The sequence below is a fragment of the Bombina bombina genome, chromosome 3 (genome assembly GCF_027579735.1).
Source record: "Bombina bombina isolate aBomBom1 chromosome 3, aBomBom1.pri, whole genome shotgun sequence".
Taxonomy (NCBI): Eukaryota; Metazoa; Chordata; class Amphibia; order Anura; family Bombinatoridae; genus Bombina; species Bombina bombina.
The window spans coordinates 690,030,937-690,175,115 of record NC_069501.1 but is presented as its reverse complement, the minus strand read 5'-3'; positions in this window follow the sequence as shown (position 1 = coordinate 690,175,115).

Sequence of the window (144,179 nt, the reverse complement as noted above, 5' to 3'; positions counted from 1 at the left end):
GTTTAGTGCCATCTATCTATCCAAGCTCAGGATGTCATAAAGAAAGATTTGCTGATGCTTCACATAAGATTTAATAGGCTATTCCACACTATTTTCTATATTTAGGTCTTGCTGCCTTGGCAGAGCCCAGCTTCAACTTTGTTCAGCTACAGTTTAACTTACAATAAAATAAACACTTGCAAAGGATAGACGTAGGCATATATTTGTGTTTGGCCTTACAATATATCATAAAACACACTTGGTGGCACCTGCTGTGCATTACATAAAAACAGATTTTGAGATCCAGAATGCCCATAGAGTCTGCCCATATTTCCCTCTAAAATATTTTGTTTTTAGGATTGCCTTAGCTAGGCCTATACCTTTGGCATGTAGGGAATGTCTGAGTTAGAGGGAAGGAATATCAACTGTTTCTCAAGTTGGCCATGAAGAATTCATGCACCTCCAACCCCCTAGACTCCAGAGATATACAGTACATGAGACTTAACCACTGAATGCATGTGTGCATGTATAACCAGCTCTGTATATGTTAGTCGCTAGAAGGATTAAATCCCTGCACTGGATGAGGCATTGACTATAAAGGGGTTAAATCACTGTGCTATGTTCAATACTTACAATATGGGGTTAAATCCATGCATTTTGTTTGTTACTGACAATATGAGCGGTAAATTCCTGTATCTGCATTTCTGGCAAGACAGGCAGTGACGTGCAGCGAGGTCAGAGGTTGGTGAGGCACTAGATATGATACGCCAGAGAAACACATGTACAGAGGGCCGCAAGTACCCCCAACAGGGTTTAAATGATAGCTGAACCAGTGCACAGGTGACATAATCAGGTGATGGGTGAGAGCAAGTTAGTAACCACTGAGTTACTGATCAGCTGATTACTTCACCTGTGCACTGATTCAGCTATAATGAAAACCTGGCCTGTTGGGGGTACTTGAGGACCATTGTTGAGAAACACTGCACTAAAGCACCAGCTCATCGGAAATGTATTGATTACCTGGAGAATAAAGCACACATACTCTGCTCACTGACACCCACACACACTCTGCTCACATACACACTCACACAATTCTGTGATACTTTGCCAGTTACTAAGCAATTAGAATGATACACAATCTCTTCTCTAATTACTACTGTATTGTAAAAATAGAAATAATTTACCATACAACTTTTACACAAAGGACAAGTTATCAATACTGCCAACACAGCTGCTGCAATATGGTGTTCAAGAAACGCATGTGCACATCCCACTTAGGTATGCTTTTCAACAAAGGACACCAAAGGATACCAAAAGAATGAAGTACATAATAATAAAAGTAAAATATAAAGTTTATTTTTTTTTTGTGCAATTTATATCTGAATGATGGAAATGTAATTATGACTTTCATGTTCCTTTCAAAAACTAATTTGATTTGCTGACATGGGGCCAGTAACAGTTGATGCTAATTCTCAAAATATAAATAACTAGAAAAGTCTATTAAAATAGCATGCTCTACCTCAATCATGAAAGTTTAATTTTAAATGTCTTCCTTTGACTATGTGTTTAACCAGTTACTTTACAGTGACATTACTTCTAAAAACATTTAACTGCAATAATTACATATATTTTTTAAATGACTCATTATCTCCTTTAATTAACCCTTTGAGTGCTAAGCGCTTTCCCACCTGGGTGCTAAGCACATTTGAGGGTTTTTTAATTTTACATTTTTAATTTATTTTATTTGTTACTTTTTTCATTTCAGAGATACAGGCTTCTAAGCAGCATGCCCCCTTTCCCTATATTGTTAATTGTATTTTTTTACATAAAGTTGCGCGGTGACGTCATCACGTCATTACGCGTGACGTCACCATGCAAAACGGGAAGCCCCGGCGATGCCTGTCAGTCTACAGGCACAATCGCCGGGGTAGGAGCGGGTGGGAGCCCCCAGATCTCCCTCAAGGTGGGAGAGTGCTAGCGACGGCTCTGAGCCGTCGTTAGCACCTGAGTGAGAAACTCGGCGACGGCTCAGAGCCGTCATTAGCACTCAAGGGGTTAAAATAAACTTGTATAAAAGCAGCACATATTAAAAACACAATGCACCAGCTTTCAATTGATTTGTGAATTACAAGTTAACAGCAGTCTTTAAATAAATGGAGACACAGAGAAAAATAAAAATAGATACTGCATCCTCTGACTGAACAGACATAACATATATGGAGTTTGTACCTAATTAAATCAAATAACCATGAAAAAGGGAGGCTTAGCAATATTCAAAGTCAAAAACTTTAATTTAAATAATGTGGACACTGCACACTTAACTTCATACTCTGGGTTTTAAATTATGGATTTAAATTTGAATTGACCCTTTGACTTCCTGTCAGTATTGGGTTATGCTCACTTACTGTCCCCCTGTTAATGAGCTGTATCTGAACACACTTTGTGAATCACGAGAGATGTAGAATACTACTTTACTCTTCTGCTTGGGTTATGCTCACTTACTGTCCCCCTGTTAATGAGCTGTATCTGAACACAATTTGTGAATCACAAGAGATGTAGAATACTACTTTACTCTTCTGCTTGGTGTCATCTGTTCTTAGGTTACCTCAGCTTCTAGTTGTGTCACATGACCCTGCTCACTGCATCCTCCTTCTGATTAATCTATATATCCTTCACTTGCTAGGAGGCATCAAGAGGGGTGCCTCCTATTGGTCCCAATTTTTGCTGCTAATATATTGACAGAACACAGGTGGCGCTGCAGCACAGCTTTTCCTTTGACCCATGTACTGCAATGGAGAGAAGCGTTCCTGTACCTGCCTCTCCATAGCATTACATGGGGGGAAAATATTTTTTTTTTACTTTTTTTTAATTAAAATGTAATTAAGCTTTGGCCACATATGGCAGGGTAGGCACTGCCTCCCCTGCCTCCTATGAGTGCACGTCCCTGAAGACAGGGACTACCTTAGCAATTACTTTATATCAGCTTCATGTCTGGACATCAAGTAATATGCATATCCCATGCAATTTTTTATTGCCAACAACATATCCAGACCTTAGACCAGATGTATACCCAAATAAGCCATTTTAAACCAGGTGTATCCATATCAGAACCCCAATGAGAAATTCCAGAATCAATCATGCCCTAGTGTTAATTATAGTATACATTACATTTTAGTCTTCAAACTGAGATGCACATACTTTTTACAATTTTTTAATAAAATACATTCTCATTGCATTAAGACATTGTGCTATTGCATAGTGAAGTGGTATGGAGTGACTGGCAAAACAAAAATAAGGTATCAGTGACACAGAAATTAAAGGGACATTCAAGTCAAAACCAAACTTTAATGATTCAGTTAGAGCATGCAATTTTAAACATCAGCCCCTACTGAGCATGTGCAAGAATTCACAGAACATATGTATATGCATTTGTTATTGGCTGATGGCTGTCACATGATACATGAGGAGTGGAAATAGACATAACTTTGTAATTTCTCAGAAAAAAAATCAAATACTCATTTAAAGTTCAGACTAAGGGGTAGATTTATTAACTGTTGGGCGGACATGAACCGCTGTAGCTGTAGCGGATCATGTCTGCCCGACATCGCTAAATGCAGACAGCATATGCTGTCGGTATTTAATATTGCACAAGCATGGCTCGCTGAAAACATAAGTTAAGAAGCAGCGATCATAAGACCGCTGCTCCTTAACTCGTCCGCCACCTCAAAGGTGGCGAATGAGTTAAGGAGCAGCAGTATTCTGACTGCTGCTTCTTAACTTATGTTTCCGGCACGCGGAAACAGCTGCATTTGCAGCATGTTAAATGGCCCCTAAGAGGTATTGCATTGTCTTTTTATCATACACTTGTTTATTATGCAAATCTACTGTATTTACCGGACCTTTAAATGTAATTTTTAACCATAATATATAATGTCACCCATCAAAAAATAGAGATAATATATTAGATGTTATTTATGTCTGTAGTTCATTCATAACCAGTAAGTCTGAAAATAAAAGTATTACTCCTCTCTGCTGCTTAACTCCATGACATATTTTCCATCATTTTTAATGCCTTTAGTATTAAAAGATATGCTTTTGCTGCAATACGGCATTTAGTTTATATGTTGCCAGTGCATTTACTAGGATTACAATGTGGTGTGCAGAGTTTTATCCTCATTCCAGTGGGGAGGAAGGGAAGCTTGTCGCATCTTTATATTGTTAAGCCATTTGTCTGGCCAACAAAATATTCAAAGAGAAAAGCTTTTTTTTTTTAAGCCAGAAACCTCCCAGACTTCTGCCAACTGCATTAGTCACAAGCAAACAAATTACTGTACGTTGGATGCTACAAACATGTGTGGTTTTAATGTTACCAACTGTGGGGGGTTTTGAAAGCCCCATTGAGCCTAATGTTCTATACAAAAACACACACAGAGCAACCTGGGGCTCTAATGGCCTATGCAGATAACCCCTAGATGTCAGTTTAGACTTTGAATATTCAAGGCTGTTTCTGGCTATATTAAGTATACAAGTTTAGTTGTTTCTTTATTAAAGCAATTTAGAGTTGAGTGTTTCATGTGATTGCACTAAGAAGCATAATGAATACAGCTGCCTGCGCCATGCAAACAATCTGCACCTGGGCTCCTATAGCTAAAAATATTGGGAATTGTGTGTTATATTATGCACATGTAATACCACATAATAATGTTTATGCAATAAAGTCTTTGCTCAAGCAAACTTTTGGAATTGCACAGATCTGCTGTGAGGGTATTACAAGGAAAATCCATGCACTGATGATTATCAAAATAACTGAAAACATAGAAAATGTGCACCTGACATATTAGATGTTTGAATAGAAGAATGTGCCACCATTTTGGAACGTTTAAATGTATGAGTAGTGATGTTGCGAATCTAAAATTTTACGTTCGCGAACGGCAAACACGAACTTTCGCAAATGTTCGCGAACCGGCGAATTGGGCGAACCGCCATAGACTTCAATAGGCAGGCGAATTTTAAAACCCATAGGGACTTTTTCTGGCCACAATAGTGATGGAAAATTTGTTTCAAGGGGACTAACACCTGGCCTGTGGCATGCCGGAGGGGGATCCATGGCAAAACTCCCATGGAAAATTACATAGTTGATGCAGAGTCTGGTTTTAATCCATAAAGGGCATAAATCACCTAACATTCCTAAATTGTTTGGAATAACGTGCTTTAAAACATCAAGTATGATGTTGTATCGATCAGGTAGTGTAAGGGTTACGCCCGCTTCACAGTGACAGACCAAACTCCCCGTTTAACGCACCGCACTGCATTATTCTAGGGCCAAAGGGAATCACAGCACCACGACCACGACGGCCCCTGCGGGCCTGCCTCTGCCTGTAATTTTTTTTTCGATTAGTGGTACTATGCGTGCAAGCTACTGTGACAACAGATATGAGTGGCACTGTGCACTGGCAGAAGTTGGCAGAGTAGACGCTGTAGGCCTGACACACACGCTTGCAGACAACTAACTGCTATTCAATCTATTACAGTCAAAAAAAAAAAATTTTTTAAATGTACACTACTGTTACACCAGATATGGCAGGCCCTGAAACGCACACGTGTGAAGGTAACTGACTGCTATTATTTCACAGTCAATTTTCTAGTTTTTTTGTTAATGTACACTACTGTTACACCAGATATGGCAGGCCCTGAAACGCACACGTGTGAAGGTAACTGACTGCTATTATTTCACAGTCAATTTTCTAGTTTTTTTGTTAATGTACACTACTGTTACACCAGATATGGCAGGCCCTGAAACGCACACGTGTGAAGGAAACTGACTGCTATTATTTCACAGTCAATTTTCTAGTTTTTTTGTTAATGTACACTACTGTTACACCAGATATGAGTTGCACTGGTGTTACACTGGAGGAAACTGACTGCTATTATTTCACAGTCAAAAAAGTGTTGTTTTTTTTAAATGTACACTACTGTTACACTAGATATGAGTGGTGGCACTGGGCAAGTTGCACAGTATACGCTGTGAGCCTGACACACACGCTGGCAGGCTGGCAACTGCAATTAGATTACACAGGAAAAAAAAAAAAGCAGACTGATGTTCTAGCCCTAAAAAGGGCTTTTTGGGGTGCTGTCCTTACAGCAGAGATCAGATGAGTCCTTCAGGACTGTAGTGGACACTTAATACACTAGCCAAGCTATCGATTTCCCTATTAAATCAGCAGCAGCTATACTGTCCCTCCTCTCACTAAGAATGCAGCTTCCAAATGAATCTAAAATGGATGCTGTCCAGGAGGTAGGAGGGTCTGGGAGGGAGGGTCTGCTGCTCATTGGCTGGAATGTGTCTGCTGACTGTGAGGTACAGGGTCAAAGTTTTACTCAATGATGATGAATAGGGGGCGGATCGAACATTGCATATGTTCGCCCACCGCGGCGAACGCGAACATGTTATGTTCGCCGGGAACTATTCGCCGGCGAACTATTTGCAACATCACTATGTATGAGTGATTGCTAATAGCTAGAAACTAAAAGTTTGTATTTACTAGACACTATGGGGCCTATATATCATTGTGTCAATCTCGACACATTCGCTGGAGTCAAAACGCTCGCCAGACATTGGCAGACATCGCTGATGCGAATCTACATAAGACGCCCTTATTTATTAAAAAGTCTGTCAAAAACACGCGCGTCAAGTACGGAGCAATGAGCATCGGACTGTTGATAAATAAGAGTCATTAATGTGGCAGATATTCTGTTTTTTGAACTTTATACCATTTCATTACTGTCCATGAACAAGCACATTTCTCTAAAGCTAATCTTTTATTTTTCATCTGTTAATGTCCAAGAAATATAAATATTTATACCTGAACAAACAATAATATCTCATAGAAAGTTATATGTATTTGTTATACAAAAAACTGATATATGATATTTCCACATAAATTAATGTGTATTTGTATTTCTATAAATCATGATATGCCTATCTCATGTTTTTTTGTTTTTTTAAAATGATTATTAATGCTAGAATTTGTACATATATCTTTGCACATACTTGTGAGTGTATATATATATATATATATATATATATATATGTGTGTTATGTCAGAAATCTTTTGCAAACATATGTACATGTCCCTAAATTCCTTTTTTTTTGTTCTAAACAATGTTGTCTTTCATATTTCTGTGTTTATGTATACCACTATATGTATATAGTGTAAATATATTATTATTCTGAGCATGAATAATTGCGAATATATATGTAATCAGGGTATCATATGTATTTATTTGCAAATTGATATTTTAAGAGCTGGGACAGTTTTCTCTCTGCACCTGTGTAACCCCTCCTGATTGCAATCTATTTTTAAACACCACCCCTACACAGGTGTTATAAAATGGGCTGGCATATAAGATGACATTTCTTAATGAAAATGAAATTTAAGAGAAGGAAGAAAAACACTGAAAATAGCATTACAGTAAAGAGGTGATTTTAATTTCTTCTGTATCTGAATCATGACAGTTTACTGTTAGGTAAACTATCCCTTTGAGCTATCATTTTAAGATGATATTGAATCAAACATCATTAAAATTTTGAAATCATTGTCTAAAATATCACACTATGGCCTCTATTTATCAAGCTGTCAACCGCAAATACGCTGGGATTCTGCAGCGTATTTGTGGCGAGCTTGATTCGCCTTAGTTATCAAACCCTACAGACCGGCAAAAGTAGAATTTAGTGACATAACATATGATCCGCCGGACTCAGTCCGACACAGATCGATGCTTACGTCACTCCAGATGTTCCGAAAGCAAGTTCGGCACAATCTGACTACTTTTGCTAGTTATCAAATAACTAGCAGGTATGCTCTGCACTTTTCTGGCCCAGCGTACCTGGTTTTCAATCCGCCGCCATAGGAATCAATGGGAGTCGGAAAGCAGCGAAAGCTTATGTTCGCTGCTGCCTGATATCCCATTGATTTCTATGGTATTATCTACACCTAACACCCTAACATGTACCCCGAGTCTAAACACCCCTAATCTGCCGCTCAGACACCGCCGTCACCTACATTATACTTATTAGCCCCTAAACCGCCGCTCCCGGACCCTGCCGCAACTAAATAAAGTGTTTAACTCCTAAACCGCTGCTCCCGGACCCCGCCGCAACTAAATAAAGTGTTTAACCACTAAACCTCTGCTCATGGACCCCGCCGCCACCTACATTACATTTATTAACCCCTAATCTGCCGCCCCCAACGTTGCCGCCACTATATTAAATTTATTAACCCCTAAACCTAAGTCTAACCCTAACCTTAACACCCCCTAACTTAAATATAATTTAAATTAATCTAAATAAATATTCCTAGCATTAAATAAATTATACCTATTTAAAACTAAATACTTATCTATAAAATAAACCCTAAGATAGCTACAATATAACTAATAATTACATTGTAGCTATTTTAGGATTTATTTTTATTTTAAAGGTAAGTTTGTATTTATTTTAATTAGGTACAAAAGTTATTAAATAGGTATTAACTATTTAATAACTTCCTAGTTAAAATAAATTAAATACAAAAGTACCTGTAAAATAAAACCTAACCTAAGTTACAATTACACCTAACACTACACTATAATTAAATTGATTACCTAAATTAAATACAATTAAATAAAATTAAATAAAATTATCTAAAGTACAAAAAAACAAAACACTAAATTACAGAAAATAATAAACAAATTACAAGTTTTTTAAACTAATTACACCTAATCTAATGCCCCTAATAAAATAAAAAAGCCCCCCAAAATAATAAAAATCCCTACCCTATACTAAATTACAAATAGCCCTTAAAAGGGCTTTTTGCGGCGCATTGGCCCAAAGTAATCAGCTCTTTTACCTGAAAGAAAAGTACAATACCCGCCAACATTAAAACCCACCACCCACACACCCAACCCTACTCTAAAACCCACCCAATCCCCCCTTAATAAAACCTAACACTAACCCCTTGAAGATCACCCTACCTTGAGACGTCTTCACCCAACCGGGCCGAAGTCCTCCACGAAGCCAGGCGAAGTGGTCCTCCAGACGGGCAGAAGTCTTCATCCAAGCTGGGCAGAAGAGGTCCTCCAGATGGGCAGAATTCTTCATCCAGGCGGCATCTTCTATCTTCATCCATCCGGCGCGGAGCGGCTCCATCTTCAATACATCCGACGCGGAGCATCCTCTTCCGATGTCTTCAAACCAAATGACGGGTCCTTTAAGTGACGTCATCCAAGATGGCGTCCATTCAATTCTATCAGCCAATCGGAATTAAGGTAGGAAAAATCCAATTGGTTGATGCAATCAGCCAATAGGATTGAGCTTGCATTCTATTGGCTGATTGGAACAGCCAATAGAATGCAAGCTCAATCCTATTGGCTGATTGGATGAACTCTGAATTTAATTAGCCTTTGCGGAGACAGTGCTAAATATTTTTATCTTAATTGGACATTTAATAATAGATTATTTTAAAACTGCTCTCTGCATTCCCCATTAATATTCTAGATTCTTGCCTTTAAAGTCACCAAAAATGCACAGTAACACAAGCTACACATATACATGATGTACACACACTCAAATACACAGAAACACACACTACATAGCATACACTTACACACGCAGATACACACACTGCATAGCATACTCTTTATACATGCAGATACACACTACATAGCTTACACTTATACATGCAGATACACACACACTAAATAGCTTATACTTATACATGCAGATACACACACATACTACACAGCATACACTTATACATGCAGATACACACACACACTACACAGCATACACTTATACATACAGATACACACACACACACACACATAATACATAGCTTACACTTATACATGCAGATACACGCACACTACACAACATGCACTTATACATGCAGATACACACACTACATAGCTTACACTTATACATGCAGATACACACACACTCAATAGCTTACATTTATACATGCAGATACACACACACTACATAGCTTACACTTATACATGCAGATACACACACACTACACAGCATACACTTATACATACAGACAGTGGCGTCACTAGGGTTGGTGTCACCCAGTGCGGTAAGTTATGGTGTCACCCCCCCCCCAGAAAGCAGACACACACAAAAACACAGGCAAACACACATACAAACACTCAGACACACTTAAAAACATACTCAGATGCACACACAAACACTCGGAAACACACTCAGACACACACACAAAAACACTGAGACACACACACACACACACAAAAACTCAGACACACACTTACAAAATATGTAAACTGCACTGCATTAATTATAAAGTGCATGCCTAGAGCTGCTCCCTGGCTCAGCAGAGCATCAAATGAAAGATAAACAGAGCACTCTAAAAATAAATCACTAAAGAAAAGGTTTAGGCGCAAACTATGAAAATTCTGCTCTCTGACTCTGTTCCAAGCCTGTCAGTGCACAGCCCTGGGCCGCGTGCCTACCGCTTCTTATGGCCAATCACCTCTGCACTCTGCCCACCCCCAGACCCCGCCCGCCCTCCTACCTGTTCAGTGTGCACTTAGTGTACCGTAACCGTAATGGTCTGGTGGGCATCATACGTGGCTCCTTCACTTTAAAGACAGTGTCAAACAGTCATGCGGTCAGGTGCCAGGCATCCCCTCATGATTTGCCAGTTCCCGTTTAAAGAAACAGCACAACAGTGAGTGACTCCACTGCTCCACATGTCACTGAGAAGTGAGCACAGATAGGCAGGCAGGTTTAGGCTAGCAGCGCAACTTTGCAAGCCCCACGGCATGCCCACAACATTCATAGCGAAATTGGGCAGGGGAGAAGTAAAGTACAAACAAGCAAAAGCAGCCGGGAAAACTATTTGTTGAAATTGCAGCACTGGCTCAAGGGGCAAAAAAATTGTGTGTCTACAACTTCCCCAGTCCCACCAATGTTCACAAATGCCAGCCCCTCTAATAAAAAAATAAATCTATGCATCTCAACATTGTATTTCTTTGAATTTCAATAAAATAAAATAAAAAAAATAAAAAAATATTTTTTTTTTTTGTGTCACCCCCTGGAGGGTGTCACCCGGGTGCGGCTCGCCCCCCCTAGTGACGCCACTGCATACAGATACACACACACTACATAGCTTACAATTATACATGCAGATACACACTATATAGCATACACTTATACATGCAGATACATACACACACTTATACATACAGATACACACACATACTACATAGCTTACATTTATACATGCAGACACACACAAACACTTATACATACAGATACACACACTACATAGCTTACATTTATACATGCATACACACACTACAAAGCATACACTTATATATGCAGATACACACACACAATACATAGCTTACACTTATACATGCAGATACACACACACAAACTGCATAGCATACACTTCTACATGCAGATTTACACACACACTTATACATACAGATATCCACACACACACTACATAGCTTACACTTATACATGCAAATACACACACTACATAGCATACACTTATACATACAGATACACACACACACACACTTATACAAACAGATACACACACACTACATCATATATGGGTATCTGTAATTCATTGTCAGGGATCCTGGGGTTAGCTGGCAGTCTAAAGCTGCCACTGTTTGTTATTCTGGTGTTAGCATTGCTCATCGTATAAAACTGAAGGCATGCTAGTATTATCACCCGGGGTTAAACGTCATCACTACAAGAGGTTAGAGGTCACCATTACCTGAGGTCAAAGGGTATACAGCCTTTTTACAGACACCATTCCTTTTTGAAAGGGAATCTAACAGGTATCTAACCCTGGGAGAGAAAAGCCAGCTGCTTCTGAGTATATGCCCAATAGAATAATAAAATATATATATATATATATATATATATATAATATATATATATATATATATGCATGGGGCAATGCGGGACAGATGGCAAGCAACCCGGGACAGCGGGACAGACCCCTAAAATTGGGACTGTCCTTCGAAGATCAAAGATCCCAGTTTAAAAAACAAAAGAGCTTGTACAGGGATACATTAAAGGGATATGCCAGTCAAAATTTAAATGTAAAGAGATGAATTACATCGTTGAATAGAAACATATTTGCAATATAGATTTTTTAGCAAAAATGCATCTAATAAAGTTATCACTGTTTTAGAGTTGACATTTTTCTCGGCATCTGCATGTGAAGCATAACTAGATATTCTCAGTGCACCAGCATTTTAAATAATTTAGCTGCTCAGAGCATCAATAAGGCTTGTATCATGACGGCATTTAGAATATTGAGTCATTAGCAGATGGTACAGGCATATTAGGACCTATTAGCAAGTGATGTTTTTAAAATGCTGGTGCACAGAGCATACTTGAATACACTTTTGAAACAGCTATAGCTTTTATTAGAAGCCTTTTTGCTAATTCATGTACTTTACAAAAATGCTGGAAAGTCCCTTCAAAAGGATATATGCTGAGCCAATGACAAGACGCATATGTGTAAAACAACCGTTTGCTAGCTAGCTCTAAGTAGTTCTTTACTGCTCTTGACCATATCTAGATATCCTTTTCAACAAAGAATACCAAAGACTATTAAGAAAACAAAGTAAATTTGACAATTTAAACAAATTGAAAAATCACTTAAAATATCAAGTTGCTATAGTATACAATTAAATTACAATTAATAATGTCACTTTGCAGTAATATAGATATGTGCACAAAATTGCGTACATTTATGAGAACTTGTAAGTTTGATGGTTCTAATATTTCATTTCTAAAGGACACAAGTATACAAATTAAAAATTACCTTTTTGATCTACTGTACTTCATGAATAAGAATAAAAATGATCATTCAAAATGGCGAAAGTTATTAAATCTATATGAAAAAATGTGTCATGTGACTTGATATTGTATATTACTCCAGCTAGAATAAATGATAACTTTACAAATGTGCATCATCAATGCTTAATATTTATCATTAGTATACTGATCTTTGGATACTAATTGACGCAAGCGGTTTAGGGCATTTTTTTTAATAAAGATTTACGCCAAATTTGTAATCATTGCGGCGAGGTACAGCGAGCGTATTAAAACTGAGGAAAGTCAACAGGTTGACGTTTTGATAAATGGGGGCCTATGTCCGAACAAGGAAAGTTTCATTTTGAATTTCATGACCCTTTAACTTGGTTAAGCTGATATAGAGCCAAATGTCAGCACTATAGGACTTTTTAAACTCCAATACCGCTGCTGGAGCTAACAAGCATGCCTTAGCACTAAACACTACTTTCTAGTACTTATATAACATAAAAATATTGGTTTAAAATTACTTTAAAATATATTTTATTTGTTGTATCCATAACAAAGTGTGTTACTAAAAACATCTATATTTTGGGAGTCGTCATAAGCCAGTGAGCAGTTTGCCCCTAGAAGCCCATTGTAAATAAAAATTACCATGTCCTTTAACTTTCAATATCGAATTTAAAGAGTTTTAACTAATCCCTTTTTCATGCCTCAACATATTTTAAAAAGTCTAAATCTGTATATTCATGAAAGGGACATTATTTTAGTTAATTGTCCCTTTATTTTTTAATTTTTTTAAAATATAACAAATATATATTTTATGGGAGGGGCATGTCCGAACACTGAACAAGATGACTGCTTTTTAATTTTGGCTATGTTTTGGAGATGATAAATCCGTTGTACATCGCTCCTCTGACCTGCAATTCAAGCTTTATTCAATTGACAACTTACAGTACAACACCTAAAGAGCAGCGCCTAGATTACGAGTCTTGCATTAGCCTTAAAAAGCAGCGTTGAGAGGTCCCAACGCTGCTTTTTAACGCCCGCTGGTATTACGAGTCTGGCAGGTACAGGTGTACCGCTCACTTTTCTTCCACGACTCAAGCTTACCGCAAATCCCCTTACGTCAATTGCGTATCCTATTTTTTTAATGGGATTTGCCTAATGCTGGTATTCCGAGTCTTGGAAGAAGTGAGCGGTAGACCCTCTCCTGACAAGACTTCTACCGCATTTAAAAGTCAGTATTTAAGAGTTTTATGGGCTAACGCCGTAACATAAAACTCTTAACTAAAGTGCTAAAAAGTACACTAACACCCATAAACTACCTATTAACCCCTAAACCAAGCCCCCTCCCCCCACATCGGAAACACTTTAATAAATATATTAACCCCTAATCTGCCGATCGGACATCGCCGCCACTTTAATAGATATATTAACCCCTAAACCGCCGCACTTCCCCCTCGCAAACACTAGTTAAATTTTATTAACCCCTAATCTGCCGTCCCTAACATCGCCGACACCTACTTACATTTATTAACCCCTAATCTGCCACCCCCATTGTCGCCGCTACTATATTAAAGGTATTAACCCCTAAACCTAAGTCTAAACCTAACCCTAACCCCCCCTAACTTAAATATCATTTAAAATAATCTAAATAAAATTACTACAATTGAATAAATTAATCCTATTTAAAACTAAATACTTACCTATAAAATAAACCCTAAGCTAGCTACAATATAACTAATAGTTACATTGTATCTAGCTAAGGGTTTATATTTATTTTACAGGCAAGTTTGTATTTATTTTAACTAGGTACAATAGTTATTAAATAGTTATTAACTATTTAATAACTACCTAGTTAAAATAAATACAAATATACCTGTAAAATAAATCCTAATCTAAGTTACAATTACACCTAACACTACACTATCATTAAATAAATTAACTAAACTACTTACAATTAATTACAATTAAATTAAATAAACACTAAATTAAAGGGGAAAAAAAGAATTACAAGAATTTTAAACTAATTACACCTACTCTAATCCCCCTAATTAAATATAAAAGCCCCCAAAAATAATAAAATTCCCTACCCTACACTAAATTACAAATAGCCCTTAAAAGAGCCTTTTGTGGGGCATTGCCCCAAAGTAAACAGCTCTTTCACCTGTAAAAATAAATACAATACCCCCCAACATTAAAACCCACCATCCACACACCCAACCCTACTCTAAAACCCACCCAATGCCCCCTTTAAAAAAACTAACACTACCCCCCTGAAGATCTCCCTACCTTGAGCCGTCTTCACCCAGCCGGGCACAAGTGGACCTCCAGAGGGGCAGAAGTCTTCATCCGATCCAGGTAGAAGAGGTCCTCCAAGCGGCAGAAGTCTTCATCCAGGCGGCATCTTCTATCTTCATCCATCCGGAGTGGAGTGGATCCATCTTTAATCCAGCCGGCGCGGAGCCATCCACTTCCATCGGCGTCCTAATGAAGAATGAAGGTTCCTTTAAGTGACGTCATCCAAGATGGCATCCCTTGAATTCCGATTGGCTGATAGGATTCTATCAGCCAATGGGAATTAAGGTAGGAAAAATCCTATTGACTGATCCAATCAGCCAATAGGATTGAGCTCGCATTCTATTGGCTGATTGGAACAGCCAATAGAATGCGAGCTCAATCTTATTGGCTAATCCAATCAGCCAATAGGATTGAACTTCAATCAATCTGCCCGGATCGGATGAAGACTTCTGCCCCTCTGGAGGTCCACTTGTACCGGGCTGGGTGAAGACGGCTCAAGGTAGAGAGATCTTCAGGGGGGTAGTGTTAGGTTTTTTTAAGGGGGGATTGGGTGGGTTCTAGATTAGGGTTGGGTGTGTGGGTGGTGGGTTTTAATGTTGGGGGGGTATAGTATTTTTTTTACAGGTGAAAGAACTGATTAATTTGGGGCAATGTCCTGCAAAAGGCCCTTTTAAGGGCTATTTGTAATTTAGTGTAGGGTAGGGAATTTTATTATTTTGGGGGGCTTTTTTATTTTATTAGGGGAATTAGATTAGGTGTAATTAGTTTAAAATTCTTGTAATTCTTTTTTTTTCTGTAATTTAGTGTGGTTTTTTTTTCGTAATTTAGTTTTTTTTGTTTTGTTTTTTTTTCCCCAAACTTTTTATTGAAATATTCAGAAGCATACAATGTCCAATAAAGAGATACACAGTAATAGAATTGCTTCACATTATCATCTTATACTTTTTTAACACATTTTAAGCAAACAAACTGCAGAAAAAGTTCCTGTTTATCAAGAATTTAAAAAGAGGGGAGGGGAGAACCCAGAGCGTACATGCACTTGTTTTTGAATGGCTGATTTAAATTTTAGCATTCGATTTCTAAACTTGTATTTTAAACTAAAAAATATCCTAAGTTCACTAAGGCTCTCGGTTACAAATCACACTATGTGTTAGCTCCTAGGAGCTTCTGGTCTAGCATTCCTATATTCATCCCATATAAATCGTATTGAGTCAAAGTCATCTATTCGGTTGGTCTGTCCAAAGTGATATTTCTCTAATGTAAGTGCGTGTGTAACTACAGCTTTCCACATTTCCACTGAAGGAAGGTCTGGTTTCTTCCAATTTAAAGGAATCAATTTTTTTCCTGAGTTAACCATAATTGTCAAAAGCGTTAGCCTAAGTTTACAATTTACTTTAGGAAAAGAATTAAAAAAAGTAATTTAGTTTATTTTATTTAATTGTAATTAATTGTAGGTAGTTTAGGTAATTAGTTTAATTATAGTATAGTGTTAGGTGTAATTGTAACTTAGGTTAGGATTTATTTTATAGGTATATTTGTCTTTATTTTAACTAGAAAGTTATTAAATAGTTTATAACTATTTAATAACTATTGTACCTAGTTAAAATAAATACAAGTATTTGTTTCCCATTGTCTTATTGGGGGAGATTTATAAAAAAGTGGGGGATTCACAAGATCTAGGTATGAAAGGGAAAGCAGCCTTGTTGGAGGAGAAGTCGAATCCCATCTTATTTCCCACCTAGTTTTAGCTCTCAAGGGGTCTTTATCAAATCCCCATGACTTGAGATAGCTACGTAGCCTCCAGAATTCAAAGTGTAAGATGGAAGGTGGATTGAACTTCCGAATAAATGCTTGGGAGGTCAATAGACTATCCCCTTCAAAAATATCTGCCACCCTGGTTAAGGGCTTCATCTCTTGATGATTCAATTAGATCTAACTTAAATCCCTTATGTAAAAATTTATTTACTAAAACATCTGATTGCTGGATTAAATCTGAGTCTATCATACAATTTTTTCTAATGCGCATAAATTGACTTTTTGGAATATTCTTTTTCCATTTATCTAAATGGCAGCTTTCTGCGTGAATATACCCATTGGCATCGACTGGTTTGAAAAATGTTTTAGTCTTAATTTTAGCATCTACAACATCTATTTGAAGGTCCAAGAAGTTAATACTATTATTACTTATTTCATAGGTAAATTTTAATGTTTTCTCGTTTAGGTTCATTCTCGAGAAAAACCATTCCAGTTCTTCTTTTGTAACAGTAATGTAGGTTGTGGCGATGTTAGGGACAGCAGATTAGGGGGTTAATAATATTTAACTAGTGTTTACGATGCGGGAGTGCGGCGGTTTAGGGGTTAATATGTTTATTCTAGTGTTGGCGATGTCCGGAGCGGCAGATTAGGGGTTAATAATTTTATTTTAGTGTTTGCGATGCGGGAGGGCCTCGGTTTAGGGGTTATAGGTAGTTTATGGGTGTTAGTGTACTTTTTAACACTTTAGTTATGAGTTTTATGTTACGGCGTTGTAGCATAAAACCCATAACTACTGACTTTCAGTTTACGGTATGGATCTTGACAGTATAGGCTGTACCGCTCACTTTTTGGCCTCCCAGACAGACTCGTAATACCAGCGCAAAGGAAGTCCCATTGAAAAAGGACTTTTTGAAAGCTACGGTAGTTATGTTGCGTTATGGCCAAAAAAGTGTGCAGTGCAGCTAAACCTGCAAGACTCGTAATACCAGCGGTAGTGAAAAAGAGCCTTAACCCTGCTTTTTCACTCATACCGCAAAACTTGTAATCTAGTCGATAGAGAGCTATTCACATATGTTTATAACAAATCTGGTTTAATGACAAAATACAAACTTTCAAGTGGTTTCCAAGTTAAGATAGAAGCAATGTACAGTTTTCAAACAAATATACAAGTTTTTGCTTGATTTTCACCACAAAACCCCAAACAATGCAGATTTATTTGCTTCAATTAAGGGATGTACATTTGCATTTCTTTGGCTCAGAAAATATCCGAACGGCACGAGCAGCCGCCTTCTGCATTTGGAGGTATCCAAAACCACTGATACATATCTGTAGCTTAAAGTACAAAACTAAAAGGATATTGCACACTTGCTTTGTGTAAAAAATTGTGCCTGTTCACACATCCTAGAGAAGCCAACAGGCAAATTCTATGTCCTCGGATTAGGCAAAACCTAGAACGGAATTTGCTTTATAACATCTTTAACAAATGTGAGCAAGTATAAATTTTATACAAATGCAAGAGATATTTAATACCCTTTAAAGGGACAGTCAACACCAACATTGTTATAGTTTAAAATAGATAGATAATACCTTAACTACCCATTCCACAGCTTTGCACAACCAGCATTGCTGTATTAATATACTTTATAACATTTAAACCTCTAAAATTTCAGCCTGATTCTAAGTCACTACAGACAGCCTCTTATTACATGCTTTTTTTATTAGATTTCACAAGAGACTGCTAATCCATGTGGGTCATATAGATAACAGTGTGCTCTCTCCTGTGGAGTTGTGCATGAAACTGCACTAAATGGCTAAAATGCAAGTCAATAGATGATAAATAAATAGCCATGTGATCAGGGGGTTGTCAAAAGAGGCTTAGATACAAGGTAATCACAGAGGTTAAAAGTATATATACATAACCATGTTGGCTATACAAAGCTGGGGAATGGGTAACAAGGGGATTTTCTATCTTTTTAAACAATAACTTACACAGGTAGGAGGGATTACATTATTTTAACCATGCATATAATAATGAACTGAAGTTTTATAAACTCTATGAAACATTGGAGGTAGTTATGATACCTGAACTTTAAAAAAAATGATTGCCTTAATACAAAGGGCATGATTGTGTTGGCTATAAGCCAGTCTGTTTGGCATATTGCATTTAAAGTTCATAACAGCAATCAAGGATGTGATTACCATGAGAACCATATGCAGGAATTTTTAATATACATCATTTGGGATTCTGAACAGAGCAGTATAAATATTTTATAAATAGAAGCATCATGGTTCAGCCTCATTTAAAATCTGAAGCCCAGATATGATTCAACCAATTCAGTCATTTACTACTAACTATCTATCTATCTATCTATCTATCTATCTATCTATCTATCTATCAATATATATATTGGTTTAGATTGCAAGTGGAGTGCAGTTGTGATATAGCTGCCAAACAAACCTGCGCTAAGAATAGTGCACAATCTGGTATAACAAGTGCATGGCTAAACAAACTTTGAATGAATGGCACAGCGTGTTCTATTATTGGTCATATTACAAGTGGTGAGTTATGTGTTGCACTTAACAGTGCTCTAAATTTTATTGCTTAAGTAAAGTGTTAAAGGCTTGTAAGTATGTATATATATATATCATTATTGAATAGAAAATGTTTAGATCTAGGCACAATATATATATATATATATATATATATATATATATATATATATATATATATATATATATACATTCTAGTGTTAAAGTGCAAATCCAAATCTTTGTTTGTTACACTTTAACAATAATATATATTCTCAAAAAAAAAGGTTAGCCATAACCATGTAAATGTCCTTTAAAATATTAGAATGCACAATAATATTTATTTTTATTTATTTTTGTTTGTTTCTTCTCTAAACATTTTGAAAACTGAAATAACATAATCTCCTTTAGTTGCTTCTTTTTGCTTATTGACAATTATTGTCCTACTAGTGTTTGTATAACCAAAGCCCCACATGTTCCCTCAGCTAAAAACTGTTTGATAAAAACAGGGTGGACAAAGGAAGACGAAGCACTTCAATAACATGCTCCCGCATTCCCACATAGCTTGCCAGATGATACAAGTAACAGTTTAAATCATTTCCTTTATCAAGTGCCGCAGTAGTAATAGAAAGGGTGTAGCCACTTTCATCATTTTGTTGTGAGATATTTTCTCATAGTCCAATTTACCTTCCACAAGGTCTTTTTTTACTGCAGCTTTTCCTCCTTTATTTATTTTTTAATAGAGGCACAATACAGATAAGAAAAGAAAGGTTAGGATATTTTAGTGAAGTTGAGTCATTAGTGACATCATAGAGTTGGTAGTAGCCAAAGAAAATCAAGCAACTCCCTAGGCAAAATGTTAAATAAAACATTTACATGTAACAAAATGAGATTAGAGCGTTTCAGTCACATAAAAGGACCCAATGAGGGCAAGATTACAAGTGAAGCGCTAATTTATTGTGCACCCGTAAACAGGCAAATTTGTTGCACAATAAATAACCAGCCATTTCCACAAGCTCACAGTAGCAATTAATGCTCCGAAAATTAACCAAAGATCAGATCTCTCGTTAATTTTCTAAATGCCCCCAATTGCCCCCAAATTTCAGTGTAATGTTTGCTTTTAATAAAAATAAAATGTCGCCCCTTCCTCAGGTGTGTTCTGATATAGAGCGAAAAAAACTGCAAACACTTGCCTGGCCAGACTTTGTGTATACTTTACCACTACACTATTCAGGGTCACGCCCCTTCAAATGTGTAGTGGTAACGTATACACAAAGTCTGGCCAGGCAAGTGTTTGCAGTTTCTTCGTTCTATATCAGAATCAAGTATATTATTGTTTTTTATTGTATTATTGCCTTTTATCTGTGTTTTAATATAGTGTATGTTTATTCTGTTGAATTTGCATATTATTTGTTTTGCGGGTACTGATAGGCACCGCTTGAAATCTATATTAAACCATACCTGTCAAAACTACGCCATTAGGCTTCTGTTAGGACGGTACTTGCTAAATACCTTTTAAATGTTTTAAAATGAGTTTTGTTAATAAAGCAAGTTGATTTTTTATATATACATTGTGTATTTTGAATTTGTATCTGCTATATACAGCGCTGTTTCTATACTTCTAAAACAATATATATATATATACTGTATGTAGAACAAAGCACTCACTGGTCTTGTCAAGTGACCAAACTTAATTTATTCTTTAGTGACGTTTTGGGGTGTTCACCCCTTCATCAGACCAACGTTAGTCTGATGAAGGGGTGAACACCCCGAAACGTCACTAAAGAAATAATTAAGTTTGGACTCTTGACAAGACCAGTGAGTGCTTTGTTCTACATACAGTATCTGCATTTTCTTAGCACCCTGGCATTTGAATACCTGTTTGTGGGAGTGCACTTACCTTACTACATATATATATATACATACATTGCAGTTAAGTAGATGAAAACATGAAAAAAACATATTTATGCAATATTCATATTTAATAAAGGTTTTAACTATGTATTTACTGTAAATATTTCACATTCCTAAGTTTTGCACATAGCAGAATATGCTCTATGTATTTATTATAAATAGATATTCCTATATATCTATATATATCTATAACTATGTATAATCATGTATGTGTATATATCTATATATATATATATATATATATATATATATTATACCAAAAAAACATCATATATACAGTATATATATATATACTTATTATTCATTTATGAATAAATAGAACATATTTTTTTATGTGAAGAACATTGGAATGTGAAATATTAATATTTTCATGTTGGGTTAGCACACTTGAGAATATGCGACCGGGTTATCATACGAGTTGAGTGTTTGGGTTTTTCGAAATTTTTTACTCTATTGACTTCTATGGGGGAATAGGTTATCACATGCGTGATATTGTAAGTTTGGCTTTTTACTTGCGTTGGGCTAGCGTGCGAGCGATAACTTTTTACTTTCAACTTCTAATACGAGCACAACCCAATAAGCGCAAAAAGCTTACTTCTAGCGCAGTTATCGTTCCACTTGTAATATGATCCAGTGTCAGCAATGTCAAAGGACTTGAACTGACCTCTTGTATACTAGCTACTTTAAAAAAAAGAAAAAAAAAAAGAGGTGCAACATAGGGTAATAACGTCAGGAACAAGGATAACCTGTGAAGCAGTGCCCCCCTCCAGGAAAACTACTCACAAGTGAGGAGGCACAACCAGGGTGCCTATCCAGGCAGCTCGGGACCAAAAAGTTGCCCGAAAGACTTAGGTGGAACATCTGGAAACCAACACCAACATCAGATTACGTGGGAGGATACAGCAGTCACCGGCACAGCCCACTCTCAGGAGATCAGAGAATGGTAAGCATGGGTGAGCAGCGCCTGAATCAGACAGGCTCTGGAAGGTCCGTTCTCCCACCAATAAAAATATCCAAGAAAGTTGTAATAATAAAAAGTGTGATATTTATTTAAACAAACTCAAATAAGAGCAGTTATATATCACTGTTATTTGAGTGTGTTTAAATAAATATCACACTTTTTAACCTGCTTCACAGGTTATCCTTGTTCCTGACGTTATCACCCTATGTTGCGCCTCTTTTATTTTTAATTATTTTAGGACTCTGTCTTCACGGATACGATTAAGAGTATTGCCCACTTCTGACTACCATCAGTTTCTTACTACATCAGCGCACCTCCATAGGATCCAAGAATCCTAGTTTTGTCTACTTTTAAAAAACATTATAAACTTCAGAATGCATTCATGTTAAAAATAACAAATTCTTCAATATTTGATTGAAGGTAACAGCACAAATGTTGTGGAAGCATATTCCTGCCAAAATTATATATTTCCTGTTACTGATACTGGTTATAACTAGAAAAGTAAAGAAATAAAAGAACAAAAGAACATTATATTTCACAGGTTCTTTTAAACTGTGTACAACCAGTGTACAAATGGTAATTATCAAGTACACTAGTGTATAGGATGGATCTGTACATCTATATTTACCAGAAGAAAAAGAAACACACAAGACCTCTCAATGTGAAGATGTCTCCTGTTTCACATGAGTGGTCACTTAATATGCATATCTTAAAAAAAAGAAGGGTTGTATGATAGGTACTTCAGTTGTATTAAAAGATTCAATAACCTTAAGATTGGAAGCATTTTTTAGAAGACAACCCCAGAACAAGATGTCATGTCCTCAAGTTGGATGTTAGTAGGTTTTTGAGGAACAACTTCAATATAGGTGCTAAGAGCGGCTAAAATAATGCAATGCAAAAATGCATGGGATATGTATATGTCGGGATAAGCTTTTATATATATATACAGTCATTTGCAAAAGTTTAGGCACCCCTGACAATTTCCATGATTTTCATTTATAACTAATTTGGTGTTTGGATCAGCAATTTCATTTTGATCTATCAAATATCTGAAGGACACAGTAAAATTTCAGTAGTGAAATGAGGTTTATTGGATTAACAGAAAATGTGCAATATGCATCAAAATGAAATTAGACAGATGCATAAATTTGGGCACTCCAACAGAAATATTGCATCAATATTTAGTAAAGCCTCCTTTAGCAGAAATTACAGCCTCTAGACGCTTCCTATAGCCTGTAATGAGTGTCTGGATTCTGAATGAAGGTATTTTGGACTATTCTTCCTTGCAAAACATCTCCAGTTAAGTTAGGTTTGATGGTTGCTGAGCATGAACAGCCCACTTAAAATTACCCCACAGATTTTCAATGATATTCAGGCCTGGGGACTGGGATGGCTATTCCAGAACATTGTACTTGTTCCTCTGCATAAATGCCAGAGTAGATTTTGAGCAGTGCTTTGGGTTGTTGTCTTGTTGAAATATCCAGCCCTGGCATAACTTCAAATTTGTGACTGATTCCTCAACATTATTCTCAAGTATCTACTGATATTGAGTTGAATCCATGCAACCCTTAACTTTAACAAGATTCCCAGTACCGGCACTGGCCACACCCCCCCACAGCATGATGGAACATCCACCAAATTTTACTGTGGGTAGCAAGTGTTTGTCTTGGAATGCTGTGTTCTTTTGCCGCCATGCATAACGCCCCTTGTTATGACCAAATAACTCAATCTTTGTTTCATTAGTCCCCAGCACCTTCTTCCAAAATGAAGCTGGCTTCTCCAAATGTGTGTTTGCATACCTCAAGCGACTCTGTTTGTGGTGTGTGTGCAGAAAAGGCTTCTTCCGCATCACTCTCCCATACAGCTTCTCCTTGTGCAAAGTGCGCTGAATTGTTGAACGATGCACAGTGACACCATCTGCAGCAAGATAATGTTGTAGGTCTTTGGAGGTGGTTTGTGGGCTGTTTTTCCCCATTCTCACCATCCTTTGCCTTTGCCTCTCTGATATTTTACTTGGCTGCCACTTCTGGCCTTAACAAGAACTGTGCCTCTGGTCTTCCATTTCCTCACTATTTTCCTCACAGTGGACACAGACAGCTTAAATCTCTGTGATAGCTTTTTGTAGCCTTCCCCTAAACCATAATGTTGAACAATCTTTGTTTTCAGGTAATTTGACAGTTGTTTTGAGGCCCCCATGCTGCCACTCTTAAGAGGAGAGTCAAAGAGAACAACAACTTGCAATTGGCCACCTTAAATACATTTTCTCATGATTGGATGCCCCTGTCTATGAAGTTCAAGGCTTAATGGGCTCACCAAACCAATTGTGTGTTCCAATTAACCAGTGCTAGGTTGTTACAGGTATTCAATTCAACAAAATGACAAGGGTGCCCAATAAACTTAATTTCACTACTGAAATATTACTGTGTCCTTCAGTTATTTGATAGATCAAAATGAAATTGTTGATCCAAACACCCAATTATTTATAAATGAAAATCATGGAAATTGTCAGGGGTGCTTAAACTTTTGCATATGACTGTATATATATATATATATATATATATATATACATATAAATGTCCTCCAAAAAGAGATACACACAGTCTTACATTACCACAACTACCAGGGTGCACTTCACATAAAATATATACGTTCCTTGTTTGCAAGAAGACACTCACTGGTCTTTAGTGAAAAACAACTTTTAATTCATATCAAAAAGCAAGTACATCCATAACGTTTCGATGTCGTTATGACATCTTTATCAAATGTTCTGCCAGTATCAACAACATAGAACAATCATGTTCCCAAAGTAGAGAAAATCGCGATTTTCTCTACTTTGGGGACATGATTGTTCTATGTTGTTGATACTGGCAGAACATTTGATAAAGATGTCATAACGACATCGAAACATTATGGATGTACTTGCTTTTTGATATGAATTAAAAGTTGTTTTTCACTAAAGACCAGTGAGTGCCTTCTTGCAAACAAGGAACGTATATATATATATATATATATATATATATCAAAATAACAAGAGTATTGCATTGAGCAATGATACTTTTTTTATTGGACTAACTATACATTTATAAGATGACAAGCTTTCGGAAGAGTTCCTTCCTTTATCAAGTCTAAAGCAAGTCTAAAGCAGTATTGCTTTAGACTTGATAAAGGAAGGAACTCTTCCGAAAGCTTGTCATCTTATAAATTTATAGTTAGTCCAATAAAAAAAGTATCATTGCTCAATGCAATACTCTTGTTATTTTGATATCTAAATCTCTGGACTAACACGGCTACTCCAATCAACGTATATATATATATATATATATATATATATGTATACATACAGTATAATGCCAAACAGACAAGCACTCCAGATTCCAGTTGTAAATTCACCTGGGGTGCAACATAATAAAATGTACAGTAGTAAAAGAGAGTGCACTCTCCAGGACTTTTTCAATCAATTTTATTCCATAACTGTTAACGTTTTCGGGGAGTTTAACCCCTTCCTCAGGCATACAAAAGAAAACAACAACTTACCCCAACACCAAACACCCTATATACGTGCTACCGCCATCACATGCGCTCTCCCGAGTAGGGCGCCACCCCTTGGTGAAGTCACCATCTCGGGCAACGCAGGATTTTGGTCGTGTAAAACAACAAAAATTAAATAAGTACAATTATATTATAAATAATGCCCATTATCTATCAGCCTAGCACGTTGTGAATTACAATATAACTTACAATATAATACAAATTGTACATAACACAACATCCCAATTGAGCACAAAGGAATCGGCCTCCGTGTCCACAGCTGATCAGCAACAGCCGATAGTCATGACAACCATAGTATACAAACCCGCTCAGCCAATAAGAATAGCCAAATCATGAGCAGGGGTTGTGACCTCTGTGTTATTGCTGACAGGCTGTTGAGTCAACTGGCAATCCATAAGACTAGTGTTAAACACCTATTACAGTGCAAAATCAAACTATACACTATCTTAATAAAGGAAATGTTTGTACCATGAGACTGAAAACAGGCTAGAAACAGAATACTCTTAACTGCTGTATGTGAGCGTACCATCCAGCCACTTATAACCTAGCATATCATCATCCAGTATAACATTATCATCCAATATAAAATTATAAGATTAGAAAGGCAGCCACAGATTAATGCATAGAACCTATATCATTATAGAATATCCGTAGGTACCCACCATCCTTATAAGCGGACCCACTCAAAGACACCGCAACCATTGGTGTAAAAAAAATTAGGGAAAGGCACCAGCAGCCAATCAAACCACAAAAATGGCGTGCAGTTGAATAGGAACCAGTCATGATACAATAAGAGTATAATGCAAAATAGGTTTATGAGGGGTGCAGCAAGTTTTCTGGACAAGCTAAACTAACACGATTAAGCCCAAAGCTAGATATGCATAAACCATAGCCAGTTAACATGCATAGTAGATAGCTGGTATCCATATAGAGGAAGGCTATCAAGCCAAAAAACCTCAATACCAAAAGGACACAGTCCAATTATGAATTATGCATATCAAAAGTCTATGCAAATAATAGTTGCTATCAGGGTCATTTGGTTAGTATTCTGGCCAATGGATACAGAAAAAGGGGGATGATAATAACCATAATAATAATAATAATATATCGCTATAAATTCTAAGGAGAAAAGTAGATTAGTTGTGAGTCTTATCCAATGGAAAAATCAAACCATTTTAGTATTAGAGGCAACCTTTGCCAATCTAAGTGAGTGTTCAATCCCTTAGGAGTGAGGGTATCCAGCACGTATGTCCAGCGTGCTTCTCTCCTGAGTAGAAGAGTATTCCTATCCCCTCCCCTGGAGAGTGGTGGCACATGATCTAAAATGGTATATTTCAGATCCTTCACTGTATGCTTCTTTGAATAAAATGGCGAGCCACCGGCTGGTCTGGGGTACACCTGTTGAGGCCTGTTCTTATTGCTGAGCTGTGTTTGGCCATATGGGTACGGAGATCATCCATATATATATAAATAAAACTAGTCCAAAAATATATGCACGCTCTGATTCACTGTCTGGAGGGGTAAAGGCCCCAAAATATCACACATTTAAATCCAGAGAGTGCATATATTTTTTGGACTTTGCTTTTATATATATATATATATATATTATATATATATATATATATATATATATATATATATATATATATATATATATATATATATTTCTTTGAGGCAAGGTTCAATGAAGCTTGCTTCATTGATGGACAGATAGCGAGAACATGATAAATGACTGCCAATCTAAAATGGGTTTTAAAACTCAATGTATGTGCATGTATTATGTCAAAAGCAAATATCTGGGGAAGGTTATATGCTAAGACAGTTTGTTTGCAAACACATTTCACCTGGATTAACTGGATTGTCAAATAGGCCAAGATAACATGGGTCAGGGGTAAGCACACTTTTAGTGAATCAAGGTCTACATTTGAAGTTTGTCTATATAATATAATTTTGAACATATCATGCACATTGAAACTGATACTGATGCAATCATGTTTCTGAAAGTATTTTATCACTAGAAACAATTTAATCCGAAAATAATCAAGATTTACAGGTAAACCAATGATCTACAAGTAGAACACACTTTACTTTCATGTTACACCAGCCTTAGGTGAAAGAAAAACATACATGTGTAACAAGTGTCCAGTGAAAAATATATTTCAGCGCTGATAATGAAGTGTTCTATATCTTTAAACACAATAATGAATATGTCAGGTACCATATAAAATACATTTATTCTGATTAATAGGTTAATTTCTTCTTTTTAAGCCCTTAGTAGCTATATATTAGCTTAATATATAAGCAACCCTAGAAATAATAAGTGGATTGTAGTAAATTTTGTATAGTTGATCACCACACAAAACATTTCCTATTGTTGAAAGTTTATAAATCTAAGGAGATTATACTGACATTCAATAACCTAAGAGTTCATATTTATTACTATTGGTGTGTATTATGCCAGATTAATATATGTTTAACATTAGATTTTAAGGTAATACTGCACTTGCTTGTATAAAATATTTCTATTTGTACAGCTGTAATAATTTGAAAACACTGGCGGGATGAATGCCCCAAAATATCACTATATAAAAAACTTTTTTTTTTTTTGGGGGGGGGGGTGTTTGTTTTTTTAAATACAGAGAGTGCTAGCCTTTTGACTGCATATATATAGGTCTGAAGAAGGGGAACTGTGTTCTCAGAAACGTTACCTTATTAAAATCTGCTTTCACAAACGTCCAGTGAGTGATGATATTATTTATGAATTATTTATGTTTGTATAAATATAGATACAGGGAGTGCAGAATTATTAGGCAAGTTGTATTTTTGAGGATTAATTTTATTATTGAACAACAACCATGTTCTCAATGAACCTAAAAAACTCATTAATATCAAAGCTGAATAGTTTTGGAAGTAGTTTTTAGTTTGTTTTTAGTTATAGCTATTTTAGGGGGATAACTGTGTGTGCAGGTGACTATTACTGTGCATAATTATTAGGCAACTTAACAAAAAACAAATATATACCCATTTCAATTATTTATTTTTACCAGTGAAACCAATATAACATCTCAACATTCACAAATATACATTTCTGACATTCAAAAACAAAACAAAAACAAATCAGTGACCAATATAGCCACCTTTCTTTGCAAGGACACTCAAAAGCCTGCCATCCATGGATTCTGTCAGTGTTTTGATCTGTTCACCATCAACATTGCGTGCAGCAGCAACCACAGCCTCCCAGACACTGTTCAGAGAGGTGTACTGTTTTCCCTCCTTGTAAATCTCACATTTGATGATGGACTACAGGTTCTCAATGGGGTTCAGATCAGGTGAACAAGGAGGCCATGTCATTAGATTTTCTTCTTTTATACCCTTTCTTGCCAGCCACGCTGTGGAGTACTTGGACGCGTGTGATGGAGCATTGTCCTGCATGAAAATCATGTTTTTCTTGAAGGATGCAGACTTCTTCCTGTACCACTGCTTGAAGAAGGTGTCTTCCAGAAACTGGCAGTAGGACTGGGAGTTGAGCTTGACTCCATCCTCAACCCGAAAAGGCCCCACAAGCTCATCTTTGATGATACCAGCCCAAACCAGTACTCCACCTCCACCTTGCTGGCGCCTGAGTCGGACTGGAGCTCTCTGCCCTTTACCAACCAGCCACAGGCCCATCCATCTGGCCCATCAAGACTCACTCTCATTTCATCAGTCCATAAAACCTTAGAAAAATCAGTCTTGAGATATTTCTTGGCCTAGTCTTGACATTTCAGCTTGTGTGTCTTGTTCAGTGGTGGTCGTCTTTCAGCCTTTCTTACCTTGGCCATGTCTTTGAGTATTGCACACCTTGTGCTTTTGGGCACTCCAGTGATGTTGCAGAAATATGGCCAAACTGGTGGCAAGTGGCATCTTGGCAGCTGCACGCTTGACTTTTCTCAGTTCATGGGCAGTTATTTTGCGCCTTGGTTTTTCCACACGCTTCTTGCGACCCTGTTGACTATTTTGAATGAAACGCTTGATTGTTCGATGATCACGCTTCAGAAGCTTTGCAATTTTAAGAGTGCTGCATCCCTCTGCAAGATATCTCACTATTTTTGACTTTTCTGAGCCTGTCAAGTCCTTCTTTTGACCCATTTTGCCAAAGGAAAGGAAGTTGCCTAATAATTATGCACACCTGATATAGGGTGTTGATGTCATTAGACCACACCCCTTCTCATTACAGAGATACACATCACTTAATATGCTTAATTGGTAGTAGGCTTTCGAGCCTATACAGCTTGGAGTAAGACAACATGCATAAAGAGGATGATGTGGTCAAAATACTCATTTGCCTAATAATTCTGCACACAGTGTAGATAGATAGATTAGATAGATAGATAGATAGATAGATAGATGATAGATAGATAGATAGATAGATAGATAGATAGATAGATAAATGATAGATATAATTAGTATAATCAGTTATTTGTAGAGTGCCAACAGATTCCGCAGTGATAGATAGATAGATAGATAGATAGATAGATAGATAGATAGATAGCATTGGATGTGTGAAGTAAATTTATGCATTTATTTGAATATGTGTATACATATGTATTTGTATGCTTGTATATTTGTATTAATATGATTTTATTTATGTATTTTTTTGTGTATCTGTATGACTGGACACCCATGAAGGCATAACAAACATTTCCAGAACACTTTTTTTTTCTCAATTTGCTATGAAGTCCAGTTTTAGAATCCTAACAGAAATATCTTTGTGTCCTTGCTGAATTATATTAGAAATGATCTGCACAAATTCAAAATATATTATGTCACAGCGCTGAAAAGAGAGACTAGAAGCAATTTGTTAAATCTAAACACATATTAAGTGGACTTTTATTTTATGAGACTTCATGACTAGTTTTATTCATGTTGACTTCATGTTGGCTCCAAGAAATGATTACTGAGTAGAAATGTTATTAGGTACATTTCATGAGGATTAATGTTTTGTAGCTGCGTTACTAAATCAAATTCGGCGGATATTAGAAAATATTAAACCTAATGTTCTTGGCATCTCATGATAAGATAGCCTCTGTGAGGTAATATTCTCTGCATTTCCTATCTGGAATCCTCTCCAGTCAACATTTTATAACCAGAAAAAAACAAGGCCTAGTCACAGACCAATATCAAGTGCATAATTCTCTTATAAAATTTCCAAGGGTGGAAATTATTGTTTTCAGAACGAGCTTTGCTGGAGCCATGGCAAAATACTAAAGTCAGTTGTGCCTTTGAGCTGCTTATAACAGCACCCTTTGGAGACCCATTTCATACAAAATTTGAAGCCTGTGTTTATTGCCCATTAAAGCAACCTTTATTTTATGGCAAATGTTGCAGTAATTGCCTTTTACGAAGAGCACTTTGTAACACACATGCACCATTGAAAGAAAACCACTCTGGTATTGTCTATCGGGACTTAATGGCGCAATTAATTTTACTCCATCTGTTCCTGGGACTTTAAAGGAAAATGGATTTTTTTTAGCGCACTTTAATGAAGAAGATAAAGCGGTACTGCTGGTGTCCCACAGGCTCAGTGCAGTAAGTTCAGATTATTGCTCAGTCTGTCAGAATGGACTCCTTCCCTTTGCAGACGCCTCTGCTAGCAGCCAGTTCTGGCCCCTTGCAGTGCTGTTCCTGATGACAAACTGCCAGCTAGCTCCCACAAAAGCACGATTAAAATGTCAGCACAACATGACGAAAGGGCTGGGATAGTCCTTAGAGACAAGCTGTGTTCAGTATGAGTTAATACCTCACAGCAGTCCTGGGCAAGGCTGCTGCTTTTAGGAAATCCAATTCACACATTCTGAATGGCCTAGTAAAAAGGAAATGAGTATTTCTTGTGGTATTATTTGAGCTTGACATCTTTTATTTAGGATGAGGTTAGACTTTGTCGATAAGGTTGCATCATAAGTAGTGTAATCATATTTAAGTTTTGAGGTGGTGTAAAGACATATGTATCAGTATATACACATACATGATTACATATAGTTATAGATATATACAGATATATAGAAATATCTATAAATACATAGAGCATATTCTGCTATGTGCAGAACATAGGAATGTGAAATATTTACAGTAAATACATAGTTAAAACCTTTATTAAATATGAATATTGCATAAATATGTTTTTTCATGTTTTCATCTACTTAACTGTACAATGCATGTAAATATAAATAAATATATATATATATATATATATATATATATAATTTATTTTATTTTTAAACAAAAATAATGTTAAAGCCAGAGTTTAATTTTTCAAATATTTAAAAGCAAATCATTTTCTAGCTTAAACTGCCTCCACTCCTGCAATTGGGAGCTTTGCATGACATCATGAATGGCATCACTAGTGACATCACACATAACTGTTAATGACATCAATAGAATTACTAGTGGTATGAAACTACATGGAACACACACACACACACACATATATATATATATATATATATATATATATATATAGGGCTATATTACAAGTGGAGCGCTAAATATCGCTTGTGCGCAAGCAATATTAGAGCTCCACTGAGCAATACCAGCACACGCTAATGTGCTCTGGTATTACAAGTAAAGCGCAATGCAAACACAAGCTTGCATTCGCATTGCTATAAAGCATTACGCTCACAAGAGCGTGCTTCCATAGGCTCAGAACCTAAGCGCAGCAGGAGTAAGAAGCGCAGTGATTGCAGCATTTTTAAATATATATGTATATGCTTATATACATATATATTTATGTGTTTGTATGTGTATATACACATATTAACACATAAATATATATGTATATAAGCATATACATATATTTTTACTGGGAACACACAGTTCCCATAGACTGTAACACCCTACACCCGCCAACCGTCTAGTGCAGTTGTTTTTTATTTTTAAAAAATGCTACTTTTTTTTAATAAAAAAACTAAAATGCCCTTTATTTTGAGGGCATTTAGGGCACCTTTAGAAAATTAACCAGAGATCTAATCTCTGGATAATTTTCTGAGCGCTAATTGCTACTGCGAGCCCTCTTTATGTTACTCCTCCTTGTCCTCTCACGGCTCCCGATTATCATCTTAGCTCAATGTCCCTCACATGCCAGTCTTTGCTTGCCCTCTCAGTACCCTTCTCACTTGCACACAACCTTCTCCTTCTCTCATCCCTTTCCCTTGCATTTAACTGCTGCTCATCCTTCGACACCACACTAACAGATTTCCCTAGTGGCATCACCTATACTTTTATAAAAGTTATTTCTGGTGCTTTTTCTTTTCTGCACAAACTGTATTTACACACACGCATACTGTATATAATTTTCACTAGTGATAACAATGATGATGTCAACAACAATGTCATGTGTGATGTCATCATTGATGATGTCATCCAATGCTCCAAAGGTTAGAAATGTATTTGCCTTTAAACTTTTGAAAGATACCTTAAACTATGACTTTAATAAACAAAAAAAAATAGACAATTTCCTTTTCCCCTCTAAGAAATTAAAACAAATATAATATTACCTACATATATGTTTTTTTTGGGGGGGGAAAAGACTATTTAAGAGAAAAGAGCCAAACAAATATGTCTTTTCTAACCTTTTTATTTCCATTTAAAATATAAATAAATGACAAACACTTTTATTTAGCAGGAAGGGGCGCTAATACAGTAATATTATATTATATTAAATATATTGATGTAGGTTTGTAGGAGGGTTGTATATAATACATAGGGGCAGATCATGTCCGCCAGACATCGATAAATGCCAACAGCATACGCTGTCAGCATTTATCATTGCACAAGCAATCATCATGCAATGCCGCCCCCTGCAGATTCACGGCCAATCGGGCGCTAGCAGGGATTGTCAATCAACCCGATCGTATACAGGGAGTGCAGAATTATTAGGCAAATGAGTATTTTGACCACATCATCCTCTTTATGCATGTTGTCTTACTCCAAGCTGTATAGGCTCGAAAGCCTACTACCAATTAAGCATATTAGGTGATGTGCATCTCTGTAATGAGAAGGGGTGTGGTCTAATGACATCAACACCCTATATCAGGTGTGCATAATTATTAGGCAACTTCCTTTCCTTTGGCAAAATGGGTCGAAAGAAGGACTTGACAGGCTCAGAAAAGTCAAAAATAGTGAGATATCTTGCAGAGGGATGCAGCACTCTTAAAATTGCAAAGCTTCTGAAGCGTGATCATCGAACAATCAAGCGTTTCATTCAAAATAGTCAACAGGGTCGCAAGAAGCGTGTGGAAAAACCAAGGCGCAAAATAACTGCCCATGAACTGAGAAAAGTCAAGCGTGCAGTTGCCAAGATGCCACTTGCAACCAGTTTGGCCATATTTCAGAGCTACAACATCACTGGAGTGCCCAAAAGCACAAGGTGTGCAATACTCAGAGACATGGCCAAGGTAAGAAAGGCTGAAAGACGACCACCACTGAACAAGACACACAAGCTGAAAAGTCAAGACTGGGCAAAGAAATATCTCAAGACTGATTTTTCTAAGGTTTTATGGACTGATAAAATGAGAGTGAGTCTTGATGGGCCAGATGGATGGGCCCGTGGCTGGATTGGTAAAGGGCAGAGAGCTCCAGTCCGACTCAGATGCCAGCAAGGTGGAGGTGGAGTACTGGTTTGGGCTGGTATCATCAAATATGAGCTTGTGGGGCCTTTTCGGGTTGAGGATGGAGTCAAGCTCAACTCCCAGTCCTACTGCCAGTTTCTGGAAGACACCTTCTTCAAGCAGTGGTACAGGAAGAAGTCTGCATCCTTCAAGAAAAACATGATTTTCATGCAGGACAATGCTCCATCACACGCGTCCAAGTACTCCACAGCGTGGCTGGCAAGAAAGGGTATAAAAGAAGAAAATCTAATGACATGGCCTCCTTGTTCACCTGATCTGAACCCCATTGAGAACCTGTGGTCCATCATCAAATGTGAGATTTACAAGGAGGGAAAACAGTACACCTCTCTGAACAGTGTCTGGGAGGCTGTGGTTGCTGCTGCACGCAATGTTGATGGTGAACAGATCAAAACACTGACAGAATCCATGGATGGCAGGCTTTTGAGTGTCCTTGCAAAGAAAGGTGGCTATATTGGTCACTGATTTGTTTTTGTTTTGTTTTTGAATGTCAGAAATGTATATTTGTGAATTTTGAGATGTTATATTGGTTTCACTGGTAAAAATAAATAATTGAAATGGGTATATATTTGTTTTTTGTTAAGTTGCCTAATAATTATGCACAGTAATAGTCACCTGCACACACAGATATCCCCCTAAAATAGCTATAACTAAAAACAAACTAAAAACTACTTCCAAAACTATTCAGCTTTGATATTAATGAGTTTTTTGGGTTCATTGAGAACATGGTTGTTGTTCAATAATAAATTGAATCCTCAAAAATACAACTTGCCTAATAATTCTGCACTCCCTGTAGGATCAGGCAGATTGATGTCCGCAGCCTCGGAGGCGGCAGACGAGTTAAGGAGCAGCTTCTTAACTCCTATTTCAGGTGAATCTGAGGGCTCGCACGGAAACAGGGGCATTAGGGGAAATTCGGCCCATAATAAATTGGCCCCAGTGTGTGATGGCATTGGGTTGTGGAAGAGGATGTGCCTATGTCCATTCTTTTATATAAAGTTGTCATGTCCCTAAGCATGGCAGGGAACGGCTTTCTCATTAAAAGAGGAAGGGCTGCTGCAGCAAGAGCCAGGGGCCATGCTAAGTAATGTCGAATTAGCACTGCCAGCTCTCTGGATGTTTGTCTATCTTGCCTAAATACTTTAAATGAAGCTAGTGTGCTAAGGCGAGCGCTCACACTCTTTATACTTTTCCTGATCAGAAGTGACCCTGACCTTGTTCCTGGCCCGAATGAGAGGTGTTAAAAGGTCATCTCAGACTCCAATTCAGTGCTTGGTTATTTCTTGACCCTGACCCTGGCAAAATTTCTGGCTTACACAACTTGTCTAACTCCTTTATTGAGATACGCTACTTACGGGCTGATTTACTGGCTTATGATTATTGGAACTGTCTACTGATTACAGTACTTGTCTCATTCTCCTATTCTGATGCCTGGTTTTGGACGTCTCTTCTGGTTCTGACCCCTGGCTTGTCTACAGATTATTCTTCTATCACTCTGATGACATTCTGCAGTCCATTCTCTGCTCAACTGGTTACAGGCATTAAATCAGGTAATTTCCTAATTACCTTATACAAGAATACGTAGACAATAGTTATAATGTTTTCTTTCTTCAGTACGTAGACATAACAATAGAGGTTGCAGAGGGTGCAAGTGCAACTGGGCCTGATGCTTGAGGGGGCTGGAATGGTGCTGCACCACCTCTTCACAGAGAACCTTTGTTTGAGACTGTTAGTAATTCATACAAAAGAACAAAAAAAAAACAATTTATAAACTTGTTTAAATCACAATATAAGAAAAAATAAAATACATACGGCTAGATTACGAGTTTTTGTCGGTAATGGTGTGCGGGGCTAATTAGCCTTTTTTTCTCACCGCTCACTTAAAGGGCCACTAAACCCAAAATCTTTCTTTCATGATTCAGATAGAACATACAAATTTAAACAACATTACAATTTACTTCTATTATTTATTTTGCTTCATTTTTGAGATATCCTTATTTGAAGAAAAAGCAATGCACATGGGTGAGCCAATAACATGAGACTTCTATGTGCAGCAACCAATCAGCAGCTACTGAGCATATCTAGATATGCTTTTCAGCAAAGAATATCAAGAGAATAAAAAAAATAGATAATAGTAAAAAAAAAGTAAATTAGAAAGATGTTTAAAAATGCATTCTCTTTCTATATCATGAAAGAAAAAATGTGGGTATCATGGCCCTTTAAGACAACGCTGGTATTACGAATTTTCTTCAAGCCGGCGTTAGCCTCAGAAAAGTGAGCGTTGAGCAAAATTTAGCTCCACATCTCACCTCAATACCAGCATTGCTTAAGTCAGCGGTGAGCTGGCTGAACGTGCTCGTGCACGATTTCCCCATAGGAAACAATGGGGCTGAGCTGGCTGAAAAAAAACCTAACACCTGCAAAAAAGCAGTGTTCAGCTCCTAACGCAGCGCCATTGTTTCCTATGGGAAAATAAAAGTTATGTCTACACCTAACACCCTAACATGAACCCCGAGTCTAAACACCTCTAATCTTACACTTATTAACCCCTAATATGCCACTCCGACATCGTCACCACCTACATTATATTATTAACCCATAATCTGCCGCTCCAGACACCGCCGCCACCTACATTATACTTATGAACCCCTAATCTGCTGCCCCCAACATCGCCGAACCCTACATTATATTTATTAACCCCTAATCTGCCCCCCCAATGTCACTGCAACTATATTAAATTTATTAACCCCTAATCTGCCGCCGCCACTATAATAAATTTATTAACCCCTAAACCTAAGTCTAACCCTAACCCTAACACCCCCCTAACTTAAATATAATTTAAATACATCTAAATTAATTTACTATAATTAACTAAATTATTCCTATTTAAAATTAAATACTTACCTGTAAAATAAACCCTAAGATAGCTACAATATAACTAATAGTTACATTGTAGCCATCTTAGGGTTTATTTTTATTTTACAGGCAACTTTGTATTTATTTTAACTAGGTACAATAGTTATTAAATAGTTATTAACTATTTAATAACTACCTAGTTAAAATATGTACAAATGTACCTGTAAAATAAACCCTAACCTAAGTTACAATTACAACTAACACTACACTATAATTAAATTAATTACCTAAACTAACTACAATTAATTACAATTAAATTAAATAAACTAAATTACAGAAAATAGAAAAGAAATTACAAATTTTTAAGCTAATTACACCTACTCTAATCCCCCTAATAATAATAAAAATAAAATAAAAATCCTACCCTATACTAAATTACAAATAGCCCTTAAAAGGGCCTTTTGCGGGGCATTGCCCCAAAGTAATTAGCTCTTTTACCTGTAAAAAAAAATAAAAAATACCCCCCCAACATTAAAACCCACCACCCATACACCCAACCCTACTCTAAAACCCACCAAATCCCTTAAAAAAACCTAACACTACCCCCTTGAAGATCACCCTACCTTGAGATGTCTTCACCCAGCCGGGAACAAGTGGACCTCCAGAGGGGCAGAAGTCTTCATCCAATCTGGCCAGAAGAGGACATCCAGACCGGCAGAAGTCTTCATCCAGGCGGCATCTTCTATCTTCTTCCATCCGGAGCAGAGTGGGTCCATCTTGAAGACATCCGACGCGGAGCATCCTCTTCTATCCGACGGCGACTGAAGAATGAAGGTTCCTTTAAGTGACGTCATCCAAGATGGCGTCCCTTCAATTCCTATTGGCTGATGGAATCCTATCAGCCAATCGGAATTAAGGTAGGAAAAATCCTATTGGCTGATGCAAACAGCCAATAGGATTGAAGTTCAATCCTATTGGCTGATCCTATCAGCGAATAGGATTGAGCTTGCATTCTATTGGCTGATTGGAACAGCCAATAGAATGCAAACTCAATCCTATTGGCTCATTGCATCAGCCAATAGGATTTTTCCTACCTTAATTCCGATTGGCTGACGTCACATAAAGGAACCTTCATTCTTCAGTCGCCGTCGGATGGAAGAGGATGCTCCGCGTCGGATGTCTTCAAGATGGACCCGCTCCGCTCCGGATGGATGAAGATAAAAGATGCCGCCTGGATAAAGACTTCTGCCGGTCTGGATGTCCTCTTCTGGCCGGATCGGATGAAGACTTCTGCCCCTCTGGAGGTCCACTTGTGCTCGGCTGGGTGAAGACAGCTCAAGGTAGGGTGATCTTCAGGGGGTTAGTGTTAAGTTTTTTTAAGGGGGGATTGGGTGGGTTTTAGAGTAGGGTTGGGTGTGTGGGTAATGGGTTTTAATGTTGGGGGGGTATTGTATTATTTTTTACAGGTAAAAGAGCTGATTACTTTGGGGCAATGCCCGGCAAAAGACCCTTTTAAGGGCTATTTGTAATTTAGTATAGGGTAGGGAATTTTATTATTTTGGGGGGATTTTTTATTTTATTAGAGGGATTAGATTAGGTGTAATTATCTTAAAAAATTTGTAATTATTTTTTTATTTTCTGTAATTTAGTGGGGGGTTTTTTGTACTTTAGTTTATTTTATTTAATTGTAGTTAATTGTAGTTAGTTTATGTAATTAATTTAATGATAGTGTAGTGTTAGGTGTAATTGTAATTTTGGTTAGTATTTATTTTACAGGTAAATTTGTACTTATTTTAACTAGGTAGCTATTAAATAGTTAATAACTATTTAATAACTATTCTGCCTAGTTAAAATAAATACAAAGTTGCCTGTAAAATAAATATAAATCCTAAGCTAGCTACAATGTAACTATTAGTTATATTGTAGCTATCTTAGGGTTTATTTTATCGGTAAGTATTTCGTTTTAAATAGGATTAATTTATTTAATTGTAGTAATTTTATTTAGTTTTATTTAAATTATATTTAAGTTAGGGGGGATTAGATTTAGGGTTAGACTTAGGTTTAGGGGTTAATAAATTTAATATAGTAGCGGCGACATTGAGGGCGGCAGATTAGGTTTTAATAAATGTAGATAGGTGTCGGCGATGTTAGGGACGGCAGATTAGGAGTTAATAAAATTTAACTAGTGTTTGCGAGGCGGGAGTGCGGCGGTTTAGGGGTTAATATATTTATTACAGTGGCGGCGATGTCCGGTCGGCAGATTAGGGGTTACAAATTTAAATTAAGTGTTTGCGATGTGGGGGGGGGGGCCTCGGTTAAGGGGTTAATAGGTAGTTTATGGGTGTCAGTGTACTTTGTAGCACTTTAGTTAAGAGTTTTATGTTACAGCATTAGCCCAAAAAACTCTTAACTACTGACTTTTAAATGCGGTAGGAGTCTGGACAGGAGAGGGTCTACCACTCACTTTTTCCAGCAATCATAATACCGGCGTTAGGAAAATCCCATTAAAAAGATAGGATACACAATTGACGTAAGGGGATTTGTGGTATGTAAAAGTTGCGGAAAAAAAGTGAGCGGTACACCTGTACCTGCCTGACTTGTAATACCAGCGGGCATTAAAGAGCAGCATTGGGATCCCTCAATGCTGCTTTTTAAGGCTAACGCAAGACTCGTAATCTAGGCGACAAATTGTAAAGTTCAAAGGTTGGGCAGGTTAGGAGTGTGGGGTGCTGGGATGCTGTGTTTTGTTTTTTGTCTTTTCTCACTCAGCTTAATTTATACATTCTTTATGGTAAAATAGCCAGACTGTTCTCGTCTCCAAAGCATACATCAATGCAGTAAGCTAGTCAATATTAATGAATAATTCATTTGATAACACATTTTCTTGACAACATCATTTTGATCAGAATGCATGTCCTAAAAACTAATGTGTGTATCTATCTATCTATCTATCTATCTATTGTCTATCTATCTATCTATCATGATCTCTAAGGGGCATGGAGCCCGTAGATGTAGTTACTCTCCTGCTTCATCATATCCCTTATATTCCATGAACAATTGTGTTTATTTTTGTTTTCCTGCTTAACAGAGGCAAACACATTGTATTTGTATCCTTTTTATCTTCACTAACATTGTACTTTGTGCTTTGGCCTTTCACAGAGGCACAGCAAATGACCCAAAACACTTATCATCACTGTCTCAAAACAGTGAACAGAACCTTTTTCCTCTCACCCTCAGCAGGAAAACCCATTGTGTCTGCTTTCATGCAGTTGTAGTCAGACAGAAAGCCAAAATATTAACATAAAATGATTTTAAGGGCTTTTTCCATCATTGATGCAACTAGGGATTTTTTGGTTTAGTGAACTACAAGTTCACAACTCCCTACAAGGCAAAAACCTACTACATTACATTCATATATGTCAAAATAATTAGGGTAAGGAACAAAAATATAAACTACTTCACTATAGTTTGGATGTAGTTTTGCAGTAACACTTGTTAACTGATTAAAGGATATTTAGCAAGAACGCTTTATGTTGTTACTGTTTTCTTTCTCCATCTTGTTAAAGGGAAATGGTACTCAAGCCTTGTGTCTGTTTTATCTTAAAAAGAGCACTTCAAAATGCACAAGACAGGTGCCCGCTGCTGATCCATACTCTTGGAAAGAAGCTCAATTTCAACAAAGGCTATAAAGAGAAAAGGGAATTGTAGACATTACACACGTCTCTCTCTTGTCGGTGCTGGTCTTGTAGCAGTTAAAAGTCAGATTCTTGTTTAACTCTTACTTTATTGCAGTATGCTAAAAATGGAAAACCACTATAGTGTAGCCAGGAATGAGCAAAATAGGTACTAAAAGGAAAAAAACTCACAGGGAGTTAGGTGCCAAATTGCAAAAGGTTTATTCAATATCCAGTAAGTAAAAACATAAATGAATAAAGCTCCATTGATGAATGATAATTCTCATTGTATTAACAATTAAATCGTCTTTTTTTCAAGAGCAATTAAGAATTCCGTAAAATAGCTATATTACTGAATTTCTTAATTGTTCTTGAAAAAGACAATTTAGGGCCAGATTACAAGTCAGATTTTTTCACTTGCTCATCAACTGCGCTCAAAGTAAACTTTTAATGCAGTCGGGTTATTGATCATATAATTATTTTTTTATATTTTTCCCCATTATTTATAAAGAAAATCTGAACAGAAATAGATGCATTTTGTACATATGATAAAAAATAAACATTAAATAATCCTAATAAAAACATAGGGTTCTTGTATAATTTCCTTTCAAATAATTTGAGTTACTTTTAAAGATTTGATAACCAGAACATTCCTCTAAAGGGATAGGAGCGAGAGAGAGAGAGAGAGAGAGAGAGAGAGAGAGAGAGAGAGAGAGAGAGAGAGAGAGAGAGAGAGAGAGAGAGAGAGAGAGAGAGAGAGAAAGAGAAAGAGAAAGAGAAAGAGAAAGAGAAAGAGTAAACGAGAGAGAGACAAAAAACTCCAGTTGTAATTTTATCATCCTATATGAAGTCATGGGGTTTACCATATGTGAAAAAAGGGAATAATAAAAGAAGAAAAAAGGGGCTCCCAATGTCCCTATATCATCTTCTGTAAAGTGAAAATATGTGAGAGAAAAAAATAAAAAGGGTGATTCTATATTCCTCTGTAAAAAATGAAATGTGTGATGAGGTATTAATGTTTAGTTTTGTAGCCCATTTTATATTGGCAAGTCTGCAATACATATGTAAGTATAATTTGATGTAATATTACTAAAATATTTGCTAAATTAACAAATGAATGTTTTTACAGATGTTAAACAAAGTGACTTGTCGTTAAAGAAAGTTGGTCTAATTTTGACCTGTTAAAGGCAAAAATCATGTGAAATTGTAGGTGTATCAGGTAGTTCTGTAAAGAATATTATGAAGAAAAAAAAAAGTTTGGTTTCCGAGCAGGGTTTCTGGCTAACAGGCCCTCTCAGCTAGTAAGCACTGAACAGTTCTTTCGTATACACCTTGATGCCTGCAGCCTAAATGTGTTTAGCCAAGACTATGACAGGCAGTTTCCCATTTTAAGTGCAGATATTTTAAAATCTTCTATCACTTCTTGGTGTAGTAACACAATGTCGACCACAAACGCACTTCTGTTTACGGTTCAAATCATCCCCACAATCCATTTTTTCTTAATAAGCTTTACACCTGCAATTTCAGCAATCTTGTACTGCAACGTTTTTTGTCTTCAACAGGCCGACAATTTGACAACTTTCTTTAACGGCAAGTAACTTTGTTTACCTACCTGTAAAAACATATACATCTGTTAATTTACCAAATATTTTAGTGATAATACAATCAAATTGCACATATGTATTGCAGATGTTGCCAATATAACATCAATCAACATTATTAACAATAAATATGAAATTAATGTAAAAAATAAGATTTTTGACCAATGGGTTTAATAATTTAGCAAAGTACTTTATACATGTATAGATATAGATATATATATATATATATATATATATATATATATATATATATATATAAATATCTATTAAGAAACACACACACATATATACAGGGAGTGCAGAATTATTAGGCAAATGAGTATTTTGACCACATCATCCTCTTTATGCATGTTGTCTTACTCCAAGTTTTATAGGCTCGAAAGCCTACTACCAATTAAGCATATTAGGTGATGTGCATCTCTGTAATGAGAAGGGGTGTGGTCTAATGACATCAACACCCTATATCAGGTGTGCATAATTATTAGGCAACTTCCTTTCCTTTGGCAAAATGGGTCAAAAGAAGGACTTGACAGGCTCAGAAAAGTCAAAAATAGTGAGATATCTTGCAGAGGGATGCAGCACTCTTAAAATTGCAAAGCTTCTGAAGCGTGATCATCGAAAAAATCAAGCGTTTCATTCAAAATAGTCAACAGGGTCGCAAGAAGCGTGTGGAAAAACCAAGGCGCAAAATAACTGCCCATGAACTGAGAAAAGTCAAGCGTGCAGCTGCCAAGATGCCACTTGCCACCAGTTTGGCCATATTTCAGAGCTGCAACAACACTGGAGTGCCCAAAAGCACAAGGTGTGCAATACTCAGAGACATGGCCAAGGTAAGAAAGGCTGAAAGACGACCACCACTGAACAAGACACACAAGCTGAAACGTCAAGACTGGGCCAAGAAATATCTCAAGACTGATTTTTCTAAGGTTTTATGGACTGATGAAATGAGAGTGAGTCTTGATGGGCCAGATGGATGGGCCCATGGCTGGATTGGTAAAGGGCAGAGAGCTCCAGTCCGACTCAGACGCCAGCAAGGTGGAGGTGGAGTACTGGTTTGGGCTGGTATCATCAAAGATGAGCTTGTGGGGCCTTTTCGGGTTGAGGATGGAGTCAAGCTCAACTCCCAGTCCTACTGCCAGTTTCTGGAAGACACCTTCTTCAAGCAGTGGTACAGGAAGAAGTCTGCATCCTTCAAGAAAAACATGATTTTCATGCAGGACAATGCTCCATCACACGCGTCCAAGTACTCCACAGCGTGGCTGGCAAGAAAGGGTATAAAAGAAGAAAATCTAATGACATGGCCTCCTTGTTCACCTGATCTGAACCCCATTGAGAACCTGTGGTCCATCACAAAATGTGAGATTTACAAGGAGGGAAAACAGTACACCTCTCTGAACAGTGTCTGGGAGGCTGTGGTTGCTGCTGCACGCAATGTTTATGGTGAACAGATCAAAACACTGACAGAATCCATGGATGGCAGGCTTTTGAGTGTCCTTGCAAAGAAAGGTGGCTATATTGGTCACTGATTTGTTTTTGTTTTGTTTTTGAATGTCAGAAATGTATATTTGTGAATGTTGAGATGTTATATTGGTTTCACTGGTAAAAATAAATAATTGAAATGGGTATATATTTGTTTTTTGTTAAGTTGCCTAATAATTATGCACAGTAATAGTCACCTGCACACACAGATATCCCCCTAAAATAGCTATAACTAAAAACAAACTAAAAACTACTTCCAAAACTATTCAGCTTTGATATTAATGATTTTTTGGGGTTCACTGAGAACATGGTTGTTGTTCAATAATAAAATGAATCCTCAAAAATACAACTTGCCTAATAATTCTGCACTCCCTGTATATATATATATATATATATATATATATATATTTATACATATTTAGACATACAGTATCTCACAAAAGTGAGTACACCCCTCACATTTTTGTTAATATTTTATTATATATTTTCATGTGATAACACTGAAGAAATGACACTTTGCTACAATGTAAAGTAGTGAGTGTACACCCTGTATAAAAGTGTAAATTTGCTATCCCCTAAAAATAACTCAACACACAGTCATTAATGTCTAAACCGTTGGCAACAAAAATAAGTACACCCCTTAGTGGAAATGTCCAAATTGGGCCCAATTAGCCATTTTCCCTCCCTGGTGTCATGTGACTCATTAGTGTTACAAGGTCTCAGGTGTTAAATTTGGTGATATCGCTCTCAAACTCTTTCATACTAGTCACTGGAAGTTCAACATGGCACCTCATGGCAAAGAACTCTCTGAAGATCTGAAAAAAAAGAATTGTTACTCTACATAAAGATATCCTAGGTCCTAGGCTATAAGAAGATTGCTAAGACCCTGAAACTGAGCTGCAGCATGGTGGGCAAGACCATACAGCAGTTTCACAGGACAGGTTCCACTCAGAACAGGCCTTGCCATGGTCGACCAAAGAAGTTGAGTGCACATGCTCAGCATCATATCCAGAGGTTGTCTTTGGGAAATAGACGTATTATTGCTGCCAGCATTGCTGCAGAGGTTGAAGGGGGGGGGGGGCATCCTGTCAATGGTCAGACCATACGCCGCACACTGGATCAAATTGGTCTGCATGGCTGTCATCCCAGAAGGAAGCCTCTTCTAAAGATAATGCACAAGAAAGCCCGCAAACAGTTTGCTGAAGAAAAGCAGACTAAGGACATGGATTACTGGAACCATGTCCTGTGGTCCGATGAGGCTAAGATAAACATATTTGGTTTAGATGGTGTCAAGCATGCACCAGATGAGGAGTACAAAGACAAGTGTGTCTTGCCTACAGTCAAGATTGGTGGCTGGAGTGTCATGGTCTGGGGCTGCATGAGTGCTGCCAGCACTGGGGAGCTACAGTTTATTGAGGGAACCATGAATGCCAACATGTACTGTGACATACTGAAGCAGAGCATGATCCCCTCCCTTTGGAGACTGGGTCGCAGGGCAGTATTCCAACATGATAATGACCTGAAACACACCTCCAAGATGACCACTGCCTTGCTAAAGAAGCTGAGGGTAAAGGTGATGGACTGGCCAAGCATGTCTCCAGACCTAAACCCTATTGAGCATCTGTGGGGCATACTCAAATGAAAGGTGGGTGAGCGCAAGGTCTCTAACATCCACCAGCTCCGTGATGTCTTCATGGAGGAGTGGAAGAGGACACCAGTGGCAACCTGTGAAGCTCTGGTGAACTCCATGCCCAAGAGGGTTAAGGCAGTGCTGGAAAATAATGGTGGCCACACAAAATATTGACACTTTGGGCCCAATTTGGACATTTCCACTTAGGGATATACTCTTTTGTTGTCAACGGTTTAGACATTAATTGCTATGTTATGTGTTATTTTGAAGGTACAGAAAATTTACAGTGTTATACAGGCTGTACACTCACTACTTTACATTGTAGCAAATGTGAGGGGTGTACTCACTTTTGTGAGATACTGTATATATGTGTACAACTTTTTCTAACCCTTACACTTTATGCTAGATCTTCACTTGCGCTAACCTGATAAGCGCAAATTTTGTTTGTGCTCCAGCAATGTTACTTATCCAGTCCCGCACTAACAATAGCACACCACTTGTAATCTAGCCCTTAATTGTTGAAAATTGTTGAGCATTACCATTCCAATTTGGCACTAGGCTCCCTGTGAGTATTTTCCTTTTAGTGCCTATTTTGTTCAGTACTGGCTACACTATTGCGTTTTTCAACCCACTTTTAGCATAATACAAGAAAGTCATAGTTGGACAAGAAGCTGACTTTTAACCCCCTACAAGACCAGTGCTATCAAGAAAGAGTTGTTGTGTATTGTGTAGCCCTGAGAAAAACTAACGGCTAGATTTAGAGTTCTGCGGCCAAAGGGGAGCGTTAGCTACGCGTGCTTTTTTTCCCCCGCACCTTTTAAATAACGCTGGTATTTAGAGTTCACAGAATGGCTGCGTTAGGCTCCAAAAAAGGGAGCTTAGAGCATATTTACCGCCACTGCAACTCTCAATACCAGCGTTTCTTACTGACGCGGCCAGCTTCAAAAACGTGCTCGTGCACGATTCCCCCATAGAAAACAATGGGGCAGTTTGAGCTGAAAAAAAACCTAACACCTGCAAAAAAGCAGCGTTCAGCTCCTAACGCAGCCCCATTGTTTACTATGAGGAAACACTTCCTATGTCTGCACCTAACACCCTAACATGTACCCCGAGTCTAAACACCCCTAACCTTACACTTATTAACCCCTAATCTGCCGCCCCCGCTATCGCTGACACCTGCATATTTTTTTAACCCCTAATCTGCCGCTCCGTACACCGCCGCAACCTACATTATACCTATGTACCCCTAATCTGCTGCCCCCGATCGGATCTCGCCGCTAGTCTAATAAATGGATTAACCCCTAAAGCTAAGTCTAACCCTAACACTAACATAAATTAACTCTTATTATATAAATTATTCCTATTTAAAGCTAAATACTTACCTGTAAAATAAACCCTAATATAGCTAAAATATAAATTATAATTATATTGTAGCTATTTTAGGATTAATATTTATTTTACAGGCAACTTTGTAATTATTTTAAACAGGTACAATAGCTATTAAATAGTTAAAAACTATTTAATAGTTACCTAGTTAAAATAATTACAAAATTACCTGTAAAATAAATCCTAACCTAAGTTACAATTAAACCTAACACTACACTATCAATAAATTAATTAAATAAAATACCTACAATTATCTACAATTAAACCTAACACTACACTATCAATAAATTAATTAAATACAATACCTACAAATAAATACAATGAAATAAACTAACTAAGTTACAAAAAATAAAAAAATATTTACAAACATTAGAAAAATATTACAACAATTTTAAACTAATTACACCTACTCTAAGCCCCCTAATAAAATAACAAAGCCCCCAAAATAAAAAAAATGCCCTACCCTATTCTAAATTAAAAAAGTTCAAAGCTCTTTTACCTTACCAGCCCTTAAAAGGGCCATTTGCGGGGCATGCCCCAAAGAATTCAGCTCTTTTGCCTGTAAAAAAAAAAAAACATACAATACCCCCCCCCAACATTACAACCCACCACCCACATACCCCTAATCTAACCCAAACCCCCCTTAAATAAACCTAACACTAAGCCCCTGAAGATCTCCCTACCTTGTCTTCACCTCACTGGGTTCAGCGATCGGTCCAGAAGAGGGTCCGAAGTCTTGATCCAAGCGGCGGCTGAAGAACTCCATCATCGGGCTGAAGTCGGAAGTCCATCATCGGGATGAAGTCTTCTATCAAGTGGCATCTTCAATCTTCTTTCTTCCGGAGCGGAGCCATCTTCTTCCCAGCCAACGCGGATCCAACCTCTTCAACCGACGCCTACTCGCCGAATGACGGTTCCTTTAAATGACGTCATCCAAGATGGCGTCCCTCGAATTCCGATTGGCTGATAGGATTCTATCAGCCAATCGGAATTAAGGTAGGAATATTCTGATTGGCTGATGGAATCAGCCAATCAGATTCAAGTTCAATCCGATTGGCTGATCCAATCAGCCAATCAGATTGAGCTCGCATTCTATTGGTTGTTCCGATCAGCCAATAGAATGCAAGCTCAATCTGATTGGCTGATTGGATCAGCCAATTGGATTGAACTTGAATCTGATTGGCTGATTCCATCAGCCACTCAGAATATTCCTACCTTAATTCCGATTGGCTGAAAGAATCCTATCAGCCAATCGGAATTCGAGGGACGCCATCTTGGATCACGTCCCTTAAAGGAACCTTCATTCTTCAGTTGGACGTCGGAAGAAGAAGATTGATCCACGCTGGAGGTCTTCAAAATGGAGCCGTTCCTCATCGGATGAAGATAGAAGATGCCGCTTGGATCAAGATGGTTGCCGGTCCGGATCTCCTCTTCTTCCCGGATAGGATGAAGACTTTGGAGCCTCTTCTGGACCTCTTCAGCCGCTGCTTGATAGAAGATTTCAGCCGGATTATGGATCGCCAGCCCCCGCTTGGGCTTGGATGAAGATTTCGGAGCCTGGAGCGATCGGTGAACCTGGCATGGTGAAGATAAGGTAGGAAGATCTTCATGGGCTTAGTGTTAGGTTTATTTAAGGGGGGTTTGGGTTAGATTAGGGTATTGTATGTTTTTTTTACAGGCAAAAGAGCTGAATTATTTGGGGCATGCCCCGCAAATGGCCCTTTTCAGGGCTGGTAAGGTAAAAGAGCTTTGAACTTTTTTCATTTAGAATAGGGTAGGGCATTTTTTTATTTTGGGGGTCTTTGTTATTTTATTAGGGGGCTTAGAGTAGGTGTAATTAGTTTAAAATTGTTGTAATATTTTTCTAATGTTTGTAAATATTTTTTAATTTTTTGTAACTTAGTTCTTTTTTATTTTTTGTACTTTAGTTAGTTTATTTAATTGTAGTTATTTGTAGGTATTGTATTTAATTAATTTATTGATAGTATAGTGTTAGGTTTAATTGTAGATAATTGTAGGTATTTTATTTAATTAATTTATTGATAGTGTAGTGTTAGGTTTAATTGTAACTTAGGTTAGGATTTATTTTACAGGTAATTTTGTAATTATTTTAACTATTTTAGCTATTAAATAGTTTTTAACTATTTAATAGCTATTGTACCTGTTTAAAGTAATTACAAAGTTGCCTGTAAAATAAATATTAATCCTAAAATAGCTACAATATAATTATAATTTATATTGTAGCTATATTAGGGTTTATTTTATAGGTAAGTATTTAGTTTTAAATAGGATTCATTTATTTAATAATAGTTAATTTATTTCGTTAGATAAAAATTATATTTAACTAGGGGTGTGTTAGTGTTAGGGTTAGACTTAGCTTTAGGGGTTAAAAAATTTATTAGAATAGAGGTGAGCTCCGGTCGGCAGATTAGGGGTTAATGTTTGAAGTTAGGTGTCGGCCATGTTAGGGAGGGCAGATTAGGGGTTAATACTATTTATTATAGGGTTATTGAGGCGGGAGTGAGGCGGATTAGGGGTTAATACATTTATTATAGTAGCGGTGAGGTTCGGTCGGCAGATTAGGGGTTAATAAGTGTAGGTAAGGTAGCGGCGACGTTGGGGGGGGCAGATTAGGGGTTAATAAATATTATGTAGGTGTCGGCGATGTTAGGGGCAGCAGATTAGGGGTACATAGGGATAATGTAGCTGGCGGCGGTGTACGGAGCGGCAGATTAGGGGTTAAAAAAATTTAATAGAGTGGCGGCGGTGTGGGGGGGGCCTCGGTTTAGGGGTACATAGGTAGTTTATGGATGTTAGTGTACTTTAGAGCACAGTAGTTAAGAGCTTTATAAACCGGCGTTAGCCCAGAAAGCTCTTAACTCCTGTTTTTTTTCTGCGGCTGGAGATTTGTCGTTAGATTTCTAACGCTCACTTCAGCCACAACTCTAAATACCGGCGTTAGAAAGATCCCATTGAAAAGATAGGATACGCAAATGGCGTAGGGGGATCTGCGGTATGGAAAAGTCGCGGCTGCAAAGTGAGCGTTAGACCCTTTCCTGACTGACTCCAAATACCAGAGGGCGGTAAAAACCAGCGTTAGGAGCTTCTAACGCTGGTTTTGACGGCTACCGCCCAACTCTAAATCTAGCCGTAAGGAAGGTATAGAACTCATTATACAGGAGAGTGCTACTTAGCCTCATTGTTGTTTTTATACAGTTTAACTGTGTATTGTTTATTCTTGCAGTTTCTCTGTTATAATTTTTAATGTAGATATAAGACTTAATTAGGAAATATTTGTTAAACTATACGCTCTATCTAAATCATGAAAGTTCAAGAGACATTAAACACTAAATAAATGGTATATATAATTATGTATTCAATTATTGGCAAGTTATTATTATTTTTTTTTGACAAATATATTTATTGAACATATCCAATAATAATAGAACAATAAAAAAAAAAACATCTTGTGTCGCGCAGGACGATCATGTACATACGCACATTGCAATGTCAGCATATACAGAAAAGAAAAGTCACATAGAACGAATAACTATCACACAATACAAGGCAATGAATATTTTCTTAAAGCAAAGCATACATGCTTTTCATCCTCAATCCTAGAAATGAATTATGTGACTACATAACGACTGAGAAATTTGGCTATTTTTTTTTTTTTCTGCGGGTTCAAGATGCGAACCCGAGACATACAAAACAAGAACAACACAAAACAAAACTGCACCAAATAAAAATGTTTTTTAAAAAAAGGGCCACTCTCAGAGTTAAGTCAAATCATTACACCAGTACTGTGGGTAGCAGTCTAACTGCAGCAATTGGAGGAAGAGAGGGGAGGAGCGGAATGGATTAAAAATCTGTAACTGGGTATCCATTGGGAGAGATAGTATGACCTTCTCCCATTTTTAGAGGAATAGTTTTAATTTATTATTAGAATAGATTAAAGGATCCTGTTGATCAATTGCCATTTGATATAGCATATTCTTTACAAAGATCGCAATTATTGGAGCTTTCCGATCTTTCCAGGATCTTAAGATCATTTGTCTTGTGACCAGAATTGCTGAATGAATTAATTCTATGTTTTGCAAGCTGTTTGCTGTTGCAAGAAAAAACACTGATTGGATATCTAGGTTTAATACAAAAAAAATCTATTCAGCTAGTAGATTACTTGTGACCAAAGTTTCTGAAATCTGGGACAAAAGAAGAACACATGTGCAAGGTCCGCAGCTGGACTACTGCATTTAAAGCAGACATTCTTACCAAATGGATACCATTTAACCATCTTCTTTGGAATAATATATATCCTATTTAATATTTAAATGTGTGCTTCTTTAAAAGAGATTTATTTTGTAAAATTGGTTACATTTTGAAAGACGGTTCAAATTTAAGATTGGGAATATCTGTAGACCATTGATAAAATAAATCTGTCATTTTGTCTACTGCCTCCTGTGAAATAAAACGATTATAGATAAATGAGATAGAGTGTAAACCTGCTTTAAACTGGTTCACAGCTGTGCCTAAATTTCCATGGGACCAGAAGGTATAGTCTAAAAGTTTATTTGAGGTAATGTAATGTCGTACCTGTAGATACGCAAAGAAATCCTTACATTCTATATTAAATTCCAATTTTAAAAGTTCAAATGGTTTAACCATTTTGGATTGGTAATCAGTTAGTTGTACTATAAGTTTGAGCCCCTTTTGGGACCATTTCTTGAAAGCAAACGATTTGAGCGCAATGTTTAATTGTGGGTTACCTCTTATTGGTAAGTATGGGGATATCCCCTTGTCAGTTTTTAGAAGCTTGCAGATATTATTCCAAGCCAAGAGAGTATTAGCTATTGTGTATTTTGGTATTCTCTTCTTCGTGGGCAAATCTAAGTTTATATGTAACAGAGCCTTTAAAGAATATGGGGAAACCAGGGCTTCCTCTGTTGCCATATTGGTAATATAATCCGCTTCAGACAGCCAATCTAAGGCAATTTTACTTAATGATGCCCAGTTGTAGAATTTAATATTGGGGAGGCAAAACCCCCATCTTTCCTGGAATGTGATAGTTTATTGATAGACAAAGGAATTGTGAGCAATTCGAATTAAATTTCTTAATATCCTGGGCCTTCAAGACTATAGGGACATTTTGAATAACAAAAAATATCTTAGGGAAAAGAATCATTTTAATAAGAGCCATCCTGGCTGAAAGAGCCAGGTGTAGTCTAGTCCAATTCAGTAAAAGAAGATAGCATTTTTGCCATAGAGACACAAAATTCAAATCATACCATTCATTGGGATTTTTGGATAGGAAGATGCCTAAATATTAGATTTTCTGGTCTGTTTGAATAGAAGTATTAACCCGAAGACTATCCTTCTTTTCCACTATTCAGATGAGCTCTGATTTCTGAAGATTAATTCTGTATCCCGAAAATTTACCAAAAACGTTAATAATCTCTAATAAACGGGGTATATTTCTTTTCATGTTGCCCATAAAGAAGAGAATGTCGTCTGCATATAAAGACAAGATATGTTTTTTCCCCCAAGTAAAATACCATTTAATGTCATTCTACAGAGCACTGCAAATGGTTCTAATGCTAGGTTAAAAAGAAGGGGGGAAAGGGGACAACCTTGTCTGGTACCTTTGTATAGTATGATATTGGGAGAAAGAGTCCCATTTATACTTAATTGAGAGATTGGGTTTTGATATATTTTGTTTACAAAATTGTTAAAGCAGCCCGTAAGTCCAAAGTTTTCCATAGTTGTAAATAAATGGTCCCAGGAGATTGAATCAAAGGCTTTGACTGCATCAATAGTGAGCAGAGCAAAGTCTTCCTCAATATGAGCCTTACTTTTGAAAAGAGATGCGAAATGTTCAATTAAAACCTCTAATATTCTTTTGGGATGACCTCCCTGACATAAAGCCGCTTTGATCTGGATCTATAAGTCCTCCTAGAATAGGTTTTAACCTCTTTGATATATTTGTTAATAATTTATAGTCAGTATTGAGAAGAGATATTGGTCGGTAAGACTCCATAAGATTAGGATCCCTGTCTTTTTTTAGAATTAGCGTTACATTAGAGGCAGTAAAATATTTTGATGGCATAATACCTTGAATATAATAACTATTGAAAAGTTGGACCAAAAAAGGGGAAATTTGTTCCTCTAATATCTTGTAGAATTCAACAGTTATTTGGTCTGGACCGGGAGCTTTGCCGTGTGTTGCTTTACGAATGGCCTCAGTGACCTCATCCAGAGAGATATCTCTGCTCAATACTGACAACTGATCTAATGATAGCTTTGGCATTTTAACTTTCCGCCAAAACTGTTTTTAGCTTCTAGGTCAAGATGATCTGGTGCATATATATCCTGAAAAAATGTATGGAATTGCGTCATTATCTCCTTTGGAGAGCTAAATTTAGTACCATCAACTACAATTGTGCCAATAAAATTATTCCTTTTCTTAGATTTAGCTATTCTTGCTAACATTTTTGCCGACTTTGGGGAGAACCTATTAAAGGTTGTGTTGTTTTTTATATCTTTTTGTATTGTTTGTTAATTAAGGAAGATCTCTCTTTCATTTTTAGCTTTTTGATATGCCAGTCAGTGATCTCTAGACGCATTTTCTATATACTTTGCATACTTGTTTTTAACTTGATTAGCTAATTGAACCTCTCTTCTAGTGGTATTTTTTTTCCTTTTAGACATGTAAGCAATAACTTCTCCTCTGAGGACGGTCTTTACCGCTTCCCAGAATGTTTCTGTTTTAGACAAATAATCAGAATTTTGGCTTTTATACTCTCTCCATTAATGTGACATCCAGTTTCTGAATTTTTTATTAGATTGCAAAAAGGAGGGGAAAAAACTTCCCTAATTGTCCCTTCCAATAAGGGGTAATTTGGATAGTAAGAGAGATCACAGCGTGATCTGAAAAAATTATGTCCGTAACTGTGGAGGAGACTTCAACACCCAAAAAGGATTCATGTATAAGAAACTGAAAATGTTTTAAATGTCTTAGATTCGCAAGCAAAGGATTTTTCATCCCGGTGTTGAAGTCTCCATACAGTATATCCCTAAGTTTTAGATTATTAGTGAAATTAGAGATCAATTTTGCCTCTTTTTTTTTTTTTTTTTTTTTATTGAGGTTGTAAAAACTACACAGGCAAATAACATCTTGGTTTCAGAAACACAGGGGAATCTCAATACAATATACATATTAAATGTCAAAATAAACATACAATTAGCCGCCCAATTATGCAAATAACAGTTAACCTCAGATTTTCAATTAAGGATTATCCCCTTTAGGTATGGTATAGATGTAGATATAATGAGTTCCCTCCATGGAAAAAAGAGGCCTCTCTTGGACCCCCTGGAAGATGATTTAAATCAGAGTAGGGAATTTTAGGGGATAAAATAAAATAATAAAGTGGGCCACTTTTGGACCCTAAATGGAAACAATGTAGGTTTAATATATATTGGGAACCTTTAAATGAACACAAAATAACATACTAACCAACTATAATGGTATTTGAATCTTCCATTAGTTACAATATAGTGTGGAAAATACACTTCTAAAATAGTTGGAAGAGAGAGCAGTCAAAACAGGTCTGTCAAGTCCTCAGCCTAATAAGTAGCGTTCATGTATATACACATAGACGCCTTTAGGGACTATGGTCTGTCACAATTAGTCCTTATGAGAATAAGACTATATGGGGACTGTATTACAGAACTGAATTGTGGAACAAATAATTTACAGCTAGACCTAAATATCCCTTAAATATCATATTCTGTGTAATAAACAGTCAACGGGTTCAGGTCTAAGAAGTCAGCAAAAGTAATTTTAAAAGCAATGGGACATATGGTGTGCCATGTAAGATTACTATTAAGGTGATTCCTGAGTTAGGAGAAAAGTCATAATGAAGAGACTGCTAAAGTAATTTTCCCAGAGCTGGGCAGTAGAGGGTACCAACAATGCCATTTAACCTACTCCAACTTTAAGAGCATACAGTTTCATAATGTTATATAGTAAACCAACTGGAGTTTACAATTAAATTAAATAAAAGCATTACACATGCAACCCATTACAGTCTACCATTTTGATATTTAACTATACATTGTCTTTCTCAATAGTGGGTATCCCATCATTTATAGGTGTGAAGCAGACAGTTGGCAGTATGATCATGCATTAGTATATCTAAACACAAGCAATATAAATGAAAGTCTTAATTATCTACATGGCCAAGAGGGCAACTAATTACAAACGTATACTGATGAAGCATAACATATTTTAACTTCAAAGCAGAACAGATTTGGCCTTGGTTAACCTGATAGCATCGATACTAGAGGAGTCTGAAGAGCATCTAAATAAAAACAAAAAACAGAGGTGGGTGACACAAGATGCCCAACCGCACTTTATCTAAGAGACTTAAACAAAAATTAGAAGTGGGGTGACCAATTGAAATGGCAGGAGTGTTATATGGCTATTATTAATGTCTCAGACTAAAAGTGATCATGTAGCTATCAGCTCTTTATAGTACTCAGGACTATTCTAATGAGAATGCCGCTTAAAAAGAACAAGAGTTCACATAGTGTCATTCTAGTTCTACAGACCCAGTCCCGAGATTTGGATGTAAGCCTTCGCTTCGTAATCAGTCGACTCCATGCCGATCATCATGGCTGACACACACTTGGGCATGGGGGACTGAGTAGAGGAATTGCAGCATTAGAAGGGTTAGTTCTCTTAATCGTCCTGTTCCCACCGGGCTACAGCTGTCAGGAACAGCGAGTGGCTCACCACCCATTATTCCTCCGGTGCCGATCAGAGGTGGATATGGGCAGGCGGAATAGATCTTCCTGAGCAGATAAGACTCGGGTGTTGTACTTCCAAAATTGATCCGTCTCCACTTTTTGGCCATAGCCTCAACTGTTGCTCGTGTATCCGGCTGGGACGCGGTCTCTCTTGGTAGGTTGAAGAGCATTTTTTCTTGCCTCTTTTCATTTCCCCTCAGCACCTGAGATGCGGATGACTTCACGTTGCCAGTCTGAGCTCCTAAGACCACATGGCCCACAATCAGGGATTCCCGGATGAGAAAAGGCTTTCTGTTACTGAGGTGTACATCGCTCATCTGATTGCATGAAGGGGAAATTGCTGCATTAGACAGACTTAACTTGTGAGGTGTAGACATGCGAGAAGGTGTCTTTGTTGATCGGTCTGTATTTAGCAATGTGAGCCCTTCTTTAGGTCGTGCTTTGAACAGGAGTTTGCATATCTCTTCCTCCAGGCTCCGGAAATGGTCTTGCAGGAGTCGGGTCATCTTATGCTCCCATCTATCTATAGCATCCATTATATAGCTGGTTCACTAAGTAAGTGGTTCCCGATACTACAATGGTGTTAGCAGTGTCTTGCGGGACTTTACTGCTCCTTAACGACAGTGACACACAGGTGTCCTGCCGGGGGGTTGGGTAATAGGCCGCAACCTGTATAAAGCTCCGGTAGGCTGAATCCGACAACAAGTCCAAAAATAATGTTATCCTTCAAAAGAGCTTCCTCTGCTGTGTATCATTAGGCATAAATAAATACTCGATGGAGCATTTCTGAATGGGTTATGAGCAGATTTATGCTAGGTACTTGAGTAGGAGACAGTCTTGCGACTGATCATGGCCGCTGCCCGGAAGTTCCCCCAATTTTGCCTCTTTTAAATATCTTTGTCTCTTTAAGATACTTAATCGATCCAGATATGGATTGAACACACAATTAAAGTCTCCTCCCAAAATGAGTTTGGAGCCGGAAAAATCTATTAATCTAGCAAATAGCTTATCCCAAAAAATAGGCTGATAAAAGACAAAATTTTACAGACAAATACAGGGGGAATTGAGGGCCCTATTCCCATGGAAACTTACAATCTAGGAAATAAAGGTGTGTGAAGAAGTGCCTAACCTGGGGCTTAAGTTCATTTAAGCAAAATGATAATTGATATCAGTAACAAATATATGGTGACATACTGGAGGGTTATGGTTTAAGTGTGTGTTGACTGACACACAACTGATGTAGTCAGCGAGTAGTGTGGAGGGCAAATAGTGTAGGAGACAAATTTATGCCTCAGAGTATTAAACACTATCGCCTAGATTATGAGTTTTGTCGGTAAAGACTTGCGTTGCTAACAAGACTTTTTTTTCCAGCGCTGACTTTAAACAACGCTGGTGTTACAAGTTTTGAGCAAATTTAGCGCCACTTCTACCTGTAATACCAGCATTGCTTACGGTAGCGGTAAGCTGGCAAAACGTGCTCGTGCACGATTTCCCCATAGGAAACAATTGAGCTGAGCTGGATTGAAAAAACCTAACACCTGCAAAAAAGCAGCGTTCAGCTCCTAACGCAGCCCCATTGTTTCCTATGTGAAAATACTTTTAATGTCTACACCTAACACCCTAACATGAACCCCGAGTCTAAACACCCCTAATCTTACACTTATTAACCTCTAATCTTCCGCCCCCAACATCGTCGCCACCTGCATTATACTATTAACCCCTAATCTGCCGCTCCGGACACCGCCACCACCTACATTATCCCTATGAACCCCTAATCTGCCGCCCCTAACATCGCCGACACCTATATTATATTTATTAACCTCTAATCTGCCGCCCCCAACGTCGCCGCCACCTACCTACAATTATTAACCCCTAATCTGCCGACCGGACATCGCCGCCACTTTAATAAATGTATTAACCCCTAAACTGCCGCACTCCCACCTCACAAACACTATAGTAAATGTTATTAACCCCTAATCTGCCCCCCAACGTCTCCACCTACAATTATTAGCCCCTAATCTCCTGTCCCCAACATCGCCGCTACTATAATAAAGTTATTAACCCCTAAACCTAAGTCTAACCCTAACCCTAACACCCCCTAAATTAAATATAATTTAAATAAATCTAAATAAAATTACTATAATTATATAAATTAATCCTATTTAAAACTAAATATTTACCTATAAAATAAACCCTACGCTAACTACAATATAACTAATAGTTACATTGTAGCTATTCTAGGATTTATATTTATTTTACATGCAACTTTGTATTTATTTTAACTAGGTACAATAGCCATTTTAATAGCTACCTAGTTAAAATAATTATAAAATTACCTGTAAAATAAATCCTAACCTAAGTTACAAATACACCTAACACTACACTTTCAATAAATTAATTAAATAAATTAAATACAATTATCTAAAATAAAATACAATTAAATCAACTAAACTATATTTCCAAAAAAAAACAAACACTAAATTACAAAAATTTAAAAAATATTACAAGAAGTTTAATCTAATTACACCTAATCTAAGCCCCTAATAAAATAAAAAAGCCCCCCAAAATAATAAAATTCCCTATCCTAAACTAAATAACAAAGTAATCAGCTCTTTTACCAGCCCTTAAAAGGGCTTTTTGCGGGGCATTGCCCCAAATTAATCAGCTCTTTTACCTGTAAAAAAAAGAAATCCAATACCCCCCCAACATTACAACTCACCACCCACACACCCCTACTCTAAAACCCACCCGATCCCCCCTTAAAAAAAACTAACACTACCCCACTGAAGATCACCCTACCTTGAGCCGTGTTCACCCAGCCAGGCACCAATGGGGCAGAAGAAGACATCCGGACCAGCAGAAGTCTTCATCCTATCCGGGCAGAAGAGGACATCCAGACCAGCAGACATCTTCATCCAGGCAGCATCTTCTATCTTCATCCTTCCGGAGCGGAGCCATCTTCTATCCAGCCGACGCGGAGCTATCCTCTTCAATCGAAGTCCTAACGAAGACTGAAGGTTCCTTTAAATGACGTCATCCAAGATGGCGTCCCTCGAATTCCGATTGGCTGATAGGATTCTATCAGCCAATCGGAATTAAGGTAGGAAAAATCTGATTGGTTGATTTAATCAGCCAATCGGATTGAAGTTCAATCCGATTGGCTGATTGGATCAGCCAATAGAATGCGAGGTCAATTCTATTGGCTGATGCAATCAGCCAATCGGATTGAACTTCAATCTGATTGGCTGATTAGGTTAGGATTTATTTTACAGGTAATTTTGTAATTATTTTAACTAGGTAGCTATTAAATAGTTATTAACTATTTAATAGTTATTGTACCTAGTTAAAATAAATACAAAGTTGCCTGTAAAATAAATATAAATCCTAAAATAGCTACAATGTAACTATTAGTTATATTGTTGCTATATAAGGGTTTATTTTATAGGTAAGTGTTTAGTTTTAAATAGGATTAATTTATTTAATTATAGTAATTTTATTTAGATTTTTTTAAATTATATTTAAGTTAGGGGGGTGTTAGGGTTAGGGTTAGATTTAGGTTTAGGGGTTAATAACTTTATTATAGTAGCGGCGACGTTGGGGGCGGGAGATTAGGGGTTAATAAGTGTAGGTAGGTGGCAGCGATGTTGGGGGCGGCAGATTAGGGGTTAAGAAATATAATGTAGATGTCAGAGATGTTCGGTCGGCAAATTAGGGGTTAAAAATATTTATTTTAGTGTTTGCGATGTGGGGGGGCCTCGGTTTAGGGGTTAATAGGTAGTTTATGGGTGTTAGTGTACTTTGTAGCACTTTAGTCAAGAGTTTTATGTTCCGGCGTTAGCCGAAAAAACTCTTAACTACTGACTTTTAAATGTGGTAGGAGTCTTGGAGGTAGAGGCTGTACCGCTCACTTCTTCCAAGACTTGTAATACCAGCATTAGGCAAATCCCATTAAAAAGATAGGATACGCAGGTATGGAAAAGTTGCGGAAGAAAAGTGAGCGGAAGACCCTTTCCTGCCTGACTCGTAATACCAGCGGGCGTTAGGACCCCCTGCTTTTTAAAGCTAACGCAGAACTCGTAATCTAGCCGTATAATAGTTAAAGGGACAGTATACACTCATTTTCATATAACTGCATGTAATAGACACTACTATAAAGAATAAGATGCACAGATACTGATATAAAAATCCAGTATAAAACCATTTAAAAACTTACTTAGAAGCTTTCAGTTTAGCTCTGTTGAAAAGGTAGCTGGAAAGCGCACTGCAAGTGGGAAATAAGACCCTCCCCCCCCTCCCCCTTCTTTTGTATATGAAAAGACCATTTACACAAACAGGAGCAAGCTGGAGAAGGTAGCTGACGGTATTCAAATAAAACTTTGGGGCTTGGTTAGGAGTCTGAAAATCAGAGCAAATGTTATTTAAAAATAAGCAAAACTATACATTTATTTAAAAAAAAAGCTTTATGGGCTATATAAATAGATCATCTACAAAACATTTATGCAAAGAAAAAATGAGTGTATAATGGCCCTTTAAATAATATTGGTTGATGTCAAAAACATATAAGAATGGTGTCAACAACTTTGGTTTAAATTGGTCACCATACAGCCACTTAGATCAGCGAATGAACTGATAAGCAAGAGGTATGATAAAAAACTGACAGAAAACTGAACATGAGAATAGTGTTATAATTGTATATGTATTTACTACAGATAAACAAGTATAAATGAAAGAAGCTGTTATTTTCTTAACAGCCCTCTTACTGGTGAAACCTCTTCTGGTACTGCTGACTCGAGCACTTCTTTTTTCAAATAGCGCTATAAGAATTAGCATGAATTGAGACCTGAAATAAAGTGTAAGGGGAAAAAAATCACAAAAACACATCTAAAACATATTAAAATAAAGTATTACACTCACTAGATATTCGTGCATTTGGATACTTTGTTAGCATGCAAATGCAGAAGAAGGCCGCTGCTTGGGGCATTCGGCTCTTTTCTCCTTCTGAAAGTGCTAAGATATGGATTTGCACAGATCTGAGTGTGTTGCACTTTCACATGAAGAAATCCGGCTCCAAAAAGAGACTAATGCCATGAGCGGTACTTTCTTCTATATTCGAAAACTAACAAAGTATCCGAAAGCACATACCTAGCATTTATATATATATATATATTTAAAAAAATATATAACATTTACATTGATAAATATATTTTAAAAGGGTTAATGGGATATGGTATATGGCAAGGTCTTTGACTGGGAAGGGCTCAAAAGTGTGTGTGTATATAGGTCTAAATATGTATATATGTGTATACATGTCTTTGTGTTTGTATGTGTAAATATTTATGTGCACACATACATAAACCAATACACATATATTCTCATATACAGACAAGTATATATATATATATATATATATATATATATATATATATATATATATATATATCTATATAAACAGAAAAAAGTCCTTTTAGTACACCTTACCCAGCAACCCCATATTAAGCCCAATTACAAAGAAGACAAGAGTCTTCAGATCTCCCAAAGACAAAACATGCAAAACATTTATTTTTATCAATTGTAATACTTTTTTATGGGAGGGGGGGGGGGGTTAAAGGAATACTTGAAATCCCTTTGTTTTTCACTTAGAATAAAATGTTATTTTTCATTTAAAATATATATATATATATATATATATATATATATATATGTACAATATCTATCTATCTATCTATCTATCTATATGTATATATTATTATAGATGTATAGATATATATTTTACAAATATATATATTTTTTCTTCAATTAAAAGAATATTTTCTTCCAAGTGAAGAACATAGGAATTTAAAATATCGCTAACGCACCTTTGACTTTAGAGCAACTGGTCTGGTGCAGGTTCTGGTTAGCGATGGAAAAGGCTTTTGTCAGTGTGCCTCATAGAAGTCTATGGGAGAGGGAGTTAGCACGGTCGCGATGTCTGAAGTCCTGAGTCTTTTGCTTGAGTGATAATTTTTTACTTTCAACTTGAATTACCAGTGCTAACCGAGAGCAATAATTGTTTACCTTTACAATTAGTACTTATGAACAATAAAACAAAAATGCTTCACTTGTAATCTGGTCTATAAAGGGGAAACACATTTTACAGGACAAGTATCCCTTTAAATTATTGTAGCTTTAAAAGCCTGTTCTCATTATCTGCTCTCCTCTACAGGGGTCCGTTTGGGTCTAGTTACGAAGTTGCACGTAGAGTAACACTCTAACAGGATTTAGTGTCCCTTTAATTTTTACTACCATGTCCCTTTTAAGGTATAGATTAGTTTTTGTGCCAGATCATTGTAGTTTGATTCAGACTCCCTTGAGTGTAGGCTTTTTCTTCTATGTTTGTGTATGTGACAAAAGCTTGCAATGTAAGGAGGAGATTTAGTGCTACACTCCCTGCTGGGGCCTTATGTTATCCAGCCAGGCAGCAGGTGTGAGATCTCAGCATTGTTCTTAATAGTTATTAGTGAATGATAAGAAGGACAAATGGGAGGTCACCTCCCCCTGCTGTCAGGTCAGCAGTTGCAGGCTTCAAAGTCCCTAGAGACTAGATCATCATATATTTTCTTTCACCCAGTATATGTCATCCTATATTTTAAACACCTAATTATCATTTATAGTAGGAGGGTGACTGAGGGTAAGTGAAATTCAAAACATATTTCATACTTAATCAAACGCAATCAAAGTCATTCAGTAGTTTGATAAAATGGCACTTGAATAATCAGCACTCAAGATATTGCAGGTCTTTCTTCTATTTCTAGGAAAGAATGAAAGAGAACATTGAAATACAACAGTAAGCTTTTTTTTTTTCAATTGTATGACTAACACAGGAAAGTGAAGATCATATTTTGTAAAGGCAGCAAGTCCATCTTACCTATTGTGCATATATATTAGACAGAAATAACTAAAATAATATGTAGTTCTACATATTATTATTATCATTATAAAACTATGTATAGGTTAACATAGTCAATATTAAACCATTTATAATACCATTACTAAAGTTTTTTGTTTTTTACTTTGATTCTTTTATTTCTGTGAATTTCCCACACAATACCTATGCTGTTTTTATCAATAAATTATACAATTTCACAAAGTTTCACTCAAAATGGTAAAAATTCACTGACTGGAATACAATAAACAATATATAATGTACATTTTATAGAATGCATTTGTTTCTGACACCTTGTGAAAATGGTGCTATAAAAAATAACAGGGCTTTTTCACCTAAATAGGGTTAGGTACATACCATCAAATATAAACAAAAACAAAGGATACATGTTAAATGTTAAGGTGTGTTATATTCTTATTTCAAGTGGTAGTAAATCCTAGCATTTCAAAAACTCTTGGATTTAACATCACTAAAAAAATAAATAGGACTTTATAAAAAAGTGTGATAAACGTACCCTTTCTGTGCCGCAGTCTCCTTGCTAAACTCAGCGGTTCCTGACGTCCACAGCACAGTGTTCTGAGGTGACATTTCTGCCTCTAAATCAATAGCCGTGCTAGCTTACAGAACGATACAATATGACTAGCACAGCTATTGGTTTAGAGATGGAAACATCACCTCAATGAGAAAAGAGCGCAAGGAGGCAGCGGCACAGAAAGGATACGTTTATCACACGTTTTTATAAAGGGATGACTGAAAGTCATATTTGGTAGTACTAGAGATGGGTGCACAATGCAAGGCAGCAGCTTATAAGGCTAGAAATAGTGATGTCGCGAATAGTTCACCGGCGAATAGTTCCCGGCGAACATAGCTTGTTCACGTTCGCTGCGGCGGGCGAACATATGCGATGTTCGATTCACCCCCTATTCATCATCATTGAGTAATACTTTGACCCTGTACCTCACAGTCAGAAGACACATTCCAGCCAATCAGCAGCAGACTCTCCCTCCCAGACCCTCCTACCTCCTGGACAGCATCCATTTTAGATTCATTTGGAAGCTGCATTCTTAGTGAGAGGAGGGACAGTGTAGCTGCTGCTAATTTAATAGGGAAATTGATAGCTAGGCTAGTGTATTCAGTGTCCACTACAGTCCTGAAGGACTCATCTGATCTCTGCTGTAAGGACAGCACCCCAAAAAGACCTTTTTAGGGCTAGAACATCAGTCTGCTTTTTTTTTTTCCCCTGTGTAATCTAATTGCAGTTGCCTGCCTGCCAGCGTGTGTGTCAGGCTCACAGCGTATACTGTGCCCACTTGCCCAGTGCCACCACTCATATCTGGGGCCCAATCCGATATGCAGTGTCGCCCGCAAAAGCCGGCGACGCTGAAATTTGCGCTGGTTAGGTATCACATATACAGCGTAACCTAGAAGTTATGCTCGTATATTTCTGCCGTCGCCCGTAGTTTTTTGGGCCATAGGCAGGTATACCAAACCAGCGCAGTTTGGTATCCAATATACAGCGTAAGGACTTACGTGGCGAAAATGGAGAAATCTTACTCCATTTTCACCTCACCACAAAATGCAGCCGTAGTAAGCCTTACTCTGTCTATTGGAGCCCCGTAACTCCCTAAACTACCTGCAAAAGAAACCTAAAACCTAACGCATGCGCAATGTCTATCTACCTGTCAACCGCGATCCACCGCCGCAATCCCTAATAAAGTTATTAACCTCTAAACCGCCGCACACGGACCCCGCCGCCACCTACAATAAAAGTATAACCCCCTAATGTCATCCTCCTACACCGTCGCAAGCTACATTACATACCCCCTAATGTGAGTCCCTTACACCGCGGCCATCTATCTTACCTACCCCCTAAACTGAGCCCCCTACCCCGCCGCCATCTATCTTACCTACCCCCTAAAGTGAGCACCTACTCCACCGCCATATACCTTACCTACCCCCTAAACTGAGCCCCCTACCCCACCGCCATCTATCTTACCTACCCCCTAAAGTGAGCACCTACCCCGCCGCCAGCTACCTTACCTACCCACTAAAGTGAGCCCCTACCCCGCCGCCATCTACCTTACCTACCCCCTAAACTGAGCCCCTTACACCGCCGCCATCTATTTTAAAAATATTAACCCCTAATTTAATCCCCCTACACCGCCGCCAGCTATATTAACTATATTAACCCTAATTAGTTCCAGGAGCCAGAGGTCGATCTATAGTTAGCGCTGTTGGATATACCCCTTTTCTCATTTATTTTAACTAGGTACAATAGCTATTAAATAGTTAATAACTATTTAATAGCTACCTAGTTAAAATAATAACCAATTTATCTGTAAAATAAATCCTAACCTAAGTTACAAATACACCTACACTATCAATAAATTAAATAAACTACAAATATCTAAACTAAAATACAATAAAATAATCTAAACTAAATTACAAAAACAAACAAACACTAAATTACAAAAAATAAAAAAATATTACTGGCGGCGGTGTAGGGGGATTAAATTACTGGTTAATATTTTTAAAATAGATGACGACGGTGTAAGGGGCTCAGTTTAGGGGGTAGGTAAGGTAGATGGCGGCGGGGTAGGGGCTCACTTTAATGGGTAGGTAAGGTAGCTGGCGGCGGTTGTAAGGGGCTCACTTTAGGGGGTAGGTAAGATAGATGGCAGTGGGGTAGGGGCTCACATTAGGGGGTTATAGATTTAATATAGCTGGCGGCGGGGTCCAGGAGCGGCGGTTTAGGGGTTAATAACTTTATTAGGTGGCGGCGGGGTCCGGGAGCGGCGGTTTAGGGGTTAATACATATTTTATTGTTAGGATAGTGAGGCGGATAGCGGATAGAGGGTTAGATGTGTCGGGCTATGTTTGGGAGGCGTGTTAGACAGTACGGGAGATTTAATAACTTTAGTCAGTTTTTTTATGCGCCGACAGTTTCTAAAATGCCGTAAGTCACTGGCGACTCCAGAAATTTGTACTTACGCAGATTTCTGGACATCGCTGGTTTGTGAGATTTACGGCACTTTAGCCTCTGACGGCGCCGTATATAGGATAGCTCGAGTTGCGAGCTGAAACTGCGGGCAGCGGGGGTTCCCTCGCTTGCGCTGCAAACTACGATCTTTATCAGATCGCGCCCCTGGTGTAACAGTAGTGTAGATTTAAAAAAAAAAACACTTTTTTGACTGTGTTAAATAATAGCAGTCAGTTTCCTTCACACGTGTGCGTTTCAGTGCCTGCCTGCCAGGGCACAGTGTCACCCCAGTGCAACTCATATCTGGTGTAACAGTAGTGTAGATTTAAAAAAAACAACACTTTTTTGACTGTGTTAAATAATAGCAGTCAGTTTCCTTCACACGTGTGCGTTTCAGTGCCTGCCTGCCAGGGCACAGTGTCACCCCAGTGCAACTCATATCTGGTGTAACAGTAGTGTAGATTTAAAAAAAAACACAACACTTTTTTGACTGTGTTAAATAATAGCAGTCAGTTTCCTTTACACGTGTGCGTTTCAGTGCCTGCCTGCCAGGGCACAGTGTCACCCAAAGTGCAACTCATATCTGGTGTAACAGTAGTGTAGATTTAAAAACAACAACACTTTTTTGACTGTGTTAAATAATAGCAGTCAGTTTCCTTCACACGTGTGCGTTTCAGTGCCTGCCTGCCAGGGCACAGTGTCACCTTGAAGCCCACCTTATACCTTGAAGCCCAACTCTTTCAGATTGCATTTTAACAGTTTTTCACCACTAGAGGGTGTTAGTTCACGTATTTCATATAGATAACACTATGCTCGTGCACGAGAAGTTATCTGGGAGCAGGCACTGATTGACTAGACTGCAAGTCTGTCAAAAGAACTGAAAAAAGGGGCAGTTTGCAGAGGCTTAGATACAAGATAATCACAGAGGTTAAAAGTATATTATTATAAATGTGTTAGTTATGCAAAACTGGGAAATGGGTAATAAAGGGATTATCTATCTTTTAAAACAATAAAAATTATGGTGTAGACTGTCCCTTTAAACGGGGAGTTTGGTCTGTCACTGTGAAGCGGGCGTAACCCTTACACTACCTGGTCGATACAACATCATACCTGATGTTTTAAAGCACGTTATTCCAAACAATTTAGCAATGTTAGGTGATTTATGCCCTTTATGGATTAAAACCAGACTCTGCATCAACTATGTAATTTTCCATGGGAGTTTTGCCATGGATCCCCCTCCGACATGCCACAGTCCAGGTGTTAGTACCCTTGAAACAACTTTTCCATCACTATTGTGGCCAGAAAGAGTCCCTATGGGTTTTAAAATTTGCCTGCCTATTGAAGTCTATGGCGGTAGTTCGCGTCCGCCATTCGCGAATGCAAAATTTTAGGTTCGCAACATCACTAGCTAGAAAGATAGGCAATGATGCAAGGGAAGAAAGCATAATTCTGTCACTATATAAATCCCTGGTAAGACCTCACCTTGAGTATGGAGTGCTGTTTTAGAGACCAATCTCAAAAAAATACATTGCAGACTTAGAAAAAGTTCAGAGAAGGCCACAAAACTAATAAGGGGAATGGGAAATGTAAGCTATGAGAAGAGGTTAGCCAAACTGTGTCTGTTTGGGAGATGGCATGATTACTTTATATATATATATATATATATATATATATATATATATATATATATATATATATATATTCAAAGCCAATATGCAGAGATGGCAGCAGCTCTGTTTATTTCAAGACAATTGTTTGTGACAACAGGTCACAATTTAAGGCTGGAGTAAAGGAGATTATGGGGCCCATTTATCAAGCTCCCAATGAAGCTTGTGGGCCCATGTTTCTGGCGAGTCTTCAGACTCGCCAGAAACAGCAGTTATGAAGCAGCGGTCTAAAGACCGCTGCTCCATAACTCTGTCCGCCTGCTCTGATGAGGCAGACAGGAATCGCCGGAAATCAACCTGATCGAATACGATCGGGTTGATTGACACCCCCCTGCTGGCGAGTCTGCAGGGGGCGGCGTTGCACCATCAGCTCTTGTGAGCTGCTTGTTCAATTCTGAATACGGAGAGCGTATTGCTCTCCGCATTCAGCTAGGTCTTGCGCACCTGATCCGCACTGTCGGATCAGGTCCGCAAGACCTTTGATAAATAGGCCCCTTAGTCTCCAGCAAAGTAAATGTTTTTTTCAATGTAAGAGTAATCATATTGTAGAACTCATTACCTAAGTAGGTAGTAAATGTCAATACCTTAGATACATATAAAATTGTTTAGATCCATTTCTGGCTAGAAACTGAATTCAGGCATATGATTGCTTGGGTAAAATGGGTCACCTTTTTAAATGGGATTAATTTAAGCTCAACTGGAGCTTTTATTGTAAGTATATTAAGATTTGTATAGGTTGAACTTGATGGACTTATGTCCTTTTTCAACCTATTCTATTATGTTACTATCTGCTAGATTACGAGTCTTGCGTTAGGGTTAAAAAGAAGCGTTGAGAGGTCCCAACGCTGCTTTTTAACGGCCGCTGGTATTACGAGTCTGGCAGGTACAGGTGTACCGCTCACTTTTTTTTCGCGACTCTAAAATACCGCAAATCCACTTACGTCAATTGCGTATCCTATATTTTCCATGGGATTTTCCTAACGCCGGTATTACGAGTCTTCATAAAAGTGAGCGGTACACCCTCTCCTGTCAAGACTCGTACCGCATTTAAAAGTCAGTAGTTAAGAGTTTTATGGGCTAAAGCCGTAGCATAAAACTCTTAACTAAAGTGCTAAAAAGTACACTAACACTCATAAACTACCTATTAACCCCTAAAAAATGTAACCCCTAATCGGCCGAACCGGACATCGCCGCCACTTTAATAAATATATTAACCCCTAAAACGCTGCACTCCCGCCTCGCAAACACTAGTTACATTTTATTAACCCCTAATCTGCCATCCCTAACATCGCCGACACCTACCTACATGTATTAAATACTTATCTGCCGCCCCCAACGTCGACGCCACTATATTAAATGTATTAACCCCTAAATCTAAGTCTAACCCTAACCCTAACACCCCCTAACTTAAATATTATTTAAATAAATATAAATAAATTTACTATAATTAACTAAATTATTCCTCTTTAAAACTAAATAAATACCTATAAAATAAACCCTAAGCTAGCTACAATATAACTAATAGTTACATTGTATCTATCTTAGGATTTATTTTTATTTTACAGGCAACTTTGTATTTATTTTAACTAGGTACAATAGTTATTAAATAGTTATTAACTATTTAATAACTACCTAGTTAAAATAAATACAAATATACCTGTAAAATAAATCCTGATCTAAGTAACAATTACACCTAACACTACACTATCATTAAATAAAAATAAATAGAAATATACCTGTAAAATAAAACCTAACCTAAGTTACAATTATACCTAACACTACACTATAATTAAATTCAATCCCTAAATTAACTACAATTAAATACAATTAAATAAAATAAAATAAAGTACAAAAAAACAAAACACTAAATTACAGAAAATAATAAAATAATTACAAGTTTTTTAAACTAATTACACCTAATCTAATCCCCCTAATAAAATAAAAAAGCCCCCCAAAATAATAAAATTCCCTACCCTATACTAAATAACAAATAGCACTTAAAAGGGCTTTTTGCGGGGCATTGCCCCAAAGTAATCAGCTCTTTAACCTGTAAAAAAAAAATACAATACCCCCCCAACATTAAAACCCAGCACCCACACACCCAACCCTACTCTAAAACCCACCCAATCCCCCCTTAATAAAACCTAACACTAACCCCTTGAAGATCACCCTACCTTGAAAAGTCTTCACCCAACCGGGCCGAAGTCCTCTACGAAGCCAGGAGAAGTGGTCCTCCAGACGGGCAGAAGTCTTCATCCAAGCCAGGAAGAAGAGATCCTCCAGATGGGCAGAAATCTTCATCCAGATGGCATCTTCTATCTTCATCCATCCGGAGCGGGTCCATCTTCAAGCCATCCGACGTGGAGCATCCTCTTCAAACGACGTCCAACTGAAGAATGAAAGTTCCTTTAAATGACGTCATCCAAGATGGCATCCCTTCAATTCCAATTGGCTGATAGAATTCTATCAGCCAATCGGAATTAAGGTAGAAAAAATCCTACTGGCTGATGCAATCAGCCAATAGGATTGAAGTTCAATCCTATTAGCTGATCCAATCAGCCAATAGGATTGAGCTGGCATTCTATTGGCTTATTGGATCAGCCAATAGAATGCAAGCTCAATCCTATTGGCTAATTGCATCAGCTAATAGGATTTTTTCTACCTTAAAGGGACACTGAACCCACATTTTTTTCTTTTGTGATTCAGATAGAGCATGCAATTTTAAGAAACTTTCTAATTTACTCCTATTATCAAATTTTCTTCATTCTCTTGGTATGATTATTTGAAAAGCAAGAATGTAAGTTTAGATGCCGGCCCATTTTTGGTGAACAACCTGGGTTGTCCTTGCTGATTGGACAGCACCAATAAACAAGTGCTGACCATGGTGCTGAACAAAAATGTGCTGGCTCTTTAGCTTACATGCCTTCTTTTTCAAATGAAGATAGCAAGAAAACAAAGAAAATTTGATAATAGGAGTAAATTAGAAAGTTGCTTAAAATTGCATGCTCAATCTGAATCATGAAAGAAAAAATTTGGATTCAGTGCCCCTTTAATTCCAATAGGCTGATAGGATTCTATCAGCCAATCGGAATTGAAGGGATGCCATCTTGGATGACGTCATTTAAAGGAACCTTCATTCTTCAGTTGGACATCGTTTGAAGAGGATGCTCCGTGTCGGATGACTTGAAGATGGATCCGCTCCGTTCCAGATGGATGAAGATAGAAGATGCCGTCTGGATGAAGATAGAAGATGCTGTCTGGATGAAGACTTCTGCCCGTCTGGAGGACCTCTTCTTCCCGGCTTGGATGAAGACTTCTGCCCATCTGGAGGACCACTTCGCCCGGCTTCGTAGAGGACTTCGGCCCGGTTGGGTGAAGACTTCTCAAGGTAGGGTGATCTTCAAGGGGTTAGTGTTAGGTTTTATTAAGGGGTATTGGGTGGGTTTTAGAGTAGGGTTGGGTGTGTGGGTGGTGGGTTTTAATGTTGGAGGGGGTATTGTATTTTTTTTTTACAGGTTAAAGAGCTGATTACTTTGGGGCAATGCCCCGCAAAAGGCCCTTTTAAGGGCTATTTGTAATTTAGTATAGGGTAGCTTTTTATTTTATTAGGGGGATTAGAGTAGGTGTAATTAGTTTAAAAAATTTTTAATTATTTTATTTTTTGTACTTTAGTTTATTTTATTTAATTGTAATTAATTTAATTTAATTTAGGTAATTTATTTAATTATAGTGTAGTGTTAGGTGTAATTGTAACTTAGGTTAGGTTTTATTTTACAGGTACTTTTGTATTTATTTTAAATAGGTAGCTATTAAATAGTTCATTACTATTGTACCTAGTTAAAATAAATACAAAGTTGCCTGTAAAATAAAAATAAACCCTAAGATAGATACAATGTAACTATTAGTTATATTGTAGCTAGTTTTGGGTTTATTTTATAGGTAAGAATTTAGTTTTAAATAGGAATAATTTAGTTACTTGTAGTTATTTTATTTAGATTATTTTAAATTATATTTGTTAGGGGGTGTTAGGGTTAGGGTTAGACTTAGGTTTAGGTGTTAATAACTTTAATATAGTTGCGGCGACGTTGGGGGCGGCAGATTACAATTCTGCTCGTATTACAAATTGAAAATAAATGCGTGAGCCGTGAGTGCAATCACGATTTACACTATAATAATTATGGTGACCTCAGAGCTCTGGTTAACTGTTACGCTATTCAAAAAAGTGTCACCAAACACATCACAAATACATTAAAGTACAGTTACACTCATAATAACATTATCTAATAAAAATGTTGAAAAAAAATATTGCATAAAAAAGTTATGAGAGCTTAAATATATGAGGTCTCAGGTGTAAGGAAAAAAAAAGCATGCAAAGGGCTTTAACATAAATAAATATTCATATTTTCATGTTGGGTTAGCGCAAATGAGACTATGCAATCATGTTTGCGCGGGAGTGGGGTGTTTTTCCACTTTTTTCTCCATTGACCTCTATGGGGGGATAGGTGAACATGCACGCAATATTCTAACTTCAGATTTTTCCGCTTGTCGGGTTACCGCTAGAGGTAAAACAGTTTATTTCTACTTAAAATACGAGCACAACCCGACGAGAGCAAAAGTGCATTCTGGCAATATAAATTATTTACACTAAGTGAAAATGAACATTTTTGAATACAATAAAACCCATCACTTGCCACATTCAGAGAGAGCCATTCTGAACCTGTTACTGAAGCAGGCAAGGCTCTCCATTGTCATTTTATTAGTAAAATCTCCATTGCTTTGCAGTTCCTTGCTGAGGCCAATAGAGGCAGAGAGTAAGACTTACTGAGTCTTCACTGTGCACTTTCAGTTCTCAGAAGTGGAAAATATACACTTAAAGGGACATTATACACTCATTTTTGCTTTGCATAAATGTTTTGTAGATGATCTATTTATATAGCCCATAAAGTTTTTTTTTTAAAAAAATGTATAGTTTTGCTTATTTTTAAATAATATTGCTCTGATTTTCAGACTCCTAACCAAGCCCCAAAGTTTTATGAGAATACTGTCAGCTAACTACTCCAGCTTGCTCCTGTAAATCGTCTTTTCATATGCAAAAGAAGGGGGAGGGGGGAGTGTCTTATTTCCCACATGTAGTGGGCTTTCCAGCTACCTTTTCAACAGAGCTAAACTGAGAGCGTCTAAGTAAGTTTTTAAGCAGTTTTATACTAGATTTTTATATCAGTATCTGTGCATTTTATTCTTTAAAGTAGTGTCTATTACATGCAGTTATATGAAAATTAGTGTATACTGTAACTGTCCCTTTAAATTACAGGACAATATAGTAAAATAAAACAATGGACGTATATTGCAAAGTTTATGAATAACTAAACATACATTACAATCTCAAAGTATTTCATACAGCATACCATAGACCTACCACAATAACACCTTGAGGGCACTTTCAACCCAATGCAAGGGTTGTATCTGTGCAAATGAGTTCTGTAAAATAATATAGTAACTGGCATTAGAGTATTAGATGAAACCCTGTTTCTAAACACTCACTGGAACTTATTTTATAGTTAACCTCTATAAAAAACTGTAATACTGAGCAAAGATCTGTCACACACATGTTATTTAGAAACCCTTATTATTATTTTATTGCCAGTCCTTGACAGCTGAGAAAAAGCCAAATGCTTTAATCTTTCTTTGCTTTTATTTTACAGCGTAAGAGCTGCATGTAAGATAGATTTGATTAATATGTAACAGAGATGCAATTCCTTGTAAAATGAGCTGTACTTTAGCACCCTGGAAAACAAACTGCATCACAATGGTTTAAATCTCGGTCTATTGTATTATATAGACATCATAAATAATACAGAGCAGGCAGATATTGCTGCAGGCTTCATCTACATAACACATCTGAGCTCTCTATAATGTGTTCAACTTGTCACTTTTAGTACAGAAGAGAGGCAATAAAGCTAACAGCTGACTAACACACATCAGAACTACTTTCACTTCCAGGGTGGCAAATGCTCATTAAGTAAACTTAGCTGTGACTTTTCAAACCCATAACTCTTAGAAATGTAAAAAAGTTGCCAGAGAAGATTAAGCACATAATCTATGACAGAGTGATAATTCTTTTGTTGGCTTTGTTGTTTTTGTTGTTTTTGTTTTGTTTTTAACTCTGTGTAATTTAGTGAAGGTGTAGCTAGAATGAGATTTTTTTTATTGATTTTTTTACAGCTATGGAAGATGAAAAGCATATTTCACATGGTTAGTAAATTGTATTTTTTATAGCTCAAGTTGTTATAGTATTTACCTGGTGTATGTGATTAACGCAGATGTATGTAAGTGATATTTTTATAGTTTCAAACTGTGTGCAAAAGTTGTTTTTTTGTGTGCAACTTTATAATACATAGTTATATGCCACAAGGGTAGCATACCAAAAGATGGTTAGCAAACATAAAGGAACAAAGAATCTTACCCCCCCCAACCCCTCCCCCCCCAAAAAAATGTGTTTGTTTTCTATTTTTTTTTTTCTTCTGAAAATAAAACTTTGAAAAGGGCATGAAAGTTAAAGGACCACTAAATACAATGGAATTGAATAATTGACAAATACGCAATAAAAAAGACAATGTAATAGCACTTACTTTAAATATGAAATGAGCAATAGAATATTTTCTGGTAAATTTCTAAATTAATCCAATGCATATTTGTACTTTGCACATGCCCAGTAGGAGCTGGAACCTCAGAGAATGTGCATATTAAAAGAATGTGCATATATTGATAATGGAAGTATATTGGAAAGATTATTTTTCTTTTTTTAAATTGCTTGCTTTATCTGAATCTAAGGATGCCACCTCGGCCATGCTTTCCTGGACAATTATTATTAACACATGCTGCAGGGTAAGCAGAGGGGAACATGTATTGCATTTGCACCTCTGAATATTTCTGATGAACAGTACAATACATGTTTCTCCCTGCACACCCTACAGCATGTGGTGGAAACCTTATCTGAATCCTGAAACTTTAATTTTAACTGTAGTAGCCCTTTAAAGGGAAACTTTTATGGTTTAGACAGAGGATGACATTTTAAGAGAGACTTTTCCATTTACATCGAATTTACTTCTTTCTCTTGGTGACCAATGCACTGCTGGGAGCTAGCTGGTGAGTGGTAGATACCCACATATGTCTCCCCCTACGGGCCTAATGATTCAAATCTCACAAAAATGAAGAGAAACCTCACAAAATCTTTGGGGACTTTTTTTAGTATAATATTGTAATCTATGCATTCCTCCTTCACATCCAGAACCTGCATAGCGAGATAAGCAGCTGTCAAGCAGAAATTTACCATTCTACAATTCTTTGAGGGACCTCATAGTACTGAAAGGCCTTTTTAGATAATTTCACCAGAGTGGAGAGCTTTAGATCATCAGGCCCTAGATGTGTAAAGCTAGGTAACAGTTTTGCATTGCTGCTCTGGAGCGGAATTTAACTATGGTCTGAATTACAAGTGGAGCACAATCAATAGCACAGGGTTCATTTTCTTGTGCTGGTATTAAAAGTGGTTGGTTGATGTATATGCATGTGTGTGTGTGTGTATTTATATGCATGTGTGTGTATGTACAGTACATGCATGTGTGTTTGTGTATGTATATACATGTGTGTATGTATGTATATGCATGTGTGTGTATGTATATGCATGTATGTGTGGGTGTATGTATATGTGTGTGTGTATGTGTATGTATATGCATGTGTGTGTATGTATATGCATGCATGTGTGGGTGTATGTATATGCATGTGTGTATATGTATATGCATGTGTGTGTATATACATATATGCATGTGTGTGTATGTATATGCACATGTGTTTGTGTATGTATATACATGTGTGTATTTATATGCATGTGTGTATGTATGTATATGCATGTGTGTGTATGTATATGCATGTATGTGTGGGTGTATGTATATGTGTGTTTGTGTGTATGTGTATGTATATGCATATGCATGCATGTGTGGGTGTTTGTATATGCATGTGTGTATATGTATATGCATGTGTGTGTATATACATATATGCATGTGTGTGTATGTATATGCACATGTGTTTGTGTATGTATATACATGTGTGTATTTATATGCATGTGTGTATGTATGTATATGCATGTGTGTGTATGTATATACATGTGTGTATTTATATGCATGTGTGTATGTATGTATATGCATGTGTGTGTATGTATATGCATGTATGTGTGGGTGTATGTATGTGTGTGTGTATGTATGTGTATGTATATGCATGTGTGTGTATGTATATGCATGCATGTGTGGGTGTATGCATATGCATGTGTGTATATGTATATGCATGTGTGTGTATGTATGTATATGCATGTGTGTATATGTATATGCATGTGTGTGTCTATGTATTTGCATGTGTGTGTGTATGTATATGCATGTGTGTGTGTTTATGTACTGTATATGCATGTGTGTGTATGTACAGTCATGGCCAAAAATATTGGCTATTCTATTTGGCTTTTTTTTCTACACTTTTTGTGTCATACCAATACAAACAAAATAAATAAACATGAGAATGCCTAAACATTTGTAATTGTAACAATTTTCTGCACAAAGTGGTGCATTATCTGACAGAAATGCAGGGGTGCCAATATACTTGGCCATGACTGTATGTGCATGTGTGTCTGTATGTATATGCATGTGTGTGTATGTATATGCATGTTTGTGTGTGTGTATGTATAGGCATGTGTTTGTATGTATATGCATGTGTGTGTATGTATGTGCATATGTGTCTGTATGTATATGCATGTGTTTGTGTATGAATATGCATGTGTGTGTGTATGCATGTGCATGTGTGTGTATTTATATGCATGTGTGTGTCTGTTTGTATTTGCATGTGTGTGTATTTATATGCATGTGTGTGTGTGTGTGTTTGTGTATGAATATGCATGTGTGTGTATGTATATGCATGTGTTTGTATATATGTATATGCATGTTTGTGTATGTATGCATGTGTGTGTATGTTTGTATATGCATGTGTGTATTATATGTATGTATATGCATGTATGTGTATATGCATGTGTGTATGTACAGTATATGCATGTGTGTATGTATATGCATGTGTGTGTATGTATATGCATGTGTGTGTATGTATGTATGTATATGCATGTGTGTATGTACATATATGCATGTGTGTGTATGTATATGCATGTGTGTATTTACATATATGCATGTGTGTGTATGTATATGCATGTGTGTATTTACATATATGCATGTGTGTGTATGTATTTGCATGTGTGTGTATGTATATTCATGTGTGTATATGTACTATATGCACGTGTGTATGTACATATATGCATATGTGTATGTATATGCATGTGTGTGTATGTACATATATGCATGTGTGTATGTATATGCTTATGTGAAGTATTTTATGCGTATACATGGCATTGAAATTGTAGATGTTAATGACTTACTCCACTACAGATTTTTTGCGCTCTATCAGCTTAGTGTTATCCAACATGAATTTTACCCCCATAGAATTCTATTATTTGACATGCAGATGTCAGCATTCATTAGACCAGTGTTTTTCAACCTGTGTGCCGTGGCACACTAGTGTGCCATGAGAGATCCTCAGGTGTGCCACGGCAGACTGACAACAGTGTGACATATTTTTTAAACGTTGCTTGTTTTTTTACTCCCAGTGCAGGGGTAGTTTGTAGGAGGCATGGCATAACAGCACAATACATACAGTATGTGTGTGTTTGTGTGTATGTGTATATATATATGCTGTATTAGGCTACAATGTGTGATTTTTTTTAAATTTTGGGATGGTGGTGTGCCACAGGATTTTTTAATGTAAAAAAGTGTGCCACAGCAAAAAAAAGGTTAAAAAGCACTGCATTAGACTATTGCTAAAGTGATAAAAAATAACTTTGGACTTGTAAAATGAGTGCAAACATAACAGCGATATTGATTGCTGACAAGCAATATTAATGCGCAACACTACAAATATTTTTGCACTTCACTTGTAATCTAGACCTTACATGCAAGCATTAGTGCAATAACTAAATGCTCTTACACATTACAGCATTTTCTTTTGCAGTTTTATATCCCTTTAAAAATGTGAGCAACTTGTTTATGCACTATATTTCTTATGTATGGTGTGTTAAAAATCGTACTGTGTATCAGGTGTGTTAGGCTATGATTACGGCTTATGTCGAAACGCGTAAGCCATCCTGATACACAGCACCTTCTTTTATGTTCCTCCATATGGATATTTTGACTTTTTTAATCTCTAAATAAAGCTGTTACATTTTATGGACGGATCGTTCATTTTTATTTTCTCTACCGTTTTAAAAATAATGGCACATAAATACTTTTAGAGGTAATTTAGATAGAGACAAAAATAAAAAAAAAATGTAAGAGACCAAATTATCTAGATAGAGCATCAAATTGTTTCTATTCATAAAAAAAAGAAACTCCCCATAAACATGCCAAATAATAACTCCACATTTTTATATAACTTTTCATATGTATTGTGAACCTATCATTGTGGTTTAGAATATTGTATGACCTTGTTCACATTCATCAGTCCATTCTATTTCCAATATAAAACCATTATCTACAAACCCTAATTGTGATTACGCAGCAGGAAAAGGTTATCACCAGTGTTAACACAAGTGATATAAAATCTAGCATTTATTGTGTGACGAGGTTGCTGAGTAGAAGAATAATAGATTTCAAAGAACGTTATCTAAAAAAGATTAAGATAATACTTTTTTATAGGATATTTAATTACAACATGGAAAATAGCTCTACTGCTGATTTATACACATTCCATGTTTTCAAGAAAGGCTCCACTTAGCAACACATAAACTATGACACATAAACTATAAGTATATAAGTAGGCTGGTACACATTTATTCAATATTCTCCAGTAATATTCTAGTCCACAGAACATATTTATAAATTATTTATAAACTTTACAAACCTTGGGGTCTTTTACCATGCAAAATCTTTGAAATTCAACTTGGGTGCTTTTTTTTTTTGCTTCCTTTTCTATGGAATTCCAATCCATTAGAAATGTTCTATTAGGATTGGTTACCACCTGAATTATTTATGTCATATAACCAGACATTCTAGTTTTCATCCATCTGTATTGTGTAAACACAAGACAAATCACAAGAGAAATGTTGTTGCTTTTGTTAAAATTAAATAGATCATTATTCTGTCCATTTGTATTTAAATTGTAACTATAAAAAGCAAAATATATTCATAGTTGCTAGTTATAATAATTATACTTTTTGCTTATTTATGGGGCCTAGATAGAGCACTTCAATGTCAACAAGGTCAAAAAAGATGTAGGGCCAGATTACGAGTGGATCTCTATATATCGCTCCCGCTCGCGAGCTAACTCCACTAGAAGTAAGCTTTTTGCCTGCGTTGGGTAGCGTTTGTATTACAAGGTGAAAGTAAAAAGTTTTCAATCAAGCACTTCGAATATCGCGTCTGTGTTAATGTATTCCCCCATAGACTTGAATGGAGCAAAAAATGTGGGTGGAAAAAAATAACACTCTACTCATATGTAAACCCTATCGCATCTTCTCAAGTGCACTAACCCAACATGAAAATATTAATTATTCCAATGTTCTTCACATAGAATAATATGTTCTATAATATATATATATGATTATATATATATATATATATATATATATATATATATATATATATATATATATAAAAATATATATATATATATATATTTAAAAAAATAAACAGAACATATTCTGCTACATGAACAACATTGGAATGTGAAATATTTACAGTAAATACACAGTATAACACTTTATTAAATTTGAATATTGCATAAGTATGCTTGACTACAAAGGGCTCCATTGCACTTATATATATGTATATATATGTATTTATGTGTTTATATGTGTATATATGTCTGTAAATACATTTCGATACATATAAATACATATGTACACACATGTAAAAAAAATGCACACGCACACACACACACACATATATATATATATATACACACAGGTTTACACACAGGTTTACCTTGGTCATACAGAGGTTTAGGGACCGGAGCCCAGTGTAATGTAAAAACCACCTTAAAGTGAAACAAGGCAGTTTTATCTTTCTATTCACTTGAAAACATGTTTGTACTAACATATATTAGGGGTGCAATAGCGCTAAGTTAGTTTAACACTAGCACAGTACAGTAATTCAATTAGTATTTAATAAAAACTGTACATCACTTGTAAAATAGTAAAATTTGCCAGACTACGACACTGAGCACAGGCACTCTCTAACACCTGAGACCTCATATCTTTTTTATGCAATTTTTTTTAATGATTAGATAGTACTATTATGAGTTTAACTGTAATTTTAAATGTATTTTTGATGTTTTTTGTGACACTTTTATGTTTTGCGAAACAGTTAACCAGAACTCTGAGGTCATCGTAATTATTTAAGCGTAAATCGCGATTGCACCCACACATTCACATTTACTTTCAACTTGTAATTCGAACGTCCGACATGTGCAAGCAGCCGCAAAGAACCTGATATCGCTTGCGCATAACTGTTAGCGCACCACTCGTAATCTGGTAAATAATGTGTGTGTCCATGTATTTTACAACAATACACAATTATACAGGTCAGACCCCACAAATGTTTTATTGCAACAAGTCAACACAGCCATAATTTATGTTTATGAGTACAAATTTAGCACTTCTCATGAAAACCAAGTAAAGCTTGTATAGTTTCATGAAAACAATATAAATTATTGTATCTTGCAAAAAAGAAACATTAACGTTTATACATTTTATGTTAATCAAATATTTTACAAAAAAAGTTAAATGTGTTTATAAAATATGTTTAGTGGTTTACTTTTATGCTGCAATTATATGTAATTGTTGCTGATTAGTGCATTGATGAGGAATTAGTGCAGTGAAAAACTTAGATATTTTTTTCTATGTGTCTGGGCTCTCTGTTTCTGACAATGGAATTCTGCAGCCGAAATGTTGTCGCATGTTTTGACCTGAATTTGTGTAGAGGTGCCCAGAATTTTCATGGATACGTATTACACCTTGTTTGGTTTGGAACAGTGCTGAGGTATATTTCCTATTCAACCTATTCAGAGAGGCTTACCACTAGGCATGGGTGAATGTGTTTATATTCAAATTTGAATGTTAGAATGAATGTTATTGTAGAAATTCAATTTACATAATCGAATGTTAATAAGAACGACTATTCTTAAATATTCTATAATCAAATGCTATTTACAGTTTTCGAATGTCACTTTCGATTTTATACTATTCAGAAGCTCAATAGTTCATGTGGTAGGGAATTAAGTAAATTGATACATAATAGATACAAATATATCAATTTTAATGTTTCTATTTCAAAAATTTCATAATTTGAATATTGCATTCAAAGAAAGCCTTAGAAATACTATTACAAATATATCAATTCTAATTTTTCAAATTCGAATATTGCATAATTCAAATTGAATTATTAGAAAAGTTTGAATTGAACAATACATTTAAACAAAGCATTAGAAAAACTGTTAAATTAAACGAATGTTAGAATGTTGTACAAACATTCGAAATTTGAAACTAACGAATGTGTTAAAATTTGTTTAATTTTTCAAATGTTGTGAAACATTCACCCATCCCTACTTACCAACTCACATCTGTTTTTCATCCTACCCAAAATAAATCTTGAACTGCCTTGACCCACTGCTGCAACTACAATCCGTGTGACAAATTACCCCAAACCTTATATCTCTGCACCCTCAACCAGTAGACTGTAAGCTATTCAGAGCAGGGCCCTTCTCCTCCTTTACTAGTTTTGTTTAGTCTGTTATGTATTTGCATTGTATATCAAATATATGACATTGTATAACCTTACCACTGTATCCAGCACTACAGACTTTTGCAGCACTATACAAATGATAATAATAATAATAATAATAATAATAATAATAATATCCCTTTCCAACTTCTCCAACCTCACCAGTTCCTATTCTAGGTAGCCTATTCACACATCCTTCTGTTCTTAATGAATGGGCTTCATAAAATTATATAGGAATTTGAGACACTGGAAATCTTGGAGAGGCTAGAGAGGATAAGTAATGAATCTATCCCACGTCTTAGAAGGAAATGCTTGCAGGAGGACATATCATTTCAATTGGACAGTACTACCCTAAAAAAAAGAGGTAAAAGTGGATTTGCATGGGGTAACAAACTTGTAAACACACAGAAACATGGTTCCACATTCCAATCCATTAGAGTTTACTATGTTAAAACATCAGATTCAACGTGGGTGGTATTTGACTTCCTTGCTTATGGTGCTCCAATCCATAAAAATAGCAACTCTTCAGTTAGTTAAGCTACAAGAATCAAATATTGGTTTCTGACATTCAGATTGGGTAAACACACACAAATCTATAAGAAACACCTTTTTTTCATATGGCTTTTCACAGGGTTTTATTGTAGATATACATGGAAACGGAAAAGAAAACATGTCAACAAATTGATTCAGGATTGACAACTGGCTTGTGTGTTTGAAAGCATGTAATTGTACCAACAGCAAATAGTAAAGTGTGTAATTATCAATTTAATATAGTTTTGCATAATTTTCATTATCTTTTTTTGTCTAATGCAACTACATTGAGGATTGAAACAGGGGATAGTTAAATATACTAGGGAATAAAAAACATTGAGTCCTCAGTCAGTGGTTTGATTTAATGCATAATAATATTTAATAGAACAATTTACAAAATACTGCAAAAATCAGAGCTATGCCATAAGCTCAGGAGCACTGCATTATTGCACAGGGACACTCGCACAGGAGGACCAGGAACACAGCAAAGGAACCACACAACAGCCCATCATTCCTGTACCATAGAGATGAGTAGTGAGAGAGAGTGACAGTAAGAGAGACAGGGTATCATTAACAAATTAATACTACCAACATGCATGCAGTGCAGGTGTTCTATTGAGAACTCCAATACATTGAAAACTCCAATCTGATGTCACTTCCGGTGATTCCATACATCTGATTGGTTCATGTCTCAGTGAGTGACAGGATTCACAACCAATCAGATGGGCACTGTAATCACCTATCTTCACTATTTTGCCTCCGCCTGGGGGGGTTCAAGGTGGGGGAAGCCCCCCTTGTAAACCTCATCCCCCAAGGTTTACTTTGGGTGTATGCCAGAGGATCGGCGGTACACCCCCAAGACAGGCAAAACAGATAGTGAAAATAGAAGACTTACCGGAAGTGACATCAGATTGGAGTTTTCGAGGAATTGGAGTTCTTGACAGAACACAGGCACCAGTGTTTTAAAGGGAGAGTAAAGTCAAAATGAAAGTTTTATGATTCAGATAGAGCATTCAATTTTAAAAAAAGCAATTGTTTCCAATTTACTTCCATTATAAAAATTTGCACATTCTTTTTATATGCAAACTTTTTTGAGGCACCAGCTCCTATTGAAAATGTACAAGTGTTCACAGTATTTTTTTGTTACGCATTCATTAATTATGCAAATCTATTTAATTTAATTTAATGGTCATTTTAAGGAACAGTCAAGTCAAAATAAACTTTAATGATTCAGAAAGAGCATGCAGTTTTAAGACACTTTCCAATTTACTTCCATTATCAAATTTTGCACAGTCTTTTTATATTCACACTTTCTGAGGAACAAAATCCTACTGAGCATGTGCATATTCTCAGAGGGTATACATATGCTAGTCTGTGATTGACTTATGTCTGTCACATGATACAGGGGGCCGGAATATGAGAGAAAGAATACATTTGTCAGAAATAAATCTACTGCTTATTTGAAATTCAGAGTAGATGTTTTTGCATTGTCTTATTTATTATGCACGTGTTAATTATGCAATGCTACTGCATTGAGTTTTCCTTTAACACAGGGGTATCCTATTTATATAGAAGGATGTTAACTAATGTCAGGACAGACCGGGGGTCACATTACCGTATACTCACACAAACACTAAAGAAAACACTTTAAAATAAAATTAGATTATATTTACAAATTAATGAATTTACTTTACACTTAACTCAAATGAACAAACTTTGGTACAAATAAACATGCTTAAAGGGACAGTATACACATTCAAGCAGTAGATAAGGTTTAACTGAAAGCCAGACAAAAAAACCTTGAAGGGCCAGATATGGCCCCTGAGCCGTAGTTTAGGCAGTCCTGATCTAACAATTTTATAGATAACATTTCTTAATGTACAAACCATAAAACTTAACACTACAGGCACTTACTTTCTATAATAAACCAACAGTCTGTGTAGATGTTGTATAGTTAAAATATGATTTGAGCTATATTTGTAACTTTTTATTGGACTATCATTTCTTCAAATTAACATATTTTAGTTGTGTTTGATAGTTTGGAGTCTATGAAACTAGGTTAGAACATATAATGAATATAAATGTGAAAATATCTCACATTTATATGTTGTATAAAGCTATTTTCACACCTCAGTTCAAATGTATACATTGCTAAGTTTGCGTTAATTTTTTAGTGATGCATACAAAGTAGATTTTCAGTTCACAGTTCAATTGGTGTAGTAAAGAAATTATTGCTATTGCAATTACTTCAACTGATGTTGTATAATTCATATGAGCTGTTACAAAAATACTTTCAGGATACAGATAAATAACATTATACAGAAATATACATTTATAGCGTCTCAACTAAAATAATATTTACATGTTCACAATATTCTGTAAACCTTGGATAACCTTTGAGTTAAATCAAATTTCAAACTCATCTTGCCATCTTGAAGATGACAATTTTGCATGCAAATATGTGTAAAGTATTGTAAAATTATGTACTACTAGTCACATTTAGAAAAAAAGGGGGGGAAAAACACTGTTTGAATTGCTACTTATGGCTAGATTTATGCTTTTTAGTACAGGCCAGTGAACTTGAAGGGGCCGATTTATCAAGGGCCGAATGGCCCCTGATGCCCCTGTTTCCGCATGATCCTTCATTGGAACCAAGGAACTTAGTCCAAACCTTGGGAAAACAGCCACAGACTATTATCCCTCCTCAACTTAACTTTACATTAGGCACTATACATGTTAATAGGTAGCATTCTCCTGGCATTCGCACACCCAGGTTCATCACTCCAGAGAAAACATTTCCAATGCTCCAGAGTACAGTGGGGGCTAGCTTTACACCACTTCAAACTACGCTTGCGATTGCACATGTTGATGTGAGGCTTATGTACAGCTGCTCAGCAATGGAAATTTGTTTCATGGAGCTCTGGACAAACAATTATTGGACTGATATTGCTTCCAGAAGCAGTTTGGAACTATAAAGTGAGTGATGCAACAGACGACAGGTGCTTTTTACTTGCTGCACACTTCAGCATTCAGCATTCTCTCTTTTTGAGTTTTCATGGTCTAAATCTTTGTGGTTGGGCTGTTTTGGTTCCTAAACTCATCCACTTCACAATAATAGCACTTAGAGGCTTATTTATGAAAGGCCTGTCGGACATGATCCGATCAGCGGATCATATTCGACAGACCTCGCTGAATGCGGAGAGCAATACGCTCTCCGCATTCAGCATTACACCAGCAGCTCTTGTGAACTGCTGGTGCAAGCCATCCCCTGCAGATTTGCGGCCAATCGGCCGCTAGCAGGGGGTGTCAATCAACCCGATCATATTTGATTGGGTTGAATTGCGGTGATGTCTGTCCGCCTCCTCAGAGCAGGCGGACAGGTTATGGAGCAGCTGCTCCATAAATTGTGTTTCTGGCGAGTCTGAAGGCTCGCTAGAAACACGGGCCCTCAAGCTCCATGCGTAGCTTGATAAATGGGCCCCTTACAGTTGACCTGGGCAGGTCTATTGAGGCAGATATTTAACAAACTGCCTTGTGGCAAAGGTGGCATCCTATGATAGTGCCACGTTTAAAGCCACTGAACTCTTTAGTATGAACCAACGTGCTGCCAATTTTTAACTATGCAGATTCATGGCTATGTGCTTGATTTTATGAACCTGTTAGCAATGGATGTGGCTGAATTATCTGAAATTAATTACTGAATTAGTTAGGGTACCCACATACATTTAGCCATATTGTGTACATTTTTAAAGTACTAAGCCACAATGCTGGAGAGGTACCTTCTTTCTCATAATACATTAAACCTAAGGCATTGTAAGACTTACCAGAACAATTATGCCAGGATGTAGACCAAATTTTATTCTGAAAGCTTGTGTCTGGTGCCAATTACAATTCTTATTTTGTGTGTGATTCAGAAAGTGAAATTTAAAAAAAAAAAAAAAAATATCCAACTTCTACTAAGAAATTAGAGTTGTTTACAATATCATGCTCTATCTTAATCATGAAAGAATAAATGTGAGTTTCACGTCCCTTTAATGGTGATTTTCTGCTGAAAACCATTAGATAAGTTTTTTCTAAAAAAATGTGGTCAACCCCCAATATTACAGATTCTGTGTCTGAAAAATAGATGAGCGTGTACAGTATTTATAAAAATGTCTTTCTTTATTCTTGTTGAGGTTATTCGATTGTTCAGCAATATAATGGTGGAAGGGGTTCAAATGTTTTATTTCTGCTCTCTTTCATATGCATGGTGAAAATGGTGGGGTTAAATATAACCTTAAATTAGATCCTGTCCCTTATATCAAAATAGGAGAACCTTTTATGAGAACAATTTAGTGACCTGTAGAATTAGTTTTACATGAGTTTGAATGTTATTTGTATATGTGTGAAATTAACCGTACCATTCTACTTGCAACCATGTCCAACTTACGGCAAGTTTTTTTTCTGTTGAGTATTAGAATGGCAATTATTCTATATTTTTTTCTGTCTGAGTGAAAAAGACAATTTAAAAATTAACAGATGAAACCAACAGAAAATAGACAGAAAACCTATAATAGCTTGCAGCGATACTGGGATAAGGAAGGGCCAATGTGAATCGTTGCTCATCAGCAGTCACTGAAGCCTTCAGAACACAGCCAGATGGTCTGGTGCAGCAACAGCCTTTCAGAATTAATAAGGGGTTCTCTTGAGGAAGGACTCATTCAGTAACTGTTTCACAGTGACATGTGTTTTTTTTTTCTATCCTGGACACTTCATTTAGTGTATAATGTTAACGGAGCCTTGAAAGGGTGAATATGCCATTTATTTTTCTTACCATGCCTTTGCTTTAAATCGTGTAGTTTTTAATCTAGAGATTATGGTACCATGTATGTGCATTTGGAGTATATCATTGCCGCAGTTAATTAACAGTTATTAGCATTATCGTACTGTGCTGAATTATATGTCACAAATCATCGCTTCTCCCTGTGCAGTTACAGCAATTAAGAACTCCATCACACCTTCTCTATAGTCATTTGGTTCTTTTCCAGGTCTTTTCAAAAGTGGAAATTGCTAATCAAATCATTTCTGCTCTGCGCCTCTGTGTCGTTTATTCCATTCCTAATGATGTGCAACTTTTTTTTTTTTTTTTGCTTTGGCCGTTAACAGAGGCATCCGTGCATCTAACCCATTTCACACCACCGTCATGCTTTAGAGAGGCGATAATGAACTTCCAGGAGGAAGGGGAGATTTTTTGGTTCTCTGAGAGCAATACCTTCCCCCTCCTGCTGTTCTAAGATTGAATTTAGTTAACTGTAAAATACAATGACAGACCCACAGCTCAGATGCCAAAGCTGCTGCTATCTCAGTTTAGGTTCAAATCAGAGTTGGGCGAGTCTCCTGCCTGATCAATTTGTCATCCTTTTCAATGGAAAAGCTCTACAAAATTCACTGGAATCACCATGATTTTGAGACTTACAGAAGAAAATTTCTGATTTCAAATTAAATAAATGTAGGCTCAAATATATTTTTATTTCCTACAAAATCAAATATGATCTCTCATTAAAAACCAAACTATATAGCATATGGACATAAAAAATAAAGGGAAATATTTTTGTTATTGTGTTATAGTACATACAACATGCAACTCTATAAGTCTGTGTATCCTCTTAATTAAAAATGCTCATGAATGCTAAAACTGATATACAAAAACTACAAGCAATATGCATATTAAAAATAAGAAACAGAGGGCAGAACCAAATGTTAACAAAAATTATCTACATTTAGGCCAATAAAATATAAACGGCTAGTTTTACGAATTTTGCGTTTTGAGTAAAAAAAAAGCAGCGTTAAGGCTCATAGCGCTGCTTTTTCAATACCGCTGCTATTACGAGTCTTGTAGGTACAGCTGTCCCGCACACTTTTTTAGCCGTACCGTAAATTAACTTACGCAATTTTCGTAAAGCTTTTTTTTGGAGGCCAAAAAGTGAGCGGTACAGCCTATCCTGCAAGATTCGTAACGCATTCTAAAGTCAGTACTACACTAACACCCATAAACTACCTATTATCCTCTAAACCGAGGCCCTCCCGCATCGCAAACACTAAAATAAAATTATTAACCCCTAATCTGCCACTCCGGACATCGCTGCCACTAGAATAAACATATTAACCCCTAAACCGCCGCACTCCCGCATTGTAAACACTAGTTAAATATTATTAACCCCTAATCTGCTGTCCCTAACATCGCCGCCACCTACCTACATTTATTAACCCCTAATCTGTCACCCCCAACGTCGCTGCCACTATGCTAAAGTTATTAACCCCTAAATCTAAGTCTAACCCTAACACCCCCTAACTTAAATATAATTAAAATAAATCTAAATAAAACCTACTATCATTACCTAAATAATTCCTATTTAAAACTAAATACTTACCTATAAAATAAACCCTAAGCTAGCTACAATATAACTAATAGTTACAATATAGCTAGCTAACGGCTAGATTTAGAGTTTTGTCGGTAACGACCCGCGTAGCTAACGCTGGCTTTTTTCTGGCCGCACCTTTAAAATAACTCTGGTATTGAGAGTTCACAGAATGGCTGCGTTAGGCTCCAAAAAAGGAGCGTATAGCAATTTAACGCAACTTCAACTCTCGATACCAGAGTTGCTTACGGACGCGGCCAGCCTCAAAAACGTGCTCCTGCACGATTCCCCCATAGGAAACAATGGGGCTGTTTGAGCTGAAAAAAAAACCTAACACCTGCAAAAAAGCCGCGTTCAGCTCCTAACGCAGCCCCATTGTTTTCTATGTGGAAACACTTCCTACGTCTGCACCTAACACCCTAACATGTACCCCGAGTCTAAACACCCCTAACCTTACACTTATTAACCCCTATTCTGCCGCCCCCGCTATCGCTGACCCCTGCATATTATTTTTAACCCCTAATCTGCCGCTCCGTAAACCGCCGCTACTTACATTATCCCTATGTACCCCTAATCTGCTGCCCCTAACACCGCCGACCCCTATATTATATTTATTAACCCCTAATCTGCCCCCCACAACGTCGCCGCCACCTACCTACACTTATTAAACCCTAATCTGCCGACCGGACCGCACCGCTATTATTATAAAGTTATTAACCCCTAATCCGCCTCACTAACCCTATAATAAATAGTATTAACCCCTAATCTGCCCTCCCTAACATCGCCGACACCTAACTTCAATGATTAACCCCTAATCTGCCGACTGAAGCTCACCGCTATTCTAATAAATGTATTAACCCCTAAAGCTAAGTCTAACCCTAACACTAACACCCCCCTAAGTTAAATATAATTTTAATCTAACAAAATAAATTAACTCTTATTAAATAAATTATTCCTATTTAAAGCTAAATACTTACCTGTAAAATAAATCCTAATATAGCTACAATATAAATTATAATTATATTATAGCTATTTTAGGATTTATATTTATTTTACAGGTAACTTACCTGTAAAATAAATCCTAACCTAAGTTACAATTAAACCTAACACTACACAATCAATAAATAAATTAAATAAAATACCTACAATTACCTACAATTAAACCTAACACTACACTATCAATAAATTAATTAAATACAATACCTACAAATAACTACAATGAAATAAACTAACTAAAGTACAAAAAATAAAAAAGAACTGTTACAAAAAATAAAAAAATATTTACAAACATAAGAAAAATATTACAACAATTTTAAACTAATTACACCTACTCTAAGCCCCCTAATAAAATAACAAAGCCCCCCAAAATAAAAAAAATGCCCTACCCTATTCTAAATTACTAAAGTTCAAAGCTCTTTTACCTTACCAGCCCTGAACAGGGCCCTTTGCGGGGCATGCCCCAAGAAGTTCAGCTCTTTTTCCTGTAAAAAAAAACATACAATACCCCCCCCCAACATTACAACCCACCACCAACATACCCCTAATCTAACCCAAACCCCCCTTAAATAAACCTAACACTAAGCCCCTGAAGATCTTCCTACCTTATCTTCACCATACCAGGTTCACCGATCGATCCAGAAGAGCTCCTCCGATGTCCTGATCCAAGCCCAAGCGGGGGGCTGAAGAGGTCCATGATCCGGCTGAAGTCATCATCCAAGCGGGAGCTGAAGAGGTCCATGATCCGGATGAAGTCTTCATCCAAGCGGGAGCTGAAGAGGTCCATGATCCGGATGAAGTCTTCTATCAACGGCATCTTCAATCTTCTTTCTTCGGGAGCCATCATCTTCCATCCGACGCGGAACATCCTCTTCTCCCGACGCCTACTAGCCGAATGACGGTTCCTTTAAATGATGTCATCCAAGATGGCGTCCCTCGAATTCTGATTGGCTGATGGAATCAGCCAATCAGAATCAAGTTCAATCCGATTGGGCTTGAGCTCGCATTCTATTGGCTGTTCCGAACAGCCAATAGAATGCGAGCTCAATCTGATTGGCTGATTGGATCAGCCAATCGGATTGAACTTGATTCTGATTGGCTGATTCCATCAGCCAATCAGAATATTCCTACCTTAATTCCGATTGGCTGATAGAATCCTATCAGCCAATCAGAATTCGAGGGACGCCATCTTGGATGACGTCATTTAAAGGAACCGTCATTCGGCTAGTAGGCGTCGGGGGAAGAGGATGTTCCGCGTCGGATGGAAGATGATGGCTCCCGAAGAAAGAAGATTGAAGATGCCGTTGATAGAAGACTTCATCCGGATCATGGACCTCTTCAGCTCCCGCTTGGATGAAGACTTCATCCGGATCATGGACCTCTTCAGCTCCCGCTTGGATGATGACTTCAGCCGGATCATGGACCTCTTCAGCCCCCCGCTTGGGCTTGGATCAGGACATCGGAGGAGCTCTTCTGGATCGATCGGTGAACCTGGTATGGTGAAGATAAGGTAGGAAGATCTTCAGGGGCTTAGTGTTAAGTTTATTTAAGGGGGGTTTGGGTTAGATTAGGGGTATGTGGGTGGTGGGTTGTAATGTTGGGGGGGGTATTGTATGGTTTTTTTTACAGGCAAAAGAGCTGAACTTCTTGGGGCATGCCCCGCAAAGGGCCCTGTTCAGGGCTGGTAAGGTAAAAGAGCTTTGAACTTTAGTAATTTAGAATAGTTTAGGGCATTTTTTTATTTTGGGGGGCTTTGTTATTTTATTAGGGGGCTTAGAGTAGGTGTAATTAGTTTAAAATTGTTGTAATATTTTTCTTATGTTTGTAAATATTTTTTTATTTTTTGTAACTTAGTTCTTTTTTATTTTTTGTACTTTAGTTAGTTTATTTAATTGTATTTATTTGTAGGTATTGTATTTAATTAATTTATTGATAGTGTAGTGTTAGGTTTAATTGTAGGTAATTGTAGGTATTTTATTTAATTTATTTATTGATAGTGTAGTGTTAGGTTTAATTGTAACTTAGGTTAGGATTTATTTTACAGGTAATTTTGTAATTATTTTAACTAGGTAGCTATTAAATAGTTCTTAACTATTTAATAGCTATTGTACCTGGTTAAAATAAATACAAAGTTACCTGTAAAATAAATATAAATCCTAAAATAGCTATAATATAATTATTATTTATATTGTAGCTATATTAGGATTTATTTTACATGTAAGTATTTAGCTTTAAATAGGAATAATTTATTTAATAAGAGTTAATTTATTTTGTTAGATAAAAAACATAATTTATGCTTACCTGATAAATTCCTTTCTTCTGTAGTGTGATCAGTCCACGGGTCATCATTACTTCTGGGATATTACTCCTCCCCAACAGGAAGTGCAAGAGGATTCACCCAGCAGAGCTGCATATAGCTCCTCCCCTCTACATCACTCCCAGTCATTCGACCAAGGACCAACGAGAAAGGAAAAGCCAAGGGTGAAGTGGTGACTGGAGTATAAATTAAAAAATATTTACCTGCCTTAAAAACAGGGCGGGCCGTGGACTGATCACACTACAGAAGAAAGGAATTTATCAGGTAAGCATAAATTATGTTTTCTTCTGTTAAGTGTGATCAGTCCACGGGTCATCATTACTTCTGGGATACCAATACCAAAGCAAAAGTACACGGATGACGGGAGGGATAGGCAGGCTCTTTATACAGAAGGAACCACTGCCTGAAGAACCTTTCTCCCAAAAATAGCCTCCGATGAAGCAAAAGTGTCAAATTTGTAAAATTTGGAAAAAGTATGAAGCGAAGACCAAGTTGCAGCCTTGCAAATCTGCTCAACAGAGGCCTCATTCTTGAAGGCCCAAGTGGAAGCCACAGCTCTAGTAGAATGAGCTGTAATTCTTTCAGGAGGCTGCTGTCCAGCAGTCTCATAAGCTAAACGAATTATGCTACGAAGCCAAAAAGAAAGAGAGGTAGCAGAAGCTTTTTGACCTCTCCTCTGCCCAGAGTAAACGACAAACAGAGAAGACGTTTGTCGAAATTCCTTAGTTGCCTGTAAGTAAAATTTTAGAGCACGGACTACATCCAGGTTGTGCAGTAGACGTTCCTTCTTCGAAGAAGGATTTGGGCACAAAGAAGGAACAACAATCTCTTGATTGATATTCCTGTTAGTAACTACCTTAGGTAAGAACCCAGGTTTAGTACGCAGAACTACCTTATCCGAATGAAAAATCAAATAAGGAGAATCACAATGTAAGGCTGATAATTCAGAGACTCTTCGAGCCGAGGAAATAGCCATTAAAAATAGAACTTTCCAAGATAACAACTTTATATCAATGGAATGAAGGGGTTCAAACGGAACGCCCTGTAAAACATTAAGAACCAGGTTTAAACTCCATGGTGGAGCAACAGTTTTAAACACAGGCTTAATCCTGGCCAAAGCCTGACAAAAAGCCTGGACGTCAGGAACTTCTGACAGACGTTTGTGTAACAGAATGGACAGAGCTGAGATCTGTCCCTTTAATGAACTAGCAGATAAACCCTTTTCTAAACCTTCTTGTAGAAAAGACAATATCCTAGGAATCCTAACCTTACTCCAAGAGTAACCTTTGGATTCACACCAATATAGGTATTTACGCCATATCTTATGGTAAATCTTTCTGGTAACAGGTTTCCTAGCCTGTATTAAGGTATCAATAACTGACTCAGAAAACCCACGTCTTGATAAAATCAAGCGTTCAATTTCCAAGCAGTCAGCTTCAGAGAAGTTAGATTTTGATGTTTGAAGGGACCCTGTATCAGAAGGTCCTGTTTCAGAGGTAGAGACCAAGGTGGACAGGATGACATGTCCACCAGGTCTGCATACCAAGTCCTGCGTGGCCACGCAGGTGCTATTAGAATCACTGATGCTCTCTCTTGTTTGATTCTGGCAATCAATCGAGGAAGCATCGGGAAGGGTGGAAACACGTAAGCCATCCTGAAGTCCCAAGGTGCTGTCAGGGCATCTATCAGGACTGCTCCTGGATCCCTGGATCTGGACCCGTAACGAGGAAGCTTGGCGTTCTGTCGAGACGCCATGAGATCTATCTCTGGTTTGCCCCAACGTCGAAGTATTTGGGCAAAGACCTCCGGATGGAGTTCCCACTCCCCCGGATGAAAAGTCTGACGACTTAAGAAATCCGCCTCCCAGTTCTCCACTCCCGGGATGTGGATTGCTGACAGGTGGCAAGAGTGAGACTCTGCCCAGCGAATTATCTTTGATACTTCCATCATAGCTAGGGAGCTTCTTGTCCCTCCCTGATGGATGATGTAAGCTACAGTCGTGATGTTGTCCGACTGAAACCTGATGAACCCCCGAGTTGTCAACTGGGGCCAAGCCAGGAGGGCATTGAGAACTGCTCTCAATTCCAGAATGTTTATTGGCAGGAGACTCTCCTCCTGACTCCATTGTCCCTGAGCCTTCAGAGAATTCCAGACGGCACCCCAACCTAGAAGGCTGGCGTCTGTTGTTACAATTGTCCAGTCTGGTCTGCTAAATGGCATCCCCCTGGACAGATGTGGCCGAGAAAGCCACCATAGAAGAGAATTTCTGGTCTCTTGATCCAGATTCAGAGAAGGGGATAAGTCTGAGTAATCCCCATTCCACTGACTTAGCATGCACAGTTGCAGTGGTCTGAGGTGTAAGCGTGCAAAGGGTACTATGTCCATTGCCGCTACCATTAAGCCGATTACCTCCATGCATTGAGCCACTGACGGGTGTTGAATGGAATGAAGGGTGCGGCAAGCACTTTGAAGTCTTGTTAGCCTGTCCTCTGTCAGGTAAATCTTCATTTCTACAGAATCTATAAGAGTCCCCAGGAAGGGAACTCTTGTGAGTGGAACGAGTGAACTTTTCTTTTCGTTCACCTTCCATCCATGTGACCTTAGAAATGCCAGTACTAACTCTGTATGAGACTTGGCAGTTTGAAAGCTTGAAGCTTGTATCAGAATGTCGTCTAGGTATGGAGCTACCGAGATTCCCCGCGGTCTTAGTACCGCCAGAAGAGCACCCAGAACCTTTGTGAAGATTCTTGGAGCTGTAGCCAATCCGAATGGAAGAGCCACAAACTGGTAATGCCTGTCTAGGAAGGCAAACCTTAGGTACCGGTAATGATCTTTGTGAATCGGTATGTGAAGGTAAGCATCTTTTAAATCTACAGTGGTCATGTACTGACCCTCTTGGATCATAGGTAAAATTGTCCGAATAGTCTCCATCTTGAACGATGGAACTCTTAGGAATTTGTTTAGGATCTTTAAGTCCAGGATTGGTCTGAAAGTTCCCTCTTTTTTGGGAACCACAAACAGATTTGAGTAAAACCCCTGTCCCTGTTCCGATCGTGGAACTGGATGGATTACTCCCATTAACAAGAGCTCTTGTACGCAGCGTAGAAACGCCTCTTTCTTTGTCTGGATTGTTGACAACCTTGACAGATGAAATCTCTCTCTTGGAGGAGAGTATTTGAAGTCCAGAAGGTATCCCTGAGATATTATCTCTAGCGCCCAGGGATCCTGGACATCTCTTGCCCAAGCCTGGGCGAAGAGAGAAAGTCTGCCCCCCACTAGATCCGATCCCGGATCGGGGGCCCTCAATTCATGCTGTTTTAGGGGCAGCAGAAGGTTTCCTGGTCTGCTTGCCCTTGTTCCAGGACTGGTTAGGTTTCCAGCCTTGTCTGTAGCGAGCAACAGCTCCTTCCTGTTTTGGTGCAGAGGAAGTTGATGCTGCTCCTGCTTTGAAATTACGAAAGGAACGAAAATTAGACTGTCTAGCCTTAGCTTTGGCTTTGTCCTGAGGCAGGGCATGGCCTTTACCTCCTGTAATGTCAGCGATAATCTCTTTCAACCCGGGCCCGAATAAGGTCTGCCCTTTGAAAGGTATATTAAGCAATTTAGACTTAGAAGTAACATCAGCTGACCAGGATTTTAGCCACAGCGTCCTGCGTGCCTGAATGGCGAATCCTGAATTCTTCGCCGTAAGTTTAGTAAGATGTACTACGGCCTCCGAAATGAATGAATTAGCTAGTTTAAGGACTCTAAGCCTGTCCGTAATGTCGTCCAGAGTAGCTGAACTAATGTTCTCTTCCAGAGACTCAATCCAGAATGCCGCTGCAGCCGTGATCGGCGCAATGCATGCAAGGGGTTGCAATATAAAACCTTGTTGAACAAACATTTTCTTAAGGTAACCCTCTAATTTTTTATCCATTGGATCTGAAAAAGCACAGCTATCCTCCACCGGGATAGTGGTACGCTTAGCTAAAGTAGAAACTGCTCCCTCCACCTTAGGGACCGTTTGCCATAAGTCCCGTGTGGTGGCGTCTATTGGAAACATTTTTCTAAATATCGGAGGGGGTGAGAACGGCACACCGGGTCTATCCCACTCCTTAGTAACAATTTCAGTAAGTCTCTTAGGTATAGGAAAAACCTCAGTACTCGCCGGTACCGCAAAATATTTATCCAACCTACACATTTTCTCTGGTATTGCAACTGTGTTACAATCATTCAGAGCCGCTAACACCTCCCCTAGTAATACACGGAGGTTTTCCAGTTTAAATTTAAAATTTGAGATATCTGAATCCAGTCTGTTTGGATCAGAACCGTCACCCACAGAATGAAGTTCTCCGTCCTCATGTTCTGCCACCTGTGACGCAGTGTCTGACATGGCCCTAATATTATCAGCGCACTCTGTTCTCACCCCAGAGTGATCACGCTTACCTCTTAGTTCTGGTAATTTAGCCAAAACCTCAGTCATAACAGTAGCCATATCCTGTAATGTGATTTGTAATGGCCGCCCAGATGTACTCGGCGCTACAATATCACGCACCTCCCTCTGAGCGGGAGATGCAGGTACTGACACGTGAGGCGAGTTAGTCGGCATAACTCTCCCCTCGTTGTTTGGTGAAATTTGTTCAATTTGTACAGATTGACTTTTATTTAAAGTAGCATCAATACAGTTAGTACATAAATTTCATCCTCTGAATCAGACATGTTTAACACACTAGCAAATAAACTTGCAACTTGGAAATACAATTCAATTAGAATAATATTAAAACGTACTGTGCCTTTAAGAAGCACAGAAGATCTATGACAGTTGAAAATTAATAAATTGAAACAGTTATAGCCTCAATCCTTGTAAACAACACAACTTTAGAAAAGGTTTAATCCCATTAGCAAAGATAACAAATTCTGAAAGCAGGAAACAAATTACAGAATAAACGTTTTTTATCTCAGTCAAACTATAATTCTCACAGCTCTGCTGAGAGAAATTACCTCCCTCAAAATAAGTTTTGAAGACCCCTGAGCTCTGTAGAGATGAACCGGATCATGCAGGGAATACAATGAGTTTCTGACTGAAATATTTGATGCGTAGTAAAAGCGCCAAAAAACGGCCCCTCCCCCTCACACACAGCAGTGAGGGAGAACAGAAACTGTCAGAAAACAGATTAAGCAACTGCCAAGTGGAAAAATAGTGCCCAAACATTTATTCACTCAGTACCTCAGTAAATGAAAACGATTTTACATTCCAGCAAAAACGTTAAACATAATCTTTAGTTATTAAACAGCTTTATGTATTTCTTACAGTGTAATTCTAGTGAAGTACCATTCCCCAGAATACTGAAGTGTAAAGTATACATACATGACATTATATCGGTATGGCAGGATTTTCTCATCAATTCCATTGTCAGAAAATAAAAACTGCTACATACCTCTATGCAGATTCATCTGCCCGCTGTCCCCTGATCTGAAGTTTACCTCTCCTCAGATGGCCGAGAAACAGCAATATGATCTTAACTACTCCGGCTAAAATCATAACAAAAACTCTGGTAGATTCTTCTTCAAACTCTGCCAGAGAGATAATAACACACTCCGGTGCTATTTTAAAATAACAAACTCTTGATTGAAGATATAAAACTAAGTATAATCACCATAGTCCTCTCACACATCCTATCTAGTCGTTGGGTGCAAGAGAATGACTGGGAGTGACGTAGAGGGGAGGAGCTATATGCAGCTCTGCTGGGTGAATCCTCTTGCACTTCCTGTTGGGGAGGAGTAATATCCCAGAAGTAATGATGACCCGTGGACTGATCACACTTAACAGAAGAAATTATATTTAACTTAGGGGGGTGTTAGGGTTAGACTTAGCTTTAGGGGTTAATACATTTATTAGAATAGCGGTGAGCTCCGGTCGGCAGATTAGGGGTTAATGTTTGAAGTTAGGTGTCGGCGATGTTAGGGAGGGCAGATTAGGGGTTAATACTATTTATTATAGGGTTAGTGAGGTGGATTAGGGGTTAATAACTTTATTATAATAGCGGTGCGGTCCGGTCGGCAGATTAGGGGTTAATAAGTGTAGGCAGGTGGAGGCGACGTTGAGGGCGGCAGATTAGGGGTTAATAAATATAATATAGGGGTTGGCGGTGTTAGGGGCAGCAGATTAGGGGTACATAGCTACAATGTAGGTGGCGGCGCTTTGCGGTCGGCAGATTAGGGGTTAATTATTGTAGGTAGCTGGCGGCGACGTTGTGGGGGGCAGGTTAGGGGTTAATAAATATAATATAGGGGTCGGCGGTGTTAGGGGCATCAGATTAGGGGTACATAAGTATAACGTAGGTGGCGGTCGGCAGATTAGGGGTTAAAAAAAATTAATCGAGTGGCGGCGATGTGGGGGGACCTCGGTTTAGGGGTACATAGGTAGTTTATGGGTGTTAGTGTACTTTAGAGCACAGTAGTTAAGAGCTTTATAAACCGGCGTTAGCCCAGAAAGCTCTTAACTCCTGACTTTTTTCTGCGGCTGGAGTTTTGTCGTTAGAATTCTAATGCTCACTTTTGACACGACTCTAAATACCGGAGTTCGAAAGATCCCATTGAAAAGATAGGATACGCAAATGACGTAAGGGGATCTGCGGTATGGAAAAGTCGCGGCTAAAAAGTGAGCGTTAGACCCTTTTTTGACTGACTCCAAATACCGGCGGTAGAATAAAACCAGTGTTAGGAGCCTCTAACGCTGGTTTTCACGGCTACCGCCAAACTCCAAATCTAGGCCTTAGGGTTTATTTTTATTTTACAGGCAAGATTGTATTTATTTTAACTAGTTAGAATAGTTACTAAATAGTTATTAACTATTTACTAACTACCTAGCTAAAATAAATACAAATTTACCTGTAAAATAAAACCTAACCTGAGTTACACTAACACCTAACATTACACAACAACTAAATAAATTAAATACAATTACCTAAATTACAAAAAAAAAACACTAAATCACACAAAATAAAAAACAAATTACAAGATATTTAAACCAATTACACCTAATCTAATAGCCCTATCAAAATAAAAAAAGCCCCCCAAAATAAAAAAAACCCTAAACTAAACTACTAATAGCTCTTAAAAGGGCCTTTTGCGGGGCATTGCCCCAAAGAAATCAGCTCTTTTACCTGTAAACAAAATACAAACAACCCCCCCAACAGTAAAACCCACCACCCACACAACCAACCCCCAAATAAAACCCTAACTAAAAAAACTTAACCTCCCCATTGCCCTGAAAAGGGCATTTGGATGGGCATTGCCCTTTTAAGGGCATTTAGTTCTATTGCTGCCCAAAGTCCCTAATCTAAACTAAAACCCACCCAATAAACCCTTAAAAAACCTTACGCTAACCCCCGAAGATCCACTTACAATTTTGTAGACCGGACATCCATCGTCAACGAAGCTGGGGGAAGTCTTCAATGAAGCGGCAAGAAGTCCTCAACGAAGCCGGGAGAAGTCTTCATCCAAGCCGGGAGAAGTGGTCCTCCAGACAGGCAGAAGTCTTCATCCAGATGGCATCTTCTATCTTCATCCATCCGGCGCGGAGCGGGTCCATCTTCAAGACATCCGGCGCGGAGCATCCTCTTCTTACGATGACTCCCGACGAATGAAGGTTCCTTTAAGTAACGTCATCCAAGATGGCGTCCCTTAGATTCCGATTGGCTAATAGAATTCTTGAAGATGGACCCGCTCCATGCCGGATGGATGAAGATAGAAGATGCCGTCTTGAAGATGGACCCGCTCCACGCCGGATGGATGAAGATAGAAAATGCTGTCTGGATGAAGACTTCTGCCCATCTGGAGGACAACTTCTGCTGGCTTGGGTGAAGACTTCTCCCGGCTTCGTTGAGGACTTCTTGCTGCTTCGTTGAGGACTTATCCCGGCTTCGTTTTACTGTTGGGGGGTTGTTTGTATTTTTTTTACAGGTAAAAGAGCTTATTTCTTTGGGGCAATGCCCCGCAAAAGGCCCCTTTAAGGGATATTGGTAGTTTAGTTTAGGCTAGGGTTTTTTTAATTTTGGGGTGGCTTTTTTATTTTGATAGAGCTATTAGATTAGGTGTAATTAGTTTAAACATCTTGTAATTTGTTTTTTATTTTGTGTAATTTAGTGTTTGTTTTTTTTGTAATTTAGGTAATTGTATTTAATTTATGTAATTTATTTAACTGTAATGTTAGGTGTTAGTGTAACTCAGGTTAGGTTTTATTTTACAGGTAAATTTGTATGTATTTTAGCTAGGTAGTTATTAAATAGTTAATAAATATTTAGTAACTATTCTACCTAGTTAAAATAAATACAAACTTGCCTGTAAAATAAAAATTAACCCTAAGCTAGCTACAATGTAACTATTAGTTATATTGTAGCTAGCTTAGGGTTTATTTTATAGTTAAGTATTTAGTTTTAAATAGGAATTATTTAGGTAATGATAGCATGTTTTATTTAGATTTATTTTAATTATATTTAAGTTAGGGGGTGTTAGTGTTAGGGTTAGGGTTAGGTTTCGGGGTTAATAACTTTAGTATAGTGGCGGCGACATTGGGGGTGGCAGATTAGGGGTTAATAAATGTAGGTAGGTGGCGGCTATGTTAGGGACAGCAGATTAGGGGTTAAAATATTTAACTAGTGCTTACGATGCGGGAGTGTGGCGGTTTAGGGGTTAATAGATAGTTTATGGGTGTTAGTGTAGTTTTTAGCACTTTAGTTATGAGTTTTATGCTACAGCTTTGTAGTGTAAAACTCATAACTACTGACTTTAGAATGTGTTACGAATCTTGCGGGATACGCTGTACCGCTCACTTTTTGGCCTCCAAAATAAAGCTTGTAATACCGGCGCTATGGAAGTCCCATTGAAAAAAATACTTTTTCGAAAATTGCGTAAGTTAATTTGCGGTACGGCCAAAAAAGTGTACGGGACAGCTGTACCTACAAGACTCGTAATAGCAGCGGTAGTGAAAAAGCAGCGCTATGAGCCTTAACGCTGCTTTTTTACTCATAACGCAAAACTCGTAATCTAGCTGCATAATAATAATGATATCTTTCTATTATTAAATATTAATGTATTAAAAATTAAAGGGAGAAGGAGGGATGGGGAGCTACTCTACAGAAAAGGGATGGAATGAGGGGTGTTTCCAAATGTAAGGATCTGCAGAAGGGGGGAGGTGGGGGCACCACTACACTACAGAAAATATTTAAAAAATAAAAAACTGAAAAAAATGCCAGTACCAAAAATGGCTGCAATTAGTGGGAGGGTTAGAGAGCTTTTTGGGAGAGATCAGGGAGGGCAGAACTGGATCATTACACTGCAGAAAAATAAAAAATACAATAATTATAATAATAACTAAAAAGCACTAAGAAGCATACTGACAGATTGTCTGATAGTACCTAAGATGGGGGGATGAGTGAGGGTGAGGGGGGGAAGAGAGCTGTTTGGGAAGGATGAGGAGGTGGAAAGTGTCAGGTGGGAGGGTAATCTCTACACTACGACTAAAAATTACCTTCACTGCCAGGAATAATAGAAGTGTGGTGCACAGATGCAATTAGCAGCCTTCTAATTACCAAAAACCAATTGCAAAGCTATGTATGTTTGCTATTTCTGAACAGGAGGGATCCCAGAGTAGCTTTTACAATCATTTGTGTCATGATTGCACAAGCGATATGTAAATATGTATTTCTAGGGCCTAGATCAATACATTAGGGCCGATTTCTCAAGCTCCGTATGGAGCTTGATGCCCCTTGTTTCCGGTAAGCCTTCAGGCTCTCCGGAAAACAGAAGTTATGAAGCAGCGGTCTAAAGACTGCTTCTCCATAACTTGTCTGCCTGCTCTGAGGCAGCGGACAGAAATCAACCCGATCAAATACGATCAGGTTTATTGACACTCCCTGCTAGCAGGGGGCGGCATAACACTAGCAGTTCACAAGATGATAAATGCCGACAGTGTATGCAATGATAAATGCCGAAAGTGCAGTGGACATGATACTCTACATCGTATTATGTCCGTTTGCACTATAATAAATATACCCCATTGGGTTGGTTATTTAAAAATTTTTATAGTTTTAAACCTTTCGCTATCAGGACTTTCATAGAAGAATCCTGGAGAATTTTTAGCATTTTTGCTATCACTCCATTTGAGCAAAAATAGAGCCTTGTTTTTTTTATTTAGCTGTCAAAACTATATGTTGTTTTTAAAAAGACAATGCAAGGCATTGATATAGGCCCATTTTGCCACCATTTCACTGCCAACATTTTAACATACTTTGGGTTTCTATCTGAAATTATTTACATTCCGCTTGTGCAATCATGGCAAAAATGATTGTAAAAGCTTTTTTTTGGGATTCCCATTGTTCAGAAAGAGCAGACATACATGGCTTTGCCATTGCTTTTTGGTAATTAGAAGTTTTCTAATTGCAGCTGCGTACCACACTTCTATTATTCCCGGCAGAGAAGGGTGTTAATCAGGTATTTTGTAAGGTTAATTTTAGCTTTAGTGTAGAGATTACCCTCCCACCCCCTGATCTCTACCTGATCCATGCCAAACAGCTCTCTTCCCTCCCTCACCCCCCACTGGTCACCACCATCTTAGGTACTAGCAGACAGTCTGCCAGTATGCAGATAAGGTTCTTTTTTTATTTTTATTATTATTATTTATATTTTTATATATATTTTGTTCTGCAGTGTAGTGATTCTCCTTAACCCTTCTACCTCCCTAATCTGCCAAATAGCTCCCTAACCCTCCACCTCTCACTTATGGTGGCCATCTTTAGTTCTGGCAGCTGTCTGCCAGTACCTATAAAATACATGTTTGTTTGTTTTTTTGTCTTCTTTTTTTTTCAGTTTTTTTTCTGTATTATAGTGATCCTCCTCAACCCTTCCAACTCCCTAATCCCCTGAATAGGTCTATAACCCTCCCTCGCCACTAATAGTGGCCATATTTAGTTCTGGCAGCTGTCTGCCAGTACCTATAAAATACATGTTTTTTTTTCATTTCTTTTTTTTCCTGTAGTGCAGTGGTATATATATATATATATATATATATATATATATATACATATTTATTTTTTACAGTATGTATAATAATTTTTAATCGATTTTATTAATATTTTTTTATATTTAATATTTCAATAACGTGTACTGAATTTAGCTATTCTTCATATGCGCTAACCGGACACCACATTAGATCTAAATCATGAACCCCGGTGCGAGTTATGCATATTTTACATTTCTATGTTCTTCACATAGAAAAATGTTAATGTAAAATGTATATATATATATATATATATATATATATATATATATACACCTATATATCTATAGGAATACATATACAGGTAAAGGTATGTATACAAATCTGTATTTACAATACAAATTTCATTATCCTGTAAGTAAAGACCATTGGAATGTGAAACACCTTGTCATATACAATATACATTTTTTTGTAATATTAATATATATGACACATTTTTAGCAGATAGTGTTTATATGAGTGTAACTGTAATTTTGAATGTATTTATGTTGTGTTTTATGCATTTTTTTAACACACTACTCTTTACGCAAGGGTTTCAGTTCCGCTAACCCAACAAGTGTAAATTGCGATAGCACCTCACAATGGAGTTTATTTTCAACTTTTAATATGAACGCTGTTTCCGACATGTGCAAAAACCCGTTATCATATTTATATTGATATATATATATATTTATAAATAAAAAGAACATTTTCTTTTACGTGAAGAACATTGGAATGTAAAATATGCATAACTACCACCGGGTTGAGTGCACTTGGTCTAACACAGTGTCAGGTTAGAGAACGAACAATGTGTTAGTTTTTTTTTATCAGCGTGATCCATTGAAGTTTAAGGGTAGAAGTTAATTCGGTCATGGTATCTGAAGTCCTGAAGATAGCGTGCATTGGGTAAAAACCATTTACTTTCAACTTGTAATACTCACACTAACCTGTAAGAGTTAAAAGTTTACTTCTGGCGGTGTTTGAACAAATGCAACAGTGCTAAATATCACATTACTTGTATTCTAGCCCTATATCGTTTATTCTTCATTCTTTATCTCCTTTTCTTTCTCTATTCTTCCTTCTTTTTCTCTCACTCACTTTTATATTTTCTAATTTTCTCTATGACTCTGTCTTTCTGTTTGCTTCCTCTCTGTTTATCTATGTATCTCTATATTTCTTCTTCTTTCTTTCTTTCTTTCTTTCTTTCATTTCCCACTCTGAATCTTTCAGTCTTTTCTCTTTATTTCTGTCTATAAAGGACATTTGTAGTATATCATTATATAGCTGAGATACAGATTTTGACTTCAGAGAAAAAAACAAAAAGTCAATTTTATCTGTTGTTTATCCTACTAAAAATATATTAACTTTTGTAACTGCTCTGAGGCACTGATAACATCTCTTATTGTATTAGCCTATAGCATCTCTGTAAGAAAGCTATTCCACATATCAATGCCAAACATGAAAAACAATATATCCTTTTTTTTATTATTGGTCAAAATCGTGGTACAAGGTGTAATAAAACATCAATTTGAGAATGACCATTATAAACAAGACATGATACAAAAATAAAAAGCTGGTGTGTATTCTCATTGTTCTGTAAGAATTTCTAATAGAAGATGCACTCAGTCTGTTAAATAGTAGGTTTTCTGAGTAAAGATAAAGGTCCAATTTGTGAGGTTTCTCCTGATCCGGAAATATAAGTTGTATCGTTCATTAGGTATAGTCCTTTTAGTAAAGGATGTATAAAGTGATTTTGCTTGTTAGCTGGTTTCAGTGATAAAACTATGTAACAGTTAACCTGGTAAAAGGTTTAAATGGTTGTTTCTAGGAATACCTTTTGAGTATTACGAAGAAAGAAATGGACATAGCCATGAGGGGATAGCAGAGGAGGAGGGAGGGGTAAAAGGGCGAGGTTGAGGCATTGGTCGTGAAGGGTGTGTGGTGTGTTTTGTCTAGTTGCAGGAAGAAGGATTAATAGGGGCTAGTCAGTATCTATCAGGTTGTGGTTGATTTCGGTGGTGCCGTGTTCGTGGGGTATGAGGGGTGAGGTTTCCCAGAGAAATTTAACATCTAGAAAAAGGCTAATTTATTACGTCTGAGGTAGCTGTACTCTTCCAGTATTAACAGCAATATATCCTTTTTAGTATAGATTTAGAGTAAAGTGACTGTATCTAATATTCAGTGCAAAGTTTTAGAATGCAACATTATACAAGTCAAGATGTACATTTTCAAAAGCTGATTTTCTCATATTGTTTTCTTTCTGCTTTTCCCCGATATTATTTGCAAATTTACAATTTATTAAATATTTATTAAAATATTTTGTCCTTTTAGACACTGTTATATACTTTCCTCATTTGTGCAGGTTTTTTTTGTTTTTTTAAATGGATAGTTTTACATATTTTGAAATAACATTGCTCTGATTTTCAGACTCCTAACCAAGCCCCAAAGTTTTAGGAGAATAACGTTGAATACCTACTCCAGCTTGATTCTGTTTGTGTAAAGGGTCTTTTATATGCAATGGAAGGGGGAGGGGGTGTCTGCTATTTCCCACTTGCAGTGGGTGTTCCAGTAACCTTTTAAATGGAGCTAAACTAGAAGCTTCTAAGTAAGTTTTTAAACTGTTTTATACTGGATTTTTATATCAGTATCTGTGCATATTATTCTTTACAGTAGCGTCTATTACATGCAGTTATATGAAAATTGGTGTATACTGTTCCTGCTTTAATACCTCAAATATTTTACAATAAATGGAAAAAAATTAGCACCCAGTAATAAATGCCACAATTATTAAAGCTTATTTGCTATAACACTGTAGGTCTCAAATGACAGGTTTAAAAAAAAACTTTAAGTTACTGTCGATCTGACCCTAAATGAAAAATTTCAGCAAATATTGCTGTTGTACTTTCTAATATCTATACTTTACCTCTTAGTTGCCAGAGACCTGAAACACATTGACAAGTTCCTTTCTAGCAACCAAATAGTTAAACCATTTCCAATTAGTGGTCACAATTGGTTATATACCCTTTACACCAGGAGAATAGTTACGTATATGCTAAGACTTAGGCCTATAGCAGCAAATTTGAAGGGATAGCAAACCAAATGTGATTTTTAACCATACTCATTTAACTTTTTTATTCTGAATCAGAATTAACTTTTCTATTAAATCTATAACATACAGCAAAAAAATTAAGATGAATTGCTGATATATAGCAAATTCCATTTGCTGTCAATGAAATCTAGCAGTATGGTGGTAACACAGATGCGGAGTTGCCCCTACTTGTATACAAATGCCATAGATTTACCACCCCTGGCCTAAGACATATTTATATATTAATGGACCCTTGATTAGTGAGTAAAATGAAATATATTAACTATTTAATAAAACATAAATTATTTAGACAGTTTTAATGAATTTTATTGACTATACCATGCAATAACTGTAATACATACTTTAACTTTGATATTTTAAAGTGCAACCCAACTTTTTATTTAATTTAGCCACTTTAAAATATAAATACTGTAAGACTGAGCAATTCATAGAATGGGGATGAGAGAACTAATGCAGAATGCCCTACTTTTACAGTAAATAGTGTAAGGCAAAGTTATATGTAAGTTATAATGTGTTGGCAGCATAACATTTTCCCAAAGTATAAAGAGAATCAGTAACTGCATGCTTCAATTTACGTCTATTTACAGCAACTAACAATTGTGTCCTGTATGCTGCATCTCTCCAACATACTCCTTAGTAATGAGCTGTAATGTTCTACAGAACATCAGGGGTGCTTTTTAATATTGACAGCTATGCAGAAAGTACAGTAAGTTTAAATATTGTGCCATATGGTAAGTAGGCTCAATTAAATGTGTTATATAGAACCTACTGTTAAATTATAAGTTTAAAAACAGCATGCCCTAGGTTCTCCCAACATACCCTGTCAGTACATATACAACCCATTATTTATGCTTAAAATGCTTATTGTAGGTTGTTTGCTATGGACTTATTAGTGTTGAACTTGATTTACTGTAACAAAGGAGCATTTAAAACAGATGTCTCTTTATTTATAATTGCCACTTTGACTTTTTAATAACTTTATTGCATTTTTGTTCTCTAAGTAGCTACAGATAAATAAATACATTTAAAACTTCATCAGTAAAAGCCCTGTAATGTCATGTGTACTTTTTAAAGTATGAAGTAAAAACTGTCTATATAAATTGTAGATTATTGTTTGACTATACAGAGTTATCCTGCCATTTGCATTGCACCCCCCTGATTAGGCTAACCATATTGCCGCTTTAAGAAGGGACACATATGAAAAATACATATGTCAGGGTTCTTAAACAAAACATTTCTTTAAACAGCCCTGGCATATGTACTTTTCATATGTGTCCCTTTTTAAAGCGGCAATATGGTCACTCTACCCCTGATGTACTGTGGGTTCTGTAATTCACATGACTTGCTTTTCTCAGATGTGGAATCGTTCTCTGTGCTGAGGATATAGTGCCCTGATCAGTGGGTTTTGCACGTATTTTCTCTTAGCCAGACCTTCCAACTGTCCTTTTTTTGAGAGAGACAGTCCTTAATACTGAGCTCTATCCAGCTGTCCCTCTGAGATCGCTATATGTCCCTATTTATAGAATTTTCTTTAGACGCCGCCCATAGACTGCCCAGTTATGCCCACAAACTGACTGACCAAAAAACTCATATTCCTGCACATTATTCACTTGTGAGCCACGCCCCCTTCTGATATGCCGCTGCCTACAAAATACTGATGACCCCCCTCAACCTGCCGTATACGCAAGTCCTTAATACCTATCCACAAATGTTGAGTAAACTGACCCATTTATCCAATGTCTGTCTGACATGATCTGATCAGCGGATCATGTCAGACAGACATCACTGAATGCAGACAGCATTACGCTCTCCAAATTCAGCATTGCCACGCCGCCCCCAGCAGATTTGCGGCCAATGAGCTGCTAGCAGAGTGTGTCAATCAATTTGATTGTATTTGTATTCGATCGGGTTGATTTATGTTGATCGCTGTCCGCCTCCTCAGAGCAGGCGGACAGGTTATGGAGCAGCAATCTTTAGACCGCTGCTTCATAACTTGTGTTTCTGGCGAGTCTGAAGGCTCGCCAGAAACACGGGGCTTCAAGCTCCATATGGAGCTTGATAAATATGCCCCGCTGAGTTTACCATGACAAGTGGGTGTGCTAATAATAAGATTGACACTTTTCATGCCATACTAGACAGTCATTATGAGACACTCTGAGAAAGCAGGATGACCTCATCATAGACTATGCCAGTCTAGTCCCTGATTCACAAATAAGCATTTTCTGTGTTCTTATATATATATATATATATATATATATATATATATATATATATAGAGAGAGAGAGAGAGAGAGAGAGAGAGAGAGAGAGTTGCTCCCCTGGTCCACCTTCAGGGCAAAAGTCTATTTGCAATTCCACTCACAGCATGCCTAACTCTGCCCACAATATGCACAACCCAGCCCATAGTACATCATGACTCAAGCCCACCACACACCCACCAGAAGGACTCCAGGCAATGTTGAGAGGTAAGGGAAGTGTGAATGTGTTGTGTTCACCCTATGTATGACATTGGTATAAACATTGCGGCAAACAATACTTCCATATAGTGCTCAAGACATATACACCTCTTTCATAAGGTCTGCATATATACTCTACTGGAATTCACAGATTTTAATTTGCATCTAGCTCTAATTTTTGTTTTCCATGAACAAAATATTTTTAAAAAATTATAAGTTCTTAATTTAACAACAAAACAAAACAAAAATATCACCATTCATAAAATTGAATAGATCATATCTTATGTCCAAGTTAATGGCCAAATGGAACACTCAGGGATGTAATTTAACTGCCACCGATTTATTACATGTTTTCTATATCTGCCCAAAAATCCAAAAATTTTGGAGACAAATAGAGTACTTGTTAAACAGATTTTTATAAACCAGAATTATCTTAGAGCCTACACATATTTTCTTTTTATTCTCACAAAGGAGTGTGCAGAACAAGTCGTTGATCAATAACGCAATCTTAATAGCTAGGCAAATGATACTAAAATCTTGAAAGGATAGGAAAGCTCCAAGCATAGCTTCATTTGTACACAATATGACATATCAAATAGTCCTGGATCAGCATGATCCTTTAATCTTACAGGATAATAAATTAAAAGCCTTTATGGCTAAATGGGATAGAGTAATTTTAGCTCACTCCAGAGAAACCCAATTTCAGATCATAGATTACTTCCATGCCTCTCCCTTCTTTCTTCAATTGATACTACTTGATGACTACTCTGAGCACTGGAGACAACATCTACTCTGATTCCCTCCTTTCCCTCCCCCCCCTTTTTTACTTTTTTATTTATGTATTTACTTTAGTTGTGATTTATTTTTTATTTAAATTGCAAACTTTGGATTGAAATTTGATAATACAAACAAACCATAACCTAAATAACTCTTTGTTTTGTTATATCCAACATGATGTAGAAATGGATATTAACTTTAAAGTTAGTACATTTATGTTATATTATTTTATTTTTTATTTTTCGTTTGATATAAAGTAAATCAAGCATTTGAGAAAGTAAGACAAGAATTTTATGTGATATGTATGATATGATGTTCTTCATATCCATTTATATATTGATTTATTTTTCTATTGTTCCATCTTTATTTGGTAACTGTTTGTTTTTCCGTATTATTGTACATATTTGTGAATACTAATAAAAATTATATTTAAAAAATACACCATTCATAAAATGTAAGAAACAAAAAATCTGCAAAACTACAATACATAAACAAGTCTTTGTTTTCCTCTCATTTGTAGAGTATTTAATACATTTACATTCATTATAAAATAGACTTGTGTAGTTGATCCTTTTTAGTTCACTAATTCATATTAGTGCCAAGTTATTTTTGGCTCACTTTCATTTTGGCTTGTGTGAAACGCGTTGACTTTCTCGGTCTAATACCCAGTGGAATGATATCCCAGTGGCAGTCTCAAAAGAAGAATCAATAATTCAGATCACATTTCCATGGAACTGCTGTTCCACTCCAGGGTTATTCTGTCAAGAATAAGGGACATGTTGACAAGGTGATAAAGAGAATTTGACATTGCCCCTGCCAAGCTGAATGTCATATGCAGTATAAACATGGAGACAACATATACTGAAGGATAAACCTTGCTCCTCATGGCCCTGAGTAATTGAAGTGATTATCTTTCTCCTTGCAATTTTTTTACTGTGAAAAAAAAACAGGCTTGTATAGGAGATGTTGCATAATAATCTTCCATATAAAAGTGATAAAAGAGTTATAAATTGTACAATGTTGGTAAGGTGGAATAATTAAACAGGAAACATAAAATGTTTAATGTACTTTTTATGGCTTCTTTTTCTTTATAGCTGTGAACCTGCGACATTATGGGAACTGAGGCTTAGATTCTATTTGTAAACAGTTCTGCTTTTGTAATGATCTTGTTTATAATTCATACACCCCTTTCAAATGCTATGTCCTTGTTATTCATTCATGCTATGTCCGTATAAAGCACTTGGTGTTGTAGGCAATTAAAGATATAATTATGCTTTTAAATTGTGGTATAGCCTGGATGTCATTTTAAATCAAACTTGGATAATTGCATCAATCACCTCAATTTGCTCTAATAAAAAATAAATATACCTCAAATTGTAAACCAGACTATATTGACTCTTGGATGCTAGAAACATGTAAGAATTGTATCTACATCAGTATTTTCCTAGATTATGAGATGCATTTTCCTTTTAAAGACACAATGCAGGTACTTATTTCTGTATTTTGAATGTTTAAATATTTCTATATGAACAAATTTAAGCTTGCAGAAAATCAATGTTTGTACACAAATGATACTTAGATAATTATTGCTCATTCTGATAGAAAGAAATTGCATACTTAGTTATTAGTTAACAAAAACAAGCATTCACAAGTCTGACAAGAAAATATAGGTTTAATCAGAACAGGAGCGTACCATAAGACAATTGTTGAGTATTCTAAAATATCATATTTTAATTGAAGCAAATTAAAACATATTTTAATTACATTATAAACAAAACCTATATTTTTCAGAGCAAAAAGAGTAAATCAGAGCATGGTCGCTATGATCTTCTTACTAAAGTAGAACAATATATAGGATCTAGGATTCAGTTCCTGAAGCAATACAAATCTGACAGCAAACTCGGTGCATGTCTCAGCTCATTGACAGTGGCATGTATTTTCTACCTCACTGGTTTCCCTCAGTAGGATAGCCAGTTCTGCTTTCTATTTCACATTTCTTCTAATAATGACTTAAAAAAATCATCCATTTATATAAAAAAAAAAAAAGTTTTATGTAATCGAGGCCCAGTTTTTTTTGTTTTGTGTTTTTTTGCAGTGTGATAGCCAGCAGCCAATAAAATAACCAGAATGCAACCACAGGAAGTTAACATCATAAAGTATTGCCCAAGGTGCACTGCAGGACTGCTTGAAATAATTAGCCACTGGAGGTTGGAAACTTATGCTGTAAATCCCAAATCTAAGCGTGATGAGACTTTTTAGCTCTCACCTTGGTGAAAAATGATACAACCGTGGCCAAATCCCTCCTTGACACTCAAAACTGTGTGCAGCAGACTCTGTCGGGAATAACCCAAGCAAAAATTCAGCAGCTTCTGTAGCAGAAGGCAGAAGGGAACTCATTCACAGGCTGATTTGGAAAAGTAGTCTTGTGGGAATATGGAATGCATTCAGTTAGGAGTGAAATATTTAGATAGAAATCACGACAGCCTAATAACACTCTACATGAGGGGGAGTGGGCAGACCTTCTTATAGAAGGCACATAAATCCTTCCTTGACTCCTGTACAAAAAATATTATTATCGTTTAGTCTGTTTGAAAGTATCATCATACTTCCATAGACTTTTGATCAATTTTAAATATACGATATACTCATCTCAATATGGTTTAATTATCTCATATAAAACAACTGTTCTACACATGTATTTTGTTTAGAAATATTAAAGGGACATTAAACACAAATTGTTTTTGTATAACATTTGTGCTTTATCTCATGCTCCCTAGAGAGGCCAAAAAGCAAGATCAAAATGCTGAAAATTTGCTAATCAAGCTCATTGATTTGCAGCATTTGCAGGTTACAGAATTTGTATTTCTTTCCTAAGATATGGAGAGTCCAGGACGTCAATTCAATTACTAGTGGGAATATCACTCCTGGCCAGCAGGAGGAGGCAAAGAGCACCACAGCAAAGCTGTTAAGTGTCACTCCCCTACCCGTAATCCCCAGTCATTCTCTTTGCCTCTGTCAATGGAGGAGGTGAAGTTTGGTGAAGAAATTAATTCCTTTTTTGGGTGCTTTTCCCTGCAAGCAAGGATTTGGGTTTAGCTGTAGTGGTGGCTTTTAAGCAGTTAGGAAGTTGTGAGGTAGTCCTTGCTTGGTTTCATAACACATTGCTGCCCATGGTACAGAAAGCCAGAGTTGGTTACTCTGTTCTTTCTTTTTCTACAGGTCTCTGTAAGGAGTATGTCCTTTCATGCCCTGTGAGCTGTCTTCCTGCCAGACAGCTAGACTACAGGTAAGTGCTTTTGTCTTCTAGGTCTTGGAAACTTGCACTTCAGAAGAATATGTCGTATGCAGTAGATGGGGACAGTTTAAAATCCTTTATACAGGATTTTCTTTGGCAGTGGGCAGGCACATTATTAATGTTGAGACTAGGGGGCATATTTATGAAAGTGCGAGTGGACATGATACGATGTAGCGTACCATGTCCGCTGCACATCGATAAATGCGGCCAATCAGCCGCTAGCAGGGGGTGTCAATCAAATCAATCGTATTCGATCGGGTTGATTTCTGTCCGCCACCTCAGAGCAGGTGGGCAAGTTATGGAGCAGCACTCTTTAGACCGCTGCTTCGTAACTTTCAGGCTCACCGGAAACAAGGGGCATTGATAACTCGGCCCCTAGGGGTTAATCTTCCCTTTATTGGGATGTTTTTCCACTTTGGGCTAATAATATTGAAACACTTTATTAGTATGTGTGTGGCTTATGTTTTATACAGGGTTTTATGTATAAACTTAACTTTTAGCAGTTTTTTTTTTTTGCTTGTTTAGCTAGAACAGGCTAACTGACAGACTGCTTGAGTGTAAATTGTGTAAATTGTGTAAATTAAGCTCTGGTGTTGTAGGCAGGGGGAAATGTGCGCCTTTTACTTGCTGCATAGTTTCCTCTCTCAGTCATGTGACTTCTCTCTGCTGTCAGATATTCACGGAGCAGAGCGGCGTCATTGAATTTCAGTCTCTTCAGTGTCAATCTACTATAGGATCATTTTAGAGACTTCTGGCAGCCAAATTGTGTTTAAATGTTACGGTAAGGCACCTCAGCCTGTCTGAGGTGTAGGGGGCCTGATTGGTTTATTATTTTAAAGAATTTTTGCATAATGTTAAGCGGCTGTGGTATTAAAAATGCTTAAAGTGACAGTGTATTTAAAAAAAATTCTACAATTTGGGGAATTTTTTGATTTAGTATTATGGACATGGACCAAGACCATGGCATCTGTTTAAGAAGCAGCAGCAGATGCTGCCTCCGACCCACTCAGCTTCAGTTCCAGTTGAAGTGGAAGTTAAGAAGCAGCAGTCCTAAGACCGCTGCTCCTTAACTCGTCCGCCACCTTTGAGGTGGCGGACAGCAATCTGCCCAATCAAATACGATCGGGCTGATTGACACCCCTTGCTAGCGGCCAATTGAATGCAAATCTGCAGGGGTGGTATTGCACCAGCAGTTCACAAGAACTGCTGGGGCAATGATAAATGCCGAAGCGTATGCTGTCAGCATTTATCGATGTGCGGCTGACATGATCCGCTATATCGGATCATGTCCCTCCGCACATTAATAAATGGACCCCTCTGTGTCTTTTGACAAATGCTTGTTATGCCTTGAGGCATAAATTGTTTTGCCTATGTAATTCTGTGCTTTTTCTATGCTGGGAAAACGAAAGAGGAAAATTAAACATTAAGATAGTAAGGTTTCTGTTCCACCTACTGTTACGCAGGTTGCCCTTCCTCATAAGTCTGATGAGGAGGATACGTTGGTAACCTCTGAGGGTCAAATCTCAGCTTCGGACAGTATTATTCCTTCATCTGATACTGAAGAAGTAAACTTCAGATTTAAGCTTGAACACCTTTGTGTACTGTTAAAGGAGGTATTGGCTACTTTGGACGACTCCAATACTTCTGTCGTTCTCAACCCTAAGAAGTCTAGTAAACGTAATAAATACTATGATGTTCCTTCCTCTGTGGAAGTGTTTCCTGTTCCAGACCGTGTGACAGAGATTATTTCACAGGAATGGGAGAAGCCAGGGATACCTTTCCCCCCATCTCCCATCTTGTTTGCTGACTCCATCAAAGATTCATGGCGCACAGTGCCTAAAGTAGAAGGGGCTATTTCTACTCTGGCTATGAGAACTATGATCCCTATAGAGGATAGCTTTTCCTTTAAGGATCCCATGGACAAAAAGCTGGAGGCTTATTTCAAAAAGATGTATGTTCATCAAGGTCTTCAATGGCAACCTACAGTTTGTATTGCCACAGACGCCTTGTCTGAATCAATTTTAGTAGAGACTCTGTTGGAGGAGATCCAAGATAGGATTATGTCTCTCAAACTAGCCAATTCCTTTATTTATGATGCTAACATGCAAGTTATTAGACTGGGATCCAAGGTGTCTGGCTTCACTGTCTTAGTCTGCAGGGCTTTGTGGCTAAAATCTTGGTCAGCTGATGTTACCTCCAAATCCAAGCTTCTGATGCTTCCTTACAAGGGTAAGATCTTGCTTGGACCTGGTCTGGCAGAAATAATTTCTGATATTAGGGGTGGAAAAGGGTCTTTTCTACTACAAGACAAGAAGAACAGACCTAAAGGACATCAAAGTAATTTTCGTTCCTTTTGTAACTTCAAAGGTCAAACGTCTTCCTTTCCCTCTTCCAAGCAGGAATTGTCCAAGTCTTCTTGGAAGCCCTATCAATCTTGGAATAAGGGGAAGTAATCAAAGAAACCCTCAGCTGAGTCTAAGTCAGCATGAAGGGTCAGCCCCCGATCCAGGATCGGATCAAGTGGGGGCAGACTGTCCCTGTTTTGTCAAGCGTGTATACGAGATGTCCCAGATCCTTGGGATGTGGACATAGTATCTCAGGGTTACAAAATAGAATTCAAAACATTCCCTCCTACGGGTAGATTTATCCGCTCAAGATTATCTGCAGACCAGGTAAAAAGAGAGGCATTCTTGAACTGCATTCAGGACCTTTCCTCCCTGGGAGTAATTGTTCCATTTTCAGTAAGGGAACAGGGTCTAGGATTCTATTCAAATCTTTTTGCGGAGAGTTTCTCAGGGTACCGTCCTTCAAAATGAAAACCATTTGTTCCATTCTTCCTTTGGTCCAAGAGGGTCTGTTCATGATGACCATAGATCTGAAGGATGTGTATCCTTATGTCCCCATCCACAGGGATCATCACAAGTTCCTGAGATTCACCTTTCTAGACAAACACTTTCAGTTTGTGGCTCTTCCGTTTGGCCTTGCCACCGCTCCCAGAATTTTCTCAAAGGTTCTGGGGGCTCTCTTGGCAGTGATCAGGTCTCTGGGAATTGCAGTGGCGCCCTACCTGGACGACATATTGGTTCAGGCGCCATCTTTTCAACAAGCAAACTCTCATACAGAGATCTTGTTGACTTTTCTACATTCCCATGAATCTAAAGTGAATCTGGAGAAATGTTCCCTTGTTCCAGCTTTTGTTAGGAACCATAATAGATTCCCTATCTATGAAAATTTTTCTGACAGAGGTCAGAAAATCCAAGATTCTTTCCTCTCGCCTCTCTCTTCAGTCTACTATTCGGCCATCTGTAGCTCAATGTGTGGAGTAAATTGGTCTGATGGTCACTTTTATGGACATCATTCCCTTTGCTCGATTCCATTTGAGAGCTCTGCAGTTATGCATGCTCAGACAATGGAACGGAGACCATTCAGATCTGTCTCAGAGGCTAGATGTAGACCAGTCAACAAGAGACTCTCTCCCATGGTGGCTTGCTCAGGAGCATCTGTCTCAGGGCACACCTAGGTTATTGTGACCACGGACTCAGCCTGCTAGGCTGGGGAGCAGTTTGAGACCCGGGAGGAGTCTGCTCTCCCAATAAACATCTTGGAGTTGAGAGTGATTTACAATTCTCTGATGGCTTTGCTTCAATTGTCTTTAGCCCGGTTTATCAGGTTTCAGTTGGACAACATCACCTCAGTGGCTTACATCAACTACCAGAGAGGAACTCAGAGTTCCTTAGCCATGAAGGAGGTGGCAGGGATTATTCAGTGGGCGGAAGTTCACAATTGTTGTCTATCTGCCATCCACATTCCTGGAGTGGACAACTGGGAAGCAGATTTCCTGAGCAGACAAACATTTCATCCCGGGGAGTAGGCTCTCCATCTGGAGTTGTTCTCCAGGTTAACCCTCAAATGGGGGTTGCCGGAGTTGGATCTCATGGCATCTCGATAGAACGCCAAGCTTCCAAGGTACGATTCAAGGTCAAGAGATCCTCAGGCCGCTCTGATACATGCTCTGGCAGTTCCTTGGGATTTCCGTCTAGCATACCTGTTTCCTCCATTTGCTCTCCTTCCACAAGTTATTGCTCGTATCAAACAAGAGAGAGCATCAGTAATTCTAATAGCTCTTGCATGGCCTCACAGGATCTGGTATGCAGACCTAGTAAAGATGTCATCTCGGCGGCCTTGGAGGTTGCCTCTTAGGAAGGACCTTCTAATTCAGGGTCCATTCCTCCATCCAAATCTTGTTTCTTCGAAGCTGACTGATTGGAGATTGAATGCTTAGTTCTGTCTAAGCATGGATTTTCTGAGTCGGTCATTGAGACCATGATCCAGGCTCGCAAGCCTGTTACTCGAAAAATTTACCATAAGGTATGGAGTAAATACCTTCATTGGTGTGAATCTAAGGGCTACTCATGGAGTAGGGTCAGGATTCCTAGAATTTTGTCTTTTCTCCAGGAAAGTATGGATAAAGGGTTGTCAGTCAGTTCTCTGAAAAGTCAGATTTCTGCATTATCTATTTTATTACACAAGCGTCTGGCGGATGTGCCAGATGTTCAATCTATTTGTCAGGCCCTGGTCAGAATCAGGCATGTGTTTAAACCTGTTACTCCTCCTTAGAGCCTTAATCTTGTTCTTAAAGTTTTGCAGCAGGCTCCGTTTGAGCCAATGCATTCCATAGATATTAAGTTGCTATCTTGGAAGATTTTGTTTCTTTTTGCTATCTCTTCTGCTCGTAGAGTTTTGGAACTCTCGGCTTTGCAGTGTGATTCGCCTTACCTTATCTTTCATGCGGATAAGGCGGTTCTTCATACTAAATTGAGGTTTCTTCCTAAAGTGGTTTCAGATAGAAATATTAATTAATTGTTGTTCCTTCTCTCTTTCCCAATAAAGAATGTTTGTTGCACGACTTTGATGTTAGGTGTGCTCTAAAATTCTACCTAGAGGCGACTAAGTATTTTTGCCAGTCTTCTGCCCTGTTTGTTTGTTTCTCAGGAAAGTGTGGTGCTCTTTGCCTCCTCCTGCTGGCCAGGAGTGATATTCCCACTAGTAATTGAATGACGTCGTGGACTCTCCATATCCGTAAAGAAATTTATCAGGAAGCATAAATTTAGTTTTTTGCCTCTTTAGAGTTTAAGAGGTTTTTTTTACAAAAATGTAAGAGGTATTTAATTTCCTTTTAATAAAGTTAATCTAATATTTTGCAACTAAAAACTTATTCTGACATTTTTTTCTTCAGCATGGCAATTGAGGGTAAATGGGCCACAAAGTTGTAAGGGAAGTCTATTTGGATGCTACTGCTAAGAAATGCTTGCAAATAGATTCAAATCTGGAAATTTGAAGTTTCTATGTTTATAATGAAGAGGGACAAGAATCCTTTTCTTTCACAATTCAGATAGAACATGCATTTTTTAACAACTTTCCAATTTATTTCTAAGATCAATTTTGCTACATTCTCATGGTATCCTTTGTAGAAGGAGCAGCAATGCACTACTGGGAGCTAGCTGAACACATTTGTAAGCCAATGACAGTAAGTATATATGTGCAATCACCAATTAGCAGCTAGCTCCCAGCTCCTGAATCTACCTAGGTATGTTTTTCAGCAAAAGATGCCATGAGAACAAAGCAAATTGAATAAATGAAGTAAATTGAAAGTTGTTAAAACTGTATGATCTATCTGAATCATGAAGTAAAAATATTGGGTTTTATACCCCTTTAAGGCAGTATTTATGTCCATAATATATTATTTAAGAAATCTGAGAAGACATCTGATGGTAACTTTGATAATTTTACAAGACCGACTATTAGATTGGCAAATATTAAATCATATATTTTCTTCATCCAAAGAAGTTGATAAGTAATAAGTGGGTTACTGGTTTTGGGACATTTCCTAAGCCAGACCTATACATTTATGTAAGTTACAAAATAAATCAAAACTCTTTTTATTTATTTTTTTTCTATAAGAAAGAAATCCTTTTTAAAAATAATTTTCTTCTATTAACTACAATCTTGCTTGATATTTGGGAGAATATCATCCTAGCTAACCACACACAAAATCATTAAATTAAGTTTTGTGGTTAGGTTACTAAAATATATGGGACAGTCAAAAACCAATGTTTATAAATGTATTAGTAAATGTTCAATTGGATTTAATATCTAAGTGTAAAAATATACAATCAGCTGCACACGGATGAAGAGAAATATTATGTGGCGACATAATATACTAGTTCCTTTCTGTTTAGACACCATTTTATAGCTGGGACTGACTGCAGCCAAACCATAGTACTTGAATTGCCCTCAACATCTTTTTTTTAATTTATTAAAGAACCCTTTAGGATTTCTTGTAAATGCAGTGTTGTGCAGTTTGGAAATCACTATCCTAAATAAATTCTTAATAACCAGTTATAAAAACAAGTCTCAAAATTCATGGATGTAGATTTATTTTGGCTTGCGCAATTTTGATAGAACTTCCTTCATCAGTGAAAGAAATACATAGACATAGCTTCTTTGGTAAGAGGTTTAGACTTTAAAAGTGACCTTTGTTGTGTGTATGTGTGTTTTTTCCCCATAGCTCAAGCCTTGTGGCCTGTGGTTTCTGCGCATATAGGAAGGGTCTGAAATGAGACTTTGCTGTAAAAGACATAGGTAGCTCCTTTGAGGGGAAAAATGTATGTGCCAAAAGATTTTAACTGTAGGCACAAACCACCCACTGTGTCCAATACCTTATCCGAAAATTGCTTCTAAAAAGCTTTTTTAGGGATTTAGCAATTGTAATTTGGCTTCAAATGCACAGCTAAGCCAAATTAATAAACAGCCTAGTATGTTTTTTACAGCCGGGACGAGAAGATAAGTGCTGGTCATTTTAAATTGTCAGTTCTGATCTTGGCTTTACTAAGATTTTGTTTTCCTTAAAAGTACCAACGTGTACATAAAAGAATTTAAAAAGTGTTTTCTCTTTAAAGGGCAACTAAACCCAAAATCTTTCTTTCATGATTCAGATAGAGAATACAAATTTAAACAACATTACAATTTACTTCTATTATTTATTTTGCTTCATTTTTTAGATATCCTTAGTTGAAGAAAAAGCAATGCATATAGGAGAGCCAATCACACGAGGCTTATATGTGCAGCAACCAATCAGCAGCTACTGAGCATATCTAGATATGCTTTTCAGCAAAGAATATAAAGAGAATAAAACAAATTAGATAATAGAAGTAAATTAGAAAGATGTTTAAAACTGCATTCTCTTTCTAAATCATGAAAGAAAAATTTGGGGTTTCATATCCCTTTAAGAACTGCAAAACCTCAATATACCAAAAAATATTATTATTTTCTTCTTTTATGTAAGAATTCAATACTTTTTTGTCTCTTAAATGCTTTTTGTATGTTTATGAAAAAAGTGAGCATTTTACATTAATAAATAGCATAGTCATCAGTATATATTTTACAGTTTACAAATCTTTGACATAGGTTTTGCTATGCAAGATACTGTATGTTCACTTTGTATTTGTGTTTTCTTAAAGTGTTGAATTAAAGTTAATTGAGACACAACTTTAATTAAAGGGACAGTCTACTCCAGAATTTTTATTGTTTAAAAAGATAGATAATCCCTTTACAGGGAGTGCAGAATTATTAGGCAAATGAGTATTTTGACCACATCATCCTCTTTATGCATGTTGTCTTACTCCAAGCTGTATAGGCTCGAAAGCCTACTACCAATTAAGCATATTAGGTGATGTGCATCTCTGTAATGAGAAGGGGTGTGGTCTAATGACATCAACACACTATATCAGGTGTGCATAATTATTAGGCAACTTCCTTTCCTTTGGCAAAATGGGTCAAAAGAAGGACTTGACAGGCTCAGAAAAGTCAAAAATAGTGAGATATCTTGCAGAGGGATGCAGCACTCTTAAAATTGCAAAGCTTCTGAAGCGTGATCATCGAACAATCAAGCGTTTCATTCAAAATAGTCAACAGGGTCGCAAGAAGCGTGTGGAAAAACCAAGGCGCAAAATAACTGCCCATGAACTGAGAAAAGTCAAGCGTGCAGCTGCCAAGATGCCACTTGCCACCAGTTTGGCCATATTTCAGAGCTGCAACATCACTGGAGTGCCCAAAAGTGCAAGGTGTGTAATACTCAGAGACATGGCCAAGGTAAGAAAGGCTGAAAGACGACCACCACTGAACAAGACACACAAGCTGAAACGTCAAGACTGGGCCAAGAAATATCTCAAGACTGATTTTTCTAAGGTTTTATGGACTGATGAAATGAGAGTGAGTCTTGATGGGCCAGATGGATGGGCCCGTGGCTGGATTGGTAAAGGGCAGAGAGCTCCAGTCTGACTCAGACGCCAGCAAGGTGGAGGTGGAGTACTGGTTTGGGCTGGTATCATCAAAGATGAGCTTGTGGGGCCTTTTCGGGTTGCAGATGGAGTCAAGCTCAACTCCCAGTCCTACTGCCAGTTTCTTGAAGACACCTTCTTCAAGCAGTGGTACAGGAAGAAGTCTGCATCCTTCAAGAAAAACATGATTTTCATGCAGGACAATGCTCCATCACACGCGTCCAAGTACTCCACAGCGTGGCTGGCAAGAAAGGGTATAAAAGAAGAAAATCTAATGACATGGCCTCCTTGTTCACCTGATCTGAACCCCATTGAGAACCTGTGGTCCATCATCAAATGTGAGATTTACAAGGAGGGAAAACAGTACACCTCTCTGAACAGTGTCTGGGAGGCTGTGGTTGCTGCTGCACGCAATGTTGATGGTGAACAGATCAAAACACTGACAGAATCCATGGATGGCAGGCTTTTGAGTGTCCTTGCAAAGAAAGGTGGCTATATTGGTCACTGATTTGTTTTTGTTTTGTTTTTGAATGTCAGAAATGTATATTTGTGAATGTTGAGATGTTATATTGGTTTCACTGGTAAAAATAAATAATTGAAATGGGTATATATTTGTTTTTTGTTAAGTTGCCTAATAATTATGCACAGTAATAGTCACCTGCACACACAGATATCCCCCTAAAATAGCTATAACTAAAAACAAACTAAAAACTACTTCCAAAACTATTCAGCTTTGATATTAATTAGTTTTTTGGGTTCATTGAGAACATGGTTGTTGTTCAATAATAAAATGAATCCTCAAAAATACAACTTGCCTAATAATTCTGCACTCCCTGTATTACCTATTCCCCTGTTTTGCAGAACCAACACGGTTATAGAAATATACTTTTTTCCTCTTTGCAGATTTCCCCCTTATTTCAGTTGTTTTGACAGACTTGCATTTAGCCAATCAGTGCCCTCTCATTTGTAACTCCAAGGGCGTGATCACAATATTATCTGTATGGCACACATGAACTAACGCCCTCTAGCCAAATGCATTGAAATAAGGGGCAGCCTTCAAGATCTAAAAAATTAGCATGTGAGCCTACCTAGGTTTAGCTTTCAACAAAGAATACCAAGATAACAAAGCAAATTTGATGATAAAAGTGAATCTCTATGCACAAGTGAGACCTTACAGCCTATGCAGGTCCTTGGAGCCCTTTATGGCAACTACATACCAAAGTGATTAGTTGTATGCCCTTGAACTGTCTTATGAAATCTTTATGTCCCCTAAATCCCATGTCCCTAAAGCTGACTTAATGCCAGTTTATGTCCAAATTAGACCTCATATCAGATGCACGCCCTGGCAGCCTTCTTGTTATGCACACACCTAAATTAGACTTCCAATCAAATGCATGGGCCTTGGCCCCCATCATGCCAGCTATATACCCAAATTAAATCTCAAATTAGATGCCTGATCTCTATAAACCCCTTTATAGTTATTTGCCAAATACAACCTAAGACCATATTCATGGCACTTATATGACACGATAAAACCACTAATCAGACATCTGAATCCTGTAGCCTTCTTTATACCAAATCCAGCTCTAGGCTCAAATGAGACCTATGATTATATTTATGATTCTTACTGCTTCTTACCTTAAAGGGACAGTTAACCCTAATTTTTTTCTCCACTTTAATTTGTTTACAATGATCCATTTTATCTGCTGGTGTGTAATAAAATATTACTATTTTTTAAATTATTATTAATAATAGCTCATTTTACTTTATTTCAGCATTTGAAATAGCTGATTTTTCCTGTGATAGCCCTACCTATTCAAATTGTTTCTATACGTATAGGTTAAAGGGACAGTATACACTCATTTTCATATAACTACATGTAATAGACACTACTATAAAGAATAAGATGCACAGATACTGATATAAAAATCCAGTATAAAACTGTTTAAAAACTTACTTAGAAGCTCTCAATTTAGCTCTGTTGAAAAGGTAGTTGGAAAGCCCACTACAAGTGGGAACTAAGACACTCCCCTCCCCCCCTTATTTTGCATATGAAAAGACCCTTTACACAAACAGGAACAAGCTGGAGTAGGTAGCTGACTGTATTCTTTGGGGCTTGGTTAGGAGTCTGAAAATCAGAGCAATGTTATTTAAAAATAAGTAAAACTATACATTTTAAAAAAAACTGTATGGGCTATATACAGGGAGTGCAGAATTATTAGGCAAGTTGTATTTTTGAGGATTAATTTTATTATTGAACAACAACCATGTTCTCAATGAACCCAAAAAACTAATTAATATCAAAGCTGAATAGTTTTGGAAGTAGTTTTTAGTTTGTTTTTAGTTATAGCTATTTTAGGGGGATATCTGTGTGTGCAGGTGACTATTACTGTGCATAATTATTAGGCAACTTAACAAAAAACAAATATATACCCATTTCAATTATTTATTTTTACCAGTGAAACCAATATAACATCTCAACATTCACAAATATACATTTCTGACATTCAAAAACAAAACAAAAACAAATCAGTGACCAATATAGCCACCTTTCTTTGCAAGGACACTCAAAAGCCTGTCATCCATGGATTCTGTCAGTGTTTTGATCTGTTCACCATCAACATTGCGTGCAGCAGCAACCACAGCCTCCCAGACACTGTTCAGAGAGGTGTACTGTTTTCCCTCCTTGTAAATCTCACATTTGATGATGGACCACAGGTTCTCAATGGGGTTCAGATCAGGTGAACAAGGAGGCCATGTCATTAGATTTTCTTCTTTTATACCCTTTCTTGCCAGCCACGCTGTGGAGTACTTGGACGCGTGTGATGGAGCATTGTCCTGCATGAAAATCATGTTTTTCTTGAAGGATGCAGACTTCTTCCTGTACCACTGCTTGAAGAAGGTGTCTTCTAGAAACTGGCAGTAGGACTGGGAGTTGAGCTTGACTCCATCTGCAACCCGAAAAGGCCCCACAAGCTCATCTTTGATGATACCAGCCCAAACCAGTACTCCACCTCCACCTTGCTGGCGTCTGAGTCAGACTGGAGCTCTCTGCCCTTTACCAATCCAGCCACGGGCCCATCCATCTGGCCCATCAAGACTCATTTCATCAGTCCATAAAACCTTAGAAAAATCAGTCTTGAGATATTTCTTGGCCCAGTCTTGACGTTTCAGCTTGTGTGTCTTGTTCAGTGGTGGTCGTCTTTCAGCCTTTCTTACCTTGGCCATGTCTCTGAGTATTACACACCTTGCGCTTTTGGGCACTCCAGTGATGTTGCAGCTCTGAAATATGGCTAAACTGGTGGCAAGTGGCATCTTGGCAGCGGCACGCTTGACTTTTCTCAGTTCATGGGCAGTTATTTTGCGCCTTGGTTTTTCCACACGCTTCTTGCGACCCTGTTGACTATTTTGAATGAAACGCTTGATTGTTCGATGATCACGCTTCAGAAGCTTTGCAATTTTAAGAGTGCTGCATCTCTCTGCAAGATATCTCACTATTTTTTACTTTTCTGAGCCTGGCAAGTCCTTCTTTTGACCCATTTTGCCAAAGGAAAGGAAGTTGCCTAATAATTATGCACACCTGATATAGGGTGTTGATGTCATTAGACCACACCCCTTCTCATTACAGAGATGCACATCACCTAATATGCTTAATTGGTAGTAGGCTTTCGAGCCTATACAGCTTGGAGTAAGACAACATTCATAAAGAGGATGATGTGGTCAAAATACTCATTTGCCTAATAATTCTGCACTCCCTGTAAATAGATCATCTACAAAACATTTATGCAAAGAAAAAAATAGTGTATAATGTCCCTTTAAAGGAAACCTATGCAAAAAAAGCCAGCAGAAGAATTTACACTCCCAGTAGGAGGTAGAAAATATAAGCAATGAAATAATAATAGTATTGGGCTTTGGTGTACATAGATAATATAAAGAAGCATATGTGTGTACAGAAAGTGAGAAACTAAGTAAATCTGATTTCCCTGCAAGTTCAACCCATTTTGATGGGTTGTGGTTTCAAAGAACAAAAACCAGCAATGTCATTGGAAACACATTAAGGTAAATACAGTTTTACAGTACACTGTCCCATTAAGCTGTGTTGTTTTGATGGCTCTAGCACTGCACGCATGAACCTGAAGAAGGTGGGTGAGAGTATGCTGGGCCCGGTTACATAGGAGCAAGGAAGTTCAATGTACAGGTTAATGAGGTGGCACTTAAACCGCGGACCAACCACAGTAACATGGTGCTTTTGAAGAAGCCTGGTAAGCTAGTTAGGCCATTGAAGGCAGACCACCCTAGCTGTAGGAACCACTTATTGTTCTCCCTGTGTCTGATCTGCACATTTTAGTAAAAATATATATTCTGTCATACATTTCTTTATGTAGAGAAAGTAAGCAGATTATCATTTCTTTAGTATACACCTGAACAAAGAAATATCAATTATGTCATATCCTGTATGTGTTTAAAGAGAGACAATATGTGTTTTTCGTCTGCAGTTTGTGCTCATAGTTCCCTGTACACTTGATAAACAAGAATATGCTCAACCTGTTACATCGATGAACAGAAATATCACTATAGGCCATCTTAAAGCAACATAATACACAAAGGACTATATTACAATTAGAGCACTCATTTCAAGTACACTTGTAAATGGGTAAATGTACCCGTTTATGGGCGCACATTAAATAAAAAGCCATTACGAGTAGTTGGTTAATGCTACCATGAGCTATTTGCGCTCCAAAAATTAACCAGAGGTCAGACCTCTGTTTAATTTAAAAAATGTCCCCCAATTGCCCCCAAAATAAAGATTTTTGTTGCTTTTTATTCATAAAAATTATGAGCATTTTTATTTTTTAAACGTATAACTGCACAAAGCAGTTTTAAGGGGTTAAAGTGTGCAGATGTGGGGTGTTAGAAAAACACACACTGAAAAGTGCCCTTACATAGCGGTCTATGGGGACTGTGTTATTACTATAAATATATATGTATATGATTATATACATTTATACTTATGTGTTAGTATGTGTATATATATATATATATATATATATATATATATATATATATATATATAAACACATAAATATATATGTATATATCCATATACATATATATTTAAACTTTGCAGCCATTCGCTGCACGACTTACCCCCTTCGCTGCTCTATAATCTCTGCCGTAATCATCATCATGAGAACTAGGCTCCCATTGGAGTCTATGGAAGCGCGCTCTCAAAGTGCAAAGCTTCCATGCAATGCGAACACGAGGTCGCGTTTGCCTTGCGCTCAACTAGTAATACCAGCACACATTTATGTACACTGGTATTACAAGTGGAGCGCAAATATCGCGCTTGTGAAAGCGCAATTTTGAGCTCCACTTGTAATCTGGCCCTAAATTAATGCTAGGCGTAATTATGTATTCAAAGCAAAGATTACCCTGAGAAAAAAATCAGATGTTTAAAATTATATTGAAGAAACAAGTGTAAAGGTTAAGGGCCTGATGATCAAAAGCTTGTTGGCATTGAAAGAAATCACTCAAAATTTTGGGGGGCTTTTTTTCGAGCACTATATTGCAATGTATGAGTGAGATTACATATACGGCGTAACTGCTGAAACCCAAGCCACCCATGAATTCACCTCGCACATCAACTGCCGGCGCCTAATTAATAACCAAAAAAAGGTTTAAACACCCGAACAAATCTAACCCGCCTCAAAAAATGAACCCGACCCGTGAAAACCTCTATATCTGCCATCCCCTCACATTGCAACTAATAATAAAATGTATTAACCTCTAAATCACCATCCCCCACAACGTAATCTACCCCAATCTGCCAACCCCTAGATCACAAAGTACCTAATAAATGTATTAACCCCTAATCTGCCATCCCCACATTGCAAAGTACCTAATAAATGTATTAACCCCTAATCTGCCATCCCCCACAACTCAAAGTACCTAATAAACATATTAACCCCTAAACCTCCAACCCCCCACAACACAAAGTATCAATCTAATCATTAAGCCCCCTATCAAAAGACCCTCTAAATTAACCCCAATTAACTACAATTACATAAAATAAAAAAGACTACCTTTACAAATTAATAAAAATTACCAAAAATAAAAAATCCTATCTTTACTTGAAAACAAAACAAAACCTAAGTTTACATAAAACAAACCTAAGATTAAATTAAAATAAAAAACCTAAGATTACAGAAAAAAATAAACGAAATGATCTAAAATAAAAAAAATTTAAACCTAATCTAATACCCCTATAAAAACAAAAAAGCCACCCAAAATAAAAACACCCCCTAATCTATCACTAAACTACCAATAACCCTTAAACCTCTCCAAAATAAAAATTATCTAACGCTAAAAAAATCAAATCTACCCTTTGCCCCTAAAGGGGCATTTGTATGAGCATTGATTTGAAAAGCCAATAGGATTTAAGTAGCTCTCATACTATTGGGAAATTCTCGGCCAATAGGAATGCAAGGTACCCCAATATAAAACGGTACCTTTCATTCAATCTTCAGTGTGCGGGGGCCGATCGCATGAAGAGGATCCTCCACGTTGGATGTCCGCACTGTTGCCGATCCTGCTCCGCGCCGCCTTCGTCCAGCGCCACCGGGATGAAGAAAGAAAATGGTTCTGCGCTGGATGAAGATGGAACCGCCTGGAAGAAGACCTTCACCGCTGGACTTCAGGAATGGTGAATACCTATGTCGGGGTTAGTGTTAGTTGTTTTTTTTTTTTTTTGTTTGTTTTTTAGATTAGGGCTTTTTATTTTTTTTATTGGGCACTAAAAAGGTGATTGCCCTTTTACTGGCAATGCCCATACAAATGCAATGGGTAGATTCAATTTTTTTAGAGTTAGGACATTTTTATTTTGGGAGGTTGGGTGGGTGGTTTTACTGTTAGGGGTTAATTGCAATGCCCTACAAAAGCCATTTTAAGGGCTATTGGTAGTTTAGTGTTAGATTAGGGGGTGTTTTTATTTTGGGGTGGCTATTTTGTTTTTGTAGGGGTAATTAGATTAGGTTTGATTTTTTATTTTGGATAATTTCATTTATTTTTTTCTGCAATCTTAGATTTTTTTCATTTTTTGTAATCTTAGGTTGTTTTCTTTTGGTAATTTTTATTCATTTTTAAAGGTAGTCTTTTTTATTTTATGTAATTGTAGTTAATTGGGGTTTATTTAGGGGGTGTTAGATTAGGGGGTTTAGTGAATAGAGTGATACTTTGCGTTGTGGGGGGGTTGGGGGTTTAGGGGTTAATAGGTTAATTATGTAGTCTGCATTGTGGGGGGGTTGGCGGATTAGGGGTTAATAGTTTTAATAGGTAGTTTGCGCTGTGGGGTGTTGGAGGATTTGGGGTTAATAGTGTAATTAGATACTTTGTGTTGTGGGTGAGTGGCAGGTTAGGGGTTAATAGTTTTAATAGGTGGTTTGCATTGTGGGGGGTTGGCAGATTAGGGGTTAATACATTCATTAGTTATTGCGGTGGGGGGATGGCGGTTGATAGGTACATATTGTGCATGTGTTAGGTGTTTATTAGGGCTTCTAGGGAGTTACGCTGCTCATATATTCTGTGCAAGGCTTGCTGTGTTTGCCTATGTGTGGTGAGGTGAAAATGGAGTAAAATTTCTCAATTGTTGCCGCTTAAGTCCTTGCGCTGAATATACGATACCGACTTGTGACGCCAGTTCTATGTTAGTTTATGGGAGTAAAAACAGTGTGCGACGGGTTAAATATACGTGCTGCACTTGTATGCGGCGCTGTATATGTGATCGCTACATTTGCAAAATAATTGACGACACCGGCTTTTGTGGCCAACGCCGCATATGTGATTGACCCTATGTGTTTCACCTTCATATCCACAACCCTACATAGCATTCTTTTAGGGACCTCACAGTACTCCATAAAGTAATATCTACCACCATATTGTAACCTAGGAAGGTTTCTCTTACCTTATATCCTTTGCTGAGTTCAGTTAGGGACACATATAATTGAGTTACTAGTCTGAGCAAACAATTGCCACTTCTGAATCAATATGTTACATTATTAGCTTTTAGTTTTTTTTATTTTTTATTTTGTTTTCAATTTGATCATTCTTACCCATTTTTTAGCATCTAAATTTGTCATTGAATATTAGATTTACCTTTAAATGTTTCTGTTACAAACAACAGACATACTGCTGCAAAACATTTAAATTAATTGGATTAAATAAAATAAACACTGTTCACAATAAATTTATATAAAAATGTGTGTCTATTGAAACTCAAGTTTATTATTTTCATTTACAACAAACTGTAACAGTTGGAATTGTAACTGTTGTTTAATGTTAGCAGATGCTAATAAATTCTACAATTATTCATACTGCAAACAAGACTATAATTGTTTGGTTCTGTTGGACTGTATGTGGAACATGGCCCCTTTCCGATTACCCAGGAGGTGCAGTACACTCTTGCATGGATGCTGCCAATTCTCAGCCATCCAAAATGCCAATGCAACATGATGCAGACATCCTTCATTTCAAAATTCTGGCAAAGGGATATCTATGTACATCAAGCTGGCTTGATTTACAAGTCCCACAGTGCCATTTTTTACAGCTCTGCAGTTGAGAGACAGATTTGAGGGAAAGTAGAAATGTGCCCAGCTAGAAAGGACTCATCCTCTTTATTGCAGAACTGCTGAGAAACACAGGAAAATGAGCCATAAATCCTAAAAAAAACCCAGGAGTGATAAAACATCACTCTGTAAATATTAGTTCTCTGTGATATACATTCTCTTCTGCATTATGACAGTTCCATCTCTGCTTAACTTAACATACTTTTGAAACCAATAATTTAATTAATATTTAACCCTTAGATTTTACAATTTACACTGTTTTGCTATGTAAAATATAATCAGGATTAAATGTTCTCTGATCAGAACAATAGTATTAAAAATATAACAAGCTTATGTATTGCCTTTGAATAAGTCAGGTTTACTAATTCCTAAAGTAGACATAAAACATGTTCTGCAATGTGTTCCAACAAATGAGGCCCTAAAACGGTAACTCTCTGTGTCCGTGCTGTCAGACAAAATAAAATGCTCATTTAATACTTCTGAATAAGTATATTAATGTAAGGCAATCTGCACAGAGTGTTCTTCTGCCATAAGTTTAATCTTTGTTAAAGAGCACATTTGTAGTCAATTAAAATGCATGGTTCTACAGTTTCTTATACAGCCAAATGAGGTTTAATAGCAAAACGTTTTGTAGTATAAATAGTCCTGAATACTCCCTGTAGTGACATCTATTAAATATTCCACAACGTAAAGCAACATTTTACAATAGCAAATCAAAATACTATAGAGTTGCATTATATTTAAATGTAATATTATCGATCGTATTTTATGTACAGCATTAATGTATTATAATGTTAGACCAGTATTTAACTGTGAGAATTTGTTCATAAATGGTTAATTATTTTTAAGTGGCTCTCCCTTACCAGTATCTATTAAATACCATTGCAAATTAATTTTATCATACTTATTTTCTCGAGTGCTGGATATTGGAAATTGTAAATGAAAAGCATGTGACTTGTCATTATCAACAAGTTGGTTACAAGTCTGTGTCTTCCTTGTGGACAGCCATTTTGTTTTTCTTGTGCTAGTGAGCCAGCTGATTTTCTGACAATGCTATCTAGAATATTCATGGTTTTTGTGAGTTAATTTAAATGTTGACTTTTGTGCCATATTTTTTCTCTCCAGTTTAGCTGTTTAACCAGACTTTGGAGAAGGTTGAGGTTAAGGCAGTGTTGCAGTTAGGTAGATAGACCCCATAACCTTGCTTTAAAGTGCTAGTTTCCAAACCTTTCCTCAGACCTCCCTAACAGGCCACATTTTAAGGATATCTGAACTAGAGCACAGGTGAAAGAATCAGCTTATTAGTAAACCTGGTTATTTTACCTGCTCTCATCCTAGGCAATTCTGAAAATTTGGCCTGTTGGGGAGGCCTGAGAACAGGTTTGAAAACCAGTGCTTTTAAGGGACATTAAACCCAAAACTTTTCTTTCATGAATCTTGCATGAACTTGCAATTTTAAACAACTTTTCTTATTTACTTCTCTTATATAATTTGCTTCATTCTCTTGGTATCCTTTGTTGAAAAACATACCTAGGTAGGCTAAAGAGCAGCAATTCACTGCTGGAAGCTAGCTGCTGATTGAAAATTATTAAACATGCTGTAAAATATTATAAATAATTCATAGAATATATCTATATATTTTACAGTATGTTTAATCATTTTTAATATTTTTTTTCTTTTCTATTTTATATGTAATATTTTAATAACGCGTCTAAAGATTACTACGTTTTCATGTGTGCTAACCTGACCTCGTTAAAATCTAAATTGTGAAATGTGATGCGCAAAACGCATATTTTACATTCCTATGTTCTTCACATACAAAATAATGTACTTTTTGTTATTAATTATATATTTCTATATATATCTGATACTGTCTAAAGAAATAGATATACAAGTATAGGTATATACAGATATATATATATATATATATATATATATGTATTTACAATAAAAAGGACATTATCCTGTAAGTGAAGAACATTGGAACGTTAAATATGTACAGTATATACACAGTAAAACACATAAATATTTAAATACATATGTACACACATATACACACACACACATATATATATAAAATTATAGATATACCAGCACCACCAGTATAATCACATTGGAAGTCTAATACACATAAATATAACCGTGTTCCCCTTATAGGGATACATTTTCTGTGTAGTGCACGGTAAGGGTTAATGTATTGAAATAATTAAAACAAAGAAAATAGAACCCTTATAAGGCCAGCAACAGACTATATCTTAATAATGGAAACCACATTGCCTAAGTAGTGTAATGAAGAGACCTTAACACAGTATAATTTGCCAAATATTCATTTATATTGCATATATATTTAAACAACACAATAATGTCTCCCCACATCAAGAATGAAAATAATTCTACTCTTTAAACAACCCGGGTTGTAATAACGACTCATTAAAGTCCACTAGTGAATGTTCCGGTAAATTTGTGTCCCAAACCAGGAATATGATACATCAAATGTATATTTGTAATCCAAATATGATGAAAAACGTTAATGCAGGTGCCGCACTATGCCAATAAATCACACAGGTAATAAACTTAAATACCAAGTTCGTAACCAGCTTGAAAAAGGATACTCTTAACTCTTCAGTATCATACGTTAGTATAAGTGAAAAATCGCTTCCATATTACCTTTAGCGTGAATGGCCATAGTGTTGCAGTTCGTTACCTGCTCGTTTCACCTTCACAGGCTATTCCAATAGCATTGCGGCTTTGCTGAAAAAGGTAACATGGAAGCGATTTTTCACTTATACTAACGTATGATACTGAAGAGTTAAGAGTATCCTTTTTCAAGCTGGTTACGAACTTGGCATTTAAAAGTTTATTACCTGTGTGATTTATTGGCATAGTGCTGCACCTGCATTAACATTTTTTCATCATATTTGGATTACAAATATACATTTGATGTATCATATTCCTGGTTTGGGACACAAATTTACCGGAACATTCACTAGTGGACTTTAATGAGTCGTTATTACAACCCGGGTTGTTTAACCCCTTAATGACCAAGGACGTACGCCACACGTCCTAAAAAAAAAGACAGTTAATGACCGAGGACGTGTGGCGTACGTCCTTGGTCTGGAAAGCAGCTGGAAGCGATCCTGCTCGCTTCCAGCTGCTTTCCGGTTATTGCAGTGATGCCTCGATATGGAGGCATCCTGCAATAACCCCCCTTGGCCATCCGATGCAGAGAGAGCCACTCTGTGGCCCTCTCTGCACCGGACATCGGTGGCCGGTATCGTTGGTGGGTGGGAGCAAGTCTGGGAGGCGGGTGGGCGGCCATCGATGTGCCGAGTGGAGGGAAGGGGGGCGGGATCGGGGGCGGGGGTGACGGGAGCGCGCACGTGCACGGGGGGTGGCGGGCGGGCGCGTGCACGGGGCGGGAGGGAACCGCTACACTACAGAAAAATAAAAGTGGTAAAAGTTAAAAATAAAATGTTTTCAAATATAGAAATAAACATCTAAGGGATCAATACGGGGTGGGGGGTTGGTCTTGGGGGGGGGGAAAGCTACACTACAGAAAAGGGCATTTTTAAAAAAAAAAAAAAAGGCACATTTGTTGCTAAACTGGGTACTGGCAGACAGCTGCCAGTACCCAAGATGGCGCCCATTAAGGCAGAGGGGGAGGGTTAGAGAGCTGTTTGGTGGGGGATCAGTGAGGTTGGGGACTAAGGGGGGATCCTACACAGCAGTATATGTAAATATGCCAAAAAAAAAACCCCAAAAAAGCCCAAATATAGCTTTTATTTTAGTACTGGCAGAGTTTCAGCCAGTACTTAAGATGGCGGGGACAATTGTTGGGTGGGGGAGGGAAGAGAGCTGTTTGGGAGGGATCAGGGGGTCTCATGTTTCAGGTGGGAGGCTGAGCTCTACACTAAAGCTAAAATTAACCCTGCAAGCTACATAATTAACCCCTTCACTGCTAGCCATAATACACGTGTGAAATGCAGCGGCATTTGGCGGCCTTCTTATTACCAAAAATCAACCCCAAAGCCATATATGTCTGCTATTTCTGAACAAAGGGGATCCCAGAGAAGCATTTACAACCATTTGTGCCATAACTGCACAAGCTGTTTGTAAATGATTTCAGTGAGAAACCTAAAATTGTGAAAAATTTAACGTTTTTTTTAATTTGATCGCATTTGGCGGTGAAATGGTGGCATTAAATATACCAAAATTGGCCTAGATCAATACTTGGGGTTGTCTACTACACTACACTAAAGCTAAAAGTATCCCTAAAAGCTCCCTACATGTTCCATAATTAACCCCTTCACTGCTGGGCATAATACACGTGTAGTGCGCAGTGGCATTTAGCAGCCTTCTAATTACTAAAAAGCAACGCCAAAGCCATATATGTCTGCTATTTCTGAACAAAGGGGATCCCAGAGAAGCATTTACAACTATTTAAGCCATAATTGCACAAGCTGTTTGTAAATAATTTCAGTGAGAAACCAAAAGTTTGTGAAAAAATTAGTAAAAAAGTGAACGATTTTTTGTATTTAATCGCATTTGGCGGTGAAATGGTGGCATGAAATATACCAAAATGGGCCTTGATCAATACTTTGGGATGTCTACTAAAAAAAAATATTTACATGTCAATGGATATTCAGAGATTCCTGAAAGATATTAGTGTTCTAATGTAACTAGCGCTAATTTTGAAAATTAATGGTTTGGAAATAGCAAAGTGCTATTTGTATATATGGCCCTATAACTTACGAAAAAAGCAAAGAACATGTAAACATTGGGTATTTCTAAACTCAGGACAAAATTTAGAAACTATTTAGCACAGTGTTTTTTGGTGGTTGTAAATGTGTAACAGATTTTGGGGGTCAAAGTTAGAAAAAGTGTGTTTTTTTTCAATTTTTTCCTCATATTTTATAATTTTTTTTATAGTAAATTATAAGATATGATGAAAATAATGGTATCTTTAGAAAGTCCATTTAATGACGAGAAAAATGGTATATAATATGTGTGGGTACAGTAAATGAGTAAGAGGAAAATTACAGCTAAACACAAACACCGCAGAAATGTAAAAATAGCCTTGGTCCCAAACGGACAGAAAATGGAAAAAGTGCTGTGGTCATTAAGGGGTTAAAGAATAGAATTATTTACATTCTTGATGTGTTGTTTAAATATATATGCAATATAAATGAATATTTGGCAAATTATACTGTGTTAGGGTCTCTTCATTACACTACTTAGGCAATGTGGTTTCCATTATTAAGATATAGTCTGTTGCTGGCCTTATAAGGGTTCTATTTTCTTTGTTTTAATTACACATATATATATATTTAGACATCTGTATGTATGTATGTATCTCTATGTGAAAGCCCTTTGCATGCCTTTTTATATATATATATATATATATATACACATACACATACACATATATACAAATACACCTTTGAGCCCTATCCAGCCTACCAGCTTTAAATCACTGCTAAAACATTTTTTTTTTTCAATGAGAAGGGTTCCCTACACTACAGAAATTCAAAATATGTATATAAAAAAAAAATATCCCTAAATTGCATTCTGGCAGACTGTCTGCAAGTTATTAAGATGGGGGTGACCAGTGGGGGTGAGGAAGGGAAGAAAACTGTTTGGAAGGGATCAGGAAGGGATCAGTCGGTGAGAGATGTCAGATGGGATAATCTCTATACTACAGCTAAAATCAACTTTGCACGCTACTAATTAACACCTTCACTACTGGGAATTTTAAAAGTGTGGTGCACAGTTGCAATTAGTGGCCTTATAATTTTTTATTTAACATGAATAATTTGTATAAGATAGTGTATATATGAGTGTAACTGTTTATAACCTCAAGAGCACAAATTTCGTTTGCACTTGTGGAGTTGTGTTTAATTTCAACTTGTGATATGAGTGCACGTTATTAACACGGGCGCAATATTGCGCCTGCACTAACGATAACTTGCCACTTGTAATCTAATCCATTATTGGTGGCACTCCACTTGTAAGATAGCCCTCTGAGTCGTATCTTTTTTTAACCATGCCAATATGGATAATATGAAATTGTTGAGCAAGCAATATTTATGTATGAATGAAACCTGGAAAACTCCCAAAGGTTTTTTCGAAAATAACATTTTAAAGTTGGCCCCTGTTCTTACACAAACTATGGGCTAGATTTGGAGTTTTGTCGGTAACGACCCGAAAAACTAACGCCGGCTTTTTTCTGGCCGCACCATAAAAATAACTCTGGTATTGAGAGTCCACAGAATGGCTGCGTTAGGCTCCAAAAAAGGAGCGTAGAGCATTTTTAACGCAGCTTCAACTCTCGATACCAGAGTTGCTTACGCAAGCGGCCAGCCTCAAAAACGTGCTCGTGCACGAAACAATGGAGCTGTTTGAGCTGAAAAAAAAACAAACACCTGCAAAAAAGCCGCGTTCAGCTCCTAACGCAGCCCCATTGTTTGCTATGCGGTAACCCTTCCTACGTCTGCACTTAACACTCTAACATGTACCCCGAGTCTAAACACCCCTAACCTTACACTTATTAACCCCTAATCTGCCGCCCCCGCTATCGCTGACCCCTGCATATTATTATTAACCCCTAATCTGCCGCTCCGTAAACCGCCGCTACTTACATTATCCCTATGTACCCCTAATCTGCTTCCCTAACATCGCCGACCCCTATATTATATTTATTAACCCCTAATCTGCCCCCCACAACGTCGCCTCCACCTGCCTACACTTATTAACCCCTAATCTGCCGAGCGGACCTGAGCGCTACTATAATAAAGTTATTAACCCCTAATCCGCCTCACTAACCCTATAATAAATAGTATTAACCCCTAATCTGCCCTCCCTAACATCGCCGACACCTAACTTCAATTATTAACCCCTAATCTAAGCCCCTAGTTCTTTTTTATTTTTTGTACTTTAGCTAGTTTATTTAATTGTATTTATTTGTAGGAATTGTATTTAATTAATTTATTGATAGTGTAGTGTTAGGTTAATTGTAGGTAATTGTTGGTAGTTTATTTAATTAATTTATTGATAGTGTAGTGTTAGGTTTAATTGTAACTTAGGTTAGTATTTATTTTACAGGTAATTTTGTAATTATTTTAACTATTTTAGCTATTAAATAGTTCTTAACTATTTAATAGCTATTGTACCTGGTTAAAATAAATACAAAGTTACCTGTAAAATAAATATTAATCCTAAAATAGCTATAATATAATTATAATTTATATTGTAGCTATATTAGGATTTATTTTACATTTATCTTTAAATAGGAATAATTTATTTAATAAGAGTTAATTAATTTCGTTAGATGTAAATTATATTTAATTTAGGGGGGTGTTAGTGTTAGGGTTAGACTTAGCTTTAGGGGTTAATACATTTATTAGAGTAGCTGTGAGCTCCAGTCGGCAGATTAGGGGTTAATAATTGAAGTTAGGTGTCGGCGATGTTAGGGAGGGCAGATTAGGGGTTAATACTATTTATTATAGGGTTAGTGAGGCGGATTAGGGGTTAATAACTTTATTATAGTAGCGCTCAGGTCCGGTCGGCAGATTAGGGGTTAATAAGTGTAGGCAGGTGGAGGCGACGTTGAGGGGGGCAGATTAGGGGTTAATAAATATAATATAGGGGTCGGCGGTGTTAGGGGCAGCAGATTAGGGGTACATAAGGATAATGTAAGTAGCGGCGGTTTACGGAGCGGCAGATTAGGGGTTAATAATAATATACAGGGGTCAGCGATAGCAGGGGCGGCAGATTAGGGGTTAATAAATATAATACAGGGGTCGGCGGTGTTAGGGGGAGCAGATTAGGGGTACATAAGGATAACGTAGGTGGCGGTCGGCAGATTAGGGGTTAAAAAAAATTATTCGAGTGTCGGCGATGTGGGGGGACCTCGGTTTAGGGGTACATAGGTAGTTTATGGGTGTTAGTGTACTTTAGAGTACAGTAGTTAAGAGCTTTAGAAACCGGCGTTAGCCCAGAAAGCTCTTAACTACTGACTTTTTTCCTGCGGCTGGAGTTTTGTCGTTAGATGTCTAACGCTCACTTCAGAAACGACTCTAAATACCGGAGTTAGAAAAATCCCATTGAAAAGATAGGATTCGCAATTGACGTAAGGCGATCTGCGGTATGGAAAAGTCGCGGCTGAAAAGTGAGCGTTAGACCCTATTTTGAGTGACTCCAAATACCGGCGGTAGCCTAAAACCAGCGTTAGGAGCCTCTAACGCTGGTTTTCACGGCTAACGCCAAACTCCAAATCTAGGTTTTAGTGAATGCTAAATGCATTAGACTTACTGCTCTATTTAAAGCCTTTACTTATTTGTATAACCGTGCAATTTTGGCACATCATAATTAAAATGGTTCAGACTAGCAATTTCTCTTTCTTTTCCTATTTAACAGCTGCATTTCAGCTAGTAAACTATCACATTAGCTTTCATTTTTTTAAAGATGACCTTTCAAACACAAGTTCAGAAACATATTATTTAATCATGAAGCAATTTACTTTACATTCATCTGTGGTTATTTTTCTTCCATAATGGCTAATCATTTAACGAAAACATGTATAAATGGAGTTTCTCTTCACAATGCTGACTTTCAGATATATAAGGTGAACGTATTCTCTTGTGGCTAATGTATTTTTCTTTTAAAATATAGTATGATACAAATGAGTCATTTATTTTAAAATTGTAGAGCTACATACTGTAAAAAAATCTAAATAATCCATAGAATATATCTATATATTTTAAAGTATGTTTAATAATTTTTAATATTTTGTATATATTTTTTTTTAAATATTTTATACATAATATTTCAATAACACGCATTAAGATAACTACATTTTCATGTGCGCTAACCTGACTGTGTTAAGATCTAAATTGAGAAATGTGATGAACAAAATGCATATTTCACATTCCTTCACAGGGAAAATAATGTACTTTTTATTATTATTATTATTATTATTATTATATATAAATGTGAAAAAAGAGAAAGAGAACAGCACTCCTGAGATAAAACAAAAGCTAGAATAACTTCCATGCCTGTTCATTTAAATTGCAACTCAGGGTGCGCGTTCTTTTAGCACACTATGCCCCTTCACAGAGAAAACATATCCTGTAGCATATCAGTCTGATCCTGCCCAATGACAGTCCAGCGCCCAAATACCAGGCAATTCTTCTCTGAACAAGGGAAGCAACAACCCCAGACGATCGTTTCGGCCTTCTGTGGGCCTCGTCAGTGAGGTGCAGTTGTATCTCTCTAAGGGCAAGTGTGCACGGGCTCCACGTCTGGCTTACCCATTACTCTTAGGGAGACCCAAGAGTAATTTACATAAATGTAAAAAGGGGCATAGTGTGCTAAAAGAATGCGCACCCTGAGTTGCAATATAAATGAACAGGCATGGAAGTTATTCTAGCTTTTGTTCTATCTCAGGAGTGCTGTTCTCTTTCTCTTTTTTCACACACACACACACACACACACATATATATATATCTGATAATGTTAATGTACATTACATATCTATACCTATATATCTATAAGAATAGATATACAGGTATAGGTATATACATATATAGAGAGAAATGTGTATTTAAAGGGGCATTAAACAACTCAATATAAATTGTTTAATTATATGTAATAAAAGAACTTTGAAATATACGTTCATTATGTATTTTATTCTCCTTTACTGTAATTTAGTTATGAATAGTGTGGGCTTTGCAATTCATGTTAAACATGGAAGTGCAGACAGAGCTATATCCTACACAGCCATTGGTTGCACACTCTACTAAGCCATTTATAACCATTCCTAATTGGCCTCAGCAGAAAGGGTAACCTAAGTTACAATATGGCAACACCCAGTGCTGTATGGACAATAACTTTACCCTTATATTTATTTAAACAACTAATATAATTTGTAAAAATACATGTACAAATTATTCTCAGGCTAATCTTTGCTCTGAATACATTATTTAAGCAATGATTTATTTAGTGTTTAATGTCCCTTTAAGAATAAAAATAACTTTGGAATGTGAAATATGTACAGTAAATATACAGTAACACATATATAAACAAATAAATACATAGGTATACATATATAGACAAATATATAAGTACATTGGAGCCCTTTGCATTTGAGTAGCTAAAAACATGTAAAATCATTTTTATGCAATATTCATATTTAATACTGTGTACGTATTGTAAATATTTCACATTCCAATGTTCTTCGCATAGAGGAATATGTTCCATGTAGTTATAAATAAATATTTCTATATATATATTTATATATCTATACCTATATCTAATTATATATATATATATATATATATATATATATACAGTATATTTAAACAGGTATATATATTTTACCTAAAAAACATTCTTTATATATATATATATATATATATATATATATATATATATATCTTTGTGTGTGTGTGTATTTATGATTAAATAGAACATATTCTGCTAAGTGAAGGGCATTGGAATGTGAAATTTTAATATTTCATGTCGGGTTGACGCACTAGAGAAAACACAATCGGGTTTGTGCACTAGTAGGGTGTTAGGTTATTCCTACTTTTTGTGGTCCATTGAAGTCTATGGGAGACTACGTTAACATGATAACGATATTGTAAGTTCGGCTTTTTGCATGCGTTGGGTTAGCTGGTGAGCAAAATCTTTTAACTTTTATGCACGGTATCGGAAGCGCACAAAAAGTTGAAGTCAAACCTCCCATGTGAGTACAGTAAGCAAAAAAATCTCTCAAATTAGTACAGAATACCTTAGTTATAGCTTTCTTACAGTTGCCAAGTACTTCCTGTATCTAGTTGCTTTTTCCTCTCCCTATATATTGCTTAAAATGGCTTCTTAAATGGAGATTAAATCTAAAATTAAATTCATTATATTTAGTTAGAATAGTATATATATATATATATATATATATATATATATATATATAAAAAAACCATGAATTATTTATATTGCTTATTTGTCCATAGTTGTCAACAGTCCCTGATTTCCAGGCACAGTCCCTGGATTTTGTTGTATGTCCCTGGATTTTTTTTGTCCCTGGAAATGTCCCTGAAAATCTCTTTTGCACAACATTTGTTGTTTGTATATATATATATATATATATATATATATATATATATATATATATATATATATACACATATATATATACACATACACACACATACATATATACAGATAGATAGATGATAAATAGATATAGTGTATTATTTAAATATAATTCATTCCTAATGGAATATTAGTATTATTGAATGGGTTCACATATTATTTGTCTTTCTAATTTTGATGCTGTGTTGTAAAAATAACCATCTGCCCAGAATGTGTTCCAGAGACTGTGTAGGTGTAAGAGCTTGGTGCTGTAATCTGTATAATAAACTATGGATAAGCCTAAATTATCCTATTACTTTAAAATGGGTGTGTTTTGATTGCAGAACTGAGTGGGCGGAGCAATTGAAGAGTAGGTCGTCAATGCTCCAGTAACCCGCTTGCTTGCTCTGCTGCAAAGTGTCCCTGGAATTTTTTTTTAAATGTTGGCAACTATGATTTGTCCTCTCAATCATAGTTTCCATAACTATTCCAGTGTGGCTGAACACCATCTCTTCATAACGGAGCACACCTTTGTTTTCTGTATATAAGCCAATGTTCCAAACTACTCTACATGCATTGTTTAGATGAGAGGACAATCTCCTTTCAATTTGGGCTATGAATGGCTGCCGCAAAGGAAGCCAACTGCAGATTTTAAAAATTCTGCAGATTTTTTTTTATAAGAAAATCAAATTAGTTTTAAGTTGATTTATTTTGTATGCAGATCTTTTGCAATGTTTTACTGTTTTACTATTTTTACTGATTTCAAATCTGTACATATAAAAAATTATTTTAAATATAAATGATTACACCAAGCTATGAACATGTGGGATGCTCATTCCTTATATATGAACCTACTGAAGAAAAGAGAAAAAGACAGCTGATGTATTGCCAACGTGAGGGGATATGTGATATTAGAACCTCAGGTTACATTAAATTATATTAACATGAGGTGTAGAAATTCATTTGCATTTGCATTTTGTTGAATTTGTTAGAACCATGAAATTGCAATTACATTTTTAATCATATTCAGTATGCTTTTATACTTCCAAGTACATAAAGAATGTAAATCAAGTAAAGTGCAATCAGATTAGCTAAATAGAAAATGAAAAATTAATTGGAAAGGATTGCAAAACAAACCCTAAAATATTTTTTTAAATATATATAAATGCAAAAAAAAATTATTGGAGCATAAAAATGTGAGAGTAGGCTGATCAACAGTGACCAAGAGAAGTTACAAGTATTAAATAAATTATTTTCCTTCATGGTTCAGAAAGAGCATGCAATTGTAAACAACTTTCCAATTTACTTCTATTATTTCATTTGCTTCCTTCTCTTGTTATCCTTTGCTGAAAGGTTTATCTAATTAAGATCAGGAGCAGCAAAGGGTCTAGCTGCTGATTAGTGGCTGCATATTTATACTGAATGTCATTGGCTCACCCATAGGTTCAGTTAGAAACCAGTAGTGCATTGCTGCTTCTTCAACAAATGATACCAAGAGAATGAAGCACATTTGATAATAGAAGTAAATTGGAAAGTGGTTTAAAATTGTATGTTTTACCAAAATCATGAAAGAACATTTTTGGGTTTCATGTCCCTTTAAGTTGCCTGGGTTTAGATGATAACAGGGAGAAACTGGATAATATCAAGGTAAATAAAAACTCATAGTCTACATGCAATACATCTAAGGATTCTAAGTGAACTAATGTTTGTTATAACCAAGCCTATACTATTAATATTTCATGACTCAATGTTATTGGCATGGCAACACAGGACTGGAATAAAGCTGATGTGGTGCCATTGTTTCAAATAGGAAACCGGAGTGCATCTGGGAAGTTATAATCTGGTATGAGTGATGGAGAAGCTGCTAAAGTGAATTATATATTATATTCAGGATCTATTCATAAAAAACAGATCATGAGTGAAAGTCAACATGTTTTATGAGAAATAGATCCTATTCCACTACTCCTTCTACTCTAGTTTCTATGTGAATGTATGTTGGGATATAGGTAAAGGTAAATAATTTGATATACTTGTATTTTGCATGAGTGATTGTTGCACTAAATGAAGGCACTGGGAGAAGACAATAAAATAAGAGGATGAGTAAACAATGGCTTAGAATGAACCAAGAGTTATAGTAAAAGGATAATACTCCATTCTGATAAAGTAACTAATAACTGTGGCTCTTCGGAGAAGAGCATTGGGACCGGTTATTTTTTAATATTTTTAGAAATGACCTAGAGGAACCATCTGTGGGTAACATCTCTATTATTGTAGCTGAGATGGGGCATTTGAGAGCTGGGCATGTTTGAGTTAGAGGTATAATTGTGAATACCATGGCAGGGTTTCAGTCTTCCTGGTTAGAGTAGTTTGGTTAATCCCGGGATTGTTTTAGAGAAAATCTGGCATTAATGGCATAAAACATAGCAGGAGAGACAGTAAGGCAGAGCTTTGCATTTGTGACAATCCCACTAGTTGTTGTATGATTGAGACCTCTGCAAACTCTTCATAACTAATCTGTCTATGATCAATATATAGTACGACAATCGGACAGTCTCTCTAGTGTAATAGGCTGTTGGAATCTTAGCACAGTACAGAATATGAATGGTAAAGTGTAAATATTATGTGAAAACATTCAGCATATTCACACATTTCAGTAACTGAGCTATTAATGTTCCAGAATCTTCTGAAAGAATTAAATGCTGTCTTCACTCATACTTACCTACCCCCACCATGTACCAAACACATTTTTCAAACCTGACTTTGTGCAAACATGCTGTTGTGCTGCAAGCATTAAAAGGCAATTTAGTACTCAAAGGATTAAAAGCTCATGTTAAATTGAAGACTACACTTGGCATAAACATTAAAAATTGACAGAACACCCTGCACATTAACTGCACCAGGGCCCCATAATTAGCATTTAAAAGTAAAACATAATTTCCTTACCATGCTAATCCACTACCTACTTACTCATTCATAATGCATTCGTTGAAACACAAATGCAAAACAAAGTTGTTGGTTTTTTTTCATCTTTACCAGAATAGAAAAGAGGGCATTCATCATTTATAGGAAGACAAATAGCATTCAATCTTCTTTACATGTACTGAACCTATACAAAGAAATAATAATCCTATCACTGCATAGTATTTTTGCCATTATACTACTATTTATTACTACTTTAATAGTAATGGAATGTAAATATTAAGATAATGTGAAAAATAAGTTAAGAAAAACAGAACTTCTCACAGTTTATGGAGACATTTTGGAGTTTTTAATGTATAAAGACTTAAACCACTTGAAAAATAGTGGCATGATATTATTCACAAGGCATACAAACAAGACTAGGCCTAAATACAAAAGAATGTGAATTACAAAAAAATGTATATTGAATGTTATTTTTAAATCTACCAGCTTAAATAAAGTTGACATTGTTTCAAAATCCTATTTAGCATGACCCATGAAGTCTATGGTAATATGGGGCTATTCCAAAGGTAAAGAACATTGGGGTAAATTAATTAATGGTCGAGCAGACCTAATTCACTGTAGCGAATCATGTCTGCTCTACCTTGCTAAATGACAACAGCATACGCTGTCGGCATTTAACATTGCACAAGCATTCCTAGTGAAATGCTTGTGCAATGCCGCCCCCTGCACACTGGTGGCCAATTGGCCATTAGCAGAGCCGTCAATCATTCAGGTCGGATCGAGATGAATTCAGTCTGCAACCTAAAAGGTGGCGCAGAAGTTAAGGAGCAGCGGTCTTATGACCGCTGATTCCTAACTTCCATTTCTTACGGACCAGAAACGATGGGGCGTTGATGCAGAATCTGCTATTTAATAAA